The sequence below is a fragment of the Leptopilina heterotoma genome, unplaced genomic scaffold (genome assembly GCF_015476425.1).
Source record: "Leptopilina heterotoma isolate Lh14 unplaced genomic scaffold, ASM1547642v1 Lhet_407, whole genome shotgun sequence".
Taxonomy (NCBI): Eukaryota; Metazoa; Arthropoda; class Insecta; order Hymenoptera; family Figitidae; genus Leptopilina; species Leptopilina heterotoma.
In genome coordinates, this window is record NW_025111069.1 from 197242 (window position 1) to 341420 (window position 144179).

At 29.9% G+C, this 144179-nt stretch overlaps 3 protein-coding genes across 4 annotated transcripts; 2 read left to right on the forward strand and 1 right to left on the reverse strand.

Moving 5' to 3' along the window:
* Nucleotides 1-2240: 2240 nt before the first annotated feature.
* Nucleotides 2241-108023, forward strand: LOC122506320. Of its 2 annotated transcripts, XM_043618436.1 has the most exons (4): nt 2241-2293; nt 88747-88848; nt 101897-101941; nt 105099-108023. In XM_043618436.1, the coding sequence occupies exons 3-4, from the start codon at nt 101939-101941 to the stop codon at nt 105948-105950; spliced, it is 855 nt and encodes a 284-aa protein (XP_043474371.1). In that variant the 5' UTR covers nt 2241-2293; nt 88747-88848; nt 101897-101938; the 3' UTR covers nt 105951-108023. The 2 variants fall into 2 exon arrangements, with proteins under 2 accessions (XP_043474371.1, XP_043474370.1); XM_043618435.1 differs by lacking the exons at nt 2241-2293; nt 88747-88848 and adding an exon at nt 99758-100034.
* On the reverse strand, nt 54713-56871 carry LOC122506311. The gene is made up of 2 exons (XM_043618424.1): nt 56838-56871; nt 54713-55581 (listed from the first exon to the last, which is right to left on the reverse strand). The coding sequence occupies exons 1-2, from the start codon at nt 56869-56871 to the stop codon at nt 54713-54715; spliced, it is 903 nt and encodes a 300-aa protein (XP_043474359.1).
* On the forward strand, nt 90201-98815 carry LOC122506312. Its single transcript, XM_043618425.1, has 2 exons — nt 90201-90610; nt 97763-98815. The coding sequence occupies exon 2, from the start codon at nt 97952-97954 to the stop codon at nt 98813-98815; it is 864 nt and encodes a 287-aa protein (XP_043474360.1). The 5' UTR covers nt 90201-90610; nt 97763-97951.
* Nucleotides 108024-144179: the final 36156 nt, after the last annotated feature.

Below are 144179 nucleotides of genomic sequence, written 5' to 3' on the forward strand. Positions count from 1 at the left end.
ATTCATATTCAAATATCGATCCTAAAATTTCTTTTTTTCTCTTTTTGGAACATGGCTCATAAACATCCGTTACTGTTTCCATTGGTTGAGACATTTTAAATAACGTTAAAATATAATTTTATGGTTATATGTCAGTTCTCGAATTAACCGAGAAATTTGCTCGATGACATTAGAAAATGTTTACGAGACGATTTGACATTTAACAAAAGAATACACGATATGTTCGTTCGATTGTGTTATTCAAAAACGAACAAAATCGATCGGAAAATCAGTTTTTCTCGGATCGAGAAGAAACACTAATTGCGTCGTCTGTTTGTTTTCTCTCAGCTATCTGACGTCATACTCGAACTCGTAACATCTCGCTGTAATGAAACAGCATAATTGGAGATAAACTTTTACGGTCCTGATGGAAGTGCGCCTTAAAAAACTGCTGATGACTGAGCAAATCATACGTCTATTTTACCGATGCCTATGTGAAAACAAGAGGCCAATAACAAAAACGGGGCGCATGATTATTCCCCAAATGTCAATTTTGCGAAATGTCATTTTTGCGAACTGCACTTTTGCGAAATGTCATTTTTCCGAAATGTCATTTTTGCGAAATGTCATTTTTGCGAAAAGTCATTTTTACGAAAAGTCACTTTTACGAATTGTCATTTTTGCGAAAAGCCATTCTTGCGAAATGTCATTTTTGCGAAAAGCCGTTTTTGCGAAATGTCATTTTTACGAAAAGTCATATCAGCAAAAAGTCAATTTTTCGAAATGTCATTTTTACGAATTGTCATTTTTGCGAAAAGTCATTTTTACGAAAAGTCATTTTTGCGAAAAGCAAATTTTGCGAAATGTCATTTTTACGAATTGTCATTTTTGCGAAATGTCACTTTTACGAATCGCCATTTTTACGAATTGTCACTTTTGCGAATCGACATTCTTACGAAATGTCATTTTTACGAATTGTAATTTTTGCGAAATATCATTTTTGCGAAAAGTCATTTTTGCGAAATGTCATTTTTACGAAAAGTTATTTATGCGAAAAGTCATTTTTGCGAAATGGCATTTTTACGAATTGTCATTGTTGCGAAAAGCCGTTTTTGCGAAATGTCATTTTTGCGAAAAGCCATTTTTACGAAAAGTCATTTTAGCGAAAAGTCAATTTTGCGAAATGTCATTTTTACGAATTGTCATTTTTGCGAAAAGTCATTTTTACGAAATGTCATTTTTGCGAAAAGTCAATTTTGCGAAATGTCATTTTTACGAATTGTCACTTTTGCGAAATGTCATTTTTGCGAAAAATACAATAGTAAACTAGTAGTATATATAGATTCACTATTGTATTTTTCGCAAAAATGACAATTCGTAAAAATGACATTTGGCAAAATTGACTTTTCGCAAAAATGACATTTCGTAAAAATGACTTTTCGCAAAAATGACAATTCGTAAAAATGACATTTCGCAAAAATGACATTTCGCAAAAATAGCTTTTCGTAAAAATGACATTTCGCAAAAATGACATTTCGCAAAAACGGCTTTTCGCAACAATGACAATTCGTAAAAATGCCATTTCGCAAAAATGACTTGTCGCAAAAATAACTTTTCGTAAAAATGACATTTCGCAAAAATTACTTTTCGCAAAAATGATATTTCGAAAAAATTACAATTCGTAAAAATGACATTTCGTAAAAATGTCGATTCGCAAAAGTGACAATTCGTAAAAATGGCGATTCGCAAAAGTGACATTTCGCAAAAATGACAATTCGTAAAAATGACATTTCGCAAAATTTGCTTTTCGCTGATATGACTTTTCGTAAAAATGACATTTCGCAAAAATGACATTTCGCAAAAACGGCTTTTCGCAAAAATGACATTTCGCAAGAATGGCTTTTCGCAAAAATGACAATTCGTAAAAATGACTTTTCGTAAAAATGACTTTTCGCAAAAATGACATTTCGCAAGAATGGCTTTTCGCAAAAATGACAATTCGTAAAAATGACTTTTCGTAAAAATGACTTTTCGCAAAAATGACATTTCGCAAAAATGACATTTCGGAAAAATGACTTTTCGCAAAAGTGCAGTTCGCAAAAATGACATTTCGCAAAAATGACATTTGGGGAATAATCATGCGCCCCAACAAAAACTATATATTATTTACACTGTTTTTTGTTACAAGTGCCAATGATTATTATATTATTGTTTAAGTGACTAAAATTGTTAACAATTATTTATTCTCCATCAAATAAGTTCTCAAGAGAAGGAGATCGGAGTTGGAGGATATATTTTTTTCAATTATATTAAGGTAAGTTAGCATATTAATATCCATTTTTTTATTTTTTTAAAAGTAAATTTTTTTAAACATAAAATTTGTCAGTAACATGTGATTCTGAAATATTGAAAGTTATTTTATAATGTGATCAATATTAAGAATTTAGGCCTGTGCGGTTAACTGGTTATAAAACCGGTTAATGTCATAACCGGTTAACCGGTTATAAAATTTTTGAGCAAACGGTTAACCTTTTTTCGGTTATTTTGAAATAACCGGTTATTTTGGAATAACCGATTGTTTATTCATTTTCTATTTTCAAAAAACATAAAATGAGTGTGTGCAATTAAACTCTATGTGCTTAAGGGGACCGTAAACCACTTTTGCGAGTTTTCATACATATTGAGGATTAGAAAAAAAATTTTTTTTTTATTTATTCTGCCCTTTATGGCGACAAAATGGCGGCTGAAGTGATTGTCCGGAAGAAACTGGTTGACACGATATCTCTACTTCAAAATGTCGGAAACAAAAAAATAATCAAGTTTTTGAAGAACTTTTTGCAAATATGAAGATATACGATTTTTTAAAAAAAAGTCCAATTAAGAACATTTTTCTAAATTTAAATTTGATTTCTTCGAATATAATTAATATATTATTTTCCAAAAATAATCGAATTTTAAGATAAGATTGTAAGATCCGTTTACAATAAATAAAATAAAATAAAATTTTTAACAACAATTTTTCTACATTTTAAAAAACTTATCAAATAATTTTAATTAGAGATTTTGAAAATAATTTTATTCTTGAAATTATTAATAAAATTTAATAAAAGATTGTAATTTTTTAAAAAGTTATTTTTTTCTGAGTACTTAAAAAAATGTAATAAAAAAATTTAAAGACTTACTTTTGTACAATAATTATTTAAAATAGAATTTAAAAAAATTTCAATTATTTAAAATTTTTAATTGAAAATGAAAAACTAATTCTCAATTATATATTTTCAAAATTTAATTTTCTTAGAAAAGTTAATTAAACAATAGTTTTAAAATATTTTACTACAATTATTTTCTTAAACCAGAAAAATTAAAGTATTTTTTATCATTTTTTACGAAAAAGTGTAATTTCGTTGAAATGTTTGGAAGAAAGTCGAAAAAGTCGCATTATTTAAAAAAACTTGACTTTTCTGAAAGTAGTCAAAAAAAGTTTAAAAAGTTGAATTATCCGATGCCTCAATTTCTCATTTGGTTAAAGAATTTTCTTCTTTATTTGCATTTTATTTGCCTTCAAAATTAAAATTTTGTGTTTATTTAAAAATTCGAGCTATCGACATGTTCAGTTTATAGTTTCGATGCGCTTTTGTTTTTTTATTTTTAAAGCTAACTTCAAATTATTTACACTGCGTCAAGTAGTTAAAGACATATTGAAGTTGTCTTGAATATATTTGCTGCTAAAAATTGTTTTAAATTCTATTTTATTACTGTGTTTGTTCTTTTCGTATCGCTGTTCCTTTCGCTTTTTAAAATGCCGCGATATACAGCTGCCGATTATTGTGAAATTTATTTATTTATTTATTTACACGGGTCTTGCCCTTTCGATATGATATAATGATAATTTTCTATGGAAGGGCAAATTGCATTGCAGAGCGTGCAGCTCAAATGTATCAGCAACAGCTTCGTCGAGAACATTATCCAAACGGAAATACGATTCGTAGGGCAGTTTACTGACTACGAGAAACTGGTATGTACAGAAAGAAAGAACGACATTACACACCCGTATAGGGAATCGAGGGAATCCCTCTCCATGCAAAAATAGTGCAACGTAGCCACATAGTTTTTTGGTTATGTGTTCTGTATAGCGCACAGTAAACAAATTTTTATTTGTAGAATTTCAGTTTTGTTTACAATTTTAAAGAAACTTGTGAAAAACCGTCTTTAAAAGTAGTGAATTTAAAATTCCTTCTGTAAAATTAGTACTTTTAATGTGGCAATTTTACAATTTTCTGTAAATTTACTACTCTGAAAGTAGGTAATAAAAAGACAAAAACATTACCTACTTTCAGAGTAGTAAATTTACAGAAAATTGTAAAATTAACTCTTTAAAAGTATTAATTTTATCAGAGGGATTTTAAATTCACTACTTTTAATGACATTTTTTCACAAGTTTCTATAAAATTCTGAACAAAACTGTAAATCTACAGGATCTACAGAAAAATAATAATAATATAATAATAATATAATATAATATTAATATTATATTATTATTATTTTTTTATTATTAATTTTTTATTTATTTTATTTTATTATTTATTTAATTTTTTATTGGCAGCTAACAAAAAACCAAGGTTTTGGAAATTAATTTTTTAAATTGATAATTAAAATTTATTTTTAAAAAATATTTTTTTTTAATTAATAGAACATATTAATTTAATTTTTCACTTCTGGTAAAACAAAGGTGAAAGACTGATAAAAATTCCCTCACCGTATATCTCACAGTGGAGGGATGCCTGTGAATGCCGTTGCGGGAGAGAAGCAGGTACTTATAGAGTTAGTGTAACAGGTTACAAGCGAGAAGAAATCACTAGCATGCACTCTGGCGGCGCTTGTCGGAAGTGGCGCAACGTTGGTTGCCAAGCGCTGTGCCGATAATGTCAGGATATGCATGCGTGCCAGAAAACAGTTCCGTCAAGCAGTGAGGGAATTTTTATTAGTCTTTCATCTTTGTTTTACCAGAGGTGAAAAACTAAATTAATATCCTATTAATTAAAAAAACTATTTTTTTAAAATAAATTTTAATTAACAATTTAAAAAATCAATTTCCAAAACCTTGGTTTTTTGTTGGCTGACAATAAAAAATCAAGCTTTTGAAAATCGATTTTGTTTCCTTGGTAACTAATATTGGCCCGATGCTTGGCTACCGATCATTGGCAGGAGCGTGATCATCCCAAGCTAAAACCAATGGTGGTCCAATGATGGTTGCCATTATTATTCCAATAATGAAACGGAGTTTGCCAAGCATAGCCCAATATTGAACCAATCGTTTACTTCCCATTGGGCACCAAGAAGTGATCACCCCAAGAACCATAAATTCGCAGTTTAAACACGCGTCACCAACGTTATTTCTGCGTAACTTTCAGAATATTTTCGATTCGGATCACTGAAAAATGATAAGCAAATCTCGACTTCCGGAAGTCCGCCATTTTGAAGTTACTTACCCCAAAAATACAAAAATCTCGTTTCAACACCCGTCACTAATTTTTTTTTCGAGAAAAACTGTTAAAAAATTCTTTGTTAAGTTCACTAGACAGTGTGTCTAATGGTTAGGAAACAGTCAGGGAGTGTCAGAAAATTTCATTTATAGTCAGGGAAATTTCTATAAATTTAAAAAAATAAAAACTTTTTTTAATCTAACAAAACTGAAAAGATTTTTATTACTGTTTGTTTCTATCATTAGATAGTAATTTATTGTTAAATATGTGAGTTGCCATATTTTTGTTTCAAGAAAGTAGGATTTTGTCCTAAATAAAATTAGTAAAATGTCAAGAAAATTCGGGGAAAAGTCAGGAAATTTTTTACTCAATCATTGTTAGACACCCTGACTGGATAACTATAAACACGTTTCGACTTCCGTAAGTCCGCCATCTTGAACTCACTTATCCCAAGAAATACAAAATCTTCGTTTAAATACCCGTCATTACTTTTCTTCGAGCGCCTAAATGTGGCGCTGAAACAAAAATTGTTGGCGAATGTTTAAACGGTCTCTGATTTCAACGTGAAATTTAATGTGGAATTTCTAAGTCGAAATTCCATATGCGGCAGTTTCTATAAAATCATTTCACGTGGGTTTTATGTTGATTGGGCTAATTAAATCCAAAATGGCGAACTTTCGAAAGTAGAATCGTATTAATTGAAAGTAATGAAACTTTTAAACGCATTCTTATCAAAACTGTATTTTAAAAATCAGTGGACACTCTAGCTGACACAATTTTCAATCGATTCTCTTAATTCCTTTTTTATTTTGTTTGTCATATCTAGCGAAAACGTACGGATTTTGCGAAATATTAATAATTTTGATTTTCTAGATAATTTTAAGTAACGAAATTTAGTCAAAAATACGCACTTTATTCTTCAAATCGATGCCATTTTGCGAAAAATGCATTTTTTTGAACGGATACGTATTTTGCTAGATTTTGAGCTACAAAAACTAATACTTTTTTAATTTTTGGTCTAGCTCAAATCTGTACCATCGCACGGCGATAAATTTTTTAAGCACTTCAACATATCATCTAACGGACCGACATTTTTGAAAAAAAAAAAATTTAATATTTTTTTTGTAGTTTAAGAGTAGTTTTACCCTTCTGTATTTTAATTTTCTTAAAAAATTCTATTCTTCAATAAATATTGTTGAAATAGCGTATGTTCTGGTCAGGTCAAAGTGATGTAACCGCTTCAGGGTGGCAGAAAGTCAGGGAAAAGTCAGGGGAATTTTTAAAAATTCTTTAAAAGTCGGGGAATTTTGGTCGAGAAAACCACATATTAAAAAACTTTGATACTTAAATTTCAATTCAGCTTTTTATTTAGACGTTTTTGTAATACAGCTCATTATAATGGTGCTGTCACATTTTTTATAAGTTTGGACCCTTTACGGACATTTCAATGTAGAATATTAATAATTAAAAAATTTGTTAGTCAGGGAAAAGTAAGGGAATTTTGAAAATAAAATTTTGCAGCCACCCTGCCCTTAAAAAAGTTAGTCTAATGTATTTCAAAGTTATAGTTAAAAAATTTTTTTTTTAGTTTAAATCATCTGGAACTTTCTATTCTGCATAAAATCATTTCACAAAAAACTTAAAAATTTAAGGGAAAAAACATAATAATTTTTTTTAAATAAATAAAGTAAGAAATTTAAAAAAACTAATCCTGAGTTGAGTTCTATTCAACTTATTCTCTGTTCTACAACAATTTATTTTATAAAGAATTTAAAATTTTAACGGAAATAAAAAAAATTATTTTTTAAATGAATGAAATCCAATTTAAAAAAAAACAAATCGCCACTTTCCGTTTATATAATGCTTATAGAAAAACAAATTCAAGATCATACTTATTCATTTTTTGTTGCAAGATAATTCTTAGCACATTTCCCATGCAATAAAAGTCTTATTCAAACTTGTGTCCAAAAATAAGAAGCTTTAAATAAATATCCTGTTTTATGTCATAAAAATTATTTTGTAAGCAATTGTAATTAAAAATTACATTGAACTGAATATTTCCTAAAATTCATAATGTTAGCTAATTTTAGAATGTATTCTTTTACATAGAATTTTATATATAAGCATTTTATTGCAGGGAAACTCTAATAATAAAATTGTCTTGCATTACTATTTTTGTAATTTTTTTGCTTTAGTGGGTACCCGAGTAACCCGGGTGCGAGACAACATAGAATTTGTTGGGTATAGACACAAGGGTTAAATGAGTTTGTGCACAACAGACCACAAGTCGAAAATTGTTGAGCTTAAGTTTCGTTTTTTAAAAATTTGTTTTTATTTTTTTGAACAATAGTTTTTGGTTTTTGTATTCGGAATTTTGAATTTTCAAAAAAATGAAATTTCAGCAATTTAACTTTACTAATCTAAATCCCTGGACATAATACAGGTAGCGTGTTGCAGAACCATCGAAATGCAGGAGCACCGCGGGTAGCAAGAAATCCCAATAATGAAGAAAGAATTATTCAGCATGTCAGAGAAAATCCTGAAATTGGTATCAGAGGTGTTGTCCGCCATCTGAATTTATCCTACGGGACAGTACAACGTACGTTGAAGGCCGAAAAGTACCACGCGTATCAGATCACGCGAGTGCAAAATCTGCAACCCACGGATTTTGGACGTCGCATTCGATTTTGTCAATGCGTTCTAAGAGTCTATCGTCGGGATCCGAATTTTTTAAGTCGAGTTTTGTTTACGGATGAGTCAAAATTCGGAAGGGAAGGGATAAGGAACACCAATAACTTCCATTACTGGGCTGACCAAAATCCTCGTATTGTTTCCGTTAGGAATTTTCAGAACCGCTTCTCAATTAACGTGTGGGCTGGAATAATTGGAAATAAAATGGTAAATTTTAATACTAAATATCACGTCCACATAAATTGGGCATATTTTGTAGGTTATAGTTTTCAAGAAAATCGCAATTTATTATTTTTGTAAAGAATTCTTAATTTTTTTTATTAATTTTTATGATTCAAAAAGTTAAATTATGCAGTTTTCATTAATTTAACGTTACGTTATTATATTTAATTTAAAAAAATTTCCCTTTCAAATTTTTTTTACATTCCAAGGTAATTTAAACGCTGTTAGGTACCAGGCATTCCTCGCACGTGTTAAACCGCGTCTATTACAAGCTGGTTTAACGCAAGCAGAAATAGACCGTATGTGGTGCCAGCATGACAATGCACCGTACCACACGGCTAGAGTATGTCAAGCGGATTTACAAGCATTGTTTCCGAATCGATTCATTGGACAAGGCGGTGTGTAAGATGGCCTCCGCGATCTAATGACTTAAATCCTCTGGATTTTTTCTTATAGGGCTATGTGAAATCTACAGTCTACGGACACCCCTTCAGAACAATTCAGGAGTTGCGACAACGACTGACTGCTGCAATGAGGAACGTAACTGCAGAGATGTTGAATAACTGTATGCGTTCGTTGGTGCAAAGAGCCCGATGCTGTCTTCAGGTTCGAGGAGGACAATTTGAACATTTGCTGCATTAAGCAACGGACGGTAGCTGTACATATATATCAATCGGCTCTTTTCAGGGCCAACAAAAGTTTTTACAAAGGAATTAATTGTCCATATTTTTCATAACGAGCTAGACCTAAAATATGTCAACATTTTTAATATCGGGGAAAAACGAATCTTGCATTTTAAACAATCAAGGATAAACCCTTGATTGGTTGTTGCAATTCGAAGAGGAAAACGTTAAAGAAACATAAAATAAAAGTAATTATTATTATTATTTTATCAATTTTTTTAAAAATAAATGTGCAACAAATGGTGGCAGCGGTGGGATTTATTTTCCCTTTTACTTACCACTTATTTTTTATCTCAAAGGATTGCTTAACAAAATTTTGAAACAATTTTAAATTAAATTATTTTGAAATCAACTATAAATATAAGTCTTCTTTGGGTTCGTTGAACGGACACTTTTTATTAAAAAAGGTGAAGCAAAAATTAGTTGATTTTAATAAATAATTAATTGTTTTAATCTCTTATTTTGAATTGAATCATTTTTATAACCAACTTTAATTATAAGTCTTCTTTAGGTTCGTTGAACGGCCACTTTTTATTAAAAAGCCAAAGCAAAAATTAGTTGCTTATTCTTAAGAATATCAATTCCTTAAAAGAGATTACTGTGTACAAAAATTGTAACATATATTATACATATATTTATATATAATAATCTTTTCGATGTGTCTGCAAAAACCTATCGCAGATAGGTATTGTCCCTGAATTTGGTTTTTCTAACGATTTCGAAGTAATCCCTCCTCCCCCGGGAGTAATACCAATTTCGGAAGTAATCGTGCGAAGACTTGCTAGTGAAGCATTAGTCGAACAATATCAACTCGAATTATTAATTGAACAACAATCTGAGTCTAACAATAATAGTAATCATTAATCGATGTTGACAATACTGACGACCTTGACAACTCTGACATTGATAGCATCGCGTCGACTATACCGTATATTCCTCGCGATCTAGAATTTGATGACGAGCTCCCTGAGTTGATTCCTCATGTGTATGATAATGAAATAAATTCTGAATCATATGAACAAATTGATGATTTAAGTAATTCAGAAATCGACAGTGAACTTGAAGACGACTACTGACCTACTTCCGTCTGTAGTGTAACGTGACCCCGGGTCAGATTACCTTACTCGCGACAACACATTATAAGAATTAAAATAGAAAGAGAATACTTATATTCTTTTTAATTAACTTTTATTTAAAATTGAATATTATACTCACGGAAATTTATTTATTAATCATAAAACGAATTTTTTTTAAATCATGTCTTTTGATCATTGACAGAATTAGTTTTATAGTAATAGAAAAATCGTTTGAATATTAACTAAATTATTCTTTATAAAATTATTTATATTAAAAAAAATGTATTTAATAAATTTTATGATTATTAATAATAAAATTTATTTAATTAATTAAAATTGATTATTTTTGTTTTTATTAAAAATTAATATAAATCTATTTATTTTGGTTGTTAAAAAAAAAATATTCGTTTCCTTTAAATAGTAAACTAAATTCTTTTAAACATGAATAGATCAAAATTCAGTGTAGAAAATTTTAAATAATTAAAATTACTAATTGTTTTGAAATAATTGTTTTTTTACTGTTCTCTTTTATGTAATAAAAAGAGTATATTTTAAAGTATATTAAAAGCATTAAATTACAAAAAAAAGAAGACAGAAAAATAAAGAGGAACTCGTTAGTGAATAGAATATTTTTACAAACAGATCTTTTTTATAGTTGACTAATTAAAATTTTATAAACAACTATATAACTAATCACTTATTTAATTATCACTTATCAGTTATGGATTTTCAAGAAACTAAATATTAACGAAAAAAATGAATAAATAAATGTTATTCTAAATAAGTTGTTAGATTAATATTATTTTTATATTGTAAACAGCTGTTCCTTTTACTCTAATTTTTACTTTTAGGTCAGTTTTCTGTCTGAATTTTAATCAAATACAATTTTCTTTCTTTATATAATTGACCTACAACTACACTTATACAAACGTAAGCAATAAAATAGGAAATGATCCATTGCAGTTCCTCGTTATTTCAATATTATTTTACTTTTTAAATTGATTTTAATTATTCTTAAGTCTGGTTTGATTAAAAGGTAAATAATAAGAAATCCAAATTCAGCAGTTCGAATAAATAGAATTTTTAATTTTATATAATTGCTACTAAATTACAAATTAATTCTCGTTAATATTTCAAAAATTTATTACTATTAAAGGTTTCTTTTTAATTATTTTATAATCAAATTTTACATATTTAATTAATAATAATTTACCATTTTTAATTAATGTAAAATATAATTTATAATAATTATTGTTAATAATATTAACAATCGTTTTCTTAATTGATTTAAATTTAATTATTTAAATTTTATTCTCAACTTATTAATTAAGGAAAAATGAAAGACTGTTTAGATTAAATGATCGGACAATTGCAGTTCAGTACATAACGTCATTTTGGTCAGAAATTCGTATTACTTTTTTTACTTAATTATAAGATTCATATGACTTTATTCTAAATAGTATGTATTTTTACATTATTTAATTCTTTCGTAAAAGCTTTTTTATGCGAATTACTACACCACTAACTATTGACTATAACGTTGAGACAAAAAAAATACAGATCAATCAAATAATAAACAAGTTGTTCATTTTATGACCATTAAGCTTCCTCAATATATAAAAATTGCGGTTTTGCAAACTTTTGAAAAATTATGTACAAAAGGGTTCGTCCAGAAGATTGGTTAAAAATAAAATTATATAAATCATTTATAAGTTGTTGTATAAATATTTGGTGAAATTTACACTTTCATTTGCCAATTGCTTCTATTTTATGATAGAATAATCATTTCAAAATATTAATATTAATATTAAATTAATTATGAAAAAAATACCAAATTTGAATTTTTTGTGAAAAAGAAAAATATTTATTAATTTTATAAATTTTGATAAAATATATACTTTGTATACATCAATCGATTCGTTTTCTTGCCAGGAATGTAATTTTGAGAATAATTAATAAAAATATTAACAAATAAAAAAATTATTTCAGAAAATACAAAAAAAAAAATTTTCTGAATTTTAAAAAAATTGTATAAAAAAAAATTTTGTACATATTTTTGAAAATCCTTGTGTCAGATTTCAGGTATTAATGACTGCAATAAACCTGCAAAATTTCAGGACAATCCATCAAAATTTGTCTGAGATAATTTGTACACAATTTTTGTGACATACACACACACACACATACACACATACACACACACATACACACATACATACACACACATACATCTGGACATTTGCTCATAATTGAATATACATATGTTCTAGATGAAAATGAGTCCATATAACCTTGTTTTGAAAAATTGAAAATCGTCACCAATGCAAAGCTTCCTCATGAGGAAGCAAAATAATAAAAAAAAATCAAACACTTACGAATCAACTTTCAGTAGAGTTCCTCATCAGAATCAAAGATTAAAATTATCAATTGTGTCCTGCAATAAGTAAATTTAATTTTGTTTTCACCGATTTTTATTATTATTCAAAATGGCTACCAATACATCTGGTAATAATGGGACCATTGACCCTCTACATCCAACTGCATCTAACGCTAGTGTAGTCTACGTACCTGCACCAGACCAATCTGCAGCCGTAGCTACTATGATGGAATGCTAGACAGTAGAAAAAGGGGTACAGCACTTATCCACTTTTAACGGACGGGACCCTCCCCTACGCGATTTTCTGCAAGACCTAGACAATAGTGTCAGTTATATGACACCCTTGACTGAACCGGGCTTTATTAAAGCCACTTTAGGGAAACTAAGAGGTCTGCTCGAGAAAGTGTAAGGGACAAACAGTTTCATACACTGAATTAACTAATCGAACATTTACGAAAGCGGTATAGCGCCCCTAAGCCTTATCAATTCTATTTAAACGCTATAACTAATTTGAGAATGAAACAGCCTGAAACAGTCAATGATTATTGTGATCGGTTGAAAGGCTTAATTAGTGGGACTAGAAACGCTCTGAGCAAAAAATACCCCGGGGTTGTAGAAGGGACTAATATTCTTTAAAGTCAAATTATGATGATACCTATTATGAATTCCGCCCTAACGGCTTTTACACGTGGGTTACCTGACGAAATGCGCTCCCACGTAGATACGCGTCAACCGAAAGACATGAGTGAAGCCTTCGAGTTCGCTCAACATGTCGAAGAGGAATTACAAGCGGTATCCAATAAAAATTTTTCCTACAAAATAACCAAAGTAACCGAGGAAGAAGATACAAAAATTATAGAACATCGAGAAAAGGTTAAGACTCCAGAACCAACTACTCAAAACAAACACCAATACGGGACGAATCCTGTATTTCCTCAGTATCCAATGCATTTCTCACCAATGTTTTATCCATATCCCCCGTATCAAGGATATCCTCCATATCCACAATATCCAAACTACCCTTATCCGCCAAAGGAAATCCGACAAGGAAATGCAACTCCACCAAGAGCGCAATCTCCAGGACCTTTGAAATATTTAAACTCCCAGCCGATTCATCAACAGGGCGCCTCGATGAATCATACTACCCAGGAGCGTCCGAGAAATGTACACTTCCAAACAACAGTGGAGTCCTTAACTCAAAATTAGAAGAAGCAATAAGCAATGAATCAATTCTACTAAACGATTCATCTAAGGTTTCCAACTTAGATACAAATGAACACCTTTTCTTACAAAATAGGCGCGTTTTTAAAAGCGGAACTGAAAGCAAAGATTCCCCAATCGTAGAAATAATCTCGGAAAGTTTTATTAATAACAAGGCTAAATTTTTAGTAGACCCAGGCTTGGATTCAAATTTAGTTAAATTAGAAGTTTTACTACCAAATCTGCCAATTACTACTTCAAAAAAGTTACAAATATCCGGTATAACGAACCATTCCGTGAATACTCTCGGTACCGTAGATTAAAAAATCAATAATCGAAACGTAGAATTATATATAGTGAAAAACTCTTTCCCTATCACGACTAATGGAATACTTGGCAGACCATATCTTCGAGAAGAACAAGCTCAGCTTTCGTTTCGACACAACACCTTAGTTACAATTTCAGAACCGATTAAACCCTTACTATTTATTCACAAAGAATCGCAGACTACCCGGAGAGGCCTAAGAAAAGAAATTAAACCATTTAAGAGAATTCTCACTATAAAGGCTCGAACTCGGCAACCAGTTTCTATTCTGACATCATTCAAACTAAAAGAAGGATACCTACCAATGGTAAATACACCAGACGGATTGTATCTTGGAGAAGCTCTGGTTAACAATAACAATGGTACCTGTTACGCCATGGCCATCAATACTAGTGACGAAGACATCCGTTTTGAATTGGACCCACAAGAGTTGATTCCATTTGAGCACTGTAACTTTCCAGGAGAAGAATCATCCGAATCTGAAGTTGGAACTTTATCAAATCAACCACCTATCAATTATTTAGAAAGAGTAAAAAGAGTCAAGGAAGCCCTTCATACTTCCCACTTGTCAGACGAAGAAAAAAATTACGTAATAAAATGGGCCGAGGAATATGCAGACATATTTCACCTGACTGGAGAGAAGCTAACTTGCACTCATCTTGTAAAACATCGAATCCACCCTACATACTATATCTGCAGAAAACAATACCGACGTCCTCACAAAGCCATTGATCAAGCCGATGCCCAAATCAAAAAACAATACGACGCAGGACTTCTTAGTAAATCTACCTCTGCTTTTAATTCTCCAATGCTAATTATACCAAAAAAATTAGATAATTCGGGCGAACGAAAGTTGAGGGTAGTTATTGATTACCGTGCCCTAAATGAGAAAATTTTAGGAGATGCTTTTCCATTGCCTAATATCTCAGAAATATTCGACCGATTGGTAAGTGCTTGCTACTTCACGGTTTTTGATCTGGCCAGCGGATTTAATCAAGTAAAAACACATCCGGACGACAGGCATAAAACTGCATTTTCAACTGGAAGAGACCACTACCAATATAACAGGATGCCTATGGGCATCAAAAATGCTCCCGCAACATTCCAGCGGCTTTTAAATGAGGTTCTGAAAGGAATGTTAGACGTGGAAGCATTTGTATATCTAGACGATATAATCATCTTTTCGGACACGTTGCCTGAACATGGCCGAAGAGCAAGGAGATTATTCAATAAATTAAAAGAAGCCAACCTTAAACTTCAGCCTGATAAATGCGACTTTATGATAAAAGAAACCGCGTACTTAGGTCACATTATTAGTAAAGAAGGTGTACGGCCAAATCCTTCAAAAGTAGAGTCAATAAAAAACTTTCCAAAAGTCAGTGAACCCAAGAATGTTAGACAATTTCTAGGGCTTACCGGATATTATCGAAAATTTATTAAAGATTATGCAAAAAAATCGAAACCACTAGTCGACCTACTAAGAAAGGATTGCAAATGGGAATGGGGTCTACGACAAAAAGCTAGCTTCAAGAAATTACGGGAATACCTTTGCCGTGAACCTATTTTACAATTCCCCGATTTTACGAGACCGTTTAAATTAACTACGGACGCATCGGAATTTGCTATGGGAGCCATACTGACTCAAGAAAAAGACGGAACGGAACATCCCATAGCGTTCTACTCTAAAGTCTTCAACGAAAATGAACGACGCTATGAAGAAGCAGAAAAAGAGTGCCTTGCGGTGTTATATGCGGTAGAGAACTTCCGACCATATGTATACGGTCGAGAATTCACACTCCTCTAAAGTGCTAACAAACAAAATCCCTTCTTATTCCGTAAATACTTTAAAGGCGTTTCCTATAAATACAATACCTACAAAGGAAAAACCCAGATTAAGGTCTTCTGCTCGAATGAATGCCAGCGAGGTTCCTAAACCGGTGTCTATTTTAAAGAGACCTTCCACCTTACCTCCGCGACGAATTAAATCGGAATCTGGAAAAGAAACTAAACTAAAAAAGGTAAAAGTAACCTTACCTTTCACCAGCGCTGATAAAAGAAAACCTGGAAGGCCTAAGAAACAACCCACCTCAGCACGAGAAGAAGAAAAACCTATTCAACAGTCTACTGAATTAGAAGAAAGTACCATAGCTTCTAGACTAAAGAATAGGAAGCGAATTACTTCTTAAGTCGATCCAACAGAAGGAGATCAATCTTCGTCAGAAGATTCCTCATCTAATGACGACACAGAACAATCCGACCCTCCTGTATTCCGTTCTCAGAAGAGTACTATACCGGCTTTGGGGCCCCCTACTCCACGCCGTAACTCACAAGCCAATCCATGCACTAAAGTATACATTGGTGGAGCCTGCCAGAGAAATGGAAACGTAGGATCAACTGCTGGAATTGGGGTACAGGAAAACAGACAAATAACGCTGCATAAATTGAGGCTGCCATAGTTGCTGTCAGGAAAGCTAAGGAAGCAGGGTATCAACGTTTAAAGGTGATTACTGATTCTCAGTTTCTAATTGATAGTATGACCAAATGGTTACCTAGATGAAAATCCAATGACTGGAAGACTTCGACTAATAAAGCAGTCCAAAATCGATCAGAATTCGAACAATTAGAAAAAGCAAAGAATTCTCTTGATGTAACATTTAAACATGTGCCAAGCCATCAAGGAATTTTTAGGAACGAAATGGCTGACCAATTAGCCACTCAAGCGATTTAAAATGCTGGAATTGCTTATTCAGTCGACGAGTCCGAAGTACCCGCCGAAAGCAATAGACCAACTATCATAGATCTCCCTCCAGTTTACAACTCCAGCGAATCTGACTTAGAAGAAGATATCTCTGCTATAAAAAAGAAATCTGATATTAGTATTGATCTTGAAAAATCCATAAAGAAATTCAACGAATCATTGGGAAGAAAAGGAATCAACCCAATTGACCTTACTACTCGATCCTTAGCTTGGGACCATGAAGGTATGAATGAATCAATTGTCAACAGAAGAAATTGCGTTTCTGAAGGAAAATCAAATAAAGAATTACTGAAGGACTTGGAAGAACAAGACCCCTATGGAGATTATGATAATAAACTATTCTCATCACGAATTAATGAATGCTTTGGACAAACTCACAAACAACAATCTATAACTAATGCTGGTATTGCATACACTGAAAAAGAAAAAGAACCGTTGATCGAGAGCGAAGATAAGGAACCTGATGGATCAATGCTAAATGAAATTTCACATTGTTCTAGCCGAATATATTAAATGTTATTCAAACGACATTCCTCCTTAAAATCAGAATAAGATCAATAACTTATTGCTGCAAGGTTGTTAACCCTAAGGACACAAATATACAAAGATTAATAATGAAAGCCAAATAATGAAGCAACAATTATTGCAAATAATTTCGTTTGTCTTTGGCAATCATGGATTAATATACTATGGACTTGCTTAATTCAAAAGAAAGCAAAGTCAGCAAAAGCGATCCAAAAGGGTACTCCTTTGAAATATAGAAATAATAAATTATTTCAACACGGGACAACGATCCCTGAGAAGTGTTAGAGTTGCAGATTTTCCCTCAAACAGAAATATAGATTCTGGTATGAAAATTGACATCACAGTTCGTTCAACGCAGTATTAATCGGTCATTCATAATAAGAAGACGCGTTCTTAACTGTCCCTTAATTAGTTTTCTATACTAATTAAGGCAAGTTTTAACAACTCGGTTAATCGATAGTGGTAAAAGAGAATAAAAAAAAACATAGAATTAACGCAAGTAAAATCAAAGGCGTAAGAACGTCCTCGGTTTTATTATCGAGCTAAATACCTCAAATACGTCCTCGTTTTTATTATCGAGATAAATACCTCAAATACGACCTCGGTTTTATTATCGAGCTAGATACCTCAAATACGTCCTCGGTTTTATTATCAATCTAGATACCTCAAATACGTCCTCGTTTTTATTATCGAGCTAAATACCTCAAATACGTCCTCGTTTTTATTATCGAACTAAATACCTCAAATACAACCTCGTTTTTATTATCGAGCTAGATACCTAAAATACGTCCTCGTTTTTATTATCGAGCTAAATACCTCAAATACGATCTCGGTTTTATTATCGAGCTAGATACCTCAAATACGTCCTCGGTTTTATTATCGATCTAGATACCTCAAATACGTCCTCGTTTTTATTATCGAGCTAAATACCTCAAATACGTCCTCGGTTTTATTATCGAGCTAAATACCTAAAATACGTACTCGTTTTTATTATCCAGATAAATACCTTAAATTCGTCCTCGGATTTATTATCGAGCTAAATACCTCAAATACGTCTTCGTTTTTAATATCAAGCTAAATACCTTAAATATGTCCTCGTTTTTAATATCGAGCTAAATACCTCAAATACGACCTCGGTTTTATTATCGAACTAAATACCTAAAATACGTACTCGTTTTTATTATCGAGATAGATATCTTTAATACGTCCTCGTTTTTATTATCGAGCTAGATACCTCAAATACGTCCTCGGTTTTATTATCGAGCTAAATACCTCAAATACGTCCTCGTTTTTATTATCAAGCTAGATACCTTAAATACGTCCTCGTTTTTATTATCGAGCTAGATACCTTAAATACGACCTCGGTTTTATTATCGAGCTAGATACCTCAAATACGTTCTCGGTTTTATTATCGAGCTAGATACCTTAAATACATCTTCGTTTTTAATATCGAGCTAAATACCTTAAATACGTCCTCAGTTTTATTATCGAGCTAAATACCTCAAATACGTCCTCGTTTTTATTATCGAGCTAGATACCTCAAATACGTCCTCGATTTTATTATCGAGCTAAATACCTCAAATACGTCCTCGTTTTTATTATCGAACTAAATACCTAAAATACGTACTCGTTTTTATTATCGAGATAGATATCTTAAATACGTCCTCGTTTTTATTATCGAGCTAGATACCTCAAATACGTCCTCTGTTTTATTATCGAGCTAAATACCTCAAATACGTCCTCGCTTTTATTATCAAGCTAGATACCTTAAATACGTCCTCGTTTTTATTATCGAGCTAGATACCTTAAATACGACCTCGGTTTTATTATCGAGCTAGATACCTCAAATACGTCCTCGGTTTTATTATCGAGCTAGATACCTCAAATACGTCCTCGGTTTTATTATCGAGCTAAATACCTCAAATACGTCTTCGTTTTTAATATCAAGCTAAATTCCTTAAATACGTCCTCGTTTTTATTATCGAGCTAGATACCTAAAATACGACCTCGTTTTTATTATCGAGCTAGATACCTAAAATACGTCCTCGTTTTTATTATCGAGATAGATATCTTAAATACGACCTCAGTTTTATTATCGAGCTAGATACCTCAAATACGTCCTCGGTTTTATTATCGAGCTAAATACCTCAAATACGTCTTCGTTTTTAATATCGAGCTAGATACCTTAAATACGTCCTCGTTTCTGTTATCGAGCTAGATACCTAAAATACGTCCTCGGTTTTATTATCGATCTAGATACCTCAAATACGTCCTCGGTTTTATTATCGAGCTAAATACCTCAAATACGTCTTCGTTTTTAATATCGAGCTAAATACCTTAAATATGTCCTCGTTTTTAATATCGAGCTAAATACCTCAAATACGACCTCGGTTTTATTATCGAGCTAGATACCTCAAATACGACCTCGATTTTATTATCGAGCTAAATACCTCAAATACGTCCTCGTTTTTATTATCGAACTAAATACCTAAAATACGTACTCGTTTTTATTATCGAGATAGATATCTTAAATACGTCCTCGTTTTTATTATCGAGCTAGATACCTCAAATACGTCCTCGGTTTTATTATCGAGCTAAATACCTCAAATACGTCCTCGTTTTTATTATCAAGCTAGATACCTTAAATACGTCCTCGTTTTTATTATCGAGCTAGATACCTTAAATACGACCTCGGTTTTATTATCGAGCTAGATACCTCAAATACGTTCTCGGTTTTATTATCGAGCTAGATACCTTAAATACATCTTCGTTTTTAATATCGAGCTAAATACCTTAAATACGTCCTCAGTTTTATTATCGAGCTAAATACCTCAAATACGTCCTCGTTTTTATTATCGAGCTAAATACCTCAAATACGTCTTCGTTTTTAATATCAAGCTAAATACCTTAAATAGTCCTCGTTTTTATTATCGAGCTAAATACCTTAAATACGTCCTCGGTTTTATTATCGAGCTAAATACCTCAAATACGTCCTCGTTTTTATAATCAAGCTAAATACCTCAAATAGGTCCTTGGTTTTATAATCGAGCTAGATACCTCAAATACGTCCTCGTTTTTATTATCGAGCTAAATACCTCACATACGACCTCGGTTTTATTATCGAGCTAGATACCTCAAATACGTCCTCGGTTTTATTATCAATCTAGATACCTCAAATACGTCCTCGTTTTTATTATCGAGATAAATACCTCAAATACGTCCTCGTTTTTATTATCGAGCTAAATACCTCACATACGACCTCGGTTTTATTATCGAGCTAGATACCTCAAATACGTCCTCGGTTTTATTATCAATCTAGATACCTTAAATACGTCCTCGGCTTTATTATCGAGCTAAATACCTCAAATACGTCTTCGTTTTTAATATCGAGCTAAATACCTTAAATACGTCCTCGTTTTTATTATCGAGCTAAATACCTTAAATACGTCCTCGGTTTTATTATCGAGCTAAATACCTCAAATACGTCCTCGTTTTTATAATCAAGCTAAATACCTCAAATAGGTCCTTGGTTTTATAATCGAGCTAGATACCTCAAATACGTCCTCGTTTTTATTATCGAGCTAAATACCTCACATACGACCTCGGTTTTATTATCGAGCTAGATACCTCAAATACGTCCTCGGTTTTATTATCAATCTAGATACCTCAAATACGTCCTCGTTTTTATTATCGAGATAAATACCTCAAATACGTCCTCGTTTTTATTATCGAGCTAGATACCTCAAATACGTCCTCGGTTTTATTATCAAGCTAGATACCTCAAATACGTCCTCGGTTTTATTATCGAGCGAAATACCTTAAATACATCTTCGTTTTTAATATCGAGCTAAATACCTTAAATACGTCCTCAGTTTTATTATCGAGCTAAATACCTCAAATACGTCCTCGTTTTTATTATCAAGCTAAATTCCTTAAATAGGTCCTGGGTTTTATAATAGAGCTAGATACCTCAAATACGTCATTTGGTAATATTTCGAGCTAGATACCTCAAATACGTCATTTGGTTATATTGCGAGCTAGATACCTCAAATATGTCCTCGGTTTTATTATCGAGCTAAATACCTCAAATACGACCTCGGTTTTATTATCGAGCTAAATACCTTAAATACGTCCTCGTTTTTATTATCAAGCTAAATACCTTAAATACGTCCTCGGTTTTATTATCGAGCTGAATACCTCAAATACGTCCTCGTTTTTATTATCGAGCTAAATACCTCAAATACGACCTCGTTTTTATTATCGAGATAGATACCTAAAATACGTCCTCGTTTTTATTATCGAGCTGAATACCTCAAATACGTACTCGTTTTTATTATCGAGCTAAATACCTCAAATACGACCTCGTTTTTATTATCGAGCTAGAAATCTAAAATACGTCCTAGTTTTTATTATCGAGATAGATATCTTAAATACGTCCTCGGTTTTTTTATCGAGCTAGATACCTCAAATACGTCCTCGGTTTTATTATCGAGCTAAATACCTCAAATACGTCTTCGTTTTTAATATCGTGCTAAATACCTTAAATATGTCCTCGTTTTTAATATCGAGCTAAATACCTCAAATACGTCCTCGTTTTTATTATCGAACTAAATACCTAAAATACGTACTCGTTTTTATCATCGAGATAGTTACCTCAAATACGTCCTCGGTTTTATTATCGAGCTAGATACCTCAAATACGTCCTCGTTTTTATTATCGAGCTAAATACCTCAAATACGTCCTCGGTTTTATTATCGATATAGATACCTCAAATACGTCCTCGGCTTTATTATCGAGCTAAATACCTCAAATACGTCCTCGTTTTATTATCGAGCTAGATACCTCAAATACGTCCTCGGTTTTATTATTGAAATTGTTCTCAAATAATAGTCCTCAATAATTTCTTCCTCTATCATAATGTTAAGAATAATTTTTGAAAAACTACTCTTAATCACAATAAATTTTTAAATAATTTTACTATAGGAATTTAATAGTACTTAACAAAAAAAGAGCTTTCCATATACTGCACTTATCTAAAAACGTAGAATTTGATGAATGTATTATATTAATGTCCTAGCTGTCGTACTGGTCTTCGATGGGTTTTAGTTTCTACTAATATATTTAAATGGTAGTTTGCAAACAGGGAATTTGTTTTGCCTGGGAGAAACAATTAGTTAGTTACAATTAACTATTTCATTATGAAAATATTACTATTTGAATTAGTGACTGACTTTTTATTATTGAATTAGTTATATTTTTAACTAATTTAAAATTTACAGAACAGTATTTGTACTTCAATTAATGTATTGAAAATTAATTCTAAATTTCCAACAATTTTGGGATTTATGTAGAATGTAATTCGAATGAATTGTATCGCAAGTAGACCCTACGTTACGACTGCTAAAATCTAAAATAACACCTATATTGTAGGCTGATAGTAGCCCAAGTCGAAATTTAAACCCTACTTTCACCCTGAATTTTAGGGTCTGTTGAGTGTTAGGAGTAGTAAAGTAGGTTCTAATTCTAAGACAATTAGACCCTACTTTGATTTCCAAAACAGGCTGAAATTTGCCAATGTTCCATTTGGAGAAGTAAAGAAGGGTCTAATTCTAAGAAACCTATACCGACTTTTTAACCTCGTAGACCCTACTTTTATACTCATACTACTTTTATACTTTCATACTAGACCCTACATTTTAAAAGAAAATTTTGAATTTTTTTTATGCATTACTTTAAACACTGCAAATGCAAAAGTACTCCAAATTGATAAATACTGATGTGTTTTACTCATCCCAAGTGTTTCAGTTGAATCTCAGCAAATCTTTAAATTTTTCTTCTTCTAGTTGAAGGGTCTAGTAAAATGCCATCTTTTGAAAACTTACACAGGCCTGCAAATTTTAGCTTAGTTCTGTTACAGAAAAAGTGATAGGTTATACTTATAGCTTTCTTGACGTAGAATACGAATCCGATTTCCAAAGTGACCCATCACGTCAGGATTTCTTGTAATATTGCCTTAAATTGCCAAAAATGGCTATTTTGGCCATTTTGCGGAATTTTTTTGGCGAACAAAAAATTTTATTTTTAATTTGCGAAATTGCATCATATAGTACTATGTCAAAGCTTTTAAACCAATTTCTTAAAATTGCTTTACGATTTAAAAAAAAAATTTATGCAGATTTGAAAAACTTGTAGACCTGTGTTTTGAACAATTTTATATCAACGGTATTGCCACGCTACACCCACGATTTACTAATTTATATTACCACGCTAAAGTCATTTTTGAATAATTTTAAGTCAACTATATTGCCACAATTGACCCACGCTAATATCATTTTCAAAGAATATTATTTCAACGGTATTGCCACGCTACACACATGCTTAGTCATTTTTGAACAATTTTATATCAACGGTATTGCCACGGTTGACACACGTTAATGACATTTTTGTAAAATATTATTTCAACAGTATTGCCACGTTACTCCCACGCTTAATAATTTTTAATAAATTTAATATTGACGGAATTGACACAATTGACCCACGCTGAGTCATTTTTAAACAATTTTATTCATTTTTGAACAATTTTATGTCAATACCGTAGATATAAATTTGTTTAAAAGTGACTAGGCGTAGGGGTAGCGTGGCAATACCGTTGATATAATATTCTTTGAAAATGACATTAGCGTGGGTCAACCGTGGCAATACTGTTAATATAAAATTGTACAAAAAGGACTAACCGTAGGTGTAGCGTGGCAATACCGTTGATATAAAATTGTTCAAAAATTATTAAGCGTGGGTGTAGAGTGGCAATTCCATTGATATAATATTCTACAAAAATGACGTTAGCGTGGGGCAACCGTGGCAATACTGTTGACATAAAACTGTTCAAAAATGACTAAAAATTTTTAAAAATGACGTTAGCGTCAGTCAATCGTAGCAATACCGTTAATATAAAATTGTACAAAAATGACTTAGCGTGTCAATCTCATAATTCTTCATAAATAACATTAACGAGGGTCAACTGTGGCAATACCGTTGATATAATATTTTTCAAAAATGACAGTAGCGTAGGTTAACAGTGGCAATACTATTGATATAAAATTGTTCAGAAATGTCTAAGCGTAGGTGTAGCGTGGCAATACTGTTGATATAAAATTCTTCAGAAATGACGTTAGCGTGGGTCAATCGTAGCAATACCGTCAATATAAAATTGTACAAAAATGACTAAGTGTGGGTGTTATATGGCAATATCATAATTCATCATAAGTGACATTAGCGTGGGTCAACCTTGGCAATACCTTTAATATAAAATTGTTCAAAAATTATTATGCGTGGGTGTAGCGTGGCAATACCATTGATATAATATTCTACAAAAATGACGTTAGCGTGGGGCAACCGTGGCAATACTGTTGAAATAAAATTGTTCAAAAATGACTAATATTGTTTCAAAATGACGTTAGCGTCGGTCAATCGTAGCAATACCGTTAATATAAATTTGTACAAAAGTGACTTAGCGTGGGAGTAGGGTGGCAATACCATTGATATAAATTTATGTAGAAATGTCTAAGAGTATGTGTAGCGTGGCAATACCGTCAGTATAATATTCTCTAGAAATGACTAAAGCGTGGGTGTAGTGTGGCGATACCTTTGATATAATATTCTTCAAAAATGAGTAAAGCGTGGGTGTAGCGTGGCAATACCGTTGATATAAAATTGTTCAAAAATTGTTAAGCGTGGGAGTAACGTGGCAATAGCGTTGATATAAAATTCTTTAGAAATGACGTTAGCGTGGGTCAATCGTAGCAATACCGTTAATATAAAATTGTACAAAAATGACTAAGTGTGGGTGTACCATGGCAATATCATAATTCTTTATAAGGGACATTAGCGTGGGTCAACCTTGGCAATACCTTTAATATAAAATTGTTCAAAAATTATTAAGCGTGGCTGTAGCGTGGCATTACCATTGATATAATATTCTACAAAAATGACGTTAGCGTGGGGCAAACGTGGCAATACTGTTGAAATAATATTGTTCAAAAATGACTAAATTTGTTTTAAAATGACGTAAGCGTCGGTCAATTGTAGCAATACCGTTAATATAAAATTGTACAAAAATGACTTATTGTTAGCGTGGCAATATCATAATTTTTCATAAATGACATTAGCGTGGGTCAACCGTGGCAATACCGTTGATATAATATTTTTCTCAAAAATGATATTAGCATGGGTCAACCGTGGCAATACAATTGATATAAAATTGTTCAGAAATGACGTTAGCGTGGGTTAATTGTGTCAATACCGTTAATAAAAAAAATTGTTCAATAATTATTAAGCGTTGGAGTAACGTGGCAATACCGTTGATATAATATTTTACAAAAATGAAATTAGTGTGGGTCAGCCGTGGCAATACCGTTAATGTAAAATTGTTCAAAAATGACTAAAATTGTTTAAAAATAATGTTAGTGTCGGTCAATCGTAGCAATACCGTTAATATAAAATTGTACAAAAATGACTTAGCGTGGCAATATCATAATTCTTCATAAATTACATTAGCGTGGGTCAACCGTGGCAATACCATTGATATAAAATTGTTTAGAAATGTCTAAGCGTAGCTGTAGCGTGGCAATACCGTTGATATAATATTCTTTAAAAATGAGTAAAGCGTGGGTGTAACGTCGCAATACCGTTGATATAAAATTGTTCCAAAATTACTAAGCGTGGGTATCTTTTTTTAAAAGAGTTATTCGCTATCTCCTGAGAATACAAAAAAAAGTTCTCCTACTGCTGCAGTGATTACGGCCTTCTCTGTGACTGAAATCAAAGAAACCAAAAAGATTATTAAACTAGAAGATATTTGCTGTACAATGACCCTCGGATTTTTAAAAATATTGAATTGCAACAAAGTGGCGGAGTTTTGAAAAAAGCTTTAAAATTTCGCCAAAAAATTCCGACGGCTCAAATTTTCAGCCGGTATGAAATGAGATAGTTGATTTGGTCGCCAGCTCCCGGGCTAATGTGTTTTTGTCCATTTTTGTTTTTGATACTTATACAATTATTGTTGTTTTGAAAACTAAAATTTAAATAATTATTTATTCAGTAAATATTTGCTTTCTTTATACTCGGACATTTTTAACTTTGTAATACTTTCTTTCTATATACCAAATTTTAGATTTTTAAACATTTCCATCACCTTCTTTTTCATGAATTTGTTTAAGTTCCCATAAGAAAATATGTTAAAATACTTATTTAAATTTATTAAATTTTTTTTTTAAAATACGTGGTAAAAAATTTGGAAAAAATCATAGATTAATAAATTGATCTAATGAACAAATTGTCCAAGTTTGGTTAGTCTAATTCATTTCCTTAAAGGACTAGTGATGCATATCGAGCAGGCAATCCGAACAATTAACAAATTTCACTTATATTATCGTTTGTATTATTAATCTCGTATCGTCTCGATTGTTTTCCAGAAAAAACCATGTAGATTGGATTGATTTTTATCGAATAAAGCACTTGTTTATGTATACTTGACATTTCAAATATATCACATTTTTAAATAACCTAGTATTCTTTTTGAGTTAATTATTTCAACATTTATGTTTTATTTATCTTCATCTTTAATACAGATTTTATAGATATTTTAAGATTTTTCATACCTGTTCAGTTCAGGCTGTCTAAGAGTCTAAAAAAGGTATTTCTAATGAAATTTTTTTTCTAAAAAAAAGATTTTTGAGCAACGTTTGATTCAAAAGAAATTTTTTTTTAATGTTTTTATTTCTAATATTCATCTTCCTAAAATTTGTAAAATTCCATAATTTTCATAAAAGTTAGAAAATTGTTAAAAAATAAGATAAAGAAATACAAACTATTCTGCATATTTCTTGTTTCTCAATCACAGTTCTGCTTACAAAATTATAAGTTTCTTTTTCAAAAATTGTATAAAATTACTATTTATCACAATTTGTTATCAAAATTCTGATCTTTGAAAGAAAAATAATAATTTGCATCATTTTTAATTATATACCAAAACTAAAAATAATTTATTTACAAAACACTTTTTTAGAAGATTTTAAATATCGTTAGCAAAAAAATACCTATAATATCTATATGTTAATTACGATTTTTAACTAGAGTATTTTAAAATTTGTTTAAAATATTTTGCATAATTTCTTTTTTATTATAATTTAAGAACGAAATCTCAAGTATTTTTTTTTAAATTAACAAATTTTCGTAAATTTTATTTTTTAATCATAAACCTATGTATTGATCGTCATTACAAAAATTAAATATTGTTAGAAAAAAAATTTTGAAAATTACGTTTATTAGAAAAATTAATTTTTAGAAAATGATTTTTATGAGAAGAAATAAAATTAGAAAACGACCTGCAGTAGAAAAAAGTTTTTTAGAAATTCACCTTTATAAAAAAATAATTTTTGGAAAATACGTTTTGAAAAAACTGTATTCGAACCAGGGATAATTTGTTCCAACAAAGCAAGAGTAAAATTAGTAAAAAGTATGGAAAAGACATGAAAAACCCCGGGAATTTTTCTTCTCAATACTTTTGAGATACCCTGAGTTCTTTTCAAGTTAATTAATGAATTTAAATCAATTATACCGTAATAAAATAAGTAAATGTCTCAGTTAAAATAGAGCTATTGCATTGTAAATACACGCAAAAAATACCCAAATAAGAAAACTGTAAATACATATCTATAAAAATCCTATTTTTATATAATTTTCAGTGGTGCTTTCAAATTTTTAAAAAAGTTTAAGATTTTATAATTATATCTTTCAAATATATTTATTAAAATTTATGAAGTAATTAATATTCTATATAAAAATATATTAACGCTGTAGTACTTCACTACACATATATTTTATTTACTTTGAATAAATGAAAATTTAATTAATTAACTGTTATATGAACCTTTCGCTCGAATAACGGCTTAACTGTTTTTGAGGCATTTTGGAAAATCTTAAAATTAACACTAATTTATAAATTATAAGTAATTTAAAGCATTACTATTTAATTTAACAGGTTTTGCTTTAAACAATTTCAATCAAACATTATAATTTAGATGTTAATTAACTGGATGGTAAGCGTCTTTTAAAAAACGGCTTAAATCAACTTAAGTCGTTAATCGAGCGAACGGTTCATATACACTGTGTTACGTCCGTAACCTATTACTCTATAAATTATATTACTAATGTATGTGTGTTCTTATAATATATTGTATTTACCTTATATATTTTTAACTCTTATAATCTATATTTTAATTATTGCATTATATTCAGAATATTTCTCTATTAAAATATTGTAATTATCATTTATACACATTTCTATTTTAGCATTATATTTAATACATTTTTTCTATTTTAATATTGTATTCTATTGTCATATATTATTTGCATATTTTACTATGTATTTTGAAACTGTAACAATCCAAGAAAGGAAAGTAATATTATTACTCATGTAAAAAGAATAACGATGAAGCGACAATTCGACAACCTTCTAAAAACGTAGGCCGGACGAAAGAAAGTAAAAGCAGCAAACCCCAAGAAGTTTAGGTGAACAATAAACGCCGAGAAACTTAACGAAAGGGCGCTACGTACAATCTCCCAGAGGAAATATCAACAACACATAGAGAAATTCTTTCGCTATTAACTAGCACAAGGAGAAACAAATTTTAGCACGTGTACAATTTTTTGGCATCATTACAGTTATGAAAATCTAATATAAAAAGGGCAAGCAGTTTCATTCAGCAGAGAGTAATTTTTTGGGAATCAACTTGTACACATCGATCTAGTATTGCTCTAGTGTAAAGAGTATATCATCAACGAGTGAATTACATCTTCAAGTTTTATTTTGAAACAAAGTTCGAATCAGTATTTTAAAGTACAACTTAATAATTTCCAAAAAAATATTAAATTGGAAATAAATCCAAGTATCAACGAAAGTCTAATATTGAAACGCAGTTCCAAGATTCAACAAATCTTACATCGAAGTATAACAAATTTCGAAGCAACGAAATTTGTTCAAGAGGCGACAACTGTCTGGAAGAAAGCAGATATTTTCAAAAATACAATACACTATCTCATTAGTGTAAACAAGAGGATCAACACTCAACCATTAAGGACAACTGTCACAGGCCCCATTGCGTCTAGCCCTCAACACCATTGGAGATCGGACAACCAGATACAACCACCAGTTCATACAACACCAGTAATCGTTATTCTTTAAAAGTAAGATTTTCTAAACTCAACTATACTCATTGTATTTTGTCAATTCTTTTCTTTCTTGTTGGTTTTTAAATAAATTATTCTCTCAGTACATTTAGTAGGCTCATTGACTTATCCTCATCCCAAATTAGATTCATTTATGAAACTAATTTAAAACGAGGAACGTTAGGAATATTTAAAAAGGTTTCTTGTTTATTTGACGTAACAGAAGCCCTTTTAAATTTTGGTGCATCGGCCTGGGAAAATTATAAAGTCGATCAGCCATTATTTTGTCAAATTTTTAATAAAATTCGAAAATTTTAATAAATATAATTTTTAAATTAATAAAATAATTAAATAAAATAAATCAATGAGTATACCAATTGTTAAAAAAGGGAAATTTTTTTAGTAATAAATAATAATAACAAATAGTATCAACATACATTAAAAAAAAATCAGTAAAATTTAATAAGAAAAATAGATTTTTTTTATTTTTACATTTTATGCTAATTGATAATATAATACAAGATTTAAGTCGCAAGGTGCATTCATAAATATACACCATATATTGGTATTGATGAATAAAGGTTCTAGTCCACTTAACTTTTTCAAGTAGCACGGTGCATTTATTAGTTTAATTCTGTATTAATATTAATAAATAGAGGTTCTAGTCCTCTTAACTTATAATTATTAAAGTTGCAAAGTGCATTCATCAAATTAAATCCTGTGTTATATTACTGAATAGAGGTTCGAGTCCTCTAGACTTATGGAATTTTTTGTCTTGTATTTGAATTATTTTTGATATTTAATTGTGCTAAAACGAAATTTGTTTTGTTCATTTAATTGTGATTTGTTATTATTATTAAATTTTTGAATATATTTTATTATACTGAAGCAATATTTTTAACCACAAAAAAGAAGTGTATTTTATATTGAGGAGACAAGATTGACAATTTTACAATTATTACGTATATTATAAATTTTGATATGACATTTTTTAATGTCTTCTTCGAATAAAAATACTACCGATTCCTCACATTTAACTCGTTTTCAAATTAAAAATAATCCAGATTTAGAATTGAATTCGGGAATTCCTAATTATAAAACAAAACCATCAACAAGTACACCCAGATATTCTAAAGAAAACCCTAATCCCTTAGAATTACAGAAACAGTTTGACTCAGGCTATATTAATTCTCAACTTTTTGATAATGACGATAATTCTTTCGACAGTGACAGTAACGATAGTGAAAATACCATTAAAGAAAAAACCTTAGTTGAACAAAATTCAAATAAAAGCTTAAATAAACCTTTAACTGATGATATTGAGACAAACGATAACTCTGAAAATAATTCTCTCGATAACATTAGAGATAGTAATAACTTTGAAGAAAACATGGCTCTTCCAAATAATCAGCAAGTGTCATTACGCGACGCTTTAGAAACAATACCAATGTTTGACGGAAAAAACATACCACTATCTGTATTTATTGAAAGTTGTTTAGAAGCAAAATCTATGCTTCCTGATAATGCACAAGTACAAACAAATTTAGTAAAATTAATTAGGAGTCGAATTTCGGGTGAAGCAAGAAGAATTATAATAGGAAATAATTTTAATACAGTAGATCTGTTAACAGAAAGGTTAAAACAAATTTACGCACCAGCAAAATCTGTATATCAGTTACAAGGAGAACTAGGAGCAATATATATGTGGGAACACGAAAATGTAATTTCTTACGGGTCAAGAATCGCAGAAGCAGCAGAAACAATATTAGACGCGCACAGAATTAGCAATGAAAATAGAGTAGATGAACCATTCAAAGCAAGTTTAGACAAAACAAGTATTGATTGTTTTTCGCGAGGACTTAGACCAGAAATTGAAATACGAATTGGAACAGCAGATAAATTTCAAGATATAGTTAATAAAGCAGTAGAAATAGAAAGAAGATTGTTATCACACCGCGAACTAAGAAAAAATGAGCATAATACTAAATATAATTCTCATCTTGAAAATAATAAAGACTTTGCTAAAACAACAAAAATTAATATCGCTCAAGATAATATAATAACTTGTTTAGTTTGTGGAAAGAAAGATCATTTTGCAGTAAACTGTTTTCAACTTAATAAATTGACAGGACCAAGACGAGAAAACTCTTCCTATCTAGGACCACGACAAAATTTTTCAAACCAAAATCAGAATCGATTTAACAATCAAAATCAAATGTTTAATAGATTTCAAAGTCAAAAACTTTAACAAAAATCCTCAACAAAATCAATTTCAAAATCAATTTAGAAACACATCACAAAATCAGTTTAGAAATATACCACAAAATCAATTTCGAACTCCTTACCAAAATCAAAGACAAAATCAACAACAAAATTTTTTTCAAAATAAACAACGAAATTTTTTTCAAGAACCAAGAACTACCAATACAACAAACTTCGCAAGTAGAAATTAAAGTATAATGTGTAATTATTGCAAAAAGTTAGGACACATTTTCACTAATTGTAGAAAATAGATGTGGGATGATAACAATAAACAACAACAAACAAATTCACAAACACAAAATCAGGGAAACTCCAAAATTCCTCTTCAGTAAGGTGCTCTGAGGAAGAATTAAGAAGAAATTACTATGCATCCAGAAACATCAATTTAGCAAAATCTAATACAATTCCATATATTCGAATTGACACTAAAGATTTAAAAGTTCCAACAACAATGATGATTGACACAGGAGCAGGACCAAATCTGTTGAAAATTCGCGCATTAAATTCTGATATAAAAATTGATGAAAATAAATGTCTTAAATTAATAGGAATTAACGATCACGCAGTTTATACTTTAGGACAAGTAGAGATTAATATTTTCGGAATTCCAACAACTTTTAACCTTTTATCTAATGAAGTTCTAATTGAACATGACTGTATATTAGGAACAGAATTTTTTGTCAAAAATAAAGTAAAAATTAATTACGAAGAAGGACATCTAGAAATCAATAAACAAAAATTTAATTTTGATTCAAAAAATTATTTTTCAATACCAGCAAGATCAATCTATAATATTCATGTAAAAATTTTAAATAAAGATAAAAAGAAGGTTATATTCCAAGACTAAAAGTAAAAGATGGTGTCTACTTAGGTGATGCAGTAGTTTCAAACATAGAAGGCTTAGCTTATTTAAAAGCAATTAACACCCTAAATGAATCAATAGACATCCCAATTTTTGAAGTAAATTTAGAAGATTTTGATGAAATGAAACAAGAAACTCAAATAAACAAATCTGATATTAAAAGTGAAGACTCATCAATTCAAAAAATCATTGATGTATTTTCAAAAAATGTTAAATCATAAAATGTTTTCAACATTACAGGCAACGATAGAGTTGAAGAAATAAAAAAATTACTTCGTCTCGACCATTTAAATAAAGAAGAATTACAACACATGATGAATTTAGTAAAAAATTATTCAGATAGATTCCATATACCTGGAGAATATTTAGAAGGGACTGACCTAATAAAGCACAGAATTATAACTACCGATGATACTCCGATCGTAACTAAACAATATAGATTTCCGCCTGTCCATAAAGAAGAAATGACACGTCAAGTGAACGAATTATTGAAACAAAAATTATTAAACACTCCGACTCACCATACAATACACCGATATGGATAGTACCCAAAAAAGATGATTCACAGGGAAATAAAAAATGGAGATTAGTTTTGGATTTTAGGAAACTCAACAAACGAACGGTAGGTCAATTTTACCCACTCCCTAATATTACGGATCTACTTGACCAACTAGGAAATGCTCAATATTTTTCAGTCTTTGACTTGGCGTCAGGTTTCCATCAAATAAAAATGGATCCTAGAGATTCTTATAAGACAGCTTTTTCAACGCCATTTGGACACTATGAATTTGATAGAATGCCTTTTGGATTGAAAAATTCACCAAGCACATTCCAAAAACTTATTGACCAGGTATTGTTGGGTTTACAAGGATCAGAACTATTTGTTTATTTAGACGACATTGTGATTTATGCAGACACCTTAGAACATGAAGAAAAATTCTCGAAACTTATGGAACGACTACGTTTTGCTAATTTAAAACTCCAGCCAGATAAATGTGAATTTTTGAGGTTAGAAGTAGGATACTTAGGGCACATAATCGATAAAAATGGGGTACGACCTGTAACAATTTTAATACTTTACAGAACTCAGAATTTATAATAAAAATTAACTTGAATCATAAAATAATTTTTTGGCATTGAATAATTATCAAAATTACATATCCATCAATGAGAAATAAATAATGTTATAATTAAAATGAGGAAAACATATAAAATGAATATACAACTAAAAATTAGATAATTATACCATCAATTTTATATAAAAATTATCGAGTCACAATAAATAAATCTGGAAATGAGTTAATCACAGATTGTCAAATATAATATAAGGGATATTATCCTTATTGATAATTTTATCGGTATATTCATGTATAAAAAAATCGCCCTGGGAGAGACGTATTAATTAACATTCATTCACACATGAGAACATAAAACTTTACTTATCAGGCAAGACTTGAGCAGTTAGCGTCCGTTGCTTCATCCAAAACCCCGCCGCGCCCTCGAGTCGCACGCTGGTTTCAGTTAATGAGGTGAAAGTCACTCTTATCCACTCTTATGGAGTCTCACTCCATCCTCTGCAACCTGGCACCAAGGGACGAAATCTAGATCGCTCTCGAGATGCTCTGCCTTTCATCAATTTAAATCCGCCCACTATAAATCGCCACACTACGAAATTTCATGTACAAAAAAAAACTATAAATATCCAAACTAATATTTGTGATTTTACATAATTGAAAAAACGATATGAACTTACCATCAGCGTCCTTGGCGTGCACTTGAATTCGTAGAGCGGATTCAGCCGTCAGTTCCCAGGGCGATGGTCAATTAACTTGATCCACGCTTCTGTGAACCGACGCTAGCCTCCCGCTCTTTCACGAATTTCCCTCACTTATTGTAAGATGTGCCGAGCCAAGGACCCTGATAGGTCCCCACATTATCAGAGCATCCCAAAACGACACCAGATCCATCCCCTCGAACCCCAACGTCCAGGCAACCCGGAGGGCACGACGGTATAATGGAACAACATCGCTTCATTCAGGCTATTCGAAAACAACTCGCTGAAGTGCCGGTAAATAATAATAATCAACAATTTTTTCAAACCTTGATTGACGGAATGCGCGCAATTCATATTGAAGTTAAACCGCCTAAATTTCGTGAAGCTCAAAATCCTCAAGTTTTTATTGAAAAGTTGGATAAATATTTTAAGATTAAACATATTTCTCTTAATGAACGGTTAGAATATCTGGACGATGTTTTTGACGGAAACGAAAAATTGTGGTTCGAAACGCAAACGTTCGCTGATTATGCTAATTTTAAAAAAAAATTTATTGACGAATTTTATTCTGTAGCCGTTCGAGTGAGAATTAAGTCGGAGTGGCATAAAAGAAAGTTTGATCCTTCGAAAGATCAACTTAATTCATATTTTCTCAATCAAGTTAAAGACGCGCAATATTTTACACCGAAGATGGAAAATTATGAACTCCACTATACGATCATACAGCAGTTACCTATGCGAATTCGAGAAATTTTGTCGGCTGTGGATTTTGCGGATTTTGAAAAAATATGTCAAGTGTTGTCACAATTAGATGTAACATTTCGTGATAAGCAGGAGAGTTCTAAAAGGGGGCCCCTCTTTCATGGCGATAGAACCGAGGAGAAGAGAGGTGAGTCGCGTGGGAATCAGTCTCGAGGGGGGGATGGAAGACCGATGCAAGGTGGGAGTCAGCAGCAGAGTAACAATCGGGGAAACTTCCCTGCAAAGGTGGTGACATCGAATATTGGTATGAGTCCCGGCCGGGCTGAGTCGAATAGTCATTACTTTACTCATTTCAATGCAGAGGAGGAGAAGATCTCTCTCCCAAATTTGTCAATTCCCCCTCCGACATGGTGTAAATATGGTAGTCAGGGTGCCGATGGAGAAGATTTTGATAGCGCAATGGAAAATAATATCTCTAACGTGGAATTGTCGCGGTGTTACGATTATCATGACTTTGATAGTTTGAGTAGGGATCTCCTGGGTGGGGAGTCAGAGAAGGTAACTCCTTCGTGTCATATTCCCCTCTGCCCACGGGTTACCCTCTCCATTTTCTCTGTCCCCATGAAGGCACTCGTGGACACGGGTAGCCAGATTACCGCGATTTCTGAGTCATATTATGCTTATTTGAAACAACATGGGAAGTTCTTCATTCTGCCTGTAACTAATATTAGATTATTTACTGCAATTGGTAAGAAGCCGACGGTTGTTAAAAAACAAGTCGCATGTGACGTCAGGATAGATGGAAAAAAGATTTCATCTCAATTTTTAGTGGTTCCTAATTTGTCGAATGATATGATAATAGGTAATGATTGGTTATTAAAAATCGAGTGGTAATTGATTATGATAAATTGGGAATAATAGTCGATGGTATTGAATTGAACAATTCAGTAACTCATTTTGGAAATAGAGTGGAAAAACATGCCGATAATAAAAGTGACGATCCGATAATGTATATTCAGGTGTTAGAGGCTTGTGATGTGGGTTGGGATTTTGGTATGACGCTAGGTGGGGAGATCGGTGGTGAGACTAATGGTGGGGATCAGATCATGGGGAATTCACGCGCCAGTAAGACCGATGACGAATCTCTGTCTGTCATAGATACGAGCCGTGTAAAAGAAACTTCAGTGCAGGAACTAGCAAATAATGTAAATAAAGAACACGTAGTAATTAAAAAGCATCGTGAAAATATTTATGAATATGATCAGGAAATAGATCCAAATTTTGTTGATTTTATTGATGCTGGGGAGTATAATAAGGATTATTCGAGAGAGATAGAATCATTTAAGGAAATTGGAATCTGTCAGGAAGGATATATAAGTCGAATCGATGTGGGAAATACTTTTTGAGAGACGTTGAAGTTATCGCTTCTGAGATTCCGGGGATCACTGATCGTGAAAGAGAGGTTTTTGCACAAGTAATGTCCAAATTTGAGTATTTATTTTCCGAAAAAAATTGTGGTGCAAAAGTCACTCCCTACCAAATTCGTGTTAAGCCCCATAAAGTACCTGTGTTTAAAACATATTCAATTCCGATAGCTCATCGAAAAAAAGTAAGTTGTAAAATACAAAAAATGTTAGAAGCACGCGTCATTGAGAAATGTAATGTTTCTTACTGCAACCCAATACGTATAGTCATCAAAAGTGATGGAACGGTACGTATTTGCTTGGATGCTCGATTTATTAATGTAATAATCGAATCGGATCACGAGGCTCCGCCTTTGGTTTATGAATTATTACAGAAATTTCAGGGTATTAGTTACTTGTCGACTACTGATTTGGCAACAGGGTACTGGCAGATACCACTGCATCCAGATAGTCGCAAGTACACTGCGTTTCTGTATGATTCTCAGATGTACCAGTTCTGCAGGCTGCCATTTGGCCTAAAGACGGCTGGTTCCGTGTTTATTCGATCGCTGCATGAAGTTCTAGGGAATCAATTTGAAGAAACTTTGACTATTTATATTGACGATTTTTTAATTACAACTAAGGGAAATTTTATAATCATATTTATGAAATTGAAAAAATTTTTACAGTGTTACAAGAAAATAATTTTACTCTGAATTTGGATAAATCTTTGTTTGGTAAAAAAGAGGTTAAATTTTTGGGGCACGAGCTGTCCGTGGATGGGGTTAAACCGAGACAAGATAAACTCGAATTAATTCAAAAATTTGAAAAACCGCGAAATCGAACAGAATTGCAAAGGTTCATAGGAATGTGCACCTATTACCGCCAGTTTACAGTCAAACATGCCATTTTATTGGAACCCTTCAGGTCTTTATTAAAAGAAAAAAATTTTTGGGATTGGACTCCGCAACATGATCGGGCGTTCGAAAATATGAAGTTGGCCTTTATAAATTGCGTTCAACTGGATCATTATTTGCCTGGTAAGCAATTTCGACTACAAACCGATGCGTCCGATTTGGGGATTTCTGGCATTTTATATCAGGTGGATGATCTAAATGAATTTAGGGTGGTGGCGCTGGTGAGTCGTTGTTTGGCGGAGGCGGAGTTACACTATACAACGACGGAAAAGGAGCTGCTAGCTATAGTATATGCTGTTATGAAACTTAGAATTTATTTGCTAGGAACGAGATTTGTGATTATCACCGATCACAAAGGGTTAACGTTTCTAAATTCCACTCCTTATCTTAATTCCCGTCTTATCAGATGGAGTTTGCTGCTCCAGCAATACGATTTTGAGGTGGAATATTGTAAAGGTAGCGATAACGTGGTGGCAGACTTCTTTAGTCGGAATCCAAGAGGGAAGTTTGAATCCGTGGTGCAGGAGGGGTTGTCGATCGATGTTTTGCATGTTGAATCTCAGGGGGTTGAATTGAATGGTTGCTCCGGGTTGACCTTGACCAGTGATCTTACTCATGATCTAAAAAATCTAGAAACTCTGCAAAGGGAAGATGAGAATATCCGCTCAATTATTCAGAAAGTTAAAAATAGAGAATTATCTCGATTTTTTGTCGTGGAAGAACAGATTTTATTTCGCTTCGATCAGACGTTGAAGGCATGGCAGATTGTCATACCTGAGGTACTCACGAGAAGGATCGTTGACTGTATTCATACGAAATTAGGACATCCAGGGGTGTTTAAAACTGGAGCGTATATTCGTCAATACTATTATTGGAAAGCTATGAATGCGGAAATTAAAAAATTGGTAACATCTTGTGATTTATGTCAGCGCGTAAAGATCAATAACACGAATATGTCGAGTGTGTATCGGATGGTATATTCGTCGGAACCGCAGGATCTTGTCTGTGTGGATTTTTTTTGGGCCACTGCCAAGGTCAACAGGGGGGATGGAGTACATCTTTGTTGTACTAGATGTATTCTCTAAATACGTGAGGCTTTTTCCGATTAAAAGGGAGACCACAGATACTGTCTTGAGAAAACTTTTCCAATCATATTTTCCGGATATGGGTTATCCAAAAAGAATCCTGTCGGATCACGGGTCCCAATTCACATCGCCTAAATGGGGACAGAGGTTGCGTGAGGTTGGAATTAAGGTTATATTCTCGTCGATTCGTCATCCCCAGGGGAATCCCGTTGAACGCGTAATGAGAGAAATAGGGCGCCTTTTTAGAACTCTGTGCGCGGATAAGCATACGAGATGGGCGCGTTGCGTATCGGATATTGAGTTTTTTTTGAATTCGACTACTCACATGAGTACGGGATTTTGTCCTCTCGAATTACATTTTGGGAAAAAAACCGAAGGATCAGATTTTCGATATTGTTAAATTTCCAGAAGGTGATAATTTGTCGGGAGAAGCAAAAATTGTATTGGCTAGGGAACGATTAAAAAAAAGTTTCGAGCGTCGAGCAAAAACACAGAAATCGACGTCAAGAATATCGTTGCAGGTGGGTGACCTTGTATTATTACAAGTACCAAAGCAATCTGATGCTTTGAAAAAAGTAACCAGCAAATTCTTCCACATATTTTATGGTCCTTATGAAATATTGCGAGATTTTAACAACGGATCATTTGAACTTGGGGATCATAAAAATAGAAATCGCATTATTGGTATATATCATCAAATTAATTTAAAAAAATATATCAAAAATGAATATTTGTAAAAATAATCAAATTGCTGGCACTTCGAACGGTATGCGAAATTATAAACATCACTACCAAAAAGAAATAAAAAAATCAAATATTCTCTTTTATGTTTTTCTTTATAATCTATTATAAAAAAAGAATAAATAAATAAATAAATAATAATAATAACTATAAAATATAAAATGGTTAGTGTCATTTCATTGGATTGAGGAAACTTGACCTTTTCTTTCTTTTAACACTCAGAAATAAGAAATTGTGGGCATCGGTTAATTGTAACTGGATTCATATGATATTTGGAATGCATATTCGTTGTATAATAATTGATGTATGAGAATGCTTAATTTGTATAATGAGTATCATCAGGAAATGTTATAGAATGAGTTATTTTATTGTCGACGCTGATGTGATATGATTTTGTAAATAGTGAAAAGAAATGGGGAGGAGGAGATGTCAATTTGGTAATTGATCTTGCATATTATATGAAATTGTAATCGTCGTAAAGAAATGTGTGTATATTTAGTATCTCTGTATCATTGCATTATAAAGAGCTAGGGGGAGAATGAAGCGATGTTGTTCCATTATACCGTCGTGCCCTCCGGGTTGCCTGGACGTTGGGGTTCGAGGGGATGGATCTGGTGTCGTTTTGGGATGCTCTGATAATGTGGGGACCTATCAGGGTCCTTGGCTCGGCACATCTTACAATAAGTGAGGGAAATTCGTGAAAGAGCGGGAGGCTAGCGTCGGTTCACAGAAGCGTGGATCAAGTTAATTGACCATCGCCCTGGGAACTGACGGCTGAATCCGCTCTACGAATTCAAGTGCACGCCAAGGACGCTGATGGTAAGTTCATATCGTTTTTTCAATTATGTAAAATCACAAATATTAGTTTGGATATTTATAGTTTTTTTTTGTACATGAAATTTCGTAGTGTGGCGATTTATAGTGGGCGGATTTAAATTGATGAAAGGCAGAGCATCTCGAGAGCGATCTAGATTTCGTCCCTTGGTGCCAGGTTGCAGAGGATGGAGTGAGACTCCATAAGAGTGGATAAGAGTGACTTTCACCTCATTAACTGAAACCAGCGTGCGACTCGAGGGCGCGGCGGGGTTTTGGATGAAGCAACGGACGCTAACTGCTCAAGTCTTGCCTGATAAGTAAAGTTTTATGTTCTCATGTGTGAATGAATGTTAATTAATACGTCTCTCCCAGGGCGATTTTTTTATACATGAATATACCGATAAAATTATCAATAAGGATAATATCCCTTATATTATATTTGACAATCTGTGATTAACTCATTTCCAGATTTATTTATTGTGACTCGATAATTTTTATATAAAATTGATGGTATAATTATCTAATTTTTAGTTGTATATTCATTTTATATGTTTTCCTCATTTTAATTATAACATTATTTATTTCTCATTGATGGATATGTAATTTTGATAATTATTCAATGCCAAAAAATTATTTTATGATTCAAGTTAATTTTTATTATAAATTCTGAGTTCTGTAAAGTATTAAAATTGTTACAGACCTGACCCGAAAAAAGTAGAAGTTGTTAAAAAATTTTCACTACCCAAAAATGTAAAAAATATAAAACAATTTTTAGGACTAGCAGGATATTATCGTAAATTTATAGACGGATTTTCAAAAATAGCAAATCCCATGAATCAACTTTTAAGAAAAGATGTACCCTTTCTCTGGACCGATAAACAACAAACAGCTTTCGGTACGCTAAAGAATAAACTCTGTGAGGAACCGCTATTAAAAAGACCAGACTTCTCACAACCATTTATACTTACAACGGATGCTTCAGGTTTTGCAATAGGAGGCATATTATCACAAGGTATAATCGGCAAGGATCAACCTGTCGCTTATACATCACGAACATTAAGCAAATGCGAAAGAAAATATGACACCTATGAAAAGGAAGCATTGGCAATCATTTACAGTGTGCAACATTTTCGACCATATCTTTATGGAAGAAAATTTACGTTAGTTACGGATCACAAACCACTAGTTTGGTTTCAAAATTCAAAAGATCCTTGCTCAAGAGTAACAAGATGGAAGCTAAACTAGCTGAGTACGATTTTCATGTTGTCTACAAAGCAGGCAAAACTAATGTTAATGCTAATGCCTTATCCAGAAACCCAGTCGAAGATATTATTAAAGAAAAAATCCAAGGAATAAAAAAAGAAGAAATTGAAAAAACCCAGGAAAATCAGGAAAATATAATGAAATGTGTGCAAGAAAAAATTAAAGAATATATACATTGTTTAGCAAACGAAAATAAAAACTACATGAATTCAGAGATAATAAAAAATCTCCATGATATTGAAAGAATATTTGAAGATAATGAATCCAATGAAAATTTGGAGATATTAAGAATTCTTCGATCTATTAAAAAAATATTTGAGGACAATGAATCCTACATGAATTTGGAGATAAAGAAAAGTATCCAATCTATTAAAAGAATATTTAAGGACAATGCATCCTATTTGAATTTGGAGATAAGAAAAAGTCTCCCATATATGGAAAAAATAATTATTGACAATGAATGCTACATGAATTCGGAGATAATAAAAATTCTCCTAAGTATTAAAAGAAATTATTGTACAAGTGACGAAACTTGTAACATTATAACCAGAAATTAAAGAAAAATAGAAGAAAATGATAATCAAGAAAAGAAAAATGAAGAAATCCAAGAAATTGAAAATGAAGTAATTAAAGCACATAAAACAAAGAAACGAGGTAGACCGAAGAAACAAAGCACACGTTTGAATACCTCCTTTTCCAAGAAGAGAAGGCGAAGACCAAAAAAGGTATGTAATACAAAAAATAAGAAATTTTAAAATGAAGTTATTCCTGACGAAATTGAATCAGATCCTGAGTTTATTAAACAAAAATCAAAATTAAAGAAACACGAAGAAATTGATCAAGGCTACGAAAATTCCAATTCTGAAGTATCATCTGAAGAAGAAGATAATTTAGTGGAGAATGAAGATTGTGAAAATTTAAATGTAAAACAAGAAAGATATATTATCGACTGTAGAGACCAATTACCAATGCGTAGAGATAACCTAACCTACTTTCTTTCAGTCAATGGAGATCCTCGAGATAATGGCTCCAGATCACTTGCCAAACGTGAGAAATTGCCAAATTTTGGTAAACTTCAATTAGGTATAGCAGAAAAAATAAAGAGAGGTATATATTATCATATCGCTCTCCCTATAGAAAAAGAAATAAAAGAAAATTATATAACTTGGGACGAAATCCTGTCAATGATAAAGATAATTTTTGAAAATTCATTTGTAAAAGTTGTTGTATGCAGTGGACATACAAAATATCCCACAAAAGAAGAATATATGCAGTTAATTGAAGAAGCTCATTCAAGCTCAGTTGGAGGACATAAAGGTGTAACCAAAACTTATGGAAGAATACGACAAAATTATTATTGGGAAAATATGAAAAATAATATTCAAAAATATATACAAAGTTGCCTCCAATGTCAATTAAAAAAAATAATTAGAATAAAAACAAAAGACCCAATGATTATAACAGATACACCAGGTACAGCATTCGAGAAAATAGCAATGGACATCGTTGGACCATTACCAAAAACTGAAAATGGAAGTGAATATATATTAACAATACAAGATAATTTAACTAAATATTCATTAGCAGTTGCACTTCCAAATCATCAAGCAAGTACAATAGCTGATGCATTTATTAAAAAATTTATTTGTATTTTTAGATCACCCAAAGGAGTATTAACAGATCAGGGAACAGATTTTTTAAGTAATTTAATGAGAAGATTAGCAAAAAGATTTAGAATACGACAATTTAAAACAACCGTTTTTTACCCCCAGTCTAACGGATCAATCGAAAGATCTCATCACGTTTTAGGAGAATATTTAAAACAATTTATCAATAAAAATGAAGAATGGGATGATTGGTTAGAATTAGCCATGTTCTTATATAATACTAGCATTCATGAAGGCACCAAGTGCACCCCGTACGAGTTAATTTTTGGAAAATTAGCGCGATTGACATCAAGCGATCCACTACTTGAACATGAAAAATTGGAGACTTACGATCAATATTTAACGGACTTAATAACGAGACTTCATGAAATGAGAAACATTGCTAGAGAAACTTTGATTCTAGCAAAAGAAAAGTCAAAATTTTATTACGATAGAAATTGTAATCCACAAAATCTTAAACTCGGCGATGAAGTATTTTTACTACACGGAGAAAAAATTCATAAATTTGCAAATCAATATACAGGACCACACAAAATATTAGAAATTTTAAATAAAGGAAACGTTAAAATACAAGTTAAAAATAAACAAAAAATAGTACACATAAATAGACTTAAACTTTCCCGTATTAGACAAGAGGAATAAAAGAAATCTTATACTAAAATAAGTATAATCTATTTCCAGATAATGGAAACTGGAATGAAGAAAACACTACAACTATTTCTATTACTTGTGGTAATAAGTTTTACCCATGCATTCATAGGATATGATTGCGGATCTACGGAACCAAACATAACAACGCTATCGTTAAGACAAGTTGGAGATTGTAATATTGAGAAAAAACCGATAAAAACTGAACAGAGCTACGTGCAACTAATACAACTAAGTGGTACTACAAAAAACAAAAGTAATACAATGTAAAATCAAAATAAGTCGTCATATTGAATATTGCGGTATGTTTTCACACACATCAGCTGTTAGTAATGGGCAAGGAATATATATTCAAGAAGTATCTTACGATGTTTGCAATACAATACATGTGACTGGACTTTTTTCACCTACTACTAATACAAAGCTAGCTGATCTAAAAGTAAACTTTACTAATTGCCGCAGTATAACCCTTGCAGGATCTATTGATCAAGATGGAGATTGTGACGGCGAATCATACAGTGATGTTTATGGTTCATGGAAAGACGTAATAGTCCAAGCATCTTATGAAATAACATTACAAGAATACTTTGCAACGGTAAATTTAGACACAGACAAAATACATTTACAATCAGAAACAGTTTGCTGCCTGTCAGAATCAAAATGTATAGATAGAGAAAATGGAAACACATTCTGGAATCCAATACCAGAAGATGTGTGTCATCTTAAAAAATATGAAGTAATTTTTGAAGGAATAGCCAATAAAACATATGAAGCAGATAATAATGAAGAAAACAAAGAAACATTATATTCCTTCATAAGTCAAGATATAACATTTGCTTTAGCAGAAAAATCAAGAGAAATGATTTGTGGTTATGTTTATGTAAGAACGGAGCATCCAAAATTAGTTATTTTAACAAGACCAGGTGGATCACCCTTAAGTAATAAAAAGCCATTAGTGCAAAAGGATGCTATATGCAATTACCCGTTGCAAAAGATAATAAAACATATTTTTTAACACCTATAACTCATGTTTTGACTAAAGTAGGGACACCAGTCGAATGTAACTCATTTTTACCATCAATGTTTATGATAGGAAATTCTTGGTTCCAAATGTTGCCTAAATTAGTAACAGTAGTACAACCAGCAGTATTAAAACCAGACAAAAGAGAAACCTGGAAATATAATGTTCCCCCATATCTAGCTACCAGTGGATTATATTCACAAACAGACTTAGAAAAATTAAGAAATCATATTATGTTCCCAGCAGAAAAGCCTATAATTTTAAACACACTCGAAAGAGGGATAATGGGTCAAACTATACATAACTCAGGTCTTAAATTTTCAAACGTATTAGACGAAGAAACAATAAATAAAATCGCAGAATCGGCATGGGGAAAAATTTGGACAACTTTTACTAGTTTCGGAACTGTAAGCGCAGGATTTATAGGAATAATGATAGCGATGAAGGCAATTAAATTTATAGCTGATACGTTTATTCATGGCTACGCTTTATATAGTGTTTTCGGATGGTCCCTCCACTTATTAGGATCCATATGGGATTCAGTAACTAATGTACTATTACATTTAGGATCAACTTCTAAAAAACCAACGACACCAACAACCACAAGTCTAACGGCTACAACTACTGAAAAAGAAGAAGCTTCAGCACCAACAGAAGAAATTAGTCTACTGCAAGACAAAGAAGGTAATATCAACAAAGAAGAAGCGATTCAATTGTATCCTCAACTACATCCTAATTTAAATACCTTCCGACTATAAAATGGCAACCACATTTTTAAGCATTTTAAACTCCGTACTAAAAGAAAATTCAAAAGAAAACATCAAAATTAATTCAAATTATCAATCACCGGCAAACGCTATTCATCAACCTCAATATGTCACAGAAATAAGATATAAAAATTACATTATTTGTAGTACTAGTGATGACCTAGAATTATCAAAAGAAAACGCAGCATTTCGTTTAATTAAACAATTGACAAATGGAGAAAACTCCTTTTAGAAAACTGCAACAATAACATTTAAAATTAAACTAATTCAACAACTAAATGATTATTGTTATAAAAATGAAATGGGTCTTCCAAAATTTGCAGTTTTTAAAGCAAACACATCAGAAGTTACAGCAAATTGGATAACAATTTGCACAGTAGGAAAAATAAAAAAATCAGCTATATCAAGTGATTGTTTGACAGCAAAAGCAATATCAGCATTAATGACTCTAGCAACTTTACATAACATAGACAGATGTAATAATTTACTAAAAGATTCAATAACAGAATCTTTTTCAAAAATGACAATTGCAAACGAAAAGAAAAACTCCTTTACAAACACAACTTTTCCTTCCACTTCAAAATCCTATAAAGAAACTAAAAGTTTTAAAAAATGTAATTTTTGCTGGCGCCGCAAAAATAACATTTATCATAAATTATAAAAATAATAATACTTAATTCTGTTTCAGAAATGGAGAAAAAGAATAAAATGCTCTTAGTAATTTTTACCATTTTGATAGGAACAAATAAAGGTATATCTCAAATTATACCTAAAGATATTCCATTTACGCAAGCACCAGGGCTATATTACGAACCTCTAAAAACTATACAATTTCCTATTGGTGAAGTAAAAATTATTTATCATATTAATCATAAATTATTATTCAGTAAATTAACAAATTTCAAAAAACTGCATGAAGATTCTAAGACAAGTTGCATATTATTATGTATTAATATAAGAAATCTACTTGAACTTAAAATTAAAAAATTTGAAGAAATAATTTATGACACAAAGAAAATCATAAGTGAAACAGCAGAACCAGCACAAAAAACTGGCATTTTTAACTTTATAGAAAAAAAGGAAACAAATAATAATATTACAATGAGAACTTCAGATAAAAATACCTTTACACAACAAATTTTTATTTTAGATCCTCCTAATTCAAATGACATATACAAACAAATATATTTAATTAAAAAATATATTAAAACCTTACAAAATATACAAGAAATTCTCGTATCATCAATAAGTAATAAATGGCATCAATCAATTCCAATAAAATCAGAATTTTTAAATTATACCATAAATACTAGAAATCTTTTAAAGTTTTTGAAGGTCGAAGCATTCAACTCAAACAAAAATCTATTTATTGTATACTCATTTCCAAAAAGAATATCAGAAAGCTTTAATTTGTTTAAAATTTATTCATATCCAATGTTTTATAATCAATCTTTCATTTCTATAAAAATAGATTCTCAAATAATAGGCCTTTATAATAATAATAAGAAATATTTTCTAACCTCAAATCTAGAAGAAAAATTTACACTATTTATTAATCATGCAGAAGTAAATCCAACTTGTGAATCTAGCATATTAATCAATTCAACATATTATATGTAACTGCAAGTTTATTAAATCAAAAACATTTCCAATCTTAACTCCATTACTTCAACATAACTCTTGGATTTATGCTACACAAAAATTAAAACAAATTGATATTCAAAGTTTTAAGAAATCCTTTACTCAACTTGTCAGAAATACTGGAATTATGAAATTACCTTTTGATGGTTCAATAAAAATAAATAATCAAATTTTACCTATAGAAATCGAAGAAAAATCTAACTTACCTTTAAAAGGACCAATTGTTATTGAAGATGAAAAAGTAATTCAAAGTTTTAATACAAAAATTTTAAAAATTTTCGAAAATGAGTTAGATACATTAATTTTTAAAAATGGAAGTTATACTGAAGTTATTGAGATGCAAACATACAAAATTCATAATTATTTATTAATGATATTTATAATAATCATAATAATCAATTTATCTATTAGTTTAATATTCTATTTGAGACTAAAGAAAAATAATAAATTATTGAGTGCAGGAAATTTACTGAATAATTACATAAAAAATGAAGTATTAATCGAAACAACAGTAAGGGAAACAGGGGTATAAAACAATGAAAGAGAAAAATATTATTCTAAAATTATATTTATTTCTTTTCAACAATTATATACAAATATTCTGAAAATATATAGAATTATATTTTGTGCATCTCTTTCATGGTCAGAAATACTGAAAACAATAATTAATAATTAATTAAAATCCAATTTACAAATGGAAGTACGTTTACATAAATAGTATACACTTACACGCTCCACCCTTTTACGCCGTAATGCCCACTTCACACCACCAGCCATTAAAGGATTTCCTAAAGGATCTACTGATTCAAACATGTGACTTTTAAGGCAAGATAATCCCTCACTTATACTGCAGTGTAAATTAACCTTCCATTCAAATGGAATCTCCAAAGTAACATTGTATATATCGGTAAATACTTTTGTGTCTTTACTGAATAACGGTTTCAATTCTCTGTCAAACCACTTCCCATAATCACCAACCTAAAACAAAAAATATATATACATATAAAACTAGTTAATAAACAATAGAAACAGAACAAACAAAAAAACGCAATAATAATTTATACTTACTCGAACCAATTCGTTCCCCATGAATTTTACTTTTCTATTAAACAGGAAAAAACATTTCACAGTATTATAGAAAGTCTCAAATAAACATTTGTCCTGCAGTATAGAATCTTAGCGGCAGCAAATTCAAAAGGTAACTTAATAATTTTGCTGTCGTATATAATCTGAGGAACCTCTAACAAACTCCTTTTGGTACCATGCCAAGTAATCATCTCTTTATCAATCTAACAAACAAACAAAATTTCTTATATTAACAAAAATTTATTAATATAAACCTACAAATAAGAACAACATTCAATAATTGAATGATTACTGATAAATTACTAATATTAATAAGCACAATAATAGTAAATGTAATAATAAGTATTATTAATGGTAGTAAATAAGTAACTTAATAAATGTACTAGTAAATTTTTGTTTACTTACAATTCTAATTCTTGTTGTATCAAAAGTAAAGTATTTTCCTGCTAGGTAATGCAATACTTGAGGTATATTTATTGCAAACTGTCGAGATATTGCGTATCTTATTAATTCTCTTTCGGGTAAATCAGACCACCAATCTAAACCTCGGTACTTCTTTGAGTTATGATGAATCACGAATTGAGAAAAACTTCCAGCTCTTGGTTTCCAAAAATTTAAAGACTTTAAGGGTTTTGTCAATGTTTCAAACATAGATAAATTGCAAAACCTGTTTGAATTAAATAAATTGTTGCACATGGACTCCATTTCAGAAACCAGTTCATTCTTTATCTCTTTTCGGAAACGTTTTTTAACCGGCACTTCAAAATTGTCTTTCATTTTTCTCTTCTTACCTTCTTCAAGTATTATTTTTTCAAAGTACATTGTTCAACATTTTCTTCCATTTTTTTCTTCTTACTTTCTTCAAGTATTACATTTTTCGGTTCAATACTTTCTTCCCTCTTTCTCTTCTTACTTTCTTCAAACATTATTTTTCTCGAAGAACATTCTTCATCTAAAACAATGTCTTCATAACATTCCTCGTTCAAAACAATACTTTCATGACAAATTTCGCGAACACTACACTCTTCATCAATCTCCATATCACAAACCGAATAACCCATTTCACCCGATTCAAAATTTTTAAGATCATCTAAATCATTTAATACATCATCCAAAAAATTATCTAAATCAAAATCAAAACTAGCAAGAGACATTTCTATTTTTATAAAGAGGTATCATGTATATAAAAGAAAATATGAGTCGCGAGAAACAGATAATGGGAAACTGAATTTTGGACACAGGAAAAACAATGCATGTCCTGCCAAACACCCCTACCATTTCTTTTTTCAAACTCAAGAAACCAATTGAAAATTGTATTACATTAGATCCTAATGTATGAATAGAATGAATGTAACGGATTTCTTAAAATTGCTTTGTTTGAGCATGTTCGTTTGTCTCTCTCATGCTCAATCTGAGAGGGGAGGTGTTACGTCCGTAACCTATTACTCTATAAATTATATTACTAATGTATGTGTGTTCTTATAATATATTGTATTTACCTTATATATTTTTAACTCTTATAATCTATATTTTAATTATTGCATTATATTCAGTATATTTCTCTATTAAAATATTGTAATTATTATTTATACACATTTCTATTTTAGTATTATATTTAATACATTTTTTCTATTTTAATATTGTATTCTATTGTCATATATTATTTGCATATTTTACTATGTATTTTGAAACTGTAACAATCCAAGAAAGGAAAGTAATATTATTACTCATGTAAAAAGAATAACGATGAAGCGACAATTTGACAACCTTCTAAAAACGTAGGCCGGACGAAAGAAAGTAAAAGCAGCGAACCCCGAGAAGTTTAGGTGAACAACAAACGCCGAGAAACTTAACGAAAGGGCGCTACGTACAATCTCCCGGAGGAAATATCAACAACACATAGAGAAATTCTTTCGCTATTAACTAGCACAAGGAGAAACAAATTTTAGCACGTGTACAATTTTTCGGCATCTATACAGTTATGAAAATCTGATATAAAAAGGGCAAGCAGTTTCATTCAGCAGAGAGTAATTTTTTGAGAATCAACCTGTACACATCGATCTAGTATTGCTCTAGTGTAAAGAGTATATCATCAGGGTCAAATCATACCTAACAAATCAAAGTTGTCCCTCAGTTCTCTGATTTTGGCGAAACTTTGAAGAATTGTAGGGAAATACATGCAAATAAAAATTCCAAAAAAGATTATTAAAAATATTTAAAAATTTGTGGTTGTTCAGAGTTATCAAAATTTTTTTTTGAAATTTTGAAAACGCAATATCTTAGAGACATATGGATGGATTTTAATTATTTTTTCAGGGATTACTTATTATTTACAAACAATTAAAATGAAAAAATTTGCAAAAAAATTTTTTTTGTTTTAAATAAAAAATTAAAAAAATATTGTTTAAACAAATTTTTTGTTTATAAGCGTATCTTTAATTTTTTTCTAATAGCGATATTTTGATTCCTTAGGATTTCACGACTATTTTGACATAAAGAAATCGATGGAGACTCTTAAACTTTCAGAGATATTGTATTTTTTGTCTTTGGGCGCAGGGCTAAAAAGCGCACTGAAGCAAAGGTTCTGTGTACAAGGTAACGGTCAAAATTACCTAATACTCGCGTAAATTTCAATCGAATTGAAATCTTTATTTTTTAAATCAATTAGTAACATTTTATTAATAAATAAATAATAAATAAATAATATATAAATAATAAATAAATAAGAAATAAAACTCGTAAATTTTAATCGAATTTAATTCTTTCTTTTTTAAATCAATTAGTAATATTCTATGAATAAAAATAAATAAATAATAAATATTTATAAATTCATAAGAAGTTATTAAAAAGTAAACAAATAATTTGTCTGCGTAAAATAAAATAAACAAATTAATGTAAATTAAAAAACAATAACAAAATTAAGAAATATCTGAAATAAGTTCATAGTATATTATTTGACTACTTTTTAACTACTCTGATTTGTTCAACAAGCCCTACTTTAAATTAAACAACTTGTATTAATCATCAAAATGTAGTTAAAATAAATCAGATAAATAGAAAAATAAAAAAGTAATATATGATGGAAAAGTAACATTTTAGTCTTGTAACGCGACTGCGCGTCCGGAAAAGTGGATTTGTCAAATAGGGGGTTCTAAGAGTCTCATTTTTAAATCAGCAGTCGTTCGAGCACCCTCCATGTTTGAGTTGAGTCTACGCATGCGCGCTCCTTATATAAAGAATTACTCGATTCGCGAACTAGGTCTTCGCTTTATGTAAACGAATAAAATGTTACTTTTCCACTATATATTACTTTTTTATTTTTCTATTTATCTGATTTATTGCTTCCTCATAAAGGAAGCCTTATAGTGATGTCGATTTCCGAATTTTTTAGAACCAATTATTTTTACAAATTTTCAAGTGTAGTATATATAATTCGTCGAGAGGAACAAATGTCCGGATGTATGTGTGTATGTATGTGTGTGTGTGTGTATGTCACCGATTCTTGTGGACAAATTTTCTCTTACACGTCTTGACGGATTTTGATAAAATTTTGTAGGTGTATTACGGTCACGAATACCAAAAATCAGACAAAAGGATTTTCAAAAATATCTAAAAAAAAAATTTTTTTCAACAATTTTTTAATTTTTGAAAAAATTAATTTTTGGATTTTTTGAAATAACTTTTTTCTATATTAAATTTTTTATTAATTCTTGTCAAAATTGCATTCCTGACATAAAAACGAATCGATTCATGTATATAAAGTATATATTTTATCAAAATTTATAGAATTAATAAATGTTTTAAATTTTCACAAAAAATTGAAATTTTGTATTTTTTGACATTTTATCTTAACACTTTAAAATAATTATTCTAAAATAAAAAATTAAACAATTCGTATATATTATATTGAGGAAGCTTAATAATCATGAAATGAACAACTTATTTTAACTACTTTTGATGATTAATACAAGTTGTTTAATTTAATGTAGGACTTGTTGAACAAATCAGAGTAGTTAAAAAGTAGTCTAATAATCTACAAGGAACTTATTTGAGATATTTCTTAATTTTGTTATTGTTTTTTAATTGACATTAATTTGTTTATTTTATTTTACGCAGACAAATTATTTGTTTATTTTTTAATAACTTATTATTTATTTATAAATATTTATTGTTTATTTATTTTTATTCATAGAATATTACTAATTGATTTAAAAAAGAAAGGATTCAATTCGATTGAAATTTACGAGTTTTATTTTTTATTTATTTATTACTTATTTATTACTTATTTATTATTTATATATTATTTATTTATTATTTATTTATTAATAAAATGTTACACCAGTAATCGTCATTCTTTAAAAGTAAGATTTTCTAAACTCAATTATACTCATTGTATTTTGTCAATTCTTTTCTTTCTTGTTGGTTTTTAAATAAATCATTCTCTCAGTACATTTAGTAGGCTCATTGACTTATCCTCATCCCAAATTAGATTCATTTATGAAACTAATTTAAAACGAGGAACGTTAGGAATATTTAAAAAGGTTTCTTGTTTATTTGACGTAACAACTGTAAAAAGAAATGTCGTAATTTAGAAGACATTTTTATTGTTTTAGACATGAGAAGTGCCTTAAATTAAGGTCTTTTTGATCAAAATATTATACTGTCTTTTTACAGCATGGTTAACAACATTTTATCAATTTAATTAACTTTTATAAACATTTTAACAATTTTCTTGCAAAAGCTTTTGAATTTTCGGTGCAAGAGAACACGTTACCCAGGAGTTCAAACACATCAAATTTCTAATAGCATCGTTATTTAATTTATTTCTATGCTTCCTTATCGTGAGAGAACTGCGAGAAAAAATTCTTTTTGCTGATACAGATGTTGCTTAGATACATAATAGATCTTGAGCCATTCTTGATAAATTTGGAAATTGTTTTGAATGACTATGCCACCATTGTAACACATTATATTGTTCTTCATCTGCGCAACTTTGAGACAAGTACAGATCTATTTCTTTTCTCCACTGCTGATATCGTGACGTTTTATTTGCATTTTTTTCTTTATCATTTGTATTATTTGATTTAAATAACTTAAACAAATTAAGTTTTCCTCTACTTTCCACCATCTCATCGTCTTCTGTGTGGCTTGAAGTGCTTTGTCCTGTGGTCTATTTGAAAAATTATTTTTTATGAAAAAATTTCTATTTTTAATTATTTTTAAAAGTAACGATTACATTGAAACAAAAAAACTTTAAAAGTCAAGATGTTGCTTTTAATTTATTTATTTATTTATTTATAAATGTTGCTTTTATTCAATATTAAAATATCAACATCAGACTTCGAACTTATTAACTAAAGCCTACTATTTACTGCTTTTTTACGTTATGATACTATTTGAGTACTATTTAGATTTCAGTCATTGAAAAATACTATATTTTTAGAATTTCCACTACTTTAAATTAGCTAATTTTAGAAATTAAAAAGCCATTTTTAAAAATTATAATTAAATTCTTTGAAACGATTCAATTACTTTCAAAATTCAATTATTTTCAATATTTAGTATTTTCATAAAATTTCGCAAAATAATTCAATTATTTTTACAAAATTGATAAAATTTATCAAAAACTTAATTATTTTTATAAATAATAAAATTTTCACAGAAATTCAATTAATTTAGAATGGCATTTTCGAAAAAATTTCGAAAAAATCAAAAATTTAATTTCAATTCCTCAAAAAAATAAATTATTTTAAAAAAAAGTTTGGTGAAAATTCTCTGGAAGAATTTAATTATTTACAAAAATTCTAATTGAATTCTTTGTAAAATTGTATTTTTAAAAACTTTTCGCAATTGAATGATTTTTAATATCTATTATTTTTATAAAAATTCCAAAATTAATTCAATTATTTAAAACTCTTTTTGTAAAAATATTTGTAAGAATTCAATTCTTTTCATAAATAATAAAAATTTCTTAGGAATCTAATTATTTAAATTAGAATCTGCATAAATTTATTCGAAAGAAATCAATTATTTAAAACTTTTTATAAAATTCTTTGCAAGAATTAAAGTATTTTTGTAAATATATTTAAATTCTTTAAAGAATAAGAAAATTCGTTGCAGGAATTCAATTTATTAGCAGGATAAGAAAGAAGTAAATATTTTAAATGGAAGTTAGGACAAAGTCAGAAAAATAAAAAATATGGAATCGAATTTTTGTCAGTTTTGAAAAGTGTCAAAAACGAGTTTTTTTTGGTCGTCAAGTTAATTTTTTTTTTTATTTTAAAAACCATTTTTTCTACTCTTTTATTATCGAGTGCGAAGTCTGAAACAAATAAAAATATTAGTTGGAAATTATTTATTTATATCTCATAAATACCTCCGATTTGTAATAAAATTTTTGATAAATATCCTCGAACTTTTTAATCGACATAGCTGCCATTTTTTTCCCCACTCGGTTTCATAAAATGACTCGACTTTGAATCTGGGGTCCAAAATAAGGCTAGCGCAGTATACCTAATTACTTTTCTCGTAATGTTTCATCAGCTTTGCCCTTGCAGCTTTTAAAGCTTTTACTATGACTGCATCGATTTCACTCTGGTCCATTTTTTCTATCAACTCTTTAATTGACTCTTCAATTCGATCAACAAGCATATTTAAGCCGATTACTACCAAAGGAAGTGTAATATACTTCTCACCAGAAAGTGCTTGAGAAAGAATTTTGAAATGAACCAAATATTCGTTGACATTTTTCAACAGTTCCCAGTCATACTCAGATAAAAAATACTTTCTCAACTTTAAATTATTTTGACAAAGTAAACTTATGGCACGTTGCATCTTTGTTCCAGTTGCGATCATATCGTACGTTGAATTCCAACGTGTGGAAACGTCCATAGAAGGTTGTAGCATTCTCTCTTCAACAATGTCACAGCATCTTGTTAATTTTTCTTTACACTGCTCAGAATACTTAAGTATATTAAATAATTTTCGAAGTCTAAATAGTGGGAATTCAAGATTTGTCTCATCTGTTGCATTTTCATCGTCTTCTTCTATTATCTCTTTTCTTGCTTCCTCCTCTGCATCTTCATTGTCTTCAAAATCATCTTTTCCTTCTATGTTCTTAATTGAATCTATTTTCAATACTTTCAACATGTCCTGAACGCTTAAATTTAAAACGTGAGCGTAGCACCTGAAGTGTTGATCAATGCAGTCGAAATTCGGTATTAAATGCGACAATTCTCTCATAAACGTTGTATTTGCAGAGGCATTATCCACTGTAATACCAGCAATTTTCTCATTCAAATCATGTTCTGCAAAAGCGTTCTTGAAGAGTTCTGCAATTTCCTTTCCCGCGTGTTTTCCATTCGATGGTAAGAAAAATAGAGCTAGCGAGTGAATTTCTTATTCATCATTAATAAAATGCGCGGTTGCTCTGAAATAAGACCGATTAGCTATTGAAGTCCATCCATCAATGGTGTATGCTATTTTGGAGCAGTTAGTCTTTAATATTTTCATGACAACTCTTAACATCTCCTGGTATCTACAATCCGTTAAAACTTTTAATCGATTACGCATGGGAATGTCAGCTTCGGGGTTTAAATAATTAAAATATGCTCGTGTTTCGTCATCGTCAAAAAAGCAGAAGGAAAGAAATTTTTTTGCTAACCAGTCAACTGTGTTTTTCTCAAAAATTTCTTGAAAAAATACCTGAAATGAGTAAATCGAAAGTGAAAATTATATCATTCTTATATGTAATGTTTTAAATTCACTTTCCAGAAATATAATTTTTTAAATTTATTATTTATTAGTTATTTATTATTTATTATTTATTATTTATTATTTATTATTTATTATTTATTATTTATTATTTATTATTTATTATTTATTATTTATTATTTAATTTTTTTATTTATTTTCAAATAAGAAATGTTATAAAAGTACAAAAAACCTCCAAAAATTAAAAAAAAATATAATTTAACCTGTTTCACATCTTTCTCACTATTGAATTACAAAGCAAAATAATTACATGTAAAATAATAATATTATAATATTAATAAATATACGAATAAAATATAAATAATAAATAAAATAAATAATGAATATATAATAATTAAAATATAAATATTAGTAAATATAATTTTTTATGTTTGAATTTTATACTTCTTGGGTTATGTTTTTAAAAAAGCGATTTATAAATTTTCTTTTTTCGAGCCAAGAGAGTCTCCCTTTTCCGGATACGTTTCTTTGTAAACTTCAATATGAAATTTGTTAACATGCCGTTGTAATCCAGTTGTATTACTATTCGTCATTTTTATGATACATGGACCTTGTTCATTTAAATCTGGTGGACACAATTTGCACCGAGCCATTTTAGAATCAGTTCCTTGAAAAAATTCAAAGTACTCATCTAACGATTTCGCATTATTTTTTCTTCTTTTACTTCTACACTTTTTCTGTTCACCACTTAACAATCACATATAAAAATAAAAACAATTTGATTTACAGTTGAAATTTCTGACTAGTAAATATAAAAACTTTCATTCATTTGCTTGAAAAGGTTAACAATAGAATCTAAAATAAATTAAAAATTTGTATTTGAACCTTTGTGAAAACTGAACAGTTTCAGTCAAGTTCTCTTCACCTGCTTCCTCGGGATTCTTTCTTTTTCCTGACATTTTTGTGTTGTTAATAGCAAAATAATTATTTTAATTTAACTGTCAATTGACAACTTCATATCGACAAAATCGTTAATTATCAAACATAATCGAGCGATCATAATCATTTCTGGGTTCGATATGCATCACTATAAAGGACCACGCACAAAATACATTTAAATTGGATCCCAATCGATTTTTTGTAATTTTTTAATTGGAAATCTTTTTCCTGGCACAAAAAACTACTTTTCTACGTAGTTTCAAAAAAATCGATTGGGATCAAATTTATGTGTATTTTGTGCGTGGTCCTTACCGGTGACATCTTTAAATAAATTTGATCGAAACTTTTTTTATGTATTCTGTGCCTGGGAATAAATTTCACGAATTTTTACCTTCAAAAAATTAAAATTTATCTGATTACAAATGATTATAGAAATACAATTATGTTGAAACATATGTTAGAAAGTTCTCGTCATAATAATAAAATTTTTGGCAGAGTTTCAATTATTTTCATAAATAATAGAACACATCATAGAATTACAATTATTTTTAATACAATTTCAGTTAAATTCCTCAAAAAATGTAATTATTCTTGAAAATTTAATTATAATTCGTCGAAAAAATTTAATTATTTAAAAATTTGTTGATAAAATAGGTCAGAAGAAAAAAGCAAGTGAAGCTATCCAAATTGTTAGATAAAATAACAAAACATGACTATAATTTTGAACAATAAATCAATGAGGTTGAGTTCACACTATATATTATTACACATGTATTTTTTTGAGAAAATTATTTCATTTAAATTTGATCACTTTTCGAAACTAATTTTGTCCAAAATTCGTGTGAATTAATAACGAATTTTTATATAAAATTTTTAGGAAATTTACACTAAAAATTCGATAGGAATTCCGCATGTGATGTTTGCTGCAATTTTTTTTTATTTTCAACCATTATTCCAAACAAGTACGATATTCGTTGATTGCTAAAGAATTTTTTTTATTAAATTTTTAAGTAATTTCCGTTAGAAATTCCATAAGAATTGTATGTGCATATAATTGTTATCGCAATTTTTTTTTAAAATGTTGCAGAAATTTTTGGAAAAAAAATTTACTGTAACAACTACATGTACAATTCTTATGGAATTTCTAACGGAAATTACTTGAAAATTTGATAAAAATAATTCTTTAGCAATTAACGAATATTGTACTTGTTTGGAATAGTGGTTGAAAATTAAAAAAAAATTGCAGCAAACATCACATGCGGAATTCCTATTGAATTTTGAGTGGAAATTTCTTAAAAATTTTATATAAAAATTCGTCATTAATTCACACGAATTTTGGACAAAATTAGTTTCGAAAAGTGATCAAATTTAAATGAAATAATTTTCTCAAAGAAATACATGTGTAATAGTATACATATAGTGTGAACTCAACCTCATTGATTTATTGTTCAAAATTATAGTCATGTTTTGTTATTTTATCTGACAATTTGGTTAGCTTCACTTGCTTTTTTTCTTCTGACACAAAAAATAAAATAAAAATGTTCTATTTAGTACAATGGTCGATGAGCAGGGAAATTAGCGTTGTGGAAAAAGCGGATGTGGTGAAAAAAAAATAAAAATTGTTGCCTTATAATCTGGCATGGAAAAGGCTATAAAGCGAAAATCCTAGCAGTGAATGGTATTTATATTTATATGTAACGAATCAATAATCCATTAATTATAATTATAAATAAATTTTAAAAAAGGAGAGAATCCCTATTATAAGAAATATGCAAACAAATCAGCTAAATCATTTTCTGGAATGAGCTCGTATGTCAATTGTTACACCAACCAAAATAGTCTGTAATGACATTCCTCCTTAAAATCAAAATAAGTGCAATAACTTATTGCTGCAAGGTTGTTAACCCTAAGGACACAAATATACAAAGATTAATAATGATTGCCAAATAATGAAGCAACAATTATTGCAAATAATTTCGTTTGTCTTTGGCAATCATGGATTAATATACTATGGACTTGCTTAATTCAAAAGAAAGCAAAGTCAGCAAAAGCGATCCAAAGGGGTACTCCTTTGAAATATGGAAATAATAAATTATTTCAACATGGGACAACGATCCCTGAGGAATGTCAGAGTTGCAGATTTTCCCTCCAACAGAAATATAGTTTCTGGTATAAAAATTGACATCACAGTTCGATCAACGCAGTATTAATCGGTCATTAATAATAAGAAGACGCGGTCTTAACTGTCCCTTAATTAGATTTCTACACTAATTAAGGCAAGTTTTAACAACTCGGTTAATCGATAGTGGTGAAAAAGAATCAACACAAACGTAGAATTAACGCGAGTAAAATCACGGGCGTAAGAATTGTGTTTAAAATAATCGACATCTCAAGGGATCAAGCGAAGAATTATTGAAAATTACAATCGAGGTGATCAACACTAAACAATTAAACAAGGCCCATCTCTACGAAGTGGAGGTGGTAGGATAAGTTTAGCGGTAGGCGAAATATAATTATTGTAATGTTTACGCTTAAATTTTGAAAAGAAAAGGGAAAATAAATTTAAAACTTATAAGGGAAATAAATGCTTATTAATTAAAAACAACCTATCCTGCAACCATTTTTAGTTACTCTTTTCTAAATTCTAAATTTTTAGTAAATTAAACGGGGAAAAACGAATCTCGCATTTTAAACAATCAAGGATAAACCCTTGATTGGTTGTTGCAATTCGAAGAGGAAAACGTTAAAGAAACATAAAATAAAAGTAATTATTATTATATTATCAATTTTTTTAAAACAAATGTGCAACATTATTATTTATTTATTTCATTATTTATTTATATATATTTTTATTTTTGTGTCTGCATTGTGTCTGCTCGCCACATCTAAAGATGGCCCCCTCTGGAGTAAATTCTGGATCCGCCACTGTACTTTTGTGTGTGTTTTATGTATTTTGAGTGCATTTTGAGTGTATTTGTGCGAGTGTGTTTATTTTGAAGAATTTTATTATAATTTTTTTTATTATTTAATTTTTTTTATTTATTATTTATTTTCTTTATTTATTAATTTATTTATTTTTTGTGTTTGTATTTTGTGTTTATTTTGAAGCATTTTATTTTATTTTTTGTTATTATTGTATTTTATTTTTTTTTTTATTTTTTTGTGTGTGTGTATTTGTTTATTTTGAAGTATTTTATTTTTTATTTATTTATATTTACTATTTATTATTTATTATTTTAGTAATAAGTTCTGAAATGTGACCTACGCATTGACATCCCCTATCTATACTAGACTGGTCCTAACCTGGTAATAGCTAGGAGATCCATTTATGTGTTATACAAATTTTTAGGAAAATAAAATTATTAAATCTAGGATAACGATTTTTTATACATTTAAAAAATTGTTTAAATAAATAATTATTATTAATTACTAACTCATGACACAAAGCACTTTTAAATTAAGCACTTTTAAATTTGTGTTTTTTCTAATTTTGCAATAAACTAATTTCAAAATTATGAAATGAAAATATTTTACGATTTTAACAATTCAGCCATTGTTTAAATAAATAATTGTTGTTATTTACACAAGCCATTATTTGTCACAAGCCATCTGGAAAATTGCATTTTATTCTAATTTTACAATCAACTAATACGAATAATATGAAATTAATTTTTCTTTAAGATGTATAAATTGAGAATAATTTATGATATTAACTATTCAGAAATTGTGTGAACATATAATTGTTGTTTTATTAAATTTTCAGTCATATTATCTTGAAGCTATCAGTTTTTTATAATTTTGCAGGTAATTGATGAATCGTTAAAATCATAAAATATTCTAAAGTTTTACTACTAAAATTAAAAGTTGATTGTAAAATTTTAAAAAATGCTCTTTCTACGTTGTTTGTGTAAAAAGTTATTAAATTTTTGTTCACTTATTTTAAGTTTCGTTTAAGTTGGTACAAAACTTTATGAGATATTGCAGTTTGAATGTGGGCTAATTCACCCAGAGGCTAGCCAGGCCCTACCTGGACTTCCTAGTTTCATTACCAAATATTTTTAAGTCCAAACCTAGAAATTTTTTTTCAACAAGAAATTAATGTTTATAAGGTTTTAGAATAATGAAAAACGTGTTTTTAACCAAAATTTATCGACACTTTTTTAAAAAGTGGATCGCCCACATAATTAATTAGCAAAAATTACTAAGTCAAAATAACAAATATTTTTTAGACCAACAAATTAATGTTTACAATGATTTATAACAATGAAAAACGCGTTGTTAACAAAAATGTATACACATTTTTTTTAATATTATATCAAAATATTAATTTATGAATATTTATCGTTGAATATTATTTTATTATTATTTTTGTTAAACTATTTATTTATTTAAGAAGAAAGAAGCTATCAATTATCCGAATCAAATTTTTACTAAATAAATTAAATATCTTAAATTCACTTTCTATAATTATAATTGCCTATGAATTGAAATACTAGGCTTACCATCTTTAAGAAACTTCCTACGTTATCATTAAAATAACGTAGGAAGGGATAGTATATGTCAAAGAATTCGGAGAATCTCGGGGTGCATGTAGCTCAGTGGTCAGAGCAGTCTACCGGCAATAGAAAGGTCGTGGGCTCGCATCCCACCATGCTACTGTTTTTTTCTGGATTCTTTGATAATTTTGAAATTATTAATTAATTTCGAAAATATTTTTCAGATTAAGCAGGTTTCTGTATTCGGGCAGCTGTGCTGTCGATACATATGAAATCTAAGAGTTTATAGAGATTTATTTAAGATATTTAATTTATTTAGTAAAAATTTGATTCGGATAATTGATAGCTTCTTTCTTCTTAATATTTAACTGCCGAATGATAAATTTACTTTCTATAATTATAATTGCCTATGAATTAAAATACTAGGCTTACCATCTTTAAGAAACTTCCTACGTTATCATTAAAATAACGTAGGAAGGGATAGTATATGTCAAAGAATTCGGAGAATCTCGGGGTGCATGTAGCTCAGTGGTCAGAGCAGTCTACCGGCAATAGAAAGGTCGTGGGCTCGTATCCCACCATGCTACCGTTTTTTCTGGATTCTTTGATAATTTTGAAATTATTAATTAATTTCGAAAATATTTTTCAGATTAAGCAGGTTTCTGTATTCGGGCAGCTGTGCTGTCGATACATATGAAATCTAAGAGCTTATAGAGATTTATTTAAGTTATTTAATTTATTTAGTAAAAATTTGATTCGGATAATTGATAGCTTCTTTCTTCTTAATATTTAACTGCCGAATGATAAATTCACTTTCTATAATTATTTATTTATTTATTACGGTGTATTAGTATCAATAAATATTTCATTAAATCATCAAAAGCAATTTTTTTTCAAAATTTTTTTTACTTTTTTTTAAAAATTAATGTCAAAAAAAGTTTTTGGGCGATTTCAATAATTCCATCGACACTATTTTTGTCTTGAATCCAATTTTCAAAGATTTTCTATGTAATGACATGAAAATATGAAAAAGTAAATTTAACTTATATTGTTAGAAAACAGGCAATAGTTGGAATCTTTGATAGTAAATACTGCTGGCTCCATTTGTGGACAAGAAGTAACAAATGGTAATTATTCATTAAATAATTTAATAATGTTACTAATATCGAAGCAAATAAATCTAAAAAAATGTAAAGATTTTATGAAATTATCAACAGTTAAATTTGAAACATATAATTAACCTATAATTATATGTTATATAACATACAATTTTAAACATATTATAATATATGTCTAAAATTTAACTGTTGATAATTTCATGAAACCTTTACAATTTTTTACATTTATTATCATTTTTTTTTATCATCACATAAAAAAATATTATATCACTGTTAACTAAAAAGGATCAAATTGCAACGAATTGATCTCAAAAAGTGGATAAAATTTAAATTTGATCTCAATTTTTGGATCATTTTGATCCAATTGGGGATCATTTCTTATGGAAGCATTATTTTACTGCAAATTTTAAGCAAAAAAAATGTTAACCGCAGATTTAAATTTCCAATATAAGTAACAGTATAAGACTAACTAACTGGTTGATAGTTTTGGTTCTATATTAATTAAATTAAATTATTATAATTCATCACAGTTGAGGAAAAATTCCAACATACGAAATTATCTTCAGTTGTAGAAGAGAGAACAGATTTATCTAAAGAAGCAGAATCAGCACACGGCAATTCACGAGATGTTAAAATAACACCAGAACAGATTAGAATAATCAGCTACAATTTAATCCTTCTAGGATTAAATTAATACCAGAAAATATTAAAATAATCCATTTTGGTGTTATTTTTTACTATATGAATAAAATTTTACTTTAAATCAAACACCAAGTCAAAGATTTCTCAAATTTGAACGAATTTAACTTTATCAGGGACAATAGTTAGTTACTTACTTACTAACTTAAAATTTAATAAATAACGAGCTAACTAACTAATTTAACTAACTTTCTAAGTAGCTTACTAATTTACTAATTTAACTTACTAACTAACTTATTAATTACCTTACTAAGTAACTTACTTACTAACTAACTGGTTGTTAATTTTAGTTTCATATTAATTAAATTAAATTATTATTTTTCATCACAGTTGAAGAATTATTACAACATATAAAGTTATCTTCTGTTGTTGAAGATCAAGCAGATATTTTTAAACCTACAAAAGAGCAATCTGAAGAAGCACAATCAACACACGGTAAATCGTTAGGCGTTAAAATAACAAACTTACAAACTTTATTACTAATAAACTTACTAACTAGCTTACTAACTACCTTAAAAAATAACTTACTGACTAATGTACTAATTAATGAACTAAATTCTAACTTACTAACTAAGTAGCTTACTAATTTTCTAACTAACGTATTAACTTACTAACGAATTAACATACTAACTAACTTAGAAACATAATTACTAATTAACTTTCTAAATAATTTACAAACTAACTAACTTACTAATTAAAAATCTTAGTAACTTTCTCACTAACTTAAAAACTTAATTACTAATTAACTTATTAACTAAGTAACTTACTAACTACCTTACTAAGTAACTTACTGACTATCTTACTAACTTACTAACCAACTGTTTGGTATATTTAGTTTCATATTAGACGGGTTCCACGTCAAGTGACCCAGGTCCAAATTTTAAATGTTTGGGATCGGGTTAAAAGTTTGCACGAACAGTAGTCCTATTCGATACAATTAAAAATACCAAATATTATTAATTTATTTAAACAAATATAAAAACTGGAGGGGGTAAAAGTTTAAATTTTTGGTCTAACATGGAATATTTGAAAAATTTGTAGTTTCTTTAAAACAAAACGAAAATACGTTTTCTATTTTGGGTTTTGCTGCTGTTTTTCAACACTTTCTAATAGTGTGAACAAATGTAGAGAAAAAAAATTGTTTAAACTTGAAAAATTAAATTAAAGAATAAAATTTCATTTTTTCATCAAATGGACAGTTTTTATTTTTTTTTTAAAAATGTTATCATAAAGGTGAGGTTTTTTCCTATAAAAAATGTATAGGTCAAAACGTGTAACAAGAACTTTTAACTGGTCAAAATAAACATTTACTTCTGCAATCCACCGCCCCTGCGCGTTGTTGGGCTGTATATTGTTTATAACAATTAAAATAAATTATTTTATGCTTTATTAATTATCTGGTGGTCATATTGGATAAATTTAAATTGATTTAGATCATGTGCATTAACGGAATAAGAAAATAAACGTCGTTTTTTAAAAAAGTGTATTAATTTGTTAACTTTGATTTAAAAAAAATTATAAATAATTAAAATCCCCAAAATCGGCCTCGAAGGATGTCTTAAGAATTTATTCCCCTTTAATTTAAGACAAAGAACACTCAAATCGATTAAAAATTGTAAGCTATAGACATTTTTTAATAGGAAATTGTAAAAAAAATTCCACTGTGGGCCGGTGCAGTGCAGTTGTAAATGATTAATTTGACCAGTTAAAAGTTCTTGTCCCACGTTTTGACCTATACATTTTTTTTAGGAAAAACCTCACCTTTATGATAAAATTTAAAAAAAAAAATAAAAACTGCCCATTTGATAAAAAAATGAAATTTTATTTTTTAATTTAATTTTTCAAGTTCAAACAATTTTTTTTCTCTACATTTGTTCACACTATTAGAAAGTGTTGAAAAACAGCAGCAAAACCCAAAATAGAAAACGTATTTTCGTTTTGTTTTAAAGAAACTACAAATTTTTCAAATATTCCATGTAAATTTTTGACCTGGGTCACTTGACGTGGAACCCGTCATTAATTAAATTAAATTATTATTTTTCATCATAGTTGAAGAAGTTTTTGAACATATAAAGCAAGCAGATTTTTCAACACCAACAAAAGAGCAATCGGAAGAATCTCAGCCAGCAGACGGTAAACCTGCTAACTAACTCTCTAATTTACAAACTTAATTACTAAGGGGAGGTTCTCATTGCGGGGGCCAAAATAAACACAAACTTTGACAATTTTTTGCGAGGAACGGCTATGACTTAACGATGTAATTTTTTTTTCTAAATAAAGATACATTCTTGAACTTTTAAAATATATATTTCATTTTCAAAAAAATGCAAAATGGCGGCCAATATGGCGCATCTAGAAAATAATGTTTTTTTAAATAGGGAAAACGGTGGGCATTCTACACTGCGCAATTTTTAGTCTAAAACAAAAACTCAAAATTTTTTATAAAGGTGACATCCTAAAGAATAGGTTATACCTATAAAATAGTTAAAAAGTTAATAAAATGACAAAATGGCGGACACATTTTTAAAAAAACTGCGTTTTCGCATTATTTTTACATATTTGATCTCTTGTAAAAATCTCTATTGTTAACAATTTTATCATATTATAGGTATAACCCCAGTAGAATTTAGTTACCTTTAATTATCCGCAAACCCGAAGTTGATTGATTAAATAGTTTAGACGCTACGATGCCCACCAGTTTTAAAATCTTGTTTCGAGAAAAACGCGTTTAAGGTTTGAGAAACATTTTTGTGCAATAATTGTATTCTTTGCAATTCTTTGTTCAATTTGCGTATATGATAAATATCTATAGGTATTTAGGGTCGCTCTTTACGATTCTGAGGTCAGATTTGCAAAATTTTTAAAAATTGATTCGATTTGCCTGACATTTGTTACTCAGTGCTCGGGACGGCGGTGAGTTCAAGACTTCATAAAAACGAAAATATTCTTCGGATCAAAAAATCGCTATACACACATATTCTACATATATATAGCTTTAAAAAAATACAATAAAAAAGAAATCAATTTTTTTGACTCCCGCAATGGGAACCTCCCCTTAACTTACGAACTAACTAACTAACTTACTAACTACCTTACTAAGTAACTTACTGACTAACTTACTATCTAACTTACTAATTACCTTATTAAGTAACTTATTTACTAACTAACTGGTTGATAGTTTTAGTTTCACATTAATTGAATTAAATTATTATTTTTCATCACAGTTGATGAAGTCTTAGATCATAGGATGTTTTCTTCAATGGTTGAAGAGCAAGCAGATTTTTCAACACCAACAAAAGAGCAATCTGAAGAAGCTCAACCAGCAGACGGTAAACCTGCTAACTAACTCTCTAATTTACAAACTTAATTACTAATTGACTTACTAACTCTTACTAAATTACTAAAACAAATAATAACAACAAGAATAATAATAATAAAAAATTATTTTAATTTTAAAGTTATGTTGGTAAACGGAAAGATTGTTATTAATCCATTAAGAGAATTCGAATTTCTTGACTTAAAAAACCGGCCGAGAGAAATGGTTAGGACACTTTTGTTAAATTTAATTGGGCGTGAAGAATTGATGAAATTGACAGCATTGGGACTTAAAAATGGTGGCAATAATTTGAAAGGGATACCAGTAAACATAAGAATTGCTGTTTATGGTATATATTTATATTGATATTTTAATTTTTTAAATATATGAATACATTGACAGTAACAAATAATTATAAGAATTAAATTAGGATAATAATTGCTAATTAATTTATCACAACCCCCGCGCACCCTGCTACGCAGAGCAGTACATTGCAGGATTTTCATATGAAATTATCTAATTTACACATCACTTTTACTTAAATACTGTTACGTCAAAACGAGAAACCTTTTTAAATATACCTAACGTTCCTCGTTTTAAATTAGTTTCATAAATCAATCTAATTTGGGATGAGGATAAGTCAATGAGCCTACTAAATGTATTGAGAGAATAATTTATTTAAAAACCAACAAGAAAGAAAAGAGTTGACAAAAATACAATGAGTACAAAAATTATGAATCTTACTTAAAGAATAACGATTACTGGTGGTGTGATGATAATCTGTTGTCCAATCTCAATTGTGTTGAGCGCTAGACGAAAAGGGGGCCCTTCTGCTTGTTGTCCTTAATGGTTGGGTATTAGTCCTCTTGTTTACACTAATGAGATAGTGTATTGTATTGTGAAAATATCTGCTTTCTTCCAGACGGTTGTCGCCTCTTGAGCAAATTTCGATGGTTCGAAATTTGGAATGTGTTGTTTCAATATTAGACCTTCGTTGATAGTTGAGTTATTTCCAAATTTATATTTTTTGGAAATTGTTAAAATTTATACGTTGCGAATTGATGTATTAAAGTTCACTTGAAATTTAATACTTGGGGAAATAGTTCACTTTTAAAGATGTACTTTGAGTTCACTTGTAGACGATATAATGGGTACTAGTTGATTTCCAACAAATTATTTTCTGGTCTCCTGTACTGAACAATGTGTTCAGGTTGATTTCCAAATAGTTACTCTCTGTACTAAGCGATGTGTTCAAGTTGATTTCAAAAAAACTACTCTCTGTACTGAAGATGTTATGAGGTTGGCTTTCAAATTATTACTCTCTGTTCTAAACAGAAATGGTACCCCTTTTTATATCAAACTTTCCTCATTAATCTAATGCTACTTGAATGTTTGGCTCTTTGGTGGAACAAGCCTCCCCACTCGACGTGTGTTTAAATGTTTGGCTCACGACGTTCCATGTGCCTCTTCCTTGTGTGACAAGGCCTCCACACTCGACGTTTGTTTAAATGTTTGGCTCACGACGTTCCATGTGCCTCTTCCTGTGTGCCAAGGCCTCCACACTCGACGTTTCTTCAAATGTTTGGCTCTTTTCACGACGTTCCATGTGCCTCTTCCTGCTTTATGACTTAACTCGTAGAACGTGTATGTGTAATCCTTAATGATATATTTTGCTGTTTTCTATTCTTCCACGTGTCGAAGGTTGTCGAAAATCGTTGAAAATTATTAGCTTTAAGCTTTTAATAGGTCGTCTAATTGATGCACGATCGTTATTCTTTTTACATAGTTCAAAACATTACTCTTCTTTCTTTAATTTGTTATAATTTATAAATACATATAAGATAAATAATAATGATTACCATACTTATAAGATATACTAAAACATATAGAGAGCATTTACAATATAATATGTAGGCAAAATTAAAAGGAATTAAACATGTAAATATTATAGTTAAATTAAGTGTATGTGACGAAGTTACAAACGTAACAATACGTATGCAAGTAAGTATTCAGTTAATATTGTAACAAGCTTACGTGTCAAGCTTCCATCAAGTTTGCACGGCAAGCTTCATATTATGATAAATATACACTGAAAACAAAATTTATTTGATTCAAATAACCGATTACTTAAGTGAACGTTCATAAACTACGTAGACCAATTGAGCGGCCGGATCGTAGAAGGGCACGTAAATTTTTCTCGAGCGAAATCTAAGTCCTCTGAACACTCAAAATTCAACTTCTGAATTTAAATATTTTAAATACACATCCTCATAAGAAATTTCATTCCGCATCTTTTTTTCTTATGAAATTTTTTTCTATCTATTACCGTTTTCGAAATATTTTGGAAAAACTGTTTTTTTGAAAACTGTAAATTTAATGACATTTTTTACTTCAACTCGCGATATTTCAGACAATTTTAAAAATTTTTCAATGAAACAAAAATGAAAATACGTCTTAAGGTATTCTACGAATGATAAAAAAAGAAAAAAGTGGTTTTCTTTATAAACAAAATTGTTATTAATTTTTTTCTTTATTAATGTAAAAATCACGAACTACAATCTTCACGGCTCTCGTTTAACGGGCGAATTTTGAGTAACAGAGAACTTTCAGTGAGAAAGTTGTTCATTATGATCCGAAAAAGTTTTCTGGAAGATAATAAGGTTAATAATTAATTAGTGTCGAAATGGTAAATGTTTAAAGTTGCTAGCGACCAAACGCATTGCACGCGCCACTGGCCATAATCTATGAAAAAACACTCCCAAGCAACTATGGCAAGTGACGCGTGCTATGCGTTTGGTCGCTAGCAACTTTAAACATTTACCATTTCAACACAAATTAATTATTAACCTTATTATTTTTCAGAAAACTTTTTTGGATCATAATGAACAACTTTCTCACTGAAAGTTCTCTGTTACTCAAAATTCGCCCGTTAAACGAGAGCCGTGAAGATTGTAGTTCGTGATTTTTACATTAATAAAGAAAAAAATTGATAACAATTTTGTTTATAAAGAAAACCACTTTTTTCTTTTTTTATCATTCGTAGAATACCTTAAGACGTATTTTCATTTTTGTTTCATTAAAAAATTTTTAAAATTATCTGAAATATCGCGAGTTGAAGTGAAAAATGTCATTAAATTTATAGTTTTCAAAAAAACAGTCTTTCCAAAACATTTCGAAAACGGTAATAGATAGAAAAAAATTTTATAAGAAAAAAAATACGGAATGAAATTTTCTATAAGGATGTGTATTTAAAATATTTAAATTCAAAAGTTAAATTTTGAGTGTTCAGAGGACTTAGATTTCGATCGAGAAAAATTTACGTGCCCTTCTACGATCCGGCCGCTCAATTTTTGAAAATTTTATCCCCCCCCTCCCCCATGTAGACGCAATTACATGTATTATAGCGCCATTTTTTCCACTTATGGTAGACAACTGCTTGACCCCCCCCCCTCCCTATAGACGTGCTGCGTAGTTTATGAACGTTCCCTAACTATTATTAATTAAATATTTGATTCAATGAAATAATACTTTTTAAAGTCAATTCAATTGTAATTTCTTCAAATACTGAAGTTATTGATTTAAATACCATTTAATTGACTCCAATAAATAATATTTCATTTATGTAAATATTAAATTGATAATAGTTAACCCATTAAGTCCCATAAAGAAACCAGCCATTGTATTAAAAAAATAACAATTAGATTAATAGGCAAATGGAAAAAAATATATACCTGTTTTTTTGTTTTTAATTTCCAAATGTTTAACAACAATTGTTTTAACAAATTAATAAAAAATTTAAATTTTTAAAAAAACTGTTAACGCCAATCGATTCTACGTAGAAAAATAAAAATATTTTTTATAGGTCATTTTTTTCTATAAGTCGTATTTTGTTTATAAAATTGTTATAAACAAATTAAGCTGTGTAAAGGGTGTTTCATCCCAAGCATATACAAATGGTTTTGAAGTGAAACTAATAATTGGATTTATAGGCAAATGGAAAAAAGATATACCTGTCTTTTTGTTTTTAATTTCCAATTGTTTAAACAAATTAATAATAATTTAAAAATATTTAAAAATTGTTAACGCTAATCGATTCTACGTAAAGAAATAAGAATGATTTGTATGGGTCATTTTTTACTCCAAGTCGTATTTTGTTTATAAAATTGTTATATACAAATTATGCTGGATAAAGAGTGTTTTACCCCGTGCAACAGTTTTCAAAAATTAAAAATTTTTATTAATTTGTTTAACCAATTATTGTTAAACAATTGGAAATTAAATACAATTAATAGGCATATCTTTTTTTTAATTTGTCTATGAATCTAATTGTTAGTGTTACTTAAAATCCATTTGTTGATGCTTGGGATGAAACACCCTTTATCCAGCATAATTTGTTTATAACAATTTTATAAACAAAATACGACTTGAAGAAAAAAATGACCTATATAAAACATTCTTATTTTTCCACGTAGAATCGAGTGGTTTCTTTATGCTGAAATGCCTTAATGCATAGAAAAAAAACAATTTATATTATTTATAAAATAAAAATTTTCACGAGGAAGTAAAGTGTTTATGAAACTAACACATATTTTAGCTTTAACTTTACAGCGAAATTTCTCATTTATCCAAAGAAATCCAACAAGTAAAATTTATTTTGAAAATTACACCGTTAATCAATATTACGAGAAAAAAATGAGGAAAAATATAAAATAAAATTAATTAAGTTTTGAAATTACTTTGGTATTGCACTCTTCAATGGATGAAGAGGACAGATTGGACAAAATTTTAGAAGATTCTGGAATAAAATAATTAATTTCGAAATTAATAGTTGAAGAACTGAAAAAAACACCTGTAATTAATTATTAATTAATTTATTTATTAATTGCTATCATAAAGGAAGGAGAAAAAAAACAATCTACTAAATGAGGGGTTTTGTAGCAAAACTATGTTAAAAAAACTAATATTTGAGACTTATGGTTTTTATAAGGAAAAATATATAAAAGATTTTCAAAAATTTTTAAAAGGACGACATGTGCCTCAGATTGAAAATGATCTATCAGGTATATTTTTTCACGTGTTAAAATTTTTCAAATAATGTTTTTTGATAAAATATTTAAATTTTTTAAAGCTAATTAAGGAGGAATGGGACAAAGAATATGACAAAAAGTTAATGACGTTTAGAGAAAATCTCTATTTTGAAATTAACGCTATGTAGAAAAGTTTAAATATTTAGAAACAAAGATGGTAACTAATTATAGCGAACATGATAATCATGATTATTATGTTTGCCATGTAGAAGGTAAAGAGATTCAATTTTTTCGAAAAAATTCCAAAAAATGGCCCTGTCCACCATACTCAACTTTTACATAATTATGGTGATCTAGTAATATATGTAATAAAATATTAAAAAATATAATAATAAAAATATAACAAGTTTTTTTTAAACGAAATATTGAAATATTCATAAATACACTTTCAGTAAAGTATTGAAAATATACCGGTATTACATCAGTTCGTATTTCGAAATTGACCATTGCCGCGTAGTAATTTTACAATTTTTATTTCAGCTAGTGAGACTTGAAAGCATTTAAGATTTGAGAGTTCTTACTCGCCAACATTGATTGAATATTATCCTGTGTACTCAAATGTTTCTTTATTTTTTTTCTAATTTCTTCTTTCTCCTATCCAATTGACTTAAAACAGAAATTTGTTAGAAATATAAAATTGTAATTAAAAAATAGTATTAAATTAAAATTTTGTTTTATTTCATACCTACGTCAGAGTCACTGACGTTGGATTTACTGTCTACTATTTTTCTTCATGAAAATTCCCGGTTTATTCCCTGCTTTATCCTAATTTTTGCCCGCTTTTTCTCATAAAATTTAAATTTATTTCATTTCAAACATAAATAAATGTACAAATGGCTCAAAAATTTTTTATTAGAATTTTTATAAATTTAAATAAATAAAATAAATAAATATTTATTAATTGTTTAAGACTAAAAGTCTATACAATGGAGTTACAGTTTTTATACTATTTTAAAACAAAACATTAAAATACACTTATCATTCGCAATCTGACACTCTTTTTAAAAACATATAGATCTTTTTTGAGCCAATCATATCCGTACAGCTAAGCATGCTTATCCACCTTTCCATAATTTTATGCAGATCATTGTCTTTCAATATAAACACCCTCCTATCTTCTCTATAAAACGAACATTTAACTAACAAATGAAATATATTCTCACTGATTAACATTCCACACTTTTCACATCTTGGATCATTATTAAATTTTACTATTTTGTTATTAATTATAACCCTACTTTGATATTTTTTTAACATTCTTATTAGAGCTATTATTTTTTTGTGGTTAAGAGGTGTTCTTAATAATAGATATTTTTGGATACCACCATATAATGGTAAATGAGACAAAACTTGTAAAGATTGTGACTCATTCAGTCTCCTTAGGTCCTCCTGGAATAAAAAATTATCGTAAGCCTTGGTCCATCGTTTTTTATTTTCTCGAAGGAGGTGAATAGATATCTCATTCCAACTTTCTGTCTCATTAATTATCTCAAAAATTTTTTTTATTTGTAAACACCAGTTGTATTTGCTTGTTGAGATCTCATTTTTCTAGAATTTTTAATCTCAAAAACCATTTCTTTAAATATCTATTCTCCTCCATACTTAGAATTTTTTCAACAAAGTTCAATGTTCTTTTAAATACAATGGATGCCAGCTTCCGAGTCCCTGACTCCAGACGACATGCATATGCAGGAGTATTTTTTTGGAGTTGCATAATTTTTAAAAAAAAACTTGTCTGTACCTTCTCTAATTCATCTAAGTATCGGATTCCCCATGTTTCAGATGTATATGAAACAACACTTGACGCCAAAGATTCAAAGAGTCTATTAATTGATTTCCATTCATCCAACTTTAGCCTATTGATTAAGGAGATTACATTTCCTAGCGCAATATTGGCCTTACCGACCGCATTATTCATTGCTTTAACAAAAACCGCTGATTCGGAGAATGAGACTCCCAGATAACAATAATTTTTCACAATTTCAATTTGTTTTTTATTATGCATAAATGGCTTATATTTTCCATTATGACTATGACCTCCTTTCTTACAGATTACAATTTTCGTTTTGCTTACATTTATTTCTAAACAGTTTATCTCACAGTATCTATAAAGACAGTTTAAAATTTTTCTCATGTACACTTGGGAATCCGCAAGGATCACAATATCATCGGCATAAGCCAGTAGAAGAAATTCGCTTTGTTATACAAATCTATTAAAATATTTAGAAACTTAGATCCTGTACCGAGTTTAAATAATTTTTCCCATAACAAACTGTGTCTTACAGAGGGAAAAGCACTTTTAAAATCAACAAACAATAAAAACAATTTTCCCCTATCCAAGTGAAGTCTATTTTGGACCATCGCACTTAAAGTAAAAATATTGTCTGCACAACTGCGTTTTTTTCTAAGCCCTGATTGATATTCCGGTAAAAGGTTTAATCCCTCAGCACAATCAGTCAATCTTTTTACTAATACTTGAGTAAAAATTTTCGTAATACAGTTTACTAACGCAATTGGTCTGTAATTATTTGTATAATTTTTTCGCCCTTTTTGTACAACATTTTTACATGTATTTCCGCCCATGAATTAGGAATTTCTTCCTTGTCTAATATTTTATTAAAAAGGGAAGTTATATTTTCTACCCAATTATACGGCATATTTTTGAAAAACTCATATGATATTCCATCCGGTCCCGGAGATTTATCATTTTTGCATTTAACTAAACAAGCCAAAACCTCCTCAATTGTTATGGTGGAATCCAATTTGTGATTACGTTTTTGAACACCCAGTAGGTCACATACTATTCCATTTCGGGATTGGAAAAAATCATAAAAATAATCCTGCCACTTATTTAATTCTTCGTTATTTACTTTAAATCTATAGTTTTTTATTAGACCCCAAAATGTTTTAGAGTCCTTGACTTTTGAAATTTTTTCAACCACCATCATTTTATATTCTTCTTTTTTTGCTTTAACAATGACGTGTATTCTTTCTTTTTTAGGGTTCCGTACACCTACGGTGTATCGGCGGAACCCTATTGGTGAGACTCTGTTGTCCGTAGCCAAATCGTGCCCCCCCCCCTAGCGGCTAAACTATTTGACCTAAAGAGCTCAAATTTGGTCCAGATATGTATTTTCACTCGTAGATTACAGGAAAAATATAGCGAATGTGATTGGACGTGATGGACATAGCGTTGTCAAGGAAATAACAAGATTTTTGGCCAAAAATGCATAAAAAGTGACTATTCCCCCCCTTAACTTCTAAAATATTCGACATGGAGAGCTGAAATTTTGCATGCTGGTGTATTTTTACTAGAATATTACAGGAAAAATATAAAGAACTTGATATGTAATGATGGCCATAGCGTTGTCAAGGAAAAACTAAAAAAAATTTTTAAAAAATTTGTTTTCCCTAACTTTTACATTATTTGACCTAATGATCTGGAAATTGGTATCCTGGTGTATTATTACAATCTGACGACAAAAAATTTATTTAAGAAACTTTTTTAAAAAAAAATTTTTTTTTACATTTTTTTTCAAAAAAAAAAAATTTTTTTAATTTTTTTTAGTTTAAACACGTGGCATTAAATATTTTAAGGAAGAGTGAAATTTTAAGAGAATAAATGAGAGATTGTTTTCTGACTTTAATTTCTTAACTAAAAATAAAAAAAAATTGGACAAGTTTGTGCGAGTAGTACTCGCACTGCAATGGCGGGTTCCGTACACAAATATTAAAACAATACTTGCAACATTTATCGGTAATTAGTAGAATTAAAATAAACAATTAAAAAAATATATTAAAATCATTTGATAAGAAGAAATAACTAAAAAAAATTAAAGTATTGTATATCTAATATTGTAAACAATAATAAGCAGAGGAACAAAATTTTCAAAATTATAGTTCCTCTGCTTATTATTGTTTACATTATTAGATATATACAATACTTTAATTTTTTTAGTTATTCTTTTTTAACAAATGATTTTAATATATTTTTTTAATTGTTTATTTTAATTCTACAAATTACCGATAAATGTTGCAAGTATTGTTTTAATATTTGTGTACGGAACCCGCCATTGCAGTGCGAGTACAACTCGCACTTGTCCAATTTTTCAATATAGAAAGTTAAAGATTCCACCTCAAAAGAACTTTTTTTGCAATTTTTCAATAATAATCCAAGCATTTTTTTACAATTTACACAGTTTATGTCAAACCAGGGTTTCGAGTTACATAACTTTTTGGGTTACCTCTAATCATCCCTACATTTTCTGCAATATACAAAACTTCACTTATTAGATTATCAGCATGTTGCTAAAGATCAACAGGTGGTATCGATGATAATTCACTCATTTTTTCAAAGTATTTCTCTGATAACACTGGTCGACAAAAAATAACTTATTTTCTGATTCAAAGATCGGACAAGGATATTCTTATAGGATTTTTATCGCTGAACGCGAATCTGACCTCCAAAAGTGCCCATCACGTCGAGATTTTGAGAAAAATGGACTCAAAGTCTCAAAAAACCCTGTTTTTGGCCTTTTTTATTACGTGTAGAGAATGATGCCGAGGTGCTAGAAATCTCTAATTAGTCTTAAATTAAAGCTTGAACTGTCAACTATAAGAATCAAATCAAAAAAGCTCTGAATCAATCAAAAATTTTCATATAGCACAACTTTTTCATGTGCGCGCACTCTACTTGTACTCATAGAGCGGTACACAATGGCACACTTACTTATTCATTTTATTTACGCTATTTATTGTTATTTATCATTTTTGGGGTCGCTGAACGTTGCTGATTGAATGTAAGGTCGTTATTAAAAAATTCAAAATGGCGGTTTCAAAATGGCGGACATAAAATTTAATAATAATAACTTAATAATAATTTTTTAATAACGACCTTACACGTTCTTTCCATTTTAATTTAGATGTATTCTTATCCATATTCTTATTTATGTTTACATTAAGTGTTAATACTACAGGAAAATGGTCAGACCCTGTGACAGCGTGCAATATTTCCATATTCTGAATTTTTGTTATTCCAAAAAAATTTGCCCAAATGAGATCAATTACAGATTTTCCCTTAGCAGAAACATAAGTAAATTGTGCCGGACTGTCTTTAGGGGTTCGACCATTTATTAATATACATCCGTTACCTTCCATACATCCCTATTGAAAATCCCCACATGGGAAACCACATGGGATCCTATGTCAAAAACCATGTACAACCCTACTTCCATGAAGGAAACCACGTGGTTTACCATGTGGTTTCCCATGTCAAACCATATGGGAAATTGAGACAGGATTTTAGTTAGGAATAGACATGGGAAATTTGAACAGTTCATCTATGCATAAAACCATATCAAATCCCACATGTTTTTCCCAGTCAAATCTGTTACATCCCGAGCAGAAGGCGAGGTTTTAAGGTTAGGTTAAAGAATTTTGGAGGAATGGTAGGCTGATTATGGTCAAGTTGGTAAAGCTTGACCTTTATTTTTAAGTAGGATCGTTTGTACTTGTCAAAACTATGGGTTTTGAGTTACAACAACAATAAATATTCCCTTTTAACAATTTATTTTAATATTCAAAAGTATGATTACAATAATTATACAATTGTTACTTACTTTTAATTATAGGTTTATTCGTAGATTTCAATAATAGCGCAGGTCGTTATAAGTTTGGGTTTCAACAGTTGTTTCAATTGAATGAAACTTAGAAAGTTTGTTATGTTACACTTATGTAACTTTCACAACTTATTAATGTTTTTGCGTTTGTTTCAAGAGTTAAATACCGTTTCTAAGTGTTACTCATCGTCACTTGCACCTATTACGGAAAGAAACTTGTTTCTAAGTGTGAGAAAAGCAACTTGCACAATAATTGAGTACAATTCGATCTGCAATTGCCAATTAAAGAAAGAATTGGTAAAAACTATAATTAATGAAACTTGATACGCAAAATACGACAGTTAATTCATTTAAATAATTGATTCTAAGTGTCAAATTGCTTTTCTTGCACCTTTACGGAAAGAAACTTGTTTCTAAGTGATAAACAAAATTGACTTGCACAAAAATCGTGTACAACTCGAACTGCAGTTGCCGATTAGAGAAAGAATACAAAATTTAATGAAAAACTGAAGGGTCGCTCTACAATGACTACTGGTCTTATAAACCGCACCGAAACTTTTGACAAACTTTGAAAAAGAGCTTTGCTTTATATACTCTAAAATGATTGAAAAGTGGGAAAAATTCATATACAATTATGGGGGTAAAGCGTGTCGTCTTCTAAGAATTCATTTGTTCATTTTAATTATATTTATAATCTATTTTGAAGAGAGAATATGATTTTTCAACGATTGACCTGAATATTTACTTCATGTATGAAAAAGTGAAGCTTGGGTTACAAGCAATGATTCATAGAACTCAGGTTGCGAAAAAGAGGTCATAGCATATGAGTTCGAGCTTACATGAATCATTTCTTATACGCTGCATTGTTCTCTACTTTTAGTCAACTTTTATCTCTTGCTTTGTTTCTTTTTATTCTTTTTTTATATTGAGAGAATAATTAAGACAAACTCTTAATTTATAATTTCTAACTCTAATTCAAAATTTTAACTCTTTTATAGCACAAAACATACTTATCACAAGAAAAACATATATTGTGCATTTGGGATGTAACAAAATCCTAAACCGAATCCCATGTGAAAAACAGTATCATTTATTTATAATTATTTTCCCAAGTCAATCCCCAAGTGAAAAACAGTATCATTTATTTATAATTATTTTCCCATGTCAAATCCTAAACCAAATCCCATGTGAAAAACATTATCCGCCTTATTGAATATCCCTACATGGGAATCCACTTGGAATTTTACAAGGGATTTCACATAGGATTTTATATGGGAATTGACATAGGATTTCATGCAAGATTTCACCTAGGATTTAATATGAGATATCACATAGTATTTTATTAAAGATCCAATGAAGAAATTTTCAAAGGATTAAAAATTATTTAATAAAAAATTAAATAATAAATAGTATTAGTGTTACAAATCATCAAAAAAGTAAAAAAACGATCATTTGAAACACGTCCTCTCTGCTACAGGTTCTCAGCTTTTATATACTTCCAGAGTCGTCTCAAAAGCGAGAGAAGTCACTTTCGCCACCTAGCGGTGAAAGTATAGGAGCGACAGTAATCTTTATCATTACTAAGGAAACCATGTGGAATACCACGTAGGATTCCATGTGGTTTCCTACGTGGGGAATTACATGGGATTTTACTTAGGAATTTAAGTAGAAATAAATTCCCAAATGAATTCCTAAGTTAAATCCCATGTAAATCACCACGTAGGAAACCACATGGAATCCTACGTGGTATTCCACATGGTTTCCTTAGTAATGATAAAGATTACTGTCGCTCCTATACTTTCACCGCTAGGTGGCGAAAGTGACTTCTCTCGCTTTTGAGACGACTCTGGAAGTATATAAAAGCTGAGAACCTGTAGCAGAGAGGACGTGTTTCAAATGATCGTTTTTTTACTTTTTTGATGATTTGTAACACTAATACTATTTATTATTTAATTTTTTATTAAATAATTTTTAATCCTTTGAAAATTTCTTCATTGGATCTTTAATAAAATACTATGTGATATCTCATATTAAATCCTAGGTGAAATCTTGCATGAAATCCTATGTCAATTCCCATATAAAATCCTATGTGAAATCCCTTGTAAAATTCCAAGTGGATTCCCATGTAGGGATATTCAATAAGGCGGATAATGTTTTTCACATGGGATTTGGTTTAGGATTTGACATGGGAAAATAATTATAAATAAATGATACTGTTTTTCACATGGGATTCGGTTTAGGATTTGACTGGGAAAAACATGTGGGATTTGATATGGTTTTATGCATAGATAAACTGTTCAAATTTCCCATGTCTATTCCTAACTAAAATCCTGTCTCAATTTCCCATATGGTTTGACATGGGAAACCACATGGTAAACCACGTAGTTTCCTTCATGGAAGTAGGGTTCTACATGGTTTTTGACATAGGATCCCATGTGGTTTCCCATATGGGGATTTTCAATAGGGATTCCACTAACTCTTTCCCCCTTTTATTACATATCTCGTCACAACTTTCTCTTTGATTAAAAATATTCTCATTCTTAGGCAAAATATCATTTTCTAATTGATTCAAACTTCCCACTCTACAATTAAAATCTCCTCCTATAAAAAAAGGCAACTCAGGATACAAAGCCATTGACATTTCTATTGCTTCATTCATTTCAGAGAGAATGCGCTATATCTGAAAGTGGGTTTATATAAACATTGCCCAAATACACACTTTTTTTTCTAAAGCGAAAAAAATTTTTCAGTTTTTCACAAAAAAAATATGAAGCTAAACTCTAATAATTTTTTCTGTATGTTTGTTGAAATCTGCACGAAAAAATAAATAAAAATGTATAACGCCAGTCCACTAGGTTAAGAATTGTGAGAACCAACAAGGGTTAAAGAATTTTTGAGCTTGCAAAAAGAGATTTTAGTTTTTCGATGAAAACACCATGAAGATCAATTGTAATCACGTTCGCTATATTTTTCGTGTTATCTACGCGTAAAAATACATACGTGTACCAATTTTTAGCTCTCTAGATAAAAAACTGTGAGCGCTAGGGGGGGGGGTACATGGTCATTTTCCGTAACCGTTTTAATAGGGTTCCTACCGGGTACGGAACCCTAAAAAGAATAAGAAAAATGTTTATCGACTGAAACTTGAACGCAGAGTTACAAATTACAAAGTCTAAAGCGTTACTACTAAACCATTTCAGAAAATATTGGCCATTTTTGTTATTTATTATTTAAGGGAAATTCGTTCTGACAGACTAAAAAAAATTGATTCTGAAATCAATCCTCTGATTGATTTCGAGATAAATTTTTTTCATCTATTAGAAGACTAAAATTAAATTAATATTAAAATTTAATTTTTTTTTCGTTGAATGATTTTAAACACAAAAAAATGTTTTTAAAGAGAAAAACAATTTCTAATGATAAAAAGTGCCACAAGAGAGCAGCAGCTGATGGATGGGAAAATTCTAAGAAACCATAAGAAAACAAAGTTTATCAGAAAAATTAAGATTTTGAACAGTCAATTCGAGGCTTCCAGTACAAAAACAGATCCTACGCTCGAACACTGACTTTAATACCAGTCAAGTCGATAATACCTAATTGATAAATTTAAATTTAAATACGATCAATTAATGAATTTTAAATGTCTAGCACATCACCATTACGATGAATTATTTTTTCATTTTTCAGCAAAATCACGAGTTAAAATAAAATATATATATATATATATTATTTGTTTATACACCCGTCTTAAGCCTACAATCTTGGCTATACAAGTGTTTTTACAACCGTAGAACATTCCTTACAAACATTTCTTAATACTTAATTTTTGCGCCTACAGAGCGACTTGAAAATTAGGAGTACTCGCATTTGCCTGGACCACCCGTCTAATGGGTTTTCTCGCCAGTGGAGAGGGAAACTGTAGAAAACCTCTCCGAGTACAACCGGTTTATCGACAGTCGAATTCTAATGGTGTGTACCGGACAATAATCGACGGTGCACATCATTATACTTGAACGTCAAACCTCCCGCTCAGATTATCTCACGTGCCGGAAAAATCACAGGCTAATGGGCGCGAACCAAGTACCCTTTGTCCGCCCACCGAGCCAGGCAATTATCCGACCGAGCTAATCTGTCGGTATATATATTTATATGTCTCATAGTACCTTTTCGATTAAAATAATTTCTCTTTAACTACATTATGGACAATATCCTTAAAAATAAAAAAAAAGTGATCATTATAAGATTTTTCTAACAATAAAGATTACTTCTTCACTAACTGCTTCAAAGAAATTTATATATATTTGTGAAAAACTGTAATAAGAAAATCTATATTTTTTAAAGTACTCTTTTATTATTACGGTGTGATTGATGTTATGTTAGCGTAATGTTGATGAATATATGATATCTTTCAGAGTTTTAACTAATATTTATATAAAATGTAGAAGGAAATATTTTTTAACTGTTTTATTTATAAAAATTTCCACTCTTAGTCATAATTGTTTAACTTATAAAAATAGTTTAATTTTTAACACTTTAGAACGCAACATTTTGTAAGTGCTGTATTTAATAAATTTTAACTTTTAATTATTATTGTTTAATTAGTTTACGATCCTGTAAAACTAAGTTGACAATTTTGGTAATTTTTTCTTCCTTAGCTCTTTCAATTTTGCTCTTAAGCTATCCTTTACAGATGAGTTATCAAATAAGGTCCATTTTCGCCTTTTTGCTGTCGTTCGAGCGGATGCTGAAATGCAACATAAATTTTAAATATTTATTGATTTTTCTATAAACTAACAATTTGTAGGCCTCGGATCGACTTTAATGAGTAAAAAAGTCGCTTCATCTCTAAATCAATTACACAGCCACACAAAAAAAAAAAAAAGTTCTGATCTGGGGGTCTCACTATGTAGACTTTATGTTTTTTGGGTCGCTGAATCCGAATCCGAGGTCCATTTAACCTCATCAGATCAGGATTTTGACATAACCTCAAAAAACCAATATGGCGGACACATTTTTGAAAAGTTCATTGGATTCGCTTCAAATTCGTTACTCGGGGGTTTTTGGGGTCGCTGATTACGAATTTGAAGTCTGATTTCAAAAATTCAAAATAGCGGATCCAATATGGCGGACACGTTTTTGAAAACTTCATCGGATTCGCTTGAAATTCGTTACTCTGGGGTTTTTGGGGTCGCTGATTACGAATCTGATGTCGGTTTTTCAAAATTCAAAATGGCGGATCCAATATGGCTGACACATACATATTGGATGCGCCATTTTGAATTTTTGAAATCTGACTTCAAATTCGTAATCAGCGACCCCAAAAACCCCCGAGTAACGAATTTCAAGCGAATCCGATGAATTTTTCAAAAACGTGTCCGCCATATTGGATCCGCCATTTTGAATTTTTGAAATCAGACTTCAAATTCGTAATCAGCGACCCCAAAAACTCCCGAGTAACAAATTTGAAGCGAATCCAATGAACTTTTCAAAAATGTGTCCGCCATATTGGTCTTTTGAGGTTATGTCAAAATCCTGATCTGATGGGGTTAAATCATAGAGATATTATAAATAGAGTGGGGAAGGTATAGGCGGCAGCGTGTGGGGGAAGCGTCCTGCCATAAACAGAATGGGTTGGAGGGAGAAAGAAGATTTAACACCAGTATCTGTCCTTCAATGAGCTCCAGCGCAAGAGAGACATCTACTGGTGCTAAATCTTCTTTCTCTTTCTATCAAGCGGACGCATACATGCAAACCATCCCCACTCTATTTATATTATCTCTATGGGTTAAATGGACCTCGGATTCGGATTCAGCGACCCAAAAAACATAAAGTCTACATAGTGAGACCCCCAGATCAGAACTTTTTTTTTTTGTGTGGCTGTGTTATCTATATTAATTTATAATAATTTTTCGAAAGTTCTTCAAGAATTCAATTATTTAAATACGAAAATTCAATTTTTTATAATAATTGAAACCGTCAATTTTTTTATAAAGATATTGAGGTAGAATATTTTCAAAAATTTTAATAAAGAAATTCATAAAATTTACTTTTAAAAAATTTTTCTAAATCATTTTTGAAGGACAATAGTTTTATAATTACCCACAATTAAAAAATGTCCAAAAAATTGAAATTTGGTAAAATCTTTAAAAAAATAACTCAAATTTAGTAAAATCTTTGAAAAATAATTGAAATTTGATTAAATTTTTTAAAAATAATTGAGTAAAAAAATAAAAAAAGAATCAAAGTTTTGAAGAATTTTAATAAAATTATAAATAATTTCTCAAAAATTCTAAATTAGTGAAATTTTTAAAAATTTGAATTTACTTTGTTCGAAGGTAATTTACATACAAAAAAAGTTTTCTACACTTCGTCACACACAGCTTGAAACGCCTTCAACTCTAGGAGTGTGATGAAGTTTGAGAACGACCCCGTATTTGAATTTTGGGAAACATTGAAAATAATTGAATTTTAAAAAACTAGAACGAAATAATTCTTTAAATGTTAATTTTTTAAAATTGTAAAAAAAAGTCATAATATCCGAGGCCTGTATTGGTAAAAAATCTTACTTAATATTGCTTCTATTGCAAAACTCGGTAATCCAGTTTGTCATTTCTTATTTCCTACCAAACTGTTGTTTAGAAGAGCGGCTTCCTTAAATATGGCGCACATTAAGGATCTTGCAAAACTGTTCTGTGATGTTGAAGTTTGTTTTATTCTTTGCAGATTAGTTGATTCGATGACAACATTTGAATTTGGTGTCAACTCCATTGCCTTTAATATAAAAAACTACCATTTAAAAATAAAACAGAATTAATTTGACTTGTTTCTTACTTTAGTAAATGTAGAAAATAACATGCGAAACTAATTTAAAAAAATTAAAAATTGCGGTTTTTTTAAATTTATTATTTAAAAATTTTGAGTTAAATAAACTCTAGGATAACGATTTTAGAAATTGTAATAAGTGTTATAGATAGTGAGAGACTCTAAGAACGCTCAAGTAAAAACTTTAATGTAAATCAAGATGTTAACATATAAAAATTTTATATACTGTATTAGAAAAGTGCCAAAAATTATTATTAAAAATATGTATTTTACTTTATCTTCAGCAGTCCTCTTTGTGAAAATAAAGTAATCACTATACAAGTCCTCTTCAGAGCTTTTACTAACAGTTTCAACTTCAGTTTTATTTCTTTCACTCAATTTTCCGAAAGTGTCAGCTGTAACATCAGATTCATCAAAGCTAAATTTATAATCAACGATTACTTCATCGTTTAAATTGCGATTAAAAGCAGATACATCCTCATTCTCAGGAGCTAGTACTGATGAAGGCAAGCATAGTAGATTTAAAGATTGACGGTTTGCTTCTTCGCTTAGAGTGTTTGGTTAGAATTTGATAAAGATTTATTATCAGAAGTTGGCACTGAGGAGGACATGGATGGAATATTTGTCTGTATTTGGTTTGCTTGCATTGAAATATTTTCCAGTATTGAGCTTAGACCTCCTATGTTTTGGATTGATGAAGAACTAATGACATTTCCTGTCAAATCTGAGTTCTGTGTAAATTATCCAAACTGCTTATCTCCTTCGCCATTTTCGACAATCTTAAACATTTTTTTAATTTGTATTTATTTAATAAAACCATAATAACTAAGTTTTTATTACTATATTTCAATATAATATTAAAATAAAAAACCCCGTAATGTACTGCCCCGCGTGGCAGGGTGCACGGAGGTTATTATTAAAGTAAAAATTAAAACTTAATGTTTCTTATAGTGCTGTATGATGTAAAATATAATTTATTCTTACTTGTTTGATATCTTCTAACACGGCAGATAATTTTTGGGTTAGGTTTAACGCTTCATCAATTTGATTTAATAAAATATTAGTCTGTCTGGATGGCTTCTGTAAAATTAATTAAAAATTTTATTTTATTATTTTTAAAAGTTATTTTTTGAATGGTTGAATTTTGTAACTTAAATGTTATTTACATATGTCACATTTAAAAAAATAAACCAATTTGAAAATATTAATTTGAGTGATTGAAAAATTTAATTCTCTTTACTCTTGTTCTGTACCTTTCTCAAATTCCCACGTTCATTATTTTCATCAGTTAATCCACTTGATAATTTTCTCTTTCTTGTAGTACTTTGTTTCCAAGCTTCTTTCGATTTTTCTCGCAGCAGATGTTTTAGTTCATTTTCATCAGCTAAATAAATATTAACATATCAATTGTATTATTTTTATAAACAAACCAAAGATTTTTTTAATGAAATTAGACATAAAGTATAGAAAAAAAGTAAAAAGATAAAGTCTTTTTGAAAAAAATTGAAGATAGAAAATTTTCATCACCACCAAACTTCCTCATAAATAAATACAAAAATTGTAAAATGGAGTAAAAGTAAAAAAGAATAAAATATTAATTTTAAAAGAAATTAAAATCGTTAATTTTTAATTTTTTTAATATGTCAACTTACTTGAAATGGCAATCACTTTTCCAATATACATATAGCTTCTTGCACGTAGAATTTTCTGGCCATAAATATTTTATGTTTGTTCCAATATTTATTTCCGCAATTTTTGGATCAAATATTACAGATTTCTTAAAAATAATGGTATAACATCCATCTCCTTCCACAAGAATCTGTTCTTCCATTTTTGTAACAAATAGAATTAATTCCGTAAAAATTAATTATAATATACTTTTTATTTTATTAGAAAGCTTGACAGTAAAGATGAGTAAAATATTTATCTTTTGTTTCCTAACTGTTATTAGTAAAAACAAATAACGCTTGCAGATAACTTCAAATGTATATAGTTAATAAAGAATAAGAATAAATTTGATTATTTAAAAATCAAAAACACATAAATTATTATTTTTGTAGGTAAAGTATAATAAAAAAGTTTATAATTTATAAAACAAAAAATTTGACAAGTTAAAAATATTCAAACGTGCTAAAGAATATCAAAAACACAATTAATTTTTGAAAAATTACAAATTATAAAGGAAATTGTAAATAATTGTTTTAAATTTGCTGGCAAAAAAATAATAAAAATCAATACATAATTAAGTTTCTTTAAATTAAATAGCTATAATCTTTTTATTTCGGGATCTATGAAAAGTTCTATTTAGACATTTTCAAATAACTAATAATTAGAAAAAAATTGTGTAAATGAAATAAAAAATTGTTTATTTCAAAACTGTTATACTAACAAAATTTTAATGCATACAAATTATTTATTGAAATCATTGTGTCTCTCTATTGATAAAAAATTAGTTGCATTACAAAAATAAAATTTTAATGAGAAGTTCCAACAGGTAAAAAAATAGGATCAAACACTTGATATAATCATAGTTTTTAACCATAAATTTTGAATATTTATTTCTAAATTTTTAAAACTTTATTTATATTTAAAAGTTCCTTGTTGATTTTTTCTGATATATTTATTGCTGTTTTTATTTTATCAAGTAAATTATCTTTTTTTTCTTTTTGCAGTTCGATGGCCATTATTATATTATCCTTCCGTGCACTTTCAATGTATTTTAGTCTATTTGCCTCTTCTTTTATCTTCTCCTCTTTCATTTCTTCTTTCGAAATTTTCTGCTTTCTAATGTTTTGAATCCTCTTATCCATTTCTCTTTGTAATGTTTGGATCGAATCTGAAGAATAATATAGTTTTTATAATAAAAATAATATATATATATATATATATATATATATATATATATATATATGGGACGTTCCACGTCAAACGAAACAGAGCTGTAGCCAAAAATTTGCGCAATGAAAAAAATCGGTTAAGGGCTTAAAAAATTCGTACACTCGTCTACTTTCGAAAGCATGTGGGCGATCTTGAAAATCCAATATGGCGGCTTAATTATAAGCGAGCAAAGTCAACAAAATCATGAACCCACAAATAAAATCATAAATAAAAATGACAAAATCCATGAAAAAAAATTGACCGAAATTTTTTTTTAATGTTTTTGGGGTCGCTTAATAATCTTAATATCTTATCTCTTAATCTTCAAGCAGATTTTGATTAGAGTCTGAAAATTCAAAATGGCGGAACCAAAATGGTGGCCAATTTTTAAAACTCTTTAAAATAGCTCAAAACTTGTTACTCGGGGGTTTTCGGGGTCGCTGATTACGAATATGACATCAGATTTCAAAAATTCAAAATGGCGGATCCAACATGGCCGACATTTTTTTTTAATTCACCGTATTCGCTCAAAACTTGTTACTCGGGGGTTTTCGGGGTCGCTAATTACGAATATGACCTCAAATTTCGAAAATTCAAAATGGCGGATCCAACATGGCCGACATTTTTTTTTAATTCATCGTATTCGCTCAAAACTTGTTACTTGGGGCTTTTCTGGGTCGCTGATTAGGAATATGACATCAGATTTCGAAAATTCAAAATGGCGGATCCAATATGGCCGACATTTTTTTGAAAAATTCATCGTTTTCGATCAAAACTTGCTACTCGAGAATTTTCGGGGTCGCTGATTACGAATATGACATCATATTTCGAAAGTTCAAAATGGCGGATCCAATATGGCCGACATTTTTTTTGAAAAACTCATCGCATTCGATCAAAACTTGCTACTCGAGAGATTTTGGGGTCGCTGAATACAAAATTGAAGTTTCTTTTATGTAATTAACGTCAATTTCTTAAATAATTGTACAGTCGGCTTTGGCGTTACCCGATGTACACCGCGGGGAGGTTGCACGATCGGGTTTTGTATCAAGCAATGCACTCTGCCGGGATCAGAGGAAAAAAACACTATCGTCAATAACGAAAACAATTTTTGACATAACCAGAACAAAAAAACTATCTCATATTACAATTAGTTATATACTGATGTATTTTTGCTCTAGTTCTGTCAAATATTTTTGTTTGTTATATATGATAGTATTTTTTCGATTTTCCTTAGCACGGATTTATAATTGAACTAAATAAAACGATTAAAATATTACTATACTTAAACGCTACTAGAATTTGCTTCAGCTACTAGAAAGGACAGAACTTTAACTTTCTACAAACAGCATTTTTTTTCTTCTAATATATATTATTTATATTATATATATATATTATATTATATTATATATATATATATATATATATATATATATATATATATATATTATAATATATTTTATACTCTCTATTTCATTAGGTTTGTTTTCGTTGTTTACATTAGCTATACTTTTTTCATTTTTCAATGTAAATTGCTTTACTTTCCGTACTTGTATATGAGGTAGTGTAAATAGTTTTTAGTTATAAATTGATATGGAACGGAATATTATGTGAAATTTTTACTCTATTTTTATAACTTTTATGTAAAGTTCAGAATACCATTTATAGGTTAAGTCGACGCATTATAATATTCCTAATATTCTACGATAATGCAATAAAGCGTTGAAATAAATACGTCGACGTTAAAAGCATTTACATTTTTGGATTTGTCATTATGAAATAATAGTAAATTAATTTAATAATTATTAAATTTATTATTTATCTAAATTTATTATTAAGCATGCTTAAGTATTGTTTATTTTTAGGTTATTGTTTGGCTATTGAAGTCGCTAATAATCAGGATACGTGGATCACATTTAGATAATGTTCATAACTAATTTCAATCACATTAATTAATAAAATTGTTGGTAAGTTGTTTTCATTATAAATCTTTTCAATGTAGTTGAAATGGAACAGTGTTGTTTGTATTATTTGCATGTTATTTAGTTTGTAAGCATTATAGTTCAAAATTTTTTCGATTAGTGATCAAATATTTACTTTCGACTTACTCTTTTTCATCAATATAAATTAATAATAAATTAATAAAATATATTATATATTATATTATTATATTATTATTATTATATTATTATTATTATATTATATTATATTATATTATATATATATTATATTAATTAATATAAATTAATTATAAATTTAGAATTTTCCCATACTCTTGAAAAATTAGTATTGATTAATAATTTATTAATAATATATATTAAATATTATTAATTACTAACTTCCAAATTCTTTTTCACTATTTGACATGATAAATTTTGAAACTTGAATTTTACCGGAATTAAAAATAACAATTTGCAGTTCGTGATTTTAGTATTTTCATCTTGATCTAAAACTTTAAAAATACCCATCTGCTAAGTCTCTTTATTAATACAATTATTTTGAGTTTTTATTTCGTATTTTTATTATATTACGACAAAAGCGGAAGTTAAAGTTTTGAACGTTCAAATGAACAAAATTTGTTTATATCTTTTTCAAATTAAATTCTTATTACTATAATTTTACGTCACTATTAAGCAAATTAATTATAATGTTTCTAAATGTAAAATTTGAGTTTTCAATTTGAATTGTAATCAATAATCTATGAGAATATTTTTAACAAAAAATATTTCGTTCATTTGAACGAATGTTCAAAACTTTTTGTTCATGACAAAAGTTTAATCCTGAACTTTTAAAAGATAAAATTCTACTGAACTGTAAAGTCGTAGAAAACATGGAAAAGATAAAGAATTTTTAAGTATTCTAGATATTATTAAAATCTGGGAACCTTAAAAGACTACTGCAATTTTTTTTAAATTAAAAAGAAGTTTTATAGATGTAACTCGAAATGCAATATGGGCATATAACTAGAATCTTTAATTTTTTAATAAGAAAGAATTATTTATTTTTTTAGCACATTATGAAACATTGTTTACCAAATTAACCGAAAGATTTTTAATTTGTAAAAAAAAATATTTAACAGGTGTTTTTTTAATATCGAAAACCGTTAAAAGCAATTAACTAAAAAGTTATAATTTATAATATTTATATTATTTTATTAATATTATATTAATTATATTATTACTTTTCAAAATCTGTATTATTTTTAACTAAAACATGAACTGGGATATAAATAACATTACTTTTCATTTTTTTGTGAATAACTAAAAAATTAAATTGTTTATTTTAAAAATAGGCTTTAATTAAACTGCATTACAGAAATTGTAACGAACCGAATTAATTATTTAATCGCAGTGGCTTAATATTCCGTGATTCAAATGTCGATGTTCGATTGTTAACTATCGATTATCGACCTTGCGGCGTATGAATCGATACGATACTTTTCGCAATTCATAGAGCAGACGACAAAACCGCGAGCTAAGCAAAAAACGACGCCAACCGGCAGATTGTCGCGAGCTACGACGAAAGACTGTTGCGAGCAACATATAGAAACGCACAAAAAGCGTAACCATTGTGTAACTTAATTGTACTCAAATTCTCTATCAGTTTATGTTCAATAAATAGTTATCTTGTTTGTTAAATAATAATCGCAATTAGTGTTTTGCTTACTAAGTGCCCTTTGTCTTCCACTACGGAATATTTTCGAGCCATCGCAGAGAGCCAGCGTTACTGGTAAGTCCATCTTTCTCACATGGCCATTGTCTTGCAGTACTTGCAAACATTCTTTCTCTGCTCTCTGCCGTTGTAACTCCACCCAGAGGATTTTCAACAAAACTTGTGCCAGTGTAAATCGTGCTTCTCATTCGCGAGTCGAACCCGTTCAATAATAATAATTTATAAAAGTCTAACTTAAATCTCGTGAATAGGGATGCCACAAATGGCGCCCAACGTGCTTTTACTTGAAAATTAAATTCTCAATTAAATTACAAGTAAAATTAAATTTTCTTTTGCTTCGTTCGCGTACTTCGAAAACTGCTAAAGAAACTTACATTTTCGAAATCGCGTCGCAAACAGCACAGGCACATGTTGGACGAAAATTGTCAAAATTTGCTTATAGCTCGCACAATCTCAAATTTTAAAAATTAAATATCGCTTCTAAACATCATGTTGCTTTAATTTACCAAAATAAATTGCGCCTAATTAAGCTTGTAATAAAACGCATCTACTTTAATATATTTCTTTTGCTTGTACAACTTCGCTTATTTTTTATGTACGCAACATTTTTCCAGCTTAATTTTTTTTACAACTACGCTTTTATTTCTTGTAAAAATTCGCTAATTATTTGTCTTTTATACAACCCCGCTTTTCAATTATTTTTTTTGTGTGTAAAACTACTCTAGCTCACATGAAATTTTACAATTGATTTTCTACGGGCTTAGTCATTCCCTTATAAAGGAAAATTATTCTGAAATAAGAAATTTAAAATCATGAAAATAAAATCACGCAACTAATTGAAAATTAAAACAAAAATAATTTTTTTTTGGACGTATTAATAAATTTTCGGTTGTTAAAACAAAGAATAATTTTCTTTTCTCTTAACAATTAAAAATCTCTTAACAAAATTGTTTTCAGTGAACACTCGATTCGCTTTTCGATAACGCGATCAAAACACAGCTGAGTTTACATCCACAGCTTGCCATTGTTCCTCACATATTTGGTCATTCCCTACAAAATTAAAATTTCTCCAAATTAAAATACTAGAAATAAGAAAATAAAAACTCGTATAAAATTAAAACTATTTAAAAATTAGAAAAATTATTCAAACTTAAATAAATAATTTCTCCGAAATACAATAAAAAATAAAAAAAATTTTTTTTTTTCTCTCAAACAATCTTTCTTTTTTCTCTTTTTTTGTACAATCACCAAATAAACGCAAATTTTCTTCTCTCACATGACGAGAAGAAATAAAACGCCAAAACAAGGAGGAATCACAACTAGATCGCGTGCAAAAAACAACATGTACAGGACACCCCCCCTGTCGAATCAAAGCAATAATTCGGAAACGAATTCTCCCCACCCGAATCCTTCAACGCAAAGTGACCAAAACGTGCTCACAGTAGAAAATGATACCGCGTTATTAGAGACAGCGACAAACAACGTTTCAAGCGCTCCACACACAAACCCCACAGTAACGGAAAATGCTAGGAACGAAACGCAAAATCATCCAGAAAATCGCACTAGCGACCTGGATAAATCATCCTCTGCAGCACCTGGTACGGGAACCACCCCAAAAATTTCAATTCCAACACACCGTGGTCGGAAACCGAAACATAAAACGCCTACCTCTAACGCAGCAATCAAACAAATCCTCACACGTTTTGATAACATTCACGCGACTCAAGTAACACAAAACAATGATTTTAAACGTCATATGCAACATATGCTCGACCGTTACTTGGACGAATCTCGCAAACAATTAAATCATTTTTACAATGAAACTCGCCGTGTAGTTCAAGAAGCTCGGTTAGAAGATTTAAAACACAACAGAAAAGAATTAACAACCCTTAAAAATGAAACATTTCAATTAATCCAATCAAATCATTTAGAAATAAACAATTTAATTAAAGAAAACAGGAAAGAAGTAAATAAAATGATAGAATCTCTCTCGCAAAAAATTTCGGAATTGCAAGTTAAACAAACACCATTCCCTTGGCATGATTCTCGATGGGAATCAATCGACAACGGTTATCACGCTAGCACACAGCAGGTATCACAACCTACATCCCTACCATCTACGAGTACCACTACTACAGTGACAACTACGAATACAGGGACACATGCGACATTTAGTTCGGGTATAGCAACAGCTCTCCCCCCACCACTGTCTACAACACCTTCCGTGCGTGCTACTCTTCGCAACCGTACACTGCAATTCACCGAGCCGCCAGAAATTCTCATTTCCCCTCCACTTTCCGACAGTGATCCTTACGAAACATCTCACATTAACACACAGGAACCTATCACGAGACCTCCACCAATTTTTTATAGGCAAAATCACAATTTGCATAAAACTATAAAATCTTGGGATCTAAAATTCGCAGGACCGCTCGACGCAGACGAATTCATCGACGAATTTGAACGCAAGTTACACGTTTCAAATATCAATCCCGATGACGCGCTCGCGACGATGTCCCAAGTACTTGCCGAATCCGCGTACACTTGGTTCGCCACATTCCGCAATTCTTGGAACACGTGGAATGAATTTTCAACCAAATTCCGATCGATATTTGGTGAGTCAAACGACGATCAACGCATTACAAATAAAATTCAACGCGCCGTCCAACTCGAAGACGAGTCAGGAATCGAATTCGTCATAAGAATAGGTTCCCTATATAATAAATTACAACAAAAAGTTACGGAAGAAAATCAACTTGACAAAATTTACTCGGCCCTTCATTCTGACTTAATTTTGCAATTTGATCGCGACAGTTTCACAAATTACGACGGTTTAATTCGCAAAATTCGCAAATACGAAGAAAAATAGCAACAATGCAATTTACTTCAAAAATTCGCGAACAAGACTCGAAAAAAACTCGTAACTCACGCGGTAAAAACCAATTAAACGTAATTGAAACTCCCCCGCTCACATCTGATTCCATTCAACAAAGTAAATCAGAAAAATAAACCAAAGCAGAAAACGTTTCAAAGAAACCCAAAAACAACAAAAAACCAAATAAAAGCGAACCAGAAATTAGTTTAAATAAAGTAGAAATTTACAAACAACAAATTAAAAGATTAGAAGCAAAATTACCAACAAGCGAAAAACAAAAATCTGAAAATAATCAGAGCGGTCAGAAGCCACCTGCCTCCCCACCACCGGCCCGTAAATCACGCGGCCGATCCACTTCCAGGTCTTCTCGCTCCTCACGTTCCGTTTCATCGCGACGAGAGGGGGGAAAACGTAGATCGCCAGCGCGTAAAACTCGTGACCACAGCAGAGACTCGAAACGAGACAAAGACCGCAGTGACGGACGCAGACACGAAAATCGCAACCATCGCGGACGCGGAAACAAAAACGGATGGAATGGTCGTGGTCGTGGTAATAATAATTATGATTATTACCAATACCTCTCGCAGTTCTGCCAACCCGGCAACGCGCAACAACCATTCACACCCCCGCAAATACCCTTGCCACCTCAAGTACCACCTTGGTTCGGCAATCGCGATTTTCCAAACACCCACGGTTTCAATGCACCTAACCCTTTTTCGCCAAAAAACGAGATAGATGCCAAGAGAGATTAAATCTCCCTGGCGAACAAATAATTAATTCAAATAAAAATTCGGAAAATCCCAACGATAAAATTGTAAAAATAAATAACCGCGATATTATTGACAACCGTGTAATACCAAGTTGCAGTCACACCGCAAAGGACTCAACGTGTATTCCTCAAAATGCATCAGCGCTGAATCAAGCGCATGCCAGTAGGAATTTCACTAGTGACTCCGAAAGCGAATACGATGACAATTGCTACTCGGAATCCGAGACGGAGTACTCAGACTCAAGCGACGAGCTCATCCCCACTACCGTACATACTGACACAGTAGAGACGAGCATACACTCACTTACGTCGAAGCCCTTGTCAAAACCAGCTGTTGGCTTACTAGCAGCAGCCAGTAATTTCAAGCGCTTAGTACACAAAGGGCCTGCATTGCCCTTACCGCCACAAAAACGGAACACGATAACCACAACAATAAATATCGGCGATAAACAAATTAACGGTCTTCTCGACACAGGTAGCGATCGTACCTTTATGTCCGGAGAATTATACGATTTAGTTAAAGAATTCGCGAACGGTGACCCAATTCAAGATGCAATAACTCGTGCAGGCGTACAATTAGCTCAACGCGACCACGTAGCCGCGCCCCGTTATTCCGCAAAATTTGATGTTACAATTAACAATTGTACTGGCGAATTATGGTTCGCAGTCCTCGATAGACTGACCACGCCCATAATATTAGGCATGGACTTCATAACCGCATGGCAAGTCGTCATAGACGCCAGTAAAGGTTATTGGTCCATCGAAGATTCAAAAACACGGAATCCTTTTATCCCAGCAAATAACTCGCGTAATTTTCTAAATTCGGTGCAATTATTAGAATTAACACCCGAACAAAGAAAAATTTTAGATGAATTTGTAGATAAAAAATTATCAAATTTCGCAGAATACACCGGCATTACGAACTTAGCAACTCACGTAATTGAACTGACGGATCAAACCCCGTTTAAACTCAAACCTCATCGTTACAGTTTAGAAGCTAATAAAATAATAAATGATCAAATTGATAAATATATCGAAAAAAGATTTATAATTCGAAGCTTCGGTCGATTCGCGAGTCCTATTGTCTTAACTTATCGTAAAGATGGCAGACCAAGAGTTTGCATGGATTTCCGAAAATTAAATAAAAATACTAAAAAATCTGCATATCCTTTACCGCGCATGGATACTATCCTCGACGCGTTATTCGAAGCAAATATAATCAGTACAATAGATCTTACTGATGCATTTCATCATATTCCAATTCACCCAGATTCACGCGAATATACCGGTTTTGTAGTACCCGGACGTGGACAATACGAATGGGTTAGAATGCCCTTTGGCCTCACTAACTCACCAGCCACTTTTCAAGAATTAACTGATAGGCTGAAAGAAAAATTTGTCGAACACATTCGCACGAACAATTTACCTGAACAATATATCGATCAAGTACACGCGTATCTCGATGACTGGATTATTATCTCTAAAACGTTCGATGAACACCTTTTATTGTTAAATATTGTCTTTGATATTCTTCACAAAGCAGGTTTATCAATAAACAGAGAAAAATCATTTTTCGCAAATTCTTCTGTCGAATATCTCAGCTTTGTTCTCAACAAAGAAGGTCTTAAATCCAATCCGAAACGCGTAGATCCAATTCTCGAACGTCCTACTCCCCGTAACCGCAAAGAATTACGTCAATTTAACGGCTCCGTAAATTGGTATCACCGACATTTACGTAATATCGCGCGAGTACAAGGACCGTTAAATAAATTAGCAAGTCCCAAAGTACCGTGGAAATGGACGGAAGAACACGAAAAATCTTATCAGGAAGTAAAAAATTTACTAAAACATGCCTTAACGTTAAATCCGCCGCGACCAAATTTACCATTCTTCTTATACACAGACGCAAGCGACACCGGCATAGGTGCAATTCTCACTCAAAAAGACGGAGATATTGAATATCTCATCACATGTCTAAGCAGACCTTTGAGAGGTGCAGAGTTAAATTATACTACCACCGAGAATGAATGCTTGGCTGTGATCTTTGCGATTAAGAAATTGCGATGTTATCTCGAAGCGACAGAATTTACGGTAATTACCGACCATTCAAGTCTAGTTTGGTTGCAAAATTTAAAAGATTCGCGAGGTAGACTTGCGAGATGGGCATTATAATTATCGGCAAATAATGCGAAAATTGAGCACCGCAAAGGTACAACCAACGAAGCAGCTGACACTCTATCGCGCCTTTACGAGAACGTCTCGGAAGACACGCCCTCCTCACAGCTAAGTCACACCCACAGCGTATCTTGGTACGACGAGATGGTTGAACGTGTGCCTAATACCCCCACGCGTTACGAACGATACAGACTCGACTTGAACAGCGAACTGTACTATTACAAACCAAATCAACTCAAAGAAACCATAGGCGATAACAACGCATGGAAGAAAGTGTTAAAAGAAAATGAAATACTCCCGATTATTTCCAAATATCATGACACCCCACAATCCGCACATCAAGGGATTAATAAAACTTATTTGTCAATTATTAATCATCATTATTGGCCCGGTATGCGCGAAGATATTAAAAGATATATCGAAAAATGCGAAATTTGTTTAAAATGCAAACCCAAAAACAATCCCCCTCAAGGACTTATGTATCCGCGTAAATTCAATGAACCATGGGACATTGTTTCTTTAGACATTGTAGGACCACTTCCGCGATCTAAATCAGGAAAATCCTTCATTCTAGTTTGCGAAGACATTTATACGCGATATATCGAATGCTTCGCCTTGACAAAAGCCGACGGTCCAAAAATCGTTAAGTCATTAAACACTTTAATTAACAAATGGGGAACACCCAGAACATTTGTCACAGACAATGGAACCGAATTCGTCAATCGAAATATTACGAAATTCCTAAACGAAATTGGTTCTGACCAACGCACGACTCCGGTTTATCACCCACAATCAAACCCCGTCGAACGCGTAAATCGAAACCTAAAAACGATGATCGCCAGTCTCCTTGGCGAAAATCAACGCGAATGGGATTTGTTGTTAGAAGAAATACAATTCGCTTACAACACTACCTTCTATTCCTCTTTAGGCGTAACTCCTGCTTTCTTAAACTTCGCTCGCGAACCAAGACGTACAGGAGAACAAAAGCTCGAAACTAACGCGAAACCGACAATTGACGATACAACTAATGACTGGTTAGAACGGATAAAACGCATAGATGACCTTCGTGCAAAAGTTCAAAAGTTAATGACTAAAGCTTGTGAAAAACAAAGAAAAAATTATAATAAGAATCGCAAAAATGATATAGTATTCGAACTTGGCAATTTGGTGTTCTATCCAAATAATAAATTGTCCAAAGCAATTGAAGGATATAGTTCAAAATTAGCACCTCGATACAAAGGCCCAGCCATTATAACGGAAAGATTATCCCCCGTGGTGGTAATTATCAGCGACACACATGGCAAGAAAATTGGTAAATATCATGTGAGCGATTTAAAACTCGCAAAAAGGGGTCTTCGATCGCAAAACAACTTGTAAATTTTCTTTTCAGATCCATCATGGATTCACCCAACGACAACGCCAATAGCTCAACCAGTCTGTCTGAGATTCCGGTAACCCAGATTTCTGCGATCTCTGAATCTCTTTCAACCAGCTGATTGAAGCAAATCAAACAATCAATATACTTCGCGAGAAACTCGATGCAACTAAAGCAACACCCCCTATCAATGGCATCGCGGACATGGCAGCACATTACAAGATGCTGTCAGAACTACTCCAAGAAAAGCAGAATCTCGCGGAACAATTGGCGAAATGCAAAGAGGAAGCCGACGATTCCAAATCCGAAGTCGCAAAACTGAAGAAGAAAGTCGATTCTCACGCAGCCGACTATTACTCACTACTGGACGACTATAATTACATGGAGAAATTATATTATCGAACTCGCGATCTCTTCAAACATAAGATCACCGAAGTCTTAAAAATGCAGTCGGAGTTACGCGAAATAAGAATCCGACCAAGAGCACCAAAAGGATGCCTAAATTGCGGCGAACAAGGCCATAGTTTCAAGGTATGCCGAAAACTATACAACCAACGCTTTTGCCAAATCTGTCACAGCCCAGATTTCAGCACCGAAGAATGTCCCTGGCCGCATGTAGCAGACGAGAAATTTGATGTTCCAGAACACCAGAGGTGTAAAGGTTGTAAACGCCCCAAAAACTTGCCTGACGTCTGTTGCGTTGAATGCCGAAGAAGAGAAGTAGAGCGCAGGACTGCGAAGAGAGACCTAGAGATGCTCGAAGCCACCAACCAAGCGAGCAACATGCAAGTGACCTTCAAACCGCCACCTGCAAGAACTACCAACACAATCGCGAAGCCGATTTCTTCGACAAAATCGATGAAAATTCCGACCAAGTTGTCACCTCGCGCGGATCTTGTTTTACAAGCAGCAATGCAAGCCGAGAGACCATTACGCGAACCGACCATCGAAATTAATAACGATGTTCTCAAGCCGAAACCTCCCACAACGCGAAAACTCTCTGCTACGCTTCCACCTACAGAGATTGCAGCCATGAAGGAAGTTCGAGATCCCAACAAAGTTCTTTGACCTCTCGACTCCGACGACAATAATGCCGAGTTATGGAAAACATTATCTCAAGCATATGAGTTAGGCATTAACGAAGAAAAAGAAGAAGAAGAAGAGTAAATTGCGAAAAATTCGCTACAACGAACTTTAACAGTGCTTAAAGACTCTAGTTTTTTTTTCCAAAGACACTAAGTGCTATGACTAGAATAAGTGTTTACGTTTAAAGTATAGTTTTTTGTTTAAAAAGACACTAAGTGCTATGACTAAAATAAGTGTTTACGTTTGAAATATCAATTACTATACTTATATTTTTCGTCAAAAAAAAAAGTTTTTTTTATTTTTCACATAGTATCTTATCTTATCTATCTCTTTACATTAGTATCTTTATTTTTTATACTATTCTTCTGAACTCCTTTTGCGCTACATGGAATACACATTCCAGAATTATTTTTTGTACTCTTTAGCTATATTTGTCTTTATGACTTTGAAAAATAAAAATAAAAACATTATACTTCGATAAATTAACAATTTATTCCCTCAAAAGAGAACGAATGTTAACAAGTACTAATCTTTCTTTTATTTTCAGAAATAAGTTATTGTTCACTTATCCAATTGAAACTTAATAATTTCTAATTTTCATTTTTAAACAAATTTTCGCTTTTCTTTAAGTAAAATTCTAATTTTTCAATTCCAATTTTTCTTATTCGCAATGGCCAATTAAGATGGACTAACATTGCGAAAACATTTATGTATGTTCTACTAATCATGTTCTTTCAGCGCTAAGTATCGAATACTGCAGTAACTCCGCCTAAGTGAGGGGGAATGTAACGAACCGAATTAATTATTTAATCGCAGTGACTTAATATTCCGTGATTCAAATGTCGATGTTCGATATTCGATTGTTAACTATCGATTATCGACCTTGCGGCGTATGAATCGATACGATACTTTTCGCAATTCATAGAGCAGACGACAAAACCGCGTGCTAAGCAAAAAACGACGCCAACCGGCAGATTGTCGCGAGCTACGACGAAAGACTGTTGCGAGCAACATATAGAAACGCACAAAAAGCGTAACCATTGTGTAACTTAATTGTACTCAAATTCTCTATCAGTTTATGTTCAATAAATAGTTATCTTGTTTGTTAAATAATAATCGCAATTAGTGTTTTGCTTACTAAGTGCCCTTTGTCTTCCACTACGGAATATTTTCGAGCCATCGCAGAGAGCCAGCGTTACCGGTAAGTCCATCTTTCTCACATGGCCATTGTCTTGCAGTACTTGCAAACATTCTTTTCTGCTCTCTGCCGTTGTAACTCCACCCAGAGGATTTTCAACAAAACTTGTGCCAGTGTAAATCGTGCTTCTCATTCGCGAGTCGAACCCGTTCAATAATAATAATTTATAAAAGTCTAACTTAAATCTCGTGAATAGGGATTATTATAATTTTCAATGTTTACCATACATTTTTCAAAGAATATTTATTCAAATTTATTTTACTTATAAATTTTCCAATTTCTTTAACTTTTTTTTCTCTTACATGTTATTTTTTAATAATTAATTTCTTTTGTCATTTATTGTAAGTAAAAAATATCAAAATAAACATTGAAACTTAACCTTCGGTTTTAATTATTAACAGTTTTTATAAAAAAGTGAGAATTGACAACTTTATACTTAACAATTTCTTTTCTAAAAACTATCGTTCGATTACGGTCGTCAGTAATTGACTAATATTTTTTAATTATCTTTGCAATTAGTATGTTTTCTCGACACATATAATTCACGGGATGTTAAGTATCACATGTAAAAATATATGCAAGTACTTTTCGAATAATTTTATTTGATTTTCGTGGTCGTATTACGATCGTTTTCAAATTTTGCACGCACTTGTTTTCTGGTATTTAAATTATAAAAGTTTTTCCAAGACACGAAGCACATCAATTTACTGTGTCTTAAAATAATTATAATAACTTGTACTTTTATTTCTTATAATACATTTTGATGTGACAATAGTCTTATTAAAAAACTGATAAATAAGTCTATTACGATCAAATAGGTTAAAAGAGAAGGACTACTTTTTAAAGCTTATAAATGTTTTCACGATTAACAAATTATTCATTTTCATACTGAAAAGTGTTTATTGTTTAATTAACTTGAAAAAGATTATTTGTGACACGATCTGAATTTTGTAAATGAAAATACAAAAATAGATCTACTGTCAATATAAATCATTGATGTTTAAGTCTTCATTACAACTAAAATATTTAAGGGTTCATACCACTTTACACGCTTAAAAATGAACCTTTTTTCTAGAATTTTTTTACGGTTCCTATGGATTATATTGATCTGCATTTTTTTAGTTCAATAAATACACTCTTTAACTTTATAAAATACCTTATTTTATTAATAAATATTTTTAAATAATTCTAGTTCCGGCGATACCCACACATGTGACGAAGATTTTCGTAAAAAAATTTTGAGAATCGGTCCAGTAGTTTCCGAAAAAACATCCCGCAGCATGGAAAAATGTAGTTTTGAGAAAAATGCGTTTAAAGTTTGTGTTGTATACTTACATAGCCATGTACGCGCTCAAATAGTACTTAAAAAAATATATTTTGAGGGCTGGGATCTTTTTAAAAATTTTACACCACATTTTTGACATATTTTACTTTCGAAATCAGTAATAAAAAAATTTTTGCTTTTTTGAAGATGACAAAGTGGTATGATCCCTTAATAAACACTGATTTTAATTTGTAATAAGTAAAATAAATTTTCGATCCAGAAAAAAGTAACACTAACATAACCTAAAAGTGATTTGCATCTAAGGTCCCTTTCTGCAGATCACGTCACATTTAGAATTATTAAATTAAAAAATTTTAAACTGTCTGGGAGACCCAGCGTAAAAAAAGGCATACAAAGTTAGCATCTTTTTTTATTATTATATTTATAAAATTGTGTTAAAGATTGAAAATATTAATCACCTTGCTATTAAATATTGTTTTCTATTGCAATAAGTTAACTTTATATTTTTAAATCTGCTATTTTAAAACTTTTGCTGTTTATTTGATAATTTTACAAGTTTATTTACTATCATTTCTTTCAGAATGGTGTTATCTTCAACAAGGATTAAATTATCAGTCTAAACATGGTAATAATTTATTTTATTCAAACATGGAGAGCTTTTGTCATTTACTGTTTACATAATTACCTTTGTAAATCATAAGAAACTAACTTAGGATTTATAATAAATAATATAATATGTGGACGTCCACATGAAAAGGGCCTATTTTGGCACTATTAGAGTTATCTATATGGGCGTATTCCTGGCAAAATTTGGAAAATTTTGAGTGGTCTTAGAACTTTTTTGGTTAAAAATTCGCTGAGTTACGAAATTTTAAAGTTTAGAACGCCAAAAACCTCATTTCGAAAAAACGGTATTAAAGATTGCGATACCAACTAATTGTTGAATTTCTTGTTCTTCTTGGAAGTTATTCAGATAAGAATTGTTTCCAGTTCAGGGCACCTTGAAGATGAAAAACCAACAGGTTTTAAATTTTTAAAACCATCCCCCCTTCTTAATTTTGAAAATACGAAAAATCGACAATATGGGCCCTTTTCTAAAAAGGACACACAGTGAGCTTGGATGAAATTCAACCCAAAAGTCATGACCCTTTCTGGTTTATTTTTGATATCATTTAAGTGATGTCTAATAATCATTTTAAGATAAAAATTAAATTAATCGTTGGAGGGAAACTCAAATTATAATGATTTTTTAATTTTTTTCTAGGTTATTGTACATATTTTCTGAAGGATAATGTTTTAAACAATATTTATTGCTTCAAAAGATATCTTTTAACATTAAAAAACATTCTATTTAGTAAAAACAATATTTTAATATATAAAGCTAAAAAATTGTCGAAAAAGTCGAAAAAGTGTGAATTTTTTCGTTTTTCTGAAAATTACTCTTTTATAAGTCCCTGATTAAACACTAATATTATGCAAATGAAAATTAAAGTACATAAAATTTCCTGGAAAACTAAACAAGAAAAACTATTCTATCTATTGTTGTTACAGAAATATGATGATTTAAAGTTCGTTTTTAATGAAAAAGTAATTGAAATTTGTCATTAAGTCCAGTTTCTTTGGTGAAATCTTTTTTTCTGGACCTTACTTGAAAACCATATAATATGTTTAAAAAAGTTTAATTTTAAACATATTATTATATGGTTTTCAAGTAAGGTCCAGAAAAAAAGATTTCACCAAAGAAACTGGACTTAATGACAAATTTCAATTACTTTTTCATTAAAAACGAACTTTAAATCATCATATTTCTGTAACAACAATAGATAGAATAGTTTTTCTTGTTTAGTTTTCCAGGAAATTTTATGTACTTTAATTTTCATTTGCATAATATTAGTGTTTAATGACTTATAAAAGAGTAATTTTCAGAAAAACGAAAAAATTCACACTTTTTCGACTTTTTCGACAATTTTTTAGCTTTATATATTAAAATATTGTTTTTACTAAATAGAATGTTTTTTAATGTTAAAAGATATCTTTTAAAGCAATAAATATTGTTTAAAACATTATCCTTCAGAAAATATGTACAATAACCTAGAAAAAAATTAAAAAATCAATATAATTTGAGTTTCCCTCCAACGATTAATTTAATTTTTATCTTAAAATGATTATTAGACATCACTTAAATGTTATCAAAAATAAACCAGAAAGGGTCATGACTTTTGGGTTGAATTTCATCCAAGCTCACCGTAGACAGCTTTTCTATTAAAAAACCATTTTCTACAAGATTAATGATTAGGTATAATTTTATTGTGTCATTTGAAGAAAAAGAATAGATATTAAACTTATTTAAAATTTTTTGACAGTCTCTATTATGAAAAAATTGACGCAATATCCAAATTTTCATTTTGAAAATTACGAAAAAAAAGACTGTAACATTAATATCTCTGGCTCTTCTAGGAAGTTATTCACATAAGAATTGTTTACAGTCCAGGGTAACTAAAAGATTAAAAACCAACAGGTTTTAAATTTTTAAAACCATTCCCCCTTCTTAATTTTGAAAATACGAAAAATCGACCATATGGGCCCTTTTCTAAAAAGGACAGTTTTTCTATTAAAAAACCATTTTTTTACAAGATTAATGATTAGGTACTATTTTATTGTGTCATTTAAAGAAAAAGAATAGATATTAAACTTTTTTTAAAAGTTTTTGACAATCTCTATTATGAAAAAATTGACGCAATATCCAAATTTTCATTTCGACAATTACGAAAAAAAACTCTAACATGAATAGCTTTGGTTTTTTTAGGAATTTATTAAGATAAGAATTGTTTACAGTCCAGGACACCTTAAAGATGTAAAATCAAGATGTTTTTAATTTTTCCACACCTCCATTTCTAAAATACGGATTACTTTTGCAAATGACCGACAAAATGGGCCCTTTTCATTTTTCAAAAGAATCAATTAAATCAAACAGATAAATTAATGAGAACCGCATGATTCGACTTGTAAAAACATGTAGATTGATAATAAAAAATAAAAAAAATTAAGATTTTACTTCAAAATTAATAAATTGTAGAGCTGTGCAAAATTCGAACCGAACCGAGTTTAGTTCGGTTTTGGAGCTTTGAAATGTCGAATGTCGAATATTCGACATCCGAACTGGGCTAGTTCGAATATTCGACATTCGAACTGGGCGACTGAAATGTCGAATTTTAGAATTCGACATTTTAGCGTACTAAAACCGAACAAAACTCGGTTCGGTTCGAATTTTGTAGTAACTCGAATGTCGAATATTCGACATTCGAACTGGGCTAGTTCGAATGTCGAAAAACCGACATTCGAACTAAGCTAACTCGAATGTCCAATTTTCGACATTCGAACTAGGCGAAAAAATTCGAACAGTTCGGTTCGAATTATTTTGCACAGCTCTAATAAATTGCGATTTATCTCGAAAACTAGAACCGAGAATAGTCGTTTGACGTGTGAACTTTCTTCTATAATACTACTATTCAAAAATAAAAGTCTATGGAGTTAATTAAAATTATAAAAAATTGCAAAAATTACAATTATTAAGTAGTTTACAAATAGTTTATCTTAAAAAAGTGTATACGATCACATACAGCTCCAAAGTTTGTTTCATTTAAAAAAACAGGTGTGTGTTGTGAGACTTAAAATACGTTTTTATGTATACAATAATGTTAACAGATTTCTTTTGTAGTAATAAGAATTTTTCAAAAAAATTTCATTTGTTATTTATATATTATCTAATTAACTGTTTTCAGAGCTCCAATAGTGATACCGGCGATAATCAAACTTCATCGATAATTACCAATTATTCTTCATCTTCGGAAGTAGAAACTGAAAGTGAGGTGGCTGTTCAGTCAACTTTTGCTGTAAATTTCTCTCCGTCAACTTTAAATGAAGATCAAGGTAGCACCTTACCTCCTTCCTCGCCTAAATCCCTTTTGTCAATACCACATTCACCATCAGTAACACGAAGTAGTAATAATTTTAGCGACGATGATAATAATGTTAGAGACGATAGCGATGATTTTGACGATGATAGCGACGATAATGATGATGATGTCGGTACTGATAGTGATGATGATAATGAAAACCGTTGGCTACATAATCCAATTTATCAAAATTCAAGTTCTTGTGGTGGTGATGCTCTAATACAGATTTTAAAAATTTACGTATCGAATCAACTGAGTAAAGAAGCTTTATCAGACTTACTTACCTTACTTAACACACTGTTACCCGATAACCACAATCTTCCGAAAACAAAATTTAAATTATTAAATTTGATCGACAAAATTTTACTAAATTTACAATCAAACTACACAACAAAGCACAGAATTTGTTCAGACTGTCAGAACTACTTAGGAGAATGGTTAGATTCACAAGATGTTAAAATTTGCTCACGATGTAACGGTAAAAAATTGAAAAGTTTTTTCATAGAATTTAATATTGAATCTGAACTGCGTAATGCCTTTGAAGTGAGGGATCTTCATTCTTTAATTGATTCTTTTCAAACTGAATGTTTTTTCAAGAAATTCGGAAAATGTGTACGATATAACGTCTGCTTCAGAGTTTCAGCGTCTAAAAAGAGTTGCAATACCTGGTCAATATGATTTATTTTTAATTTGGTTTACAGATGGAGTGCAAGTCTCCAAAAGTAGACGCAGTCAAATTTGGCCAGTATATGCTCAAATTGTTAACGTAGAGCTAAGATTAAGACGGAGTCTTCAATTCGTATGAGGGATTTTTTACTCAAACCGATGTACTAAGAAACCAGACATGAATTCTTATCTGCTTCCTTTTACATTAGCTTTAAGAAATTTATTCACAAACGGGTTTGAATGGAAGCATAAGACATTAAATCGTACAATGACAAGTAAAGTAATTGCTCCAATTGCTTGTTTGGATGCTCCAGCAAAAGCTGGTGTATTAAACCTAATGCTCTACACTGGTGAGTACAGTTGTCCATGTTGTGAAATTAAAGGTGAGAGTTGTGCAACCGGTGCTGGTTCAAATTGGGTATTTCCAACCGGTTTCGAACAGTCCCCTTTAAGATCTGATAAACAAATGGAAATTCAAACAACAATTGTTGAAAAGTTTAAAAATTTGAAACATTTCAAAGGCATTAAAGGTATGTCAGTTGTTACTAACATACCGCACTTCAGCAGGTCAAAAGGATTTATTTCTGATTATATGCATGCTGTACTCCTTGGTGTGATGTCGAGACTTTTATCTCTTTGGTGTGATTCTTGTAAGAATTTGGAAAATTATTATTTGTCTAAAGAGCTCAGAAGTGATATTGATAAAATTTTAGAGACAATAACACCACAGGATGACATAACTCGGACACCTAGAAAACTAACTCAACTCAGTGATTAGAAGGCTTCCGAGCTCAGAGCGTTTCTAAATTATTATGGACCAATAGTTTTAAAAAATCGTTTAAATGAAGTTCATTTTCAACATTTTGTAATACTTGTTAAATCAATTCATTTACTTTCTCAAGAAGAAATTAGTCCATCAGATATAAATTTTGCGGAAACTTTATTCACTCTTTTTATTATTGATGTTGAAGAACTGTACGGTAATAACAAATATTCTTATAATATTCATCAATTATTATCACATCTTCCACTTCAAGTAAAAATGTGGGGACCACTCTGGGCTTGGTCCGCCTTTTCCTCTGAAGATCAAAATGGTGAACTTGTTAAAATGATACATGGCTCTAATAAATTGACGTAGAATTATCCAATACAGTTAAAATTATTCAAGCTTATCGTAGTATTAAGTATCTTATGCATCCTGAAAAAACATTAAATGAGAACAGACGATATCTTTACGGACCAACTATAATTTATGACATAACAGCAAGCGAACTTGGAGCCATCGCTTATGCAACTCATCGCACCAAAGAGCAGCTACTTGAAGAGCGCATTCCTATATATAGTAGATGCAAAATAAATGATGAAATTTTCACATCCAAATTATACACTCGGCAAAAAAAAAGCGTTCAAATTTTTATATTCAATGGAAAAAAGATGAATCCATGTTCTGTGGTGCTATTAAGTATTTTATAAAAGAGGGGGAAAATTCTTACGCAGTAGTAAATGAATTGATTGTTACCAATGATAGTATTGAAGAAATCAAAAACAAAGAAATTGGATTTAATCTAAATAATAACATTAAACACATATGAGGCATTCTTTCTCAAGTGGGCCACCCCTTCTCTCCATTTCAAATTTAATCCAAAAATCTTTTATAATAGCTCAAATTAAAGGTAAAAATGTCAGCTTTTCAATGCCGTTGGGCCCTTTTTGAAATATTAATCTCCAAATAAACTATATATAATTTAATGACAAAAAACACTATGAACAATTCTTTTTCATATTAAAAAAAGAAGAAAAACCCAATTTTAAAAATGCTACAGGGCCTACAACATTAAATTATATGATAAATTAACAAAATTTCATATTATTTCCTAAAATTAAAGATGGCGAATCCAATATGGCGCCCAAAATTTAAAAAATGTATAATTTTTGTTCAAACTCACCATAAAAAGGTTATTGGGATCGCTGATGACGAATTTGGTGTTAGTTTTTCAAAATTCAAAATGGCGAATCAAAAATGGCGGACTTAGAAATTAAAAATTAATCGGATTTGTCTCAAATTTGTTATTTGGGGGTTTTTGGGATCGCTGATGACGAATTTGGTGTTAGTTTTTCAAAATTCAAGATGGCGAATCCAAAATGGCGGACTTAAAAATTAAAAATTAATCAGATTTGCCTAAAATTTGTTATTTGGGGGTTTTTGAGATCGCTGATTACGAATTTGATGTCAGATTCTCAAAATTCAAAATGGTAGATCCAAAATGGCGGACTTAAAAATTTAAAAAGCAATCGGTTTTGCCTAAAATTTGTTTTTCGGGAGTTTTTGAGATCGCTGATTACGAATTTGATGTCTATGGTTAGGAATTTGATGGCAGCTTTTCAGAATTCAATATAATGGATCTAATATAGTTAACGTAATATGAAACATTAATCAGATTTGCTAAAAATTCATTACTGTGATATTTTTGGGATTGCCGATTCTATATTGAGTATTAGAAATTCGATATTTTGAATGCAATAACGCTGAAATATTAATTGCCAGCTATGTGATTGCTGCTGATTTTTATGTTTTGTATAGAAATTATTATGAATAAAGCGATACTCAAATAACCCTAAAGAACTTAGATTTTTAAATAAATAAATAACGATAATTTGTCCAATTTGTATTTAATTCTCAAAAGCTGACATCAAATTTCTAATCATAGACATCAAATTCGTTATCAGCGATCTCAAAAACACCCGAAAAACAGGTTTTAGGCAAAGCGGATTGATTTTTAATTTTTTAGGTCCGCCATTTTGAATTTTGAAACACAAACACCAAATTCGTCAACAGCGATCCCAAAAACCCCCAAATAACAAATTTTAGGCAAATCCGATTAATTTTAAAGTCCGCCATTTTGAATTCGCCATTTTGAATTTTGAAATATAAACACCAAATTCGTCATCAGCGATCCCAAAAACCCTCAAATAACAAATTTTAGTCAAATTCGATTGATTTTTAATTTCTAAGTCCGACATTTTGGATTCGCCATTTTGAATTTTAAGAAACTAACACCAAATTCGTCATCAGCGATCCCAAAAACCCCTTTATGGTGAGTTTGAACAAAAATTATAAATTTTTCTAATTTTGGGCGCCATATTAGATTTGCCATCTTTAATTTTAGGAAATAATATGAAATTTTGTTAATTTATCATATAATTTAATGTTGTAGGCCCTGTAGCATTTTTAAAATTGGGTTTTTCTTCTTTTTTTAATATGAAAAAGAATTGGTCATAGTGTTTTTTGTCATTAAATTATATATAGTTCATTAGGAAATTAATATTTCAAAAAGGGCCCAACGGCATTGAAAAGCTGACATATTTACCTTTAATTTGAGCTATTATAAAAGATTTTTGGATTAAATTTGAAATGGAGAGAAGGGGTGGCCCACTTGAGAAAGAATGCCTCATATGTGAATCTTACAACATTCATATTATTTCAATAGACATCATACTATCAAAATGTTTAAAAGTAGAAAATTATATTTGTATCTTTATTAATAATATGAAAAGAAAATAATGTATTAACGAATGTTTTCATTATTAATTTATCGATTACATTTATTTTCATATTTTACTCTTGATATATAAAATATTACAACGGCTTCCATTATCATTTCGTCATTGTTGTAAAAACACTGCTATAAATGAATTGAATGTAAACAATAAGAGAGCAATATATAATATGGTTATACTGTTGTAAATGTATATTATTTTTTATCTGAACAACGTCAGAAAAATGTAAATTTTACGTGTAAAGTACGAATGTAAATGATCAGTATAGAGTATAATGTATATAATTTTAGTGTATAGAGCAGTGAAAGTTTGGATATATCTCATCTCATCTGTATTGTATTTGCGTGATTGTATTGAATTATGTGAACGATCCCTAACGAATAAAAAAACGTGGTTTTAATTTTGAACAGGAATTGATCAATAATTAATAATTTTAATTAATTTTTAATTGATCGTTCCTGTTCAAGAGGATTTCCCACTCCGTTTTAAACAAAATCATAAATGTTTTTATTTCTTTGTCTTATTATAATTTGAAACATCACATAGGCTGGTTTGTGTTTCCAAATTGAGACGCAAAAATTTACTTTATAATCATTGGTCGTAATGTTATGCTTCTCTAACAAGCGAACAAATATGAATGTATTTGAAATACTTACAGGGTGACCACATATCAGTAAAGTTAGGAAATGTTAGGGAAAAAATTTTTGTCTATAAATTCAGGGAAATATCAGGAGAAACAATTTTTTGTCAGGGAAATTAATTAAGACATGACGAAAAAGCCTTTATCCAATGAACACCAGGTAGCAAATTTTGAAATTAATAATTAATGAAAACTTATACCACGAGTAGGTAGTCCTATGTCAATTATTAAAATGTTTAATTTTTTTAAAACGTTGTGGTATCTGGTAACTTCCTATTGATCGACTTTTCATTTGTAGCTTGAACATTACAAAAAAATCCAAATTAGGTTATCTACTGCAACCTAAGTAGAAAAGTAAATATTATTATCTCCGAAAAAGATTATAAGAAATGCTTGTTTGGATAGAAAAGGCAAAACTACATTGTTTTTAAAGAAAATGAAAAAAACAGTAAAAAATTATTATGGTCATAAATAAACTAAGAACTGTTTATAGATATGTTTTTCTAGAAGAAAAATTTCATTGGGGAAAAATGAACAATTTAACGAAATTTACGAACCCATTTTCATAAAAAGAATTAAAGAAGTAAATGGATAAAAGTAGATTTTAAAAAAGTTTTATCTTAAAAAAATAATCTATTAAGTGCTTGTTTTAAAATCAAGTAGTACACAAATTCTCGAAATGATAAATACACAAATTCTCATGTAAATAATAGTTAATGTAAACAATAATTTAAAATTTAAACAATTTTTGTTATTACAATTTTATTAAAAATATGGTTATTTTATAATTCTTATTTTTTATTGAAAACTGCTTAAAACTCAATGGAATAGAAAATTCTTTTATGGAAATGTGTAAATAGATTTACTTGTTTCTTAAATGGTAAATCTTAATTTAAAAGAATTGGTGCTTAAACCTTTTTGCCATGCTGCCCATTAATTCTTCTCGTTTAGAGGTAGAAATCACGAATACGATCCTTAGGATTTTCTAGTGGTACATTTTTAATTCTAAAGGTTAAATTCTCTGAGAAATAAGTCAAACCTTTTTTCCCGAGACAATCTCGGGAATTTCTCGGGAATATGTCCCGGGAATTTCCCGGTAGTGGCTCTCGGTAATTTACCGTGACTGATTCCCGAGAACAATTTCACGTGGGATACGATTCCTTCAAAAGTTTAGTGATTCAAAAGAATAAATTTTTAAAATGTTATTCTATTGTTTTATAAAATTAAATAACAAATCTCAAATATAGGTACTTGATCATAAATATAAGAATCATCTTAAATTATTTTTTTTGTTATTGAATTAATATAATTTATTCCTTATGATTAAGGTTTTCCCCCTAATTAATGATTATTTATTTTCTTATCTTTCTTACATTAAAAAATTAATATTTTCCAAAAAAATGTAACATTTTTTTGCACTTTTATATTATTTTATAATCTTCATAACTCTGTTTTAAAATATTCTCTAAACTCTAAATCCTTTCTTCTTCTTCATCTATTCTTGCAACGGCGTTGAAGGTACGCTAAAAAATGGAACCGCTCGAGCTAGTCTTTAATTGCCATTGAATCAACAAATTTTAACCGCCAAGAGTTATGCAAATGGGTCGATGTAGACAATTTTAACTCAAATGGCAAAATTTTATTAGTTTCAGTCGTGTCTCGGTACTGGCCTGGCCCCACGTTGGGCGCCAAATTTTGTGACGTATGAATTTAAATAAATAATAAGAATCTAAATTTTCTGCTAACGTTAAACAAAATCTGACGCGATCAACAGTTTAATTTAAAGAAATTTACAGAAGTAAATATCGCCGTCAGGCGCCAATTAATTTTCAAGCTCAATTAATAAACTAAATTTCACTCAAAATATTACCACAAATTATCCACAACAATACCTCCGAGTTTCTCTCTCTCTCAGAGGGAATTCTACCTGAACGATTGGCAAGCAGAAATTTGCCAACGGCGCGACATGACTGACACGGTACTGAAATTTAGAATTACCCACGATGCTTCTTGCCACAAAGACTAATTTTTCTCCTCTTGCTGCCTCGGTCCTTTAACCTGGATTTAATCCGTTTGGAAACTCTTAAAGAAAAACAACACTCTCACTGGAAATCAACTATTTATTATGAAACAAATTAAATCTTTATAACAAAATTGAAATACGAGTCACTCGATATCGAGTCGCGAACGGGTCTTATTTTAATATGGACGATAATGTATATTGCATTGCACCTGTAGCGTCGTTGACTCCTTTTTCAATTTTCTCCTTCGTCACTCTTTCTCTCCTTTTCTCTCAAGTTATTTTCTACCTTTCTCTCTCTAACTCTCCGCTGGCCCTGACCTCTACAACTTTCTCTTTTATTAACTAGCCGCTGACACACTTTCTCGATTACTAGTGGGTCATCTGGCTCATTAATTTTCTACGTTATCAAGTACCGGTCATGTTTAGGGGATTTCGTCGACAGGTGTCGTAACGATTCACATCGTTACAATGCAAAATACTTTGTATTTACAAACACTTGATTTGAAAGTTCCAATCGAGAAAAGTAAGCAGCACATTCAAATACTTTTTAGTGGATCTTATAAATCTGGTCATTGGATTTGTACTTATTATGATGCAATAAGCCTTTACATTTTTGATAGTCTTAATAAAACATTTAATAAAACATTAATAAAACATTTAATAAAAAATGTTTAAATCATTATCAAAGAGATGTAATGATCGTGATTTTAATTGCCAGAAGAATAGCTCGCCGGATGGAGTCCGGGTATTAATTTTAGTTAAATTTAGTAATTTAATCTAAAACTTAGTTTGGCGTATAATGCCATCCATAATTTTAGTAACTAGTTAATGTAGGTTTGTGATCCTGGATGTAAGGTGTAGTCATTGATAAGGCATAATTTAAACCTTCGTAAGAAAATATATTTTTAACAAATAAAATAAGAAATATTACAAAGAATAAAATACAGAAGATAAGTATTAGAAAATAAAGAATATAACAATAATAAAATAATAAAACAATAAAATAATAAACTCGATATAATGCAAAATATAAAATTACCTAAACTAACTAATAACAATAAAAATAATAATTCCTATACTAGCTAAAAGAGAAATAAGAAATAAAAGAATAAAAGATTAAAAGAGTAAAGAATTATAAAGAATTTAAATTAAGAATAAATTAGAAAAGAGAGTTTAAGTTAATCAGTGAAAGTGAGAGAGAAAGAAAGAATTAGAGAGAGAGAGAAAGAGAGTGAGTAAGAAAGAGAGAGTCGCAGCCATGGCAGATTCACTCCTCGCTGTGTTGGTCGGCGGTCGCAACGCTGTAAAATTAGCAACCGTTAGTTTCCGACATATTGAATTTTCAAAAGGTCGATGCTCATTTATTCGCGAAGGTAGACTCTAGAATTTTACCCCTATAATACGATACGAACGATTACTAGGGTCGTACACGCTAGGACGATTTCAAAATCGAAAGAATTTAGATACTGAACTCACGGTATTCGTGCCCGTCACGTATTATAGTGCGAATAAAAGAATAGATGTTAAACAAGCGTCATTTTTCCCCAAGATGTACCTTGGGTCAAAGATTCTACCTGGTGCATCAACTCTGTGGAGGTCGAGTTGTACCTCTTCACCACAAGGTTGGTTCACAAAAGCTTAGATGGAAATTATGCACAAGGTCTTCCACGGATGTACCCCTTGCCTGACCAAGTGCATAAGAGCGAGAAAGAACGACGGAGTAACGAGGGGCGTTACTGCTGCTCAGTTGTACCTGAGTCTCGAGTACAGCTCCCTCTAGGAAGTGGCGCAAACTAGCCGCCCCAGTTGTACCTGAGATACCGCCTGTCTACTCCAGGTAGAGAGGAATTGGGTACAAGCTAGCAGCCCCAGTTGTACCTGAGATACCGCCTGCTCGCACCAGGTAAAGAGAGAAAGGAAGTAGCACAGATGTACCTGGCCTGAAAAAATTAGGCCAAAAATCTTCTTAATCTGCGTGAAAATTGTAGTTGATCATAATTTTTGGTTTTTATTTAAGGGTAGCCACACTCCTAATTCAACCCTCTAAAAATTGACAAATTATGAAATTCATACCATCAAAAATGCAACAAAAATAATTAATTATCAACGGTAAAACTGATAAATAACGAAAATAAAAAATCCCTTTCATAAAAAAACAATCTCAATTACCTAAACATCCTCAAAATGCTTTTCAACCCCCAAAAAACTACCCCTATTTGAAAAATTGACCAAAATAAACACAAAAAAGTTATTACTCTCCAAAATCTTCATCAAAAATATAAATAAAATTCATTAAGTAGTGATACTTAATTTCCTTGCTAATGTAGATAAATCCACCCCTCAAAAACTACCCCTAATTAAAAAAATTACCACATTACATATTAAAAAATTATTACTCCCCAAAATCTTTACCAAAATTATAAATAAAATCAACTAACTAGCCAGACTTTAATTCGATGCTAGAGTTAATCAATCAACGCCCAAAAACTACCCCTAATTGAAAATGTTACCATATTACACGTATATAAAAAATTTTACTCCGCAAAATCTTCAAGAATATTATAAATAAAATATATAACTAGCCAGACTTAAGTAACTTGGAAAAGTAGTTTAATCAACCCCTTAAAAACTACCCCTAATTAAAAAATTTACCATATTACACATTTAAAAAATTTTTATTCCACAAACTCTTCACGAAAATTATAAATAAAATCAACTAACTAGCCAGACTTAATTTATTTAATCAACCCCTTAAAAACTAACCCTAATTAAAAAATTTATTATATTAAACATTTAAAAAAAATTTACTCTGCAAAATCTTCACAAAAATTATAAATAAAATCAACTAACTAGCCAGACTTAATTTACTTGCTAAAGTAGATTAATCAACCCCTCAAAAACTACCCCTAATTAAAAAATTTACCATATTACACATTTAAAAAAATTTTACCCCGCAAAATCTTCACGAAAATTATAAATACAGTTAACTAACTCATTTATTTGTTTAAACATTATTTATTTGACATTGGGCAAGTACTCTGTCAAAAAATTAGACCGTTCACGTGAAATAAACCAAATTTTTTTTTTTTTTTAAATTTAAATTTTTTAATTGGGTCAAACTATTGTATTTCGCCTAATGTATTTTTGATCTTTATAAAAAATGTCAATGTTTCGGGAAAATATTCTTATATGTTTTGGGATTACGAAATGCACAATGATTTGTAAAAAATAATTTCATTTCATATAAAAAAAGATATTATAAATTGAGAGTACATGAAAAAAGGTTACATTGACAGGCATTACAAAATATTTAAAAAAGGAGTAATCTCTTTAAGAAATATAAAAAAAGCGATTGATATTTATTTTTAAAGACTTAATTTGTGATTTGAACTTAATAAAAGTATCAAATAATTTATAATAAACTGTAAAATATGTTATTTAAGTTTCTGTATGAAATGTCAAAAATCGATCATATTTAACAATTTTTTTTGACAAAGTAATTTAATTTTCGTAAATCAGAATTATTTAAATAATAAGTATTTTAAATACACTTTATTATTATTTAAATACTTTTTTGATTATCAACTGAGAAATATAAAAAAAATTTACCTAAAAAATGAACCATTCTTCATTTTATCGGGATTTTGAATGTTTGTAACTTCGTTGGAGAAAACCCGATTTATGCCAAATTTTTGGAGCATGTTGATTAAAGCAATATCTTCCTGCTACTAAAATTTCATGATGGGTTTTGCACTAGTTTTCAAAAGAAATTGATTTAAAAAAATTGTTTATTTTGAAGGTTACAGACAAGTATTATAACTAACTTGAAGTTGGTTTGCTACTTGCAATAAAAGTCAAATTCAAAATAAAACGATTTTTTTAAAGTCAGTTTAAAACAAACCAACTTCAAGTCAGCTATAATACTTGTCAATAACCTTCAAAATAAACACTTTTTTTAATCAATTTCTTTTGAAAACTAGTGCAAAACCCATCGCGAAATTTTAGTAGCAGGAAGATATTGCTTTAATCAACATGCTCCAAAAATTTTGCATAAATCGGGTTTTCTCCAACGAAGTTACAAACATTCAAAATCCCGATAAAATGAAGAATGGTTCATTTTTAAGGTAAATTTTTTTATATTTCTCAGTTGATAATCAAAAAAGTGTTTAAATAATAATAAAGTGTATTTAAAATACTTATTATTTAAATAATTCTGATTTACGAAAATTAAATTACTTTGTCAAAAAAAATTGTTAAATATAATCGATTTTTGACATTTCATACAGAAACTTAAATAACATATTTTACAGTTTATTATAAATTATTTGATACTTTTATTAAGTTTAAATCACAAATTAAGAATTTAAAAATAAATATCAATCGCTTTTTTTATATTTCTTAAAGAGATTACACCTTTTTTAAATATTTTGTAATGCCTGTCAATGTAACCTTTTTTCATGTACTCTCAATTTATAATATCTTTTTTTATATGAAATGAAATTATTTTTTACAAATCATTGTGCATTTCGTAATCCCAAAACATATAAGAATATTTTCCCGAAATATTGAAATTGTTTATAAAGATCAAAAATACATTAGGCGAAATAAAATGGTTTGACCCAATTTTACAACTATTCTATAGCTTTTGTCAAATAAACAAAGATCTTTTATTTACTAAATTACTTGTTAATGTATACTTTAATTTATCTACTCACAGGTCTCCTCAGAGGTGGGCAGGTTATTCTAAAATATAACGCTACAGACTTGGTAGGGAGTTGTTCCAAATGACTTCCAGATTCCAAATTTTCAAACCGATAAATCGTACCTGATCCTCTTTTCGAATTATCTCTTATACAGATAGTCAGAAACTTAAAAAATTTATTATCCTAATTTGGAAGCTTTGATTCAGAAGACTGCTGATTTTTCGTTACTAAAAATTTTTTAGACAAAGATTTTATAGATAATTATGTTCATTATTTTAAGAAAAGTTGGGGTAGGGGAGAGTGGGGCAAGACGGGGTACTTGAAGTTTAAATCGCAAAAAAATAAAAATTATCGAATATATATTTTATTCTTTTATTTAATAACCATCTTTGGAAATCAGTCTTTAATAATAAAGGCGTACAAAGGCCATCTGTTTCTTAAAAAATCATAAAATTAATAATATGGAACAAATTGCAAATCTCCCCATCTTGCCCCACCGGCGCGGTACTAAAAAAGCAACCTATTTCTGTCGACAAATTTTACAAGTAAAGGTTGCATCTTCATCTTTGTCATCGACACCAGCACAACTGCACAAAGCCCATTGACCGCAGACAGAACAAGCAGCCCAGCCTTCATTTGAGTCTAAATAATAACCATTACAATTTATTGGCGATTCAAACAGTTCAAGCAGCGCCACTGTTGGAACTAATATATGCAGGACAGCTGGTCTATGTTTCTGTTTGTTTATTTAAACTTTATAATTATTTTAATAAATAAACTGTATATTATACAATTAAATAAATTATTTTATTAAAATCATTACAAAGTTTAAGTAAACAAACAGAAACATAGACCAGCTGTCCTGCATATATTAGTTCCAACAGTGGCGCTGCTTGAACTGTTTGAATCGCCAATAGAGACAAGGTGTATTTTCCACTTTACCATCGCTAATTATTGATTTAACCTGACAAGCTTTTAGGTTTTGTAAACAAGAAGCTATAGTCTCGGTGCAGTATTATGTAAAATATAATCGCGATTGGTTAATTCGTTTGGTAAATAGGGCCGGTACCCCGTCTTGCCCCACTCACCCCTATAAGTCCCAAAAATCACTTTTTAGTTTTCGTAAATACAACTGTTTTAAAAAATGATTGGATTGGTTTAAAATTTGTTACTTAGGGATTTCGGGGTCGCTGATTGCGAATATAATGTCAAAATAAAAAAATCTGTGGGCAGATTCCTAATCAGCGACCCCGAAACCTCTCGAGTAACGAGTTTCAGGAAAATTGAATCGATTTTTAAAAGTCGATCGCCATATTGGATCCAACATTTTGAGTTTTGAAAATCTGATGTCATATCCGTAATCAGCGATCCCGAAAACCCCCGAGTAACAAATTCTTAGCGAATCCAATCATTGTTTTAAATAGTTGTAGGGTAATGTCACCTTGAGTGGACCGCCGAAGTTTTTAAGTTATCTGACAGTGGAAACGTAAAATAAATAGTGCGAATAGCAGCACCGCACCTAGAAACCGTAAGAAATTAAGTTCCGCATATACGTTACCGTTTCATGTAACGCGTTTTAAAGATCACAAACCAAAAAAAGTCGATCTTACAATAAGTAAAGTTATTCGGAAGTGTAAAAGTAGTGTAAAATTTAAGTTTTAAAAGGTTACTTATTGTTTTCCTACTACTTTGAACATTGAAATTGATTGTCTTAGTTTAATTAAGTAATAATTTTGACTCAAAAAAAAATTGTGGTGGCTGCCATAAAAAGTTGCATGTTTATAACCATAAGTGGACTGCCTGTTTTTTATATTTTTAAAGTCAGTTTACCATTTTTATGGAAATAAATTGACAATAAATTGGTTTGAAACTATGTTTTATGTTCTTTATTAATTTTTTTGTGATTTTGATGCGATATGTGCCAAAATTATTAAAAATGGTTTCACTTGTGAAAATTGCGACGCATACATGGTTTGAAGCTGCATAAGCATAAATTTTGTTTCAGTATATAAGAAATATTAAATACATTACAGAATTAAGAATAACTTTTACAATTTTTAAGGAGTGGTCCACTCAAGGTTACACTTTTTTCATTCCTTAAAAATTAGCTATTTTTTAAAAGTCAATTGCTTTTTCCAAATAGAAAAAAATCAAAGCTATTATGGTATAAACACTTATTTAGGGATCTAAACTAAAGCTTGGAATAGAAACCTGCGATTAATTTGCTTTTATAAAGAATTTTTTAGAAAAAAAGCTTAGGCGGTCCACTCAAGGTGACATTACCCTATTTAGGTCAATTTGTATGCAGGACAACTGTTGAAAAATCAATTTTGACAGTTAATTTAGTTTGTTGTTGGCAATATCGCTATATTTTCGTAAAGTAGAGGGTTCAAGCTTTAATTTAACTCATATGACAAGTCTCTAGCACGTCGGATTTACCCAGTAGAAATTTTCAAAAACTACTAAAAAATGATTTTTGGGTATTTTACCCCCAATTTTCTAAAAATCCTGACGTGTCGGGAGGTTTTAGTTAAATGTTAATTCGGATTTAGCGCACAAAAAGCTACGGTAAATGACTTCTCGATCTGAGAAAACCGAAATTTTTATTTTTTTGCAGGCTTCTGAAATTATATATATATATATAGCACTTTAACATGTGACAGACGTGTCCAAATTCAAAAAATCAAAAAGTTTCTTCAAGAAGAGACAATTCGAATCCATAATTATTTATAAAATCTTTGTCTAAAAAATTTTTAGTAACGAAAAATCAGCAGTCTTCTGAATCAAAGCTTACACATTAAGATAATAAATTTTTTAAGTTTCCGACTATCTGTATAAGAGATAATTCGAAAAGAGGATCAGGTACAATTTATCGGTTTGAAAATTTGGAATCTGGAAGTCATTTGGAACAACTCCCCACCAAGTTTGTAGCGTTACATTTTAGAATAACCTGCCCACCTCTGAGGAGACCTGTGTACTACTTATCACCTATCATAAAATAGTTTTAGTAGGCTTAAAATAGAATTTAACTTTTCTCCCCACCCATTTAACTTTTCGCCCCAGCATGAGGAGAAAAGTTAAAAAAAACAAAATTTTCAAAAAAGGATAAAACATGTATTTTTTGCGAAAATACCAGAAACTTTTTTACTAAAAGTTGTAGAGGTTAAGTTGCCCTACAATATTGATATACAAATATTTGCATCTAAGCGGCTTATATTGCCAAAAAAAATTATTTATGCAAAATTTAACTTTTCGCCCCAGTCTCCCCTACACAAAATTTTCACAAAAATTTAAAAAAAAATCAGCTAACTAGCCAGACTTAATTTACTTGCTAAAGTAGATTAATCAACCCCCCAAAAACTACCCCTAATTGAAATTTTACCATATAACACATTTAAAAAATTATTACTCATCAATCTCTTTACAAAAATTATAAATTTTATCAATTAACTAGTGAAGATTTTCAAAGTAATAATTTTTTAAATGTGTAATATAGTTAAATATTCATTTAGGGGTAGTTTTGGGGGTTAATTGATTAATTCTACTATGGAATTAAAGTCTGACTAGTTAGTTGATTTTATTTATAATTTTCGTAAAGATTTTGTGTAAAAGAAATTTTTTAAATGTGTAATATGGTAAATTTTTTAATTAGGGGTACTTTTTGAGGGGTTAATTAATTTACTTTAGCAAGTAAATCAAGTCTGGCTAGTTAGTTGATTTTATTCATAATTTTAGTGAAGATTTTGCGAAGTAAAAAGTTTTTAAATGTGTAATATGGTAAAATTTTCAATTAGGGGTAGTTTTTGGGGGTTCATTAATCAACTCTAGCATGAAATTAAAGTCTGTTAGTTAGTTGATTTTATTTATAACACAGTGCAACATTTTTGAGGTCATCGAATGTGCAATTGTCAAAATTTGAAAAGCAATAATCCCTCTTTAATTAGAGAGAAAGAAAAAAAAATTTGGTCAAAAAATGTTCCAGTTACGAATTTTTTTTTGGCTTTTTCACATTTTTTGGTTTTATGAAACGGGCCGGTGAGAAAGCTGGCTATTAAAAGATTATAAAAAAAAAATTCGCAGTGGTCACCATTTGAAGAGCAATAATTCCTCTTTAATTTCTGACATTGAAAAAAAAATTTGGTCGAAAATTATTTGAGTTATGAATTTTTTTTGTAATTTTTCAAATTTTTCGGTTTTTTTAATACGAGAGGGTGGGAACGCTATCTATTAGATGATTATAAAAAAAATTCGCAATGGTCACCATTTGAAGAGTAGTAATTCCAACCTAATTTCTGAAATTGAAAAAAAAAATTTGGTCTAAAATTGTTCGAGTTATGAATTTTTTTCGTACTTTTTCAAATTTTTTTTGTTTTTGATCTGGGCGGGTGAGAACGCTGGTTATTAAATTTTTCTTTTTTAAAAACGCAATGGTCACATTTTGCAGAGCAATACTTTCTCTTTAATTTCTGACAAAGAAACAAAATTTGGTCAAAAATTGTTCCACTTATTAATTTTTTTTTGACTTTTTCACATTTTTCAATTTTTTGATCAGGCGGGTGGGAGCGCAGGCTATTAAAAATTTATAAAAAAATTTCGAATGATCACAATTTGAAGAGCATTAATCTGTCTTTAATTTCTGCCCAAGAAAAAAAATTTGGTCAAAAATTGTTCAAGTTATGAATTTTTTTTTACTTTTTTTTAATTTTCTGTTTTCTGATAACGGAAGTGGGAATACTGAATATTAAAAATTTATAAAAAGAATTCGTAATGGGCACAATTTAAAGAGCAATAATCCCTATTTAATTTCTGCCCAAGATAAAATATTTGATTCGAAATATTTGGTTTCGAAAAAAGTCAAAAAAAAATCAAAACCCTCGGTTGCACAGGACCGCGGGTATACAAATGTACACAGAAAAAAGAAAGTCTTATTTTAAGGCAGGAAAGCAGCCTTAAATTAAGACGCAACATTTTTAAGGCAGTCAATGCTGAATTTAAGCAATGGATTTTGTATGATTTAACATTAGAGCAGACAGTGCTAAATTTAAGACTGATCTTAAATTAAGATTTACTTTTTACTGTGTACAGAAATAAATAAATGAATAACACGAATAATTTTCTTTAATTTTTTTTCTTTTATCAGAAATTAAAGAAGAATTATTGCATTTTAAAATTTGACCGTTGTGAATTTTTTTAATTCATTTCTAATAGCCAGCGTTCCCACCCGCCCGTATCAAAAAACCGAAAAATGTGAAAAAGTAAAAAAAAACCATAATTAGAACAATTTTTGACCAAATTTTTTTTCTTTGACAGAAATTCAAGAGGAATTATTGCTCTGCAAAATGTGACCATTGAGTTTTAAAAAAAAAATTTAATAACCAGCGTTCTCACCCGCCTAGATCCAAAACAAAAAAAATTTGAAAAAGTACGAAAAAAATTCATAACTCGAACAATTTTTGACCAAATTTTTTTTTTCAATGGCAGAAACTAGGGAGGAATTACTGCTCTTTAAATGGTGACCACTGCAAATTTTTTTTATAAACTTTTAATAGCCAGCGTTTCCACCCGCTTTATCAAAAAACCGAAAAATGTGAAAAAGTAAAAAAAAAATTCATAACTCGAACAATTTTTGACCAAATTTTTTTTTCAAAGTCAGAAATTAAAGAGGAATTATTGCTCTTCAAATGATTACCACTGCGAATTTTTTTTATAATCTTTTAATAGCCAGCTTTCTCACCGGCCCGTTTCATAAAACCAAAAAATGTGAAAAAGCCAAAAAAAAAATTCGTAACTGGAACATTTTTTGACCAAATTTTTTTTTCTTTCTCTCTAATTAGAGAGGGATTATTGCTTTTCAAATTTTGACAATTGCGAATTTTTTTAATAAACTTTTTATAGCCAGTGTTCCCATCAGCCCGTATCAGAAAACGGAAAAATGTGAAAATTCAAAAAAAAAATTCAAATGTCGATAAAAGAGCCTCGGCAAGCCCCATGCAAAAAATGCCCCTTTTTCGTACCTCGAATTTTGAAACTTTTTTTATGCCAAATAGTTACATATGATGACCCAATAATCCCTGCAAATTTTCAAGATGAGCATGTGCCCCCTTTCCGAAATACAGGGGGTCAAAGGGGGCCATGTTCAAAAATAGAATATGCAATATAATCGAATAATAATGTTAAAAAAATCAGACCAAATGGTTCCCTTAAGATTTTCGTCTGCTGATTACGAATCTAAAGTCCGTTTTTAAAAATTCAAAATGGCGGACCCAATATGGCGGACGACATTTTTAAAAATCGATCCAATTTACTTAAAAATCGTTACTCGGGGGTTTTTGGGGTCGCTGATTACGAATATGACGTCCGTTTTCAAAAATTCGAAATGGCGGATCCAATATGGCGGACGACATTTTTGAAAATCGATCCAATTGACTTGAAACTTGTTACTCGGGGTTTTTTGGGGTCTCTGATTACGAATATGATGTCCGTTTTTAAAAATTCAAAATAGCGAATCCAATATGGCGGACAACATTTTTGAAAATCGATCTAATTGATTTGAAACTTGTTACTCGGGGGTTTTTGGGGTCGCTGATTACGAATGTGATGTCCGTTTTCAAAAATTCAAAATGTCGGATCTAATATAACGAATAAAGGCAAGGTTTAAGGCCAAATTCAGCTTGCAAAGGCCAGATGTAATAATTTTAAAACCATCTAAAGTAAGATGTAATATTCCAATCAACAAAGATAAGGGATTAGAATCCAACCAATGAAGGCAAGATGTAATCAACAACCCTTATCTTTGTTGATTGGAATATTACATCTTACTTTAGATGGTTTTAAAATTATTACATCTGGCCTTTGCAAGCTGAATTTAGCCTTAAACCTTGCCTTTATTCGTTATATTAGATCCGACATTTTGAATTTTTGAAAACGGACATCACATTCGTAATCAGCGACCCCAAAAACCCCCGAGTAACAAGTTTCAAATCAATTAGATCGATTTTCAAAAATGTTGTCCGCCATATTGGATTCGCTATTTTGAATTTTTAAAAACGGACATCATATTCGTAATCAGAGACCCCAAAAAACCCCGAGTAACAAGTTTCAAGTCAATTGGATCGATTTTCAAAAATGTCGTCCGCCATATTGGATCCGCCATTTCGAATTTTTGAAAACGGACGTCATATTCGTAATCAGCGACCCCAAAAACCCCCGAGTAACGATTTTTAAGTAAATTGGATCGATTTTTAAAAATGTCGTCCGCCATATTGGGTCCGCCATTTTGAATTTTTAAAAACGGACTTTAGATTCGTAATCAGCAGACGAAAATCTTAAGGGAACCATTTGGTCTGATTTTTTTAACATTATTATTCGATTATATTGCATATTCTATTTTTGGACATGGCCTCCTTTGACCCCCTGTATTTCGGAAAGGGGGCACATGCTCATCTTGAAATTTTGCAGGGATTATTGGGTCATCATATGTAACTATTTGGCATAAAAAAAGTTTCAAAATTCGAGGTACGAAAAAGGGGCATTTTTTGCCGAGGCTTTTTAAATCCGAGCTAATCTAGCAAAACTGAAATAGGTTTTTGCTAGTTTCGATAAGTACTTTCAGAAACTGAAGTCAAAACTTAGTGCACATTTTATGTGTTGCACTGTGTAATTTTTGTGAAGATTTTGCGGAGTAATAATTTTTTTAATATGTAATGTGGTAATTTTTTCAATTAGGGGTAGAAAAACTACCAAAAAGGGGGTTGATTGATTAATTCTACCATGGAAATAATGTCTGGCTGGTCAGTTGATTTTATTTATAATTTTCGTGAAGATTTTGCGCAGTAATAATTTTTTAAATGTGTAATATGGTAAAATTTCAATTAGGGGTAGTTTCTGTGGGGTTTATTAATCTACTCTAGCATGGAATTGAAGTCTTCTTAGTTAATGGATTTTATTTATATTTTTGATGAAGATTTTGGAAAGTAATAATTTTTTTTTGTTTATTTTGGTCAATTTTTCAAATAGGGGTAGTTTTTTAGGGGTTTAAAAGCATTTTGAGGATGTTGAGGTAATTAAGATTGTTTTTTTATGAAAGGTTTTTTTATTTTCGTTATTTATTAGTTTTATCGTTGATAAATAAATATTTTTGTTGAAATTATGGTGGTATGAATTTCATAATTTGTCAATTTTTACAGAATTGAATTAGGAGTTTGGCTACCCTTAAATAAAAACCAAAAATTATGATCAACTACAATTTTCACGCAGATTGAGAAGATTTTTGGCCGAATTTTTTTACTTACGTTTTGTGATAATTGTCGATGTACAAAAAACGGGCACTTTTTGCGGTCCCTCTTTCTTTCCCGAGAAGAATAAATAAAATAAATAAAGGAAATATTGCATCAACAACACTTAAACAAAGTTGGGCTGAAATTCAAAAAAGTTATCGTGAGAGGCAAAAATTAAAACGTAAAATTGATAATGCAAATTATTCAGAAGAAGCATACACATCCATTTCTTTCACGAGAATAATAAATGAAGAAAATATTGAATCAAAAACACTTAAAGAAAGTAGGGCTGAAATTCAAAAAAATTATCGTGAGAGGCAAAAATTAAAACGCAAAAATTGATAACGTAAATTATTTAGGTGAAAAACACACTTCAACTAAGGAAAAACTTCAAGTCGAATCCAAAATAGAATATGCTGAGAACCTTAAATTAAAAAATAAAAATAGTGTAACAAGTTTTTTGTCAAAAACAAAGAATAATCGATGTCAAAAAAATTTTTGTGAATGAGTATTAATGCATCAAATTCAAAATGAGTTGAATGTTAAAAATTATCTAGGTCCGATGAATAATTACTGCACACATGCAGTCAAGCTAAACATTTTAAAGATGAAAAAGTTGCTGGTAAAAAAGTTAGTTTTAATGACTGGTGTAGTCATGGAGGTGTTGTGTTAACTTCAATACAATAGCCAGATGAATTAAGGCTTTTGTTAGAAGGGTTTCATAAAAAATCAGGTCATTTTAAAAAGAATATAAGGCTGTATAATAATTCTTTTTCTTTTACATCTTTAAACGCTAATGTAATTAATTTTAATGACAGATGAAGGGGACCATTCGGTTACAAAATTCAAGGTCAAATTTACTATCAAATTAATAGTGCTTTATATCCGGATAAAGGTGAGGATCCATGTTTTGGTTAATTATTTATCTATGACCCTGAGGAATCAATCATATACAGATTAAAAACTAACGAAAATTTGGATAAAGACGTTTTAAAATCTATAGAAAATATTATGAGAAATTCTAATGCATACACAGAATCTTACATGATGTTGTCAGAGGTAATTCAAATACAAGTTGAATTAGCAAGACAAAAAAATGAAGAAATTCCTGAGTTACAATTATTGTTTCAACAATTGGTGGTTGACAATTATGTAAAAATAGAAAAAGATAGATTAAGATTTTGTACAAATAATCAAGCTCAATTGAAAAGTGAAACATATAAAGGACTGATGGATTATTTACACAATCATGAGTTGGAAAATGATGTACACGTGGAAAAAGCGCTTATATTGCCTTCTACTTTTATAGGATCACCTCGCAATATGATGCAACAATATCAGGATTCGATGGCTATTGTTGCTCGTCATGGTAGACTAGATTTATTTATCACAATGACGTGTAATCTAAATTGGAAAGAGATACAGAAAAATTTATTCCCCTATCAAACTGCTGCTAATAGACCTGATATAGTAACTAGGGTTTTCGCATTAAAAATAAAACATCTACTTAAACTTATTGTTGATAATACATTATTTGGAGAGGTCAAATCTTATGTGTTTATGTTATTAAATTTCAAAAGCGAGGATTGCCACATATTCGTTTGTTAGTTATATTAAAAGAAAATTCTAAAATATTAACAGTTCATAGTGTTGATCGTTATATTTCTGCAGAAATTCCTTATGAAAATATCAATCCTATTTTCCATAAAATAATAATGCAAAATAGTATTCACGGACCTTGTGGAAATTGGTGTTTAATTGATGGGAAATGTTCAAAAAAATTTCCAAAAAGAAAATAATATTATATTTTCGTTTCAAGAAGAAACGACAATTGAAGAAAATTGCTATGATCATTGTCGTCGAAGAAATAATAATAAAGAGTATAAACGACCAAATGGATTTATTGTTGATAATTCTAATGTTGTTCCGTATTGTCCTAAACTTTTAGAAATATTTAATTGCCATATTTATGTAGAAATAGTTTCGAGTATCAAGTCTGTTAAATATTTACATAAATAACTGTTAATGGGGTTGTTTATGAATCTTTTACAACTGCTTGTTTGGCATTAGGACTTGTGGAAGATGATAGTGAGTAGATTAGGAGAATAAAAGAAGCTGTATTATGGATGATGTCTCATTCACTTCGCCAATTATTGACAAGAATTTGAATTCATTGTCATCCTGCACATCCGGATAAACTATGGGAACAATTTAAGGGTCAAATGTCAGAAGATTATTTAAAAATTAACGACATTGAAGCTGAACATTGAGCTGGCTTATAGAAATATTAAAACAATGTTATTAAACGAAGGATATAATTTAACTGACTTTTAGGGGTTATTAGATATACAAGATAAAATTTTTACTGATCAAGTTAATGATATAAATATTGCAGAACATATTAACTTAGGAGAACAGAATTATGCTAAATTAAATGTAAAACAAAAACTTGTAGTTGATTATGTACTTGATGCCCTAAAGGATTCTTCTTTTGATGGTTCTAAGTGCTTATATGTTGATGGTTTTGGAGGATCTGGAAAAACATTTTTATACATTACGCTATGGCATTTTCAAACATTAAAGTTCAATCTAAAGATGGATTTTTTCAAAAAAAAATAGATCTTTTTATTTAGGATGAAGCACCAATGGCTCCCAAATATTCTTTAGAAATAATGGATTATCTATTAAAAGATCTAATGAATTCCAACGAACCTTTTGGTGGTAAAATTGTAATTCTAGGCGGAGATTTTCGACAAACTTTACCAATTAAAGAACGGGGTACTAGATCATAAATAGTAAATTTATTAATAAAAAATAATAAACTATGGGAATATTTCAAGAGCTTTACTACAAGAAACGGAATTTGTAGATTTTTTACTTAAAGTTGGCAATGGTGAATTAAATGATGCAAATGATATTGTAATATTACCAGAACATATTATTCAAAAAGGGAATAGGTATACAAAAACAAAATGTTATCCTTTAAAGACAATTTAGGTATACAAAATTTAATACAAAATTTAATCCTTTAAAGATAAAATGTTTTTAATAACTATGTGTGTATCTTTAGAGTAATAATAGAAACTTTTCGGTGTAAAAACATTTCCATTTTTAATAGCAAAAAGAAAGAGGGCGTGCGTAGCGCGCAAAATTAGTGACTAGTATTTAATAAAGAATTTAATTAACCTACTGTTATTTTGATATATATTTTTCCAAAATAATTTACAGTCGTTAAAGTGGTATCAAAAAATTTCGAAAAATAAAAAGGCGCTTTTCCAAGAAAAAAATAATAATTCTTAAAAGTGAAAGAAATGAATTATCAAGAAGTTTTCTTTAATTTTAATTTATGTATTAAATGTGCTGTCATTTTAGACAGTTTAACACTTCCGATAATTTTTTATTTACTTATTCAAATATATACGGGCTGTGCCCATTCGTACATTGTACTAATTATAATAAGAGGTATGATAGAATTGATTACAAAAATTAGTTGGCCGCATTAACATATATGTACTTTTCGATTATATTGCAGACAGTTAAGTAAGTATTGAAGGTAGAATTAGGTGGTATATAAACTGTGGCTAAAATATACAATACTTTATTAGATAAGAACTTTACAAAAATGTGTTCAAATGAATTGTCATTAGTGTCTATAAGTGAAGCATTTAATGTTGAGCAACATGCCACAAAAACACCACCACCACGAGAACGCAAACTAGTATTAGCATTTCTGTCAAAACGAAAAATATTATAATTTGAAAATCCAAGTTCTGAAGAGTGAAAAGATGAATTTAACCAGGCTTAAAAAAAACTTATTATATCATAAGTTACTGTTAACAAAGCTTAGGGAAAATCAACCAGTTTACCCCTCAGTAAGGGAAGCGTTGAATGGGTCAACACAATTACACAATTCATTGACATCATTTGAAATTTTTTATTCTACTTTAAGGCCTGGAAAGTTTTTTGGAAAAATATATATCAAAATACCGGTAGTTATTTTGATTGTGCATTATAAAGGGATTAAAATAAGTCAGTCAGTTAATAAATTTATCAGTTTTCAGGAGAAAAAGAAGGACATTTTTTATGTTTTTATTTTTTGCGTTTTAAGCTTTTTTACTCATGAAAAGAAGGAGTTCCTTATACTCACAGACGGTACTATATATTTATATTATTATTAGAGTGTCTAACAATTTGCAGTTTGAAATTCCAGGCCATTCTACGGTTTTTTAAGTAATTTTCCCTGACAATTTTAAACTTAAATAATAGAGTTTAATGAAGTGTAATTCTTTTAACTATATATTTTCTTTATTTTATTTGTTTATACACCCGTCTTAAGCCTACAACCTTGGCTATACAAGTGTTTTTACAACCGTAGAACATTTCTTACAAACATTTCTTAATACTAAATTTTGGCGCCTACAGAGCGACTTGAAAATTAGGAGTACTCGCATTTGCCTGGACCACCCGTCTAATGGGTTTTCTCGCCAGTGGAGAGGGAAACTGTAGAAAACCTCTCCGAGTACAACCGGTTTATCGACAGTCGAATTCTAATGGTGTGTACCGGACAATAATCGACAGTGCACATCATTATACTTCGACGTCAAACCTCCTGCTCAGATTATCTCACGTGCCGGAAAAATCCCAGGCTAATGGGCGCGAACCAAGTACCCTTGGTCCGCCCACCGAGCCAGGCATTTATCCGACCGAGCCAATCTGTCGGTCTTTTAACTATATAAACAAGTTGTAAATTCAGATGTTCATTACATGAACATTTTGCTTCTTCTAAGCGATCAGCAAAAAAAATTTGCTTCCTCGTGGAATTTCAAAAATATAACTTCATATTCGTAATTAGCGACCTCGAAAACCCCCGCAGTATCAAGTTTCAAGCAAATCCGAGAAATTAAAAAATATATGTCCGCCATATTGGATTCGCCATTTTGAATTTTAAGAAATTGACTTCAGATTCGGTATCAGCGACCCTGAAAACCTCCGAGTAACAAATTTCAAGCCAATACGATGAATTCAAAAAAATACGTCCGCCAATTTGGATCCGCCATTTTAAATTCTAAAAATCTGTCTTCAGATTCGTCATCAGCGACCTCGAAAACCTTCGAGTAATAAATTTCAATCGAATACGAGAAGTTAAAAAAAATATGTCCGCCATATAGGATCCGCCATTTTAAATTTTTTGAAATGGACTTCAGATTTGTTATCAGCGACCTCGAAAACCACCGAGTAACGAATTTCAATCGAATCCGAGAAATTAAAAAAAACATTTCCGCCATATTGGATCCGCCATTTCAAAATGGTGGTTCTAATATGGCGGACAACATTTTCTAAAATTTATCGGATTCACTTGAAACTTTTTGCACGGGGGTTTTCAGGGTCGCTGATTACAAAACCGATTTCAGATTTTAAAAACTCAAAATAGCAGATCTAATATAGCGGAAAAAATTTTCTAAAATTCATCGGATTGACTTAAAACTTTTTACTCAGGGGTTTTCGTGGTCGCTGATTACGAATCCGATTTCAGACTTTGAAAATTCACAATAGCGGAACCAATATGGCGAATGAAATTTTCTAAAATTTATCGGATACATTTGAAACTTTATTTATTTTGTTGTTTGAGGTTTAGGCCAAAGAATCCAAATTTTCCATTAAAAAATTTTGAAGACAATTTTTAGTTGGTCAACATATTTATTATTAATATAATTGTCTCGACGTTTCGATGATAGCCACTATCCTTTTCAAGAGAAAACACTCTAAAAAATTACATTTAATTATAAAAATAATAAGTTATTAATTACAAAAATTATAAATTACAATAATTGAAAGAAATTTTCTTTCTATAACAGAAACGTGAGAATACATACGTTTTTTATAATTAAATGTAATTTTTTAGAATGTTTTCTCTTGAAAAGGATGGTGGCTACCATCGAAACGTCGAGACAATTATATTAATAATAAATATGTTGACTAACTAAAAATTGTCTTCAAAATTTTTTAATGGAAAATTTGGATTCTTTGGCCTAAACCTCAAAACACAAATTATATTACTATCCAAAAACTGACTTTTAACAAAATTTATTTATTTTGTTTTTTTATATATATTTTTGTTCTTATATTGGATACGCCATTTTCAAAACCAATGTTACATTTTTAATGTACGACATCAATAAATCCCAAGTTACAACTTTTCAGTAAATCTGATACATTTTTTAAAATGGCGCCAGCCATATTCGAAACGCCACATTGTATTTTAAAAATCTTATGCTAGATTCGTAATCAGCGACCCCGAAAACCGCCAAGTAACGAGTTTTAAATGAATCGGACGAGTTTGTAAAAATATCGTCCGCTATATTAGATCCGTTATTTTGAATTTTTAAAATCCGAAATTGGATTCGTAATCATCGACCCTGAAAACCCCCGAGTAAAAAGTTTCAAGTGAATCCGATGAATTTTTGAAAATGTCTGACATATTGGATCTGCCATTTTGAATTATCAATATCTGTTATCGGATTCGTAATCAGCGACCCCGAAAACCCCTGAGTAACAAGTTTCAAGTGAATCCGATGAATTTTTGAAAATGTCGTCTGCCATATTGGATCCGCCATTTTGAATTTTTAAAATCTGAAAACGGATTCGTAATCAGCGACCCCGAAAACCACCGAGTATAAATTTGTTGATAAATCTGTGTGTTTTTGTAGCCAAAAATCTTTTTGCGTCTATACTCGTCATCGACAGTTTGAGCCCACCTGCACCATGACGTGTATACACGTCATCGACTGCCAAGGGGTTAAAAGGATTTTTAAAAATTTTGTAAATTAAACGACTACAAAGCTTCCTCACGAGGAAGAAAAATGCATAAAAAAACATTTGTTTTCGAAAAGCTTTTTCTTATACTTTCCAATAGTGTAAAACAAAATTTCAAAAAATACTATTTTTGAAAAAAAAAGTTAAAAATACTTAGGGTGATGTGGGGTGATGTGAAACATGGGGGGATGAGCAACACCGCCGATTTCTGATCTACAGTTCGATATTGAACAGAGCCAAGTATTGCCATTTGTTTGTGTCCTCAGTAGCTTGTTTTTGATATCGATATTTATGCATTACATACCTGAATTTTACTAGTGTTGCACATTACTCCAACTTTTTTGGAAAATGCAAAAACAGACGTTTTTGAAAAAACGAAAAATTTGTAGGAAAAATTTAAAATTCTGAAAATCTAATAATGCAGAAATATTCTATTATAATGCCTCTAAGTCATTAAATTTTGAAATAGTTAAAAATTTAATTATTTGACATGTTTTTCGTCCAACGAAAAAAAACGTTGCACATCACCCCACATCACCCTTTAATTTTTGAAGAAAGGGTCAAAAAGAGTAAAGAAATTATAATTTTTAAATAATACCAAAAATATCTTAAAAATTAAAAATTCTCAGGCTTTTCCTGATTTATCGGGTTGTCCGACACGCTGATTATTATTATGTTAAGATATTGGAAATATTTACTCTTTTCTATAATCTTATTTATACTTTGTAGGATAACGAAGATGAACATTAACTGCCCAGATGAAATTCATGATATTCATGTAAAAAACTTGTTGCGATTAGCCCAATTGAATTACTATGACATGATAAACAATTATTTAATGTCAAATGTCGACAATATAAAAGATGAATATAATATAGTAACTTTGGCTATCTACTATGCTTTAAAATTTGATTTGTCAATTTCATATATTCGAACATTACTGCGGTCATTTTGGGGAGATCTTGCTATTTGTGTAAATGGTTAGACTTTATTACAAACAATGGTACTTTACGATAAACCAAAGGAATTTATCAAAACTGCTGTAGAAGCTGGCATCAGTACATTTGGACATTCTACATTGACGGACAATCAAGTACTTGCGATTACAAGTGCTCAACTATAGAAAATGAATAACTGCAAAAATAGAAGAGCCAACTGCCTTGATATAATCGAATATCTTCTTAGTATTAAAACAGAATCAAGCATCAGGGATATGACGTACTTAGTGTTCAATTGAATCAAGTCAAAGCGACTGATTTTTATTTATTGAATATATTTCTGATTGTGCACTTATTTTGATGAATTTTATTTTAATGTTTATTCCTTTTAATTAATTAATTTTTCTTGTAATTTCTATTATTGTATATTATTTGAATTTATTATTTTACGTTTTGTTGCACGTGTAAATTTGTTACATAAAATGGCACATGAACAGGGACATGAATGAGTGCCCACAATTTTGGTTGAATGAATGATTATTAATTTTTAAACTTAAATTGTTTGATTTTGTCTTGTTTGAAATTGTTGTATTTATATCTCAATGTATACCTAAGTGTCAGCGTAAAACACGCTCTTGAACAGAAATCATATTGAAGGATTTTTGCGCGGAAATTGATAGACTTCGCAAATTAAATACTCTTCAAAATGCACAATTGGTACAATTGCAAAATCGCGTGATGGAAAATGAGGGCGACGTAGGAAATCAGTTTGTTCGCACTCTAGTGGATGGTTTAAGGGGACTAAATATTGATGCAAAAATTCCCAAATTTTGTGAACCTGAAAATTCCAATCAATTTATAGAAAAACTTGAGAAATTGTGCTAAAAAAATTTACAGGGAAGCCATTTAAACGCCCTCGACGGATGCTTTGAGGGACGCGCACGCGCATGGTTCGAGTCTCAACGAAATACTCTAATTAATTACAATGATTTTAAAGGAAAATTCCTAGCTGAGTTCTTTTTGATTCCCATTTGGGTTAAGCGATGTCCGAGGCATTTTACGGATAATAAAAAAATATAATAAAATTATCGAATTGCCGGTTTCTAGTGTGGTTTTATTTACCGCGATAGGAAAAAAATCTACCCATATTTAAAGGTAAATTATGTGTGACATAACGATTGGCGAGTTAAAGTGTCGGTCTTCTTTTTTAATTGTGCCATATGTCAACCCCTGTTATTCTCGGGAACGACTGGTTGTTGGACAATCAAGCGATACTTGATTATTCTGTACATTGCTTAAAACTTCAAAATGTTAACATGATTAGTTATTATGGACATCAGAGATTCCAAAAATATTCGGGTCAGTCCATTATATTTCACCTGAAGCCGTTGCGGCCTATTTTTAAAAAAATCTCATAATTTGTAAAAATGATGTTTAATATCCATAGAATTCATTTTTGAGAATTCTTTTATAAAATTTTTTTAATTAAACTTAGAATTTTTATTTTTAAGTTGAGTTGCACAGTAAAAAGGTTAGATTGACAGTTCTGATAATTTAATAAAAAATCATGGAAATAATTTAGATAATACAAATTTCTTGATTGATATTTGTTAAAAATGAGCTAATTTACTTGTATAAATAGATTATTATGTAAACATACCTAAAATAATATATAAAAATTGATTTTAAAATTTACCTATGAAATGTCAAAAGTCACTATATTTTATTTACACTTTTCTAAAAAGTTTATAAATATTAATAAATTTATTACTAGGGTAACTGTACCAATTGTCGAGGGTTTTAGGCAACATGTGACTTTGACATTTTTTTTCTCGGAAGTAAATGCACTTTAAAATTTGATTTTTGTATATTTGGACGAAGGATCTAATAATGTTTAATATTCATATTTATTTTTTTAATATAAACTAAATTGTTAAGCAAAAAATATATTTAAAAGTCAATCGAGCAAAAGCACCATTTGTCGATGGTCTTGTGCTAATTTCTCGAGGGTCTGTTCCAATTGTCGAGGGTATGACATTTTTAAACATATAACCCAATATAACCTAACAATTAACCTGTACAAATATTAGAAAATCGAGTAGATATTTATTTTTTCGATAAAAATATTATAGAACATTACCAGAAAACAAATATATTTATTTAACTATAATTGAATAATTTATAATATCGATATAAAACATTTTTATAGTAGATGATACAGGACAGAAAATTATTTAACTGTTTTTTAAACTTTTATAAATATAAGTTAATTAAATTTAATCAATTTTGTTAATCAGACATTAATTGAAAAAATAAATTAATTTAAGTCACATTAAATTTGTAAACGAATAAAATAAACTTTTATTACGAACTGTAAATATAATGGTTAATTATAATTAAACTATAGTACAAAATTTTTTAGTTTCAAATAATGCATTTTTTTATTAATTTCTTTTCGGTCTTCCTCGTTTTTTTGGTTGATTATTTTCTGTTGGTTGTAAATTTTTGGAGCATTTTTTTTCTTTTTCTCTGCACCTATAAATGTTTGGCATTTATGTTTGACGTTTAGTAAATAAACACTTAACCATCGATAAATGGTGCATCAGCGAAAAAAGTGACTACACCAATTTTCGAGTCATTACCTCGAAAAATGGAACTGTCAAAAAAAAGGAACCAAATACCGATGATTTGCTTTTAAAAAATATTAAATATTTTTTTTTAACAAAAAAACATGCATACAAAATTAATTTAGTTCGTGTACAAAATTATAATAATAATTTTGTACACAAAAAGTCATTATAAATACGTTTAATTTGCATTTCTAAAAATATGTTTTAATCAACCTGAAGTATTAAGAAAATGGAGATTCGTGTAAATTTCACAGCAGTGAATTATAATATTAATTAAATAATTATTTCAGTAGAATCGCTACGAAATTTGTATATATAAATATACAGTTGAAAATACAAAGATTATTTAGAAATTTTTTTTGTTCTTAAATATTATATATTATACTATTTATCTAAAAAAGAAAATTATTATCCTCGACAATTGGAGCACCCTCGGCAATTGGTGCAGTTACCCTATTTAATGTAAAAGTATTTTTAATGTGCTTTCATAATATGTGCTAACTTTTTAATTTTATAATATAGAAATATAAAAAATTTTACGTTTAATATTGAATGTTTCATGATTTTCAGTGATTTTAATCACTTATTTCTTCTCAGGTGCAAGACCAAAAAATCCCATTTTTGTCTTAATATTAAAGTTTGATCTTCTTTTCCATTCTATTAAATTTTGGTGATGGAGAACAAATTACTTTTCAGTTTAAAAAATCTGCTGAAAAAACGAATTTGTTGGTTAAAATGCAAGTAGATTTTTGCAAAACTATTGAGATAGCCAACTTCAGTGTTATAAAATTACCTGCATTTTAACCAACAAACTCGCTTTTGGAAGCAGATTTTTTAAACATGAATAAAACTACAAAGTTGCTCGTTCTCCATCACCAAAATTTAATAGAATGGAAAAGAAGGTCAAACTTAAATATTAAGACAAAAATGGGATTTTTTGGTCTTGCACCTGAGAAGAAATAAGTGATTAAAATCACTGAAAATCATGAAACATTTAATATTAAAGGTAAAATTTTTCATATTTCTTTATTATAAAATTAAAAAGTTAGCACATAATATGAAAGTATATTGAAAGTACTTTACAATATGTAGTAATAAATTTTTTAATATTTATAAACTGTTTAGAAAAGTCTAAATAAAATGTAGTGACTTTTGACATTTTATAGTTAAGTTTTAAAATCAATTTTTATCTATTATTTTGGGTATGTTTACATAATAATCTATTTATACAAGTAAATAAGCTCATTTTTAACAAATATCAATCAAGAAATTTGTATTATCTAAATTATTTCCATGATTTTTTATTAAATTATCAGAACTGTCAATCTAACCTTTTTACTGTGCAACTCAACTTAAAAATTAAAATTCTAAGTTTAATTCAAAAAATTTTTTAAAAGAATTCTCAAAAATGAATTCTATGGATATTAAACATCATTTTTACAAATTATGAGATTTTTTTAAAAATATGCCGCAACGGCTTCAGGTGAAATATAATGGACTGACCCATTCTTAAAAAATTTAATGTATGTACGTATGTATGTATGTATGTATGTATGTATGTATGTATGTATGTATGTATGTATGTATGTCACAAAAAATTTGTACCCCAATCACACAAAAACATGTGAATAGATTTTAGTCCAACTTGATAGGATATTAGGTATTGACCCAAGGAAGGTATATAAATTTACAGATTTAAAAAATATTAATTAGAACGGGAGATATTCAATTTTTTCGAAAAATTCAAAAAATCGAAAATTTCAAAATTTTTAATTTTTTTATGGATTGCTTTTAAAGTTTCTATACTTCAGAATAACATGTTATTTAGTCACATTTTAGCATAATTTTGCAAAAAAATAAAGACCTATAACTAATATGTAAGTATAAAAATGTTTTCAAAAAATCGAAAATTTCAAAATTTTACATTTTTTATGGATTGCTTTTAAACTTTCTATATTTGAGTATTACATGTTATTTGGTCACATTTTAGCATTATTTCGCAAAAATTGCTATCCTAAAACTAAGATGTAAATATAAAAATATTTTTAAAAACTTCAAAAAATGGAAAATTTCACATTTTGTAATGGATAGCTTTTAAACTTTCTAGAATTGAATATTATATGTTATTTAGTCAGATTTTAGCATAATTTTTCAAAAAATACTATCCTATAAGTAAATATAAAAATATTTTCAATATCAAAAAATCGATACTAATTACTATGAAGATTAATTCAGTAGTATTTTTGGAGTCTCTGATTAATATTTTGACGTCAAAATAGTGTAATTCAGAATTATTCATCAAATTAATCTAATATTTTCAAGAACTTCAGAAATATTGAAAATGGAAATTTTTTATGATTAAAATGATATTGCAGGATGTCAAGAATTGTTAGTCACCTGTGATACAATACAAGCATATTATTCCACTAGGCAAAAACTTATATGTTAAAACGTTTTTTTATTTTAACTCTAGATTTAACTTTTAGAGATGTTTTGAGCAATGTAAAGACAAAAGTTAACATGGTGTCTATTTTTGTTTAACAAAAGACCGTAGCAGTATAAGCATGTAAAAATGGCCCCCTCTTGGATTGGGTCCATATTTAGGGAATAATTTTGACCTATTATGAGACTTATTTTCACCAAGTTTCAACTTGAAAAAAAATTTTGTTTTTGAGTTATACAATTTTTTTGAAAAATTCAAAAAAATTCAAAAATTTTTTTTCCCTCCGAAATGGTTGAACCGATTTTCATGAAAAAATTTTTTTTGAACAATACAATATGAACAGTTAAATAAAAAAAAATTTTTCGATCAAATTCTAACAAAGAAAGTCAGTAAAAAGTCAGTAAAAAAAAATTTTTTTTTAATTTTTTTTTAAAAAAAATTTTTTTTTATTGAAATTTTTTTTTGCACAACCGCCATTTTTTTCTATAAAATAATATTTATTTCAAGAGTAACATATATTTTTTGCAAGATGATTGAAAGGGTACTTCATACTTTAAAAAATAAAAAACCGATTTATGGCCCCTAAATAGTACAGTTTTCTACATAAACGAGGGGCCAACATTTTTTAAAATTACATTAAAAATTAATTAATACTTAAATTAAATTTCTAAAAAAAGTTAATAATATATGCCTGTTTATTGTAAATATTGATTTTTTAGTTTATGTACAAGGTTTATTAAAAAAGTAAATGGACGTACACTGCCGTCGGGAATTACCAGTACGGCTGCACGCGCACGGCCCAAAAACATGTCAATCACTGAGAAAACGATTTATTTGATTCAAAAAATTTTTGTTTAAATCAAACTTAAAATATCTTTGCTATACAGTCAAACAAATTTCAGTTTAATTCAAACATATTTTTTGGTTCATTTATAGAAATAATATATTCAATTCAAACAAAATTTAAGGTTGATTTTAAATTATTTCTAATCAACATTTAAGTTTGGATCAAACATAACATTTTTAAACATATTCTTTGTTTAAACCAAATCAGAAATTTGTTTATAAGGGATGTAAATATTTCAAAGGGTAGTTTCAACCCTCAAATATCATTTTGGGCCGATATAAAAAAACACGTGTCAAGTATTTTTCGACATAGTTTATGTATACCAAGTTTTAAAAAAATCGGTGAGTTTCACTTGGGTAGTGTTACTTGTAAGGTCAAACATAGTCAAAGTAACTAGAAAATTAGTTAACCCATTAAGTCCCATGAAGAAATCAGCCATTGTATTAAAAAATTAACAATTGGATTCATAGGCAAATGGAAAAAAATAAATACCTGTTTTTTTGTTTTTAATTTTCAATTGATTAACAACAATTGTTTAAAGAATATCTAATTTGTTTGCAAGGCATTTTGAATCGGTTTATACTATTTTTCCAGATCAAGTTCTGAATTCTTTCGATGATACTAATGTTGAAGTGAACATGCAGGGTATTGTAATTACTAGAAATAATGTATTTAAAAAGATAAAAGATCTTGATATTAATAAGGGGGCGGGACCGAATAAAATCTCACCGTCTATTATTAAATTTTGTGGCTATTCATTGATTGAACCCTTATTTATACTATATAATATGTGTTTGAAATTAAATGTTTTTCCCATTGAATGGAAAAGAGGGATCATTGTCCCTGTTTACAAGTCTGGTAATAAGAATAATATTGAGAATAATATTGAGAATTATAGACCAATATCAATTTTAAATGTTTTTTCTAAGATATTTGAAAGTATAATTTTTGATTTATTATATGCCACTGTATCGAATATTATTATTAATGAACAACATGGCTTTGTAAGGGGTCGATCTGCATTGACTAATCTTGGAATTTTTGTGAATTACCTGAGCACCAACCTTGAACTTGGTGGTCAGGTTGACGTGATTTATGCTGATTTGAGCAAGGCATTTGACAAAGTTGATCATAACGTTCTGCTGAGAAAGTTAGAAGTTATGGGCATGCCTGTTGATTTTGTTTGTTTTTTGAAAAGCTATCTTTCTGGCAGGTGTCAAGTTGTTCGAATTGATCAGGCCTATTCAGATCCTTTTTTTGCAACATCGGGTGTTCCTCAAGGATCAAATCTTGGACCACTTCTATTTATCTTATATATTAATGATATTGATTTGGTTTTTAAAAATTCTTTTTTTCTTTTATACGCTGATGACCTTAAGTGTTATAGGATTATTGGTCCTACTGATCCATGTCTAAATTGCTCTGAACTTTAACAAGATTTAGATCGTTTGGATGATTGGTGTTCCCTTAATCATATGACTGTTAATATCAATAAAAGTTGTGTTATTTTTTTTCAAAAAGAAATACATTGGTGTATTGTTATACAATTGGTGGTGAAGAAATAATTAGAAGAACTAAAATATCAGATTTGGGATTATTATTTAATAATGATTTTTCTTTTAATGATCATATATGAGGCATTATTCCTGAACTGCCCCAAAAATAAAAAAAAGTTCTTGGATTTCCTTTATACTTTGGAAATATGTTAGCCTAGTAGGTACAAGTTACTACACCAATTTACAGGTCCAACCCCCCACCCCAATCAAAAGGGTGGGGGGTTGAAATTTCAGCTTCAACTCGAACATGCATTCTTTAAACATTTGTAGTTTCTACTTAAATTATTCAATTAAAAAAAGTAAGTAGTGTTTTAGAAAGGTTTTTTTGTGTACTTTTAAAATATTTTATTTATATAATAAAAAAAAAATTTTTTTTGCAAAAATTTTTAAAAATAAATAGTTTTTTGCAATTTTGTGCAAGTTCGGTAGTTTTTATTTTCTTTTTAATAATCTCAAATGAAAGCTTGGGAATTCCCCTAAAAGAAGATATAAGTCTGAAAATAGGCCGAAACAATTTGCCAAAGATATAGTGTAATAAGTAAAATTTGTCCGTCCGCTCGCGCACTCCAGCGCGATGAACAGTGGGATTTTTTTCCAACTTACTATTGAAAATTGTCTAGAAACTACAAATTTTATCGGATGTTGATGTTCTTGATTTAAAATTACTAAGAGATCCATCAAAGTCGATTTTTTAATTTTTAATTGTTTATTTTTTTCTTGTTACTCAAAAATTTGACAAATTACAATATTTTTAGAAAAAATCATGTTAGTTTTTTTATTTTTCCATTACACATGATCGAAATCAATTTAAATTAATCTAGTATGACCACCGGACAATTAATAAAGCATAATACAATTTATTTAAATTGTTGCAAACAATGTTAACCCCTTCAGTGTGTAGCTAAAATATAACAAAATGGTCCCAAAATGTGTAAGACCTTCTTGTAAATAAATTTTCATGACAATAGGTACTAAGGGGTTTTTGGGGTCGCTGATTACGATTCCGGTGTTAGTTTTCAAAAATTCAAAATGGCGGATCCAAAATGGCGGACACGATTTTGAAAAATTCATTGGATTCGCTTAAAAATTGTTACTCGGGGATTTTTGTGGTCGCTGATTACGAATCTGACATTAGTTTTTTAAAATTCAAAATGGCGGATCCAAAATGGCGGACACGATTTTGAAAAATTCATTGCATACGCTTAAAATTCGTTATTCGGGGGTTTTCGGGGTCGCTGATTACGAATCTGTTATTAGCTTTTCAAAGTTTAAAAGGTAGGAATTATTAAAAGAATTTATCCACTTTTAAAATTTTTCAAAATTTTTGGCGACCATTTTGGATGAAAAATTATTTGTTTTTAAAATCTTACTTCAGATTCGTGATCAGCGATCCCAAAAACCCCCGAGTAAAAATTTTTAAAAGAATTTATCCATTTTTGAAATTTTTCAAAATTTTTGGCGGCCATTTTGGATGAAAAATTATGTATTCTGAAAATATGACTTCAGAATCGTGATCAGCGACCCCAAAAATCCCCGAGTAAGAATTTATAAAAGAATTTATCCACTTTTGAAATTTTTCAATATTTTTGGCGGCCATTTTGGATGAAAAATGATTTATTTTGAAAATCTGACTTCAGAATCGTGATCAGCGACCCCAAAAACCCCCGAGTAAAAATTTTTGCGAATATACGTTAAGATGTTTTCTTGTTCGGGCCATGACGTGTATACACGTCATCCACTGTTTGGGCCAGTTTATTTCATGACGTGTATACACGTCATCCACAGTCAAGGGGTTAATTAACAAATAGATTACTTCGGAACTTCTTCATAAAAAAATTGGTTTTTTTGCAGACAAGTTTAAATTTATGACTAATTTAGTAAAAAACTATTTTACAGTTAAAAATTATCATTAATATTAACAATTATATAAACAATAATCAACTTCCTTTTGTATTTGTAAACATTTTCGTCATTTTTTAAACTTTAAATATTTATATCATATGTACATTCTTTCAAAAACTTAAAAAAATTATTAGCTCAAACAATTACATTTGTTATAAACAAACTTTTCATTTTTAAACAAATAAGTAGCTTTTTTCATCAAACAAAATTTTTTCCTTTTTTTTATATTTACTATCATAAAAAAGAACTCCTTAATGAAATGGGAATACTATAAATTATTCATTTAATTCTAACGAACATTATAAGTTAAGAAATATTTATATTTTTAATAAAGTAAACCATTATTCAGTTAAAACAGTTTGCATTTAAATGCATATAAATAAATATATTTTTTCTGTGAAAAAAGAACAAAGTTAAATATTTGTTAACTTATAATGTTTATTAAAATTAAATGAATAATTTATAGTATTCCCATTTCATTAAGGAGTTCTTTTTTATGATAGTAGATATAAAAAAAGGAAAAAATTTTGTTTGATGAAAAAAGCTACTTATTTGTTTAAAAATGAAAAGTTTGTTTATAACAAATGTAATTGCTTGAGCTAATAAATTTTTTAAGTTTTTGAAAGAATGTACATATGATATAAATATTTAAAGTTTAAAAAATGACGAAAATGTTTACAAATACAAAAGGAAGTTGATTATTGTTTATATAATTGTTAATATTAATGATAATTTTTAACTGTAAAATAGTTTTTTACTAAATTAGTCATAAATTAAAACTTGTCTGCAAAAAAACCAATTTTTTTTATGAAGAAGGTCCGAAGTAATCTATTTGTTAATTAACATTGTTTGCAACAATTTAAATAAATTGTATTATGCTTCATTAATTGTCCGGTGGTCATACTAGATTAATTTAAATTGATTTCGATCATGTGTAATGGAAAAATAAAAAAACTAACATGATTTTTTCTAAAAATATTGTAATTTGTCAAATTTTTGAGTAACAAGAAAAAAATAAACAATTAAAAATTCAAAAATCGACTTTGATGGATCTCTTAGTAATTTTAAATCAAGAACATCAACATCCGATAAAATTTGTAGTTTCTAGACAATTTTCAATAGTAAGTTGAAAAAAAATCCCACTGTTCATCGCGCTGGAGTGCGCGAGCGGACGGACAAATTTTACTTATTACACTATATCTTTGGCAAATTGTTTCGGCCCATTTTCAGACTTATATCTTCTTTTAGGGGAATTCCCAAGCTTTCATTTGAGATTATTAAAAAGAAAATAATAACTACCGAACTTGCACAAAATTGCAAAAAAACTATTTATTTTTAAAAATTTTTGCAAAAAAAATTTTTTTTTATTATATAAATAAAATATTTTAAAAGTACACAAAAAAACCTTTCTAAAACACTACTTACTTTTTTTAATTGAAAAATTTAAGTAGAAACTACAAATGTTTAAAGAATGCATGTTCGAGTTGAAGCTGAAATTTCAACCCCCCACCCTTTTGATTGGGGTGGGGGGTTGGACCTGTAAATTGGTGTAGTAACTTGTACCTACTAGGCTAACATATTTCCAAAGTATAAAGGAAATCCAAGAACTTTTTTTTATTTTTGGGGCAGTTCAGGAATAATGCCTCATATCTGAGGTGGTTTCGAGAGCCCTTAAATATTTAGGATTTGTAATGAGAACAGCATCAGTTTTTCATAATATTAATGTGTTAAGAGTATTGTACTTTACGCTTGTCAGAACGATTCTTGAGTATGTTTCTGTTGTTTGGTCACCGATGTATGTGTTTAACATTGATAGAATTGAACGAGTTCAAAATCGATTTTTGAGGTTTGCTGCAAGGCAACTTAATTTACCATTTGACAGTCATGCCCATGATTATAATGATCTTCGTAG

Bases quoted from the DNA above. Each gene is read 5' to 3' on its own strand.
- LOC122506311 (XM_043618424.1), bottom strand. From the start codon at position 56,871: ATGTCAGGAAAAAGAAAGAATCCCGAGGAAGCAG. The intron at 55,582-56,837 runs GTGAAGAGAACT...TTCACTCGCTAG, and splicing joins AAAGAATCCCGAGGAAGCAG to CTCTATTTTTCTTACCATCG.
- LOC122506312 (XM_043618425.1), top strand. From the start codon at position 97,952: ATGGCAGCACATTACAAGATGCTGTCAGAACTACTCCAAGAAAAGCAG.